The sequence below is a fragment of the Mirounga leonina genome, unplaced genomic scaffold, assembly GCF_011800145.1.
Source record: "Mirounga leonina isolate KUSES-001 unplaced genomic scaffold, KU_Mleo_1.0 Mir_170, whole genome shotgun sequence".
Lineage (NCBI taxonomy): Eukaryota > Metazoa > Chordata > Mammalia > Carnivora > Phocidae > Mirounga > Mirounga leonina.
The window spans coordinates 4,676,809-4,819,677 of record NW_023270433.1 but is presented as its reverse complement, the minus strand read 5'-3'; the positions used below and the strand labels follow the sequence as shown (position 1 = coordinate 4,819,677).

Genomic DNA, 142,869 nt, shown 5'->3' with positions numbered 1-142,869 from the left:
GGACTTGTGTTTGTTGGGAGGTTTTTGATGAACTGATTCGGTCTCCTTACTAGTAGTTGGTCTGTTCAGTTTTTTTTAAATTTTCAGATTCTGTCTTGGTAGGTTGTATGTTTCTAGGAATTTATTGACCTCTTCTAGATTGTCAAATTATTGGCATATAATTGTTCATAGTAGTCTCTTTGATCCTTTGTATTTCTGTGGTATCTGTTGTAACATCTTTTGTTTTTGATTTTTGAGTCTTTTTCAAACCTTTATGAGTCTAGCTGTAGGTTTGTCAGTTTTATCTTTTCAAAGAACTAGCTCTTAGTTTCATTGATCTTTTGTCTTTTTAGTCTCTATTCTATTTATTTTTGCTCTCATCTTTGTTATTTCCTTCCTTCTCCTATCTTTGGGGTGCATTTCCCCCTACCTTCTTGAGGTGTAAAGTCAGGTCATTAATTTGAGATTTTTTTCTTGTTTTTGGTTAGGCATTGATTACCATGAACTTCCCTCCTAGAGCTGCTTTGGCTGCATCCTGTACGTTTGGGATGTTGTATTTCCATATTCATTTGTCACGAGGTTTTTTTTTTTTTTTTAATTTGCCTTTTGATTTCATCTTTGACTCAGTCGTTGGTCAGCAGCAAGGTGTTGATTCTCCACATACTTGTGACTTTTCCAGTTTCCTTCCTGTAATTGCTTTCTAGTTTTGTACCACTGTGGTTCGAGAAGATCTTTGGAAGGGTTCAGTCTTGAATTTATTAAGACTTGTTCGTGGCCTAACGTATGTATATTCTGTACTGGTGAACGTTTCTGGTGTGCTTGGCAATGGTGTTTATTCCCTTGGTTTTGGGTGGAATGTTCTGTGTAGTTGTAAGTCCATCTGGCCTGACATGTTTAAGGCTGGCGTTTCCGTATTGATTTTTCTGTCTGGATGATCCATCCACTGATATATGTGGGTATTGAAGTTTCCTACTATTATAATATTGGTGTCTGTTTCTTCCTTTTGGTCTGTTAATATTTGCTTGTATATTTAGGTGCTCCCGTGTTGGGAGCATACGTGGTTATATGCTATACCCTCGTGTTGGACCTCTGTATCATGTAATACCCTTCTTTGTCTCTTATTACAGTCTTTGTTTTATGTATGTATGTATTTATAGACCAAGGGCTAGTGGGCACATGCATGCGTGGGGGGGGGGCGGAGAGGCAGAGGGAGAGGGAGAGAACCTTAAGCAGATTCCATGCCTAGCGTTGAGCCTGACACAGGGCTCAGTCTCACGACCCTGAGATCATGACCTGAGCCGAAACTGAGAGTCAGACCCTTAACCAACTGAGCCACCCAGAGGCCCCACAGTGTTTGTTTTAAAGTTTACTTTGATATAAATATAGCTGTGCCAGGTTTTGTCTGGTTTGCAATTGCACGGAGTACCTTTTTCTATCCCTTCAATTTCAGTCAGTGTGTCCTTCCATCTGAAGTGAGTCTCTTGTAGGCAGCATACAAATGGGTTTTTTTTCCTTTTAGACACTCAGTGTCTTTTGACTGGAGAATTTATGCCATTGACATTTAAGTTAATTTTTTTTTTTTAAAGATTTTTATTTGAGAGAGAGAGCCGGCAAGAGGAGGGGCAGAGGGAGAAGGAGGCTCCCCATTGAGTAGTTATTTTTTTAATTTTTTAAAGATTTTTATTTATTTGACAGAGACACAGCGAGAGAGGGAACACAAGCAGGGGGAGTGGGAGAGGGAGAAGCAGGCTTCCCGCCGAACAGGGAGCCCGATGTGGGACTCGATCCCAGGACCCTGGGATCATGACCTGAGCCGAAGGCAGACGCTTAACGACTGAGCCACCCAGGCGCCCCGGCATTGACATTTAATTTAATTATTGATAGGTTTGTACTTATTGCCATTTGGTTAATTGCTTCTGGCTGGCTTGGTGGTCCTGTTTGGTGGTCCTTTATGCTGTTCTAGGTCTGTCCCCTACAAATGCAGCTCAGGGGTGAGTCCCATGACCCGCGTGGATCCGGTCTGGGGTGACTAATCATCCTGGTTTGTCTGAGACTAAGGGTTTTCGCAGGATGTGAGATTTTTAGTAGTGAATCTGAGAAAGTCCTGGGGAAACTGAGATACACTGGTCACCTCAGTTCACCCACAGAAGCAGGGGATCCCCCTCTGCAGCTCCTTCCTTTCTAGGTGTTGGTTTGTATGCTCCTTGGGAGCTTCTTGGGTGTGATCTGAAACTGGCCCCCTTACACTGGAAGGCGGGGAGAGACTGAAGGGAGGGGGGGCCAAGTGGGCAGGTGGCAGGGTTAACGAGCAAGGGGACTCACAGACAAGGCTCGGCTCATCGCGGGGGCCATGAGGTGGGTAGGTCCGAGGACCGATGCACCCGCCCACCACATCTTACGAGTCTGTATAGAGGCCTTAACTGGGTTCAGTCACAGATACTGTCCGGATGGTCTCAGCATCACGTCTTCAGGCTGTGACCTCGGGGCCGCCTCCGGGAGCGAGGAAGGCAAGTGGGACCCACGTTCCCAGGACCGGGAGGGGGCTGAGGAGCCTCTGAATGCTGGGGTCCAGCTGCAGGGTCATCCACGGTCACATCCCCTCCATGACATCCCCTAACACAAGAATTTCCTTGCTCTTTCCACTCTGTGGGGCCCTGTCTTACTTCTTCCAGGCAGAATGTGACAGGGTTTCTGGAGGGTTTTTTGTTTTTTTTTTTTAAGAGGTTTTATCCATTTATTTGAGAGAGAGAGCACATGAGAAGGGGGAGGGCCACAGGGAGAAGCAGACTCCCTGATGAGCAGGGAGCCCGATGCAGGACTCGATCCCGGGATCCTGGGATCATAACCTGAGCCGAAGGCAGACACTTAATTGACTGAGCCACCCAGGCGCCCCTCTGGAGGGTTTTAATCACCTGTCCTGCCCCATCATGTTGCTCTGGGTGGCACCTGGAGGTTTGAGGGAAATGAGAGAAAGTATGTGGGAACCCACACCTTTGAGGGTCCCTTCTCTGTTTCCACTCCACCGTCTGTCCACTTTTGGTCTCTTTTCAGTGTTTCCAGGTAGTTTCCTTTTGTATTTTGTTTTATTCATTTGTCTCAGAGAGAGAGAGAGAGCGCACAAGCAGGGGGAGCGGGAGAGGGAGAAGCAGGCTTCCCGCTGAGCAGGGAGCCCGATGTGGGGCTCGATCCCAGGACCCTGGGATCATGACCAGAGCGGAGGGCAGACGCTCAACCAGGTGTCCCTCCTTTTGTATTTTGTCTAGAGTTTGTAGATGTGAGCCACAGGAGACACAGGCTTTTATTTATTTTTTCAAGTAAATTCTACACCCAACATGGGGCTCGAACTCACGACCCCAAAATCAAGATTCACAGGCCCCTCTGCGCCAGCCGGACGCCCTTGTTTAACCACAGTATTTAAAAAGCCTTTCTCTTGGGGCGCCCCCCCCCCCCCCCCCCCCCCCCCCCTTTTACGTGCGCACTTCAGGGGCATCAAGCCCGTTCGCCCTGTTGTGCGGACGCCACCACCGTCCGTCCTCCTGCATATTTCCATCCTCCCCGACGGAAACGTCCTCCAGTAAACACTGGCTCCCCCTCCTTCTCCAGCCCTTGGTAACCTGGAGGGAAAGGTTTCTGAAGCCTGCTTGGAAGTTGTTTTTAAAAATATTTTACTTGTTTACTCGAGAGAAAGCAAGCTAGCGTTTGGCCCTTAGGGACCTCCTGGCTCTCTGAGGTCAGCCCGTTAGCCAGGGTCTTAACCCGGGAGCACCCGTCTCCCCGGCCTCCCAAGCCAGGAGTCTGTTGGGCTCGGCTCGGCTCGGAGCCGCTCTCCCGCTGCCCTGGCCGGACCCTTGCCTGGTCCGGGCTACCAGCAACAGGGCAGTGGGCTCGGAGGGGCGAGGCCCGGGTTCTAGCCCAGCCTGGTGACGCACCAGCCGGGTGACTGCCAGCAAGCCCCTTCCCCCCTCGTCCCGCGCTTACGCTTTGGGTCCATCCTTCCAGCGCCCCGCAGCAGAGGCCTGAGCGCGGGAGACGGGCAGGGTGGGGACTGGCAGCATCCTGGAACTTCCGCCCTGGGGTGGCTGTGATTTGCAGCAGGGAGCGGGGAGGAGCGCCACCTGGCTCAGTGGCGCTTGGGGTTCACAGCACCTGGTGTTTGTTTCCAGGAGGGGATGCAAAAGGGGGCGGTAGCCCCGCAGCCTCTGAGGACCCCCGGAGCCCTGCGCTCCCGCAGCTCCCGCAGCTCCCGCGCCGCCCGCAGCTCCTGGATGAGGACGGAGGGCCCAGTGAGGAAGTGGCCGCCGATGGGGGCAGGCCCCCGGCCCCGGAGGATCCCTCGGCCGACGCCCAAGCCGAGGCCGTGGCCGCGGCCCCCGCCCAGGCTGAGGCTGCGGGGGAGGCCCGGCAGGGGCCCAAGGTGGCAGCCGGCGGGGTGCCCGACATCGGCTTCGTAGGCGAGCCCCCGCCCTACGCGCCGCCGGACCCCAAGGCAGTGCACCTGCTGTACCCGCCCTTCCCGCAGGGCCCGGTCCTCTTCCAGCCTGGGCCCTCGCCCCAGGCCCTGTACCCGCCGCCCCCCGCCACGCCGCCGCTCTTCGCACCCTTCCCGGTGGTGAGTGGGCCCGACCCCCCGCCTCCCCCACACCCCGGGACCCCCGGCGCCACGCCCACTTACTTCCCACGCAGCTCCCCCAGCCCCCATCTCCTGCCCCCCGCCTCCCACTCACCCCGGGGCCCCCTGCGCCACAGGCACTTCCCACGAATCCCTCCTTGCTGCCCCCCACTCACCACCAACCCCCCTCGCCAGGGGAGAGGTTGGCACATGTAGGTGATGAAAAGTCGCGACCCCTGCAGAGGGGCTTCACTGCCCAGATGAGGGAAGGGAAAGGATTCTGCAGCCTGGGGGAGAGGGAGGGGTGGGCGAGCCTGGAAGGCTTCCCAGAGGTGGGGGCGTTTGAGCTGAGTTCTGAGGGGTGAAGAGGAGCTTTCAGGTGGAGAGGAGGAGCGGTTCTCTGGGCACAGGGCTGGAGGGTGGCCGGTCCCCCACCCCCAGTCACCTGGGGATGACAGGGGTCGGCTCACCTTAGTGAGGAGGACAGGGTAGGAGGGTGGGACCCTAGTGAGGGCCCCAGGGCTTTTGGGTGGGAGGTGACTCGATTAGATTTTTAGAAAAGCCGAGAGACCGCGGGGTGCCTGTGGGGGAGAGCTTAGAGTCCCCCATGGTGGGAGCGCAGTCAGGGCAGGGAGAGACGGAGATGGCCCCCCCCGGGACTGAGCGGTTTGTAGAGGGCAGAAGCCAGAGGACTCCTGGGGCTGGTGACAGGCGGGGGGTTGCGGAGCTAGAAGGCAGAGGGGGGCCCGGACCTGACCCCTTGGTGACCTGCAGCCTCACTGGGCGGGCGGTGGCCCTGGATGGCTGTGTCCTCACCGCGGTGTGGCGGCCTCTGTCCCCGCAGTACAACGGCCCCGTGGCTGGCATACCAGCCCCTGCGGCGGTGGACCACAGGCCCCTCCCCAAGGACTACATGATGGAGTCCGTGCTGGTGACACTCTTCTGCTGCCTGCTCACGGGGCTCATCGCGATCGTCTACTCCCACGAGGTAGGTGGGGGTGGTCAGCCCGGGGCCGCGCTCCCTGCCCGTGGCTGGAAGGGAGCCCCTGGCTGGCAGGGAGCCCCTGGTCCAGCCACCAGCTTTCTCAGGAGGGTGGCAGGAACCGGGGGATAAGTGCTTGGTTGTCCGGGCGTCCTTGTTCATCTTCGATGGCCACCTCTGCCCCTCCTGTCTCTGCCCCAGACCACGGGAGATCTGCACTAGAAAATCCCGCTAAACCAGTTTCTAATAAAGGTGTGAATGATTGATAAGGCCCAAGGAACTGCCTGCCTCAGTGGGAGCTTGTGTTCAATGGGGTAGAAACTGTCACCCATCCACCCACACATTTCTACCCATCTCCCTCTATCCATCTACTCCTCTGTTTACCCACCCATCCATCTGCTTACTACCTCCCTAGTCTCCATTCATCCCTCCATCTGTCCACACGCTCTCCCACTCACCTCTCTATTATCTGTTAACTCAGCCACCCACCTGTCCCTGTCTACCCACCACCATCCATCCATCTGTCCGTCCGTCCATCCATTATCTGCACAGCTTCCTTCCTTCCTCCTGACATTCCTGACCAGGCATGGGGTTGGTCCCTGGGGACCCAGTGATGCCCGTGTGAGGATGTTCCAGGAAACAGAGTAGCAAGCCCCTGGGGGCTTCTGCGCAAAGCAGACCCAGCCGTGGCCCTGATGTCCCCCCGTCGGTCAGGTTCACCCCGTCATGAAGCTGGGATGGTGGGGAGAAGGCAGTTCTCGGGACTGCGGGGAGGCGGGAGTCTGGAGGCCACTGGCCGCCTGCCTGTGAGTTCTGGCTCCAGGTGGGTCACTGAACTGAGCCTCGGTTTCCTCCTCTGCAGGGTGGGGGCAACAGCGGCCCCAGTCTCGGGAGGGTTGTGAGGGGGGCGGGGGAGGCCGAGGCTGTGGCTTGGGGCCCGGCCCGTGGGGCAGGTGCCCAGGAGCGGGCGGCCGTGGCCTCCCCGGCTGTTGCTGCTTCCCACGCGGTGGCCCGGGCAGGTCGCAGGCTTCTCAGGGTGCCCGCAGTCCGGGCTGCATGGGGGGGCGCGGGGGCTCCGCGTCCACGCCCGGCCTCCGTCTCGTTGCAGACGCGCGCCGCCCTGAGCAGGGGGGACCTGGTCCAGGCTGAGGAGGCGTCCCGCAAGGCCCGTTCGCTCGTGCTCTTCAGCCTGCTCTTCGGGGTCTTTGTGTCCACCAGCTGGGTCATCTATGTGGTCGTGGCGCTCTACCTCCCCTGAGAGCTGCTGGCTCCTTCGGGGATGCTGGGATGCACAAGGACCCCCAAGCTGGACAGACTCTTGCTGTGGACTTTGACCCCCGCCGCGGGCCATCGGTTGTCTACAGAGGGGCCCCAGGGCCGGAAGAGGGTGGGATGTGCCGCCCTGGGCGCACCTGCAGCTGGGCCCCAGCCCCTCCAGGTGGCCTCAGGCAGCGTCCTAACCTGAACTGGCCCCAGGGCCCAGGCCCACCGGAGCCCCCATCCTCTGTGCTTCCTCCCAGGGTCTTTCCGGGGCTGTGCTGGCTGGGCCCCAGGACCCTTGCCTCCACCTTATGCCCGGGAGACCATCAAAGGGACCAGAGCTGTCCTTGTCCTCAGAGCCATCCGGAAGGACACTGCCAACTCCGGCCTCCCCCCACCTGCAGCCGGGCCTGGTGACTGCCGGGCAAAGCTGCTGGCGTTTGGTCTTCCCTGTGGAGGAGCTGAGTGGCCTCCTCTCTCCCTGGTAGCTCCTGGCTGATCGTTCTGAGCCCCTGCCCCGTCCCTGGAGACAAGTGCTCTCATGCTGACTCCGTGTCCAGAAACCAAGGCCGCCGTGTCTGGTCAATAAACAAAAAGCAATCCCCTGGGCAGAACTTCATGTTGCTACTTCCTGGCTCCCTTGCAGGGCGCGCGGCAGCATCTGCCCCCAGCTGGGCTCGGGGGGCTCCCCTGGCTGCCCCTCTCTGAGACGCTGTTCGCATGAAGGCAGCTCGGGCAAGGGTCTGTTTGTTGCTCACGTTGTGTGGCCCCTCTGAGATGTGACCCACTACTCATGGGGCTGCTTTACCAGAAACTTCTTTCTTCCCTCCTCCCCGCCTCCTGCTTACTCCGTCTGCAGTCTTTCGGCTCTGCCCCACTCCCACTCCCACTCCGTGCACATTTTCTGGTCCCTCCTTCTGTCCCTAACTTTATCGCCCACCCATGGAGGATCCACTGGGTCCCTGTGTGGCGAGGGCCACCCTGACCGGGGAGCACTCAGGTTGCCCTAGAGGCTGCTGGATGGCCTATAGAGTTGTACGTGGGTGTCCCTGCATTGTGCTTGGAACCCCAGTCCAGTCAGCTGTGGTCCTGAGAACAGCCTTCCACGTTAGCAAGACTCAGAACGGTCTGCAGAGGAAGGGGGCTTAGGGAGCAGGGAGTGGAGGCCCCCTGCGGCTCCCCAGCCAGTGACCTTCTCGCTTGGCCAGGCCCCAGCCGAAAGAACAGTCCTTGCCTTCAAGGAGTTTCTGGTTTCTTGAGCAAATTGAGATTTCCCCATCTGTAAAATGGGGTGGCGGCAGTATGACCTGTCCCTGGAGTTGTGGGCAGACTCGGTGGAGACCCCATGGGTGTTCAGCACAGCGCCTGGCTTGTGGCGAGTGCTCGGAATGGACCAGCTGCGTAGGGATGGTGAGGATTTCTGTAGGGAATCCCACAGCCAAAGGTTTTGGGAGAGCAGGGAGCAAGGGTCTTACCCTGGGCTTAAGGACAGCCAGGAGCTTCCCAACCAGCAGGGAGAGAAGGCCATTCATGGGCGTGTTCCTGGGAAGGTGTCCAGATTCTCAAAGGGGTCTGTGAGTCGAGATAAAAACCCATCTGCTCGGAGAGGAGGAAGGCCCCCCGTCCCTCAGCTGAGCCACTCAAGAAGGACCGCTCGAGTGAAGTCAAGTGAATCTGAGCACCCACTGTGTGCTACTCACAGCCCTGCCACCTGAAGCAGGGGTACGTCCGTCTCAGCCTGGAGATGCTCTGGGGAGCCGAAGAGACACGGATGGGGAAGTAAGGTGAGCGAGGATGGTGAGCGAGGATGCCGGGGGGTTGAGAGGTGACCTCCTGTTGGAGGGCACAGGGCTGGCCCAGAATTAGGATATCAAACAGTAGGATGCAGGACAGTACCAGGGAAGAATCCCTTTTTTAGGGATCAGTAGATGCCAGAAAGTAGTTGGTAGCATCAGATAGCCACAACTTTAATTACTAAACTCTTAAGTAAAATCAGGATAGGAAGAAATCGTCTAGACCAGCGTTCCTTGAACACGATGTAGGAAATACCTGGCAAATCTTGTTAACGTGCGGGTTCTCGTGCAGTCAGGACAGGCACCGACAGCAAATGGCACATTAGGTGGAAAATTACCTATTAAATTACCATTAAAAGCCATTATAACCAGGACCAAGCTGTGGATGGTTCTAGCTAATGTAGAAAACAGAGTGAAATCTGTCGTATAAAAACTAGGAAGAGACCATGATTGTCTAGCTGGAATATCTAAGAGGCGGTGGTTGGATATAAAATCTACAAAGAGTCAACAGCAATAATTAGTTAAAAGTGGAAAAAAAAATTCCATGCACCATAGTATAAAAACAGCAAGATCTAGGAACAGATTTAACAAGAAAGATCTAGATCCAAATGAAGGATGATTTAAAAAAAAAAATACCAAAAGACAAAAAAAAACCCCAAAACGGACAAAATATCTGGATAGGAAAATATAGTGTAAAGATATTTAGCCTTCTTAGAGATTCTAATTAAGTTCCCACAAGGAAACCATGCTTTTAAGACTATGGAAAAAATGTTTTTAAAATTAATATGAAAGGAAAATGTACAACAGTTGCGAATATATATTTTTTTAAGTTTAATGAGGGGGAACTTTCTGCACCTGATGCTAAAACTTACTCTAAAGCTACAATAATTAGGACAGCATGGGGCGCCTGGGTGGCTCAGTGGGTTAAACCTCTGCCTCCGGCTCAGGTCATGATCCTGGGGTCCTGGGATCGAGCCCCAAGTACAGGCTACCTGCTCAGAGGGGAGTCTGCTTCTCCCTCTCCGTCTGCATTTGTGTTCTCTCTCTTAAATAAATAAAATCTTTAAAAAAAAGAGAGAGAGAGAGGGAGGGGGAGAGAGTACAAGCAGGGGGAGAGGCAGAGAGAGAAGCAGACTCCCCGCTGAGCAGGGAGCCCTGACATGGAACAGGGGACCCTGGGATCATGACTTGAGCCGAAGGCAGACGCTTCACCAACTGAGCCACCCAGGTATCCCTCAAATAAATAAAATCTTAAAAAAAAAAAAAAATCAGGACAGCATGACTTTGCCACAGAGATAGGTCAGTGAAAAACAGAAAGTCCAGAAAACATTCCGAGTGTGTGTATCAAAATGGCATTTAAATTGGGAGAGTCAAGGAAGGCTCATAATACGCAGAGTTGGTTATCTGGTTATCTGAAAAAATAATTCTCTATAATTGTACGCAAAACTAAATTCCAGATGGGCTAAGGAGCTAAGTGTAAAATAGCCCTCCACTGGAGACAGAGGAAGGTGGAGGAGGTCTGTAACTCGGGGTGCTGGGTGGGACAGAGGGGAGGCTGCTTACGTCTGGAAAACCACTCGGAAAGACTGTGTGTCCAGGGAATGCGGATCTGGACCACAAGGTGGCTTCTGCTGTCAGACGAGAAAACTTGGTGGAACACATCCAGCGTTGGCGAGGGACCCGGCTCAGACTCTCTCATTGCTGGTGCGTGCGCTGCCACGGTGTTTGTGCTACGTAGACAGCTGGCCTCTCTGAATAATGCCCCGCGTATTCACATGCGTGTACGTGCAGAGAACAGTCTAGAAGGATGCATTCTCAACTGCTGACAGTGGCCGGCTTTGAGGAGGGAGCAGGGCGAGGAGGGTTTGCGCACTGCATGCCGCACTTTAAAACAGAGCTGCGCTCGTGTGTCGTGTGATTAAAACTAACTGAAAATGTGTGTGGCTTTCGGCCTGGCAGGTCGAGTTTTAGGGTTCGCAGCAGTGAAGGGGGACAGTCTGTTTTCCCAAAGCTTCCGGTCAGACCGTGTAGATTCCAGCTGTGCCGGAGTGCCACGGGGGAGGGCGCTGGGCGAGTCTGAAATGTCGAGTGGAACCGAGGAGGAACGGGTTCGGGTGCATCCTGACTGCACAGATGTCGCTCTCGGGCGGCATCGAGGTGTTTGCCCAGAACGTGGTAAAGGAAGGCTTTCCTGCAGACCTTGGGGTCCATTAAAAAGCGCAAGGAGATGCTGCCAACCTGCACCCCCAAGTGGACTGTATCATTCTGCATCCTCCCCACCCCCCAGCAACGGAGGGGGCGGCGGTGGCTCCCCTTCTCAACCCCGGGATCTGTCCGTCTTTAAGTTGTGGGGCTGCTGGTAGTGGAATCGTAGTGGGGTCAGTGTGGCTTTAATCTGCATCTCTCTGATGACGGTGATGCTGGGCCTCTTAACACATGCTTGTCATCGCCTCATGATGTGCCTGTGCAAGACTTGGGCCCATTTGTGTGCTGGACTGTCGTCTTACCAAACGAGAGTTCTTTATGTATTCTGGCAATGAGTCCTATAGTCTCCCTTTTCACTCTCTGTGGGGTCACCTGATGAAAGCAAGTTCTCAGTTGTAATATATACCAATGTATCTTTTTCTTTACGGATAATGCTTTTTGTGGCTTAAGAAAAATTCCCCCATTCCGAGGTCATGAACATAGTCTCTTCTGTTGTCTTCTAGATCTAGAAACTTTACTGGTGGTGTATTTTCACATCTGGATCGGTCACCTACCTGGAGTAGACTCCAGAGGTCCATTTGTCTATTCTTGTTCCGTGTCATGCTTCATTACTGTGGGAGGATAGTAAGTCTTGATACTGGGAAGGTCAAGCCCTCCCACCATCTTTAAGGCTCTTGGCCATTTAAAATCATTTCTATTTATAATGAACTTTAGAATTAACTTGTCAATTTTCACCAGAATAAAGATTGGGATTTTGACTAGGATTGCTTTAAATCTATGGATTAATTTGGGAACTGGTATTTTTATAGTGCTAACTTTTCCAACAAAAATGGTGAATTTCCTTATTTGTTTAGGTCCTTAAAACATTTCCCCGATTTCGTTTTCTGTGCAGAAATACTGTACATATTTTGTTAGTATCCCTGGGTATTTGATTTGATGCTATTATAAATATTTTAATATTTTTCTTTTGTTACTTGCTAGTGTACAGAAATATAACTGATTTTTTCTTTAAGATTTTATTTATTTGACAGAGAGAGACATAGCGAGAGAGGGAACACAAGCAGGGGGAGTGGGAGAGGGAGAAGCAGGCTTCCCTCGGAGCAGGGAGCCCGATGCGGGGCTCGATCCCAGGACCCTGAGATCATGACCTGAGCCGAAGGCAGACGCCTAACGACTGAGCCACCCAGGCGCCCCTACAATTAATTGATTGTTGATTTTGTATCCAGCAATCTTTCTAAATTCACTTATTCTGATAATTTATCTGTAGGTTCTGTTGAATTTTGTTTCCACAGCATTATCTGTGTAATGAGTTGTCTTATTTCCCAACCCTTAGCCCTGTGTGTGTGTGTGTGTGTGTGTGTGTGTGTGTGTGTTTGCCTTCCTGCATTGGCCTGGACCCTAGAACAGTCCTGGGAAGAGATGCCACAATGTCAGCCTTACCTTTCTCCTGGTCTCAGAAGGCAGGCTTTCAACATTCTGCCTTTTAAAAATAATAGATAAGCTTTTCAGATTAAGGAAGTACCCTTTTATTCCTAGTTTGCTCAGAGTTAAAAAAAAAAAATCGTGCATGGATATTGCATTTTACTAAATTACTTTCATGTATCCTCTGAGAAACTTATGATTTATTTTGTTAATGTTGTGAATTAGCATTGATTTTCAAACATTAAGTTCTCACTCCTAGAATAAACCCATCTTGATACGTATTATCCTTTCTATGTATCACTAGATTCAGTTAGTGGTTTGTGTAGGAGTTTCACATCTGTGTCCATGAGTGAAATGGTCTGTAATTTCATTCTTGTTATGGTTTTGGTATCAGAGTTTTGTTGGCCTTGTCACAAGAATTTGGAAATGCTGCTTCTCATTTTCTTCTTTTTTTGGGAAGTGTTGTATAAGATTACAGTCCTTTCTTACATGTCCCTAAGAGAAGTGTGTTAAAACCTCCCACCAGGATCACAGATTTGTCTGTTTCATCTTGTAGTTCTGTTGGCTTTTGCTTGAGATATTTTGAGACCATGTAATTAGATGCATAGAGATTTAGAAATTAAGTCTTTTGGTTGAATATACTTCATATATTGTTGTCAAGTGTATCTTTATAATTCTAGTAATACCTTTGGCCTTAAAGTCTACTTCTTCTGCTATTAATAACAGCAAAGCTAACTTTTTTGGGGGGCTGTATTTGTGGAGTATATCTTTTTCCAATTTTGACTTTCAACCTTTCTGTACCATTACATTTTAGATAAATACATTTTGTTAACAGCATGTACATTAAAAAAAAAAAAGTCTGGTGGCCTTGCAACTGGAGAATTTAGTCCATTTAGGTTTTTTTTTTTTTTAAGATTTTTAAAGTCCTTTCTACACCCAACGTGGGTCTTGGACTCAAAACCTCAAGAGCAAGAGTCATACGCTGCACTGACTGAGACAGTCAGACAACCTGTTTAATGTAGTTTGTTTATTTATTTAAAGATTGTATTTATTTTAGAGTGTGCGCAGAGAGGGAGGGAAAATCAATGTGAAGCAGACTCCACACTGAGCGTGGAGCCCAACTCAGGGCTCGATCCCATGACTGTGAGAACATGACCTGAACAGAAACCAAGAGTCAGACACTTAACCGACTGAGCCACCCAGGAGCAACAAAAAAATGTGTTTGGTGTGTCTGCGTGGCTCAGTCAGTTGAGCGTCCAACTCTTAGTTGGATGCTCAGCGGGGAGTCTGCTTGAAGATTCTCTCCCTCTCCCCCCACACTTGCACATGCATGCTGTCTCTCTCAAATAAGTAAATCTTAAAAAAAAATGCATTTGGGGGGGCGCCTGGGTGGCTCAGTCAATTAAGCGTCTGCCTCTTGATCTCAGCTCAGGTCTTTTTTTTTTTTTAATTTGACAGAGAGCACAAGCAGGGGGAGTGGCAGGCAAAGGCAGAGGGAGAAGCAGGCTCCCTGCTGAGCAGGGAGCCTGATGCGGGGCTCCATCCCAGGACCCTGGGATCATGACGTGAGCCAAAGGCAGATGCTTAACCGACTGAGCCACCCAGGCGCCCCGTTCAGCTCGGGTCTTAATCTCAGGGTCATGAATTCAAGCCCCATGTTGGGCTCCACACTGGGTGTGGAGCCTACTTAAAACAAAACGTGTTTGGGTTTGAATCCCACCACCCTCCTATTTGCGTTCTCCTTGTTCCACCTGTATTATGTTTTGGTCTCTCTCCTTTCCTGCCTCCTTCTAGATCAGCTGTTGTTATTTCATTTCTTCCTATTAGCTTGGCAATTAGACATCCTTTTGCATCTTTAGTGGTTCCCTAGAGATTACATCTTACATTCCCTTCTCAAAGCCAAATGTTCTTAGTACTTATATCTTTTTCCTAGACAATTCAAGAACTAATTCAAAAATACCTCCATGCATCTCCTTCCTGAGCCCCACACCATTGTGTGGGGGGCTGTATTTGTGGAGTGTATGTTGATTCTCTATATTTTAAACTGCTGAGACATTGTTGTTGTTTTATACAGTTGATGCTCATTTAGGTTTATCCACATATTGGCTGTTTTTTATTCCTTCTTGCACGTCGGACATTTGGGATTATTTTCCTTCTTCCTGAAAACATTTTGTTTTTTCCTAGTGTAGGTCTGAGGACGAATTCTGTTTTTGGCCGACAGTATCTTGATTTTTACCTTCATTCTTGGAAGATATTTTGAGTGGATGTAGAATTTTGGTGGGTTGTTTTCTTTCAGCACTTGAAGATCTCATTCCATCGACTTCTGTCCCCTTGCTTCTGTTGAGTCTAATTGTTGTACCTTTGGAGCTAATGTGCCCTTTTCGTGCTTCTCTGTCTGCTTAAAGATGTTCTTTTTGTCGTTGGTTTTCAGAAGTTTAACCATGCTGTGCTTAGATACATATTTCTTTTTAATTATCCTGCTTGGGATAAGGCTTCTTGAATCTAGGGCTTGGATTTTTTAGTCAAGGACCAATCAGGAGACATAAACAGTGGAGTAATTTGAACAGAGAAAGATTAATAGAATTTTGAACTATGACAGGAGAGAACAAGGAAGGTAGAAAGAGAATGATAAAAGTTACCCTAGAGCTGAAGGGGAATACCTAAGGAAGGCAGACGTAGGAGGGCCCAATTCCCAAGGCTGGGATTCAGAAGTCCCTGGAGAAGGTGTGGTTGTAAAGAAACTCACTGTGTTGTGTTGCCCGGGCCAGAGCTGGGGCAGGGCTGGATGAGCAGGACTGATCCCTTGGAGGTACAGATGGGCCAACTCTGGTAGGTGAGCATGCGTGTGGAGCTGGGAACCTGCTTGTCAGCCGGTGCACAAGTCTGAGGTTTGCACTGTCCGTGTCTGGGGGGCTGCAGTGAGCTGGTCCCCAGGCCCGGGCTGAGCTGCAAGCCTGCTGAGAGACTGCAGGGTGGGGGTGTGTGGCTGGGCAGGATGCCACTGGATGTCTCTCCACACGTGTGTCTAGCAGCTGTGTGGCCAGAGCAGGAGCGAGCTGAGCGCCACAACCACAGCCCTTCCCCTCCGCGTTCCTCCAGGGCTCCCCTCTGACAAAACGCTGCGAAGGGGAAATGCAATGAAAGCGTAGACTGGGGCATGAGAAGCAGCAAACTGATAACTGGTACGATCAGTTTTGGAGTTTTGTTTTTTAAAAATAGCTTTATTGAGCTATAATTTACAGATCCTAAAACTCACTCATTTTTGCGTGCACAATTCAGTTATATTTAGTGAAGTTACCATCATGATGATCCAGTTTTTAAAAAAGTCCATCACCCCAAAGCTGCCTCATGCCCATGTGCCGTCTATCTGCTGCGCCCCCAGGCACCCACTTATCAGCTTTCGGTCTCTAGATGCGTTTCTCTGCACACTGCATAGAAATGGAAGCAGGGAATATGCCGTCTTTCATGTCCATGTTTTTGAGGTTCATCCATGTTGTAGCATGATGGCAGGTCATTTCTTGTTAAGTAGCGCTCTGTTGTATGGAGATAGTCTGTCCATCCTTTTACAAGTTGGTGGGCATTCGAATTGTTTCCATTTGGGGCTGTTACGAATAAGAATGCTCCTCTGTATACTGTCTGTGCTCTAACCTTCTTCCTGTTCTTCTGGTGCTCGTTACACTTGGGATTTTTATTTTTTATTTTATTTTTAAAGTTTTACTTATTTTTCTTAAAAAAATTCTTTTTTATATTTAAATTTTCCTTAGTTAACATTCAGTGCAGTACTCTTTTCTGGATCCAGTTACACTTTGGGCACGCCCAGGTCTCTTCCCACCTGTGGTGTCCGTCCTCTTCTCTCTTGGGGGTTCGTTCTACCTGTGGCTCCTTCTCTGTCTCCAGGTCACTGATTCTGTTAAGCATATTCACTGAGTTCTTCTTCTTTTTTTTTTTTTTTTAAGATTTTATTTATTTATTTGAGAGAGAGAATGAGAGAGAGAGCATGAGATGGGGGAGGGTCAGAGGGAGAAGCAGACTCCCTGCTGAGCAGGGAGCCCGATGTGGGACTCGATCCCTGGACTCCAGGATCATGACCTGAGCCGAAGGTAGCCGCGTAACCAACTGAGCCACCCAGGCGCCCTCACTGAGTTCTTCTTAGCAGTTACCGTATATTTTGGTTCTGGAATTTCCACTTGTCCTCTGTTTACATTTCCCTATTATTCACCCAAATTCTCAATCTCTTACTCCTAGAACAGAGTAGGCACTGTGCTTTCCAAATCCCAGCCCCTGTAGGTATTTTTTTATTTAAGATTTTATTTATTTGTATTTATTTCACAGAATGAGAGCACACACGCATGAGCAGGAGGGGGAGCAGAAGGGGAGGAAGGAGCAGGGGGAAAGAATCTCAAGCAGACTCTGCTCTGAGCATGGAGCCCAAGGTGGGGCTCAGTCTCAAGACCCGAGATCATAACCTGAGCTGAAACGCAAGAGTCAGATGCTCAACCAGCTGGGCCCCTCAGGTGCCCCACTGTGGGTCTTTTTCGGTTCAGGCTTCTTGTCTCCTTGCGTCCTTGGTTATTTCTTTGCTGTATGTGAAAAACTAAAGAACTAATTTGAGGCCTAGGATGATGTTCACCTCCTCTGGTGAGGCTTTGTTTTTATTTGCTCCTGGCAGGTGCCTGGGACGCCAGCAGTCCACTTTCAGGATTGAGAGGATGTGAAGCGGGCTCAGTCCCTGTGAGGGCCAGTATGCTTGTAGTCTCCCTTCTCCCCGGAGGGTGCTTCCTTGGGTTCTCAATTCCAGGCATGGTGAGTTCTGGACTCTCTTATTTTAAATTCCCTTTTATCGGAAGTGCCGCAGAGCTTCCCGGCTACCCCTTCTGGGATCGGCAGGTGCCTTTACCATGTGGTTCCAAACGTCAGGCTTACTTCTCTGGGTTTCTATCTCCTCCTGATGCGAGGGCCAATCATTCATTCATTTGCTGGCTTTCTGATGAATTCAGGCAGTGGTTAAAAATATTTTGTACAGCTTTCCTAGCAGGAGGGCTGGTCTGAATTACCAAGTCTGCCACTACCAGAAGTAAAATTTTTTTTTCTTTTTAGATTTTATTTATTTGACAGAAAGACACAGCGAGAGAGGGAACACAGGCAGGGGGAGTGGGAGAGGGAGAAGCAGGCTTCCCGCGGAGCAGGGAGCCCGAGGCGGGGCTCGATCCCAGGACCCTGGGATCACGACCTGAGCCGAAGGCAGACGCTTAACGACTGAGCCACCCAGGCGCCCCGCCCTTGCCCTTTATTAATAAAATAAAAGGTTTTATTTATTTACTTGAGAGAGAATGAACACAAGCAGGGGAGGAGTAGAGGGAGAGGGAGAAGCAGGCTTCCCGCTGAGCAGGGAGCCCAATGCGGGGCTCGATCCCCAGGACCTGAGCTGAAAGCCGACGCTTAACGACTGGGCCACCCAGGTGCCCCCAGAAGTAGAAATTCTTAAACATTTTTAGAAGAAACTTGTCAAGGACCATGTGACATCCTTTTGGAATTTCTCTGGAATACTTTTGAATGTATACATTGGGGAATAAATGACATCTTTAAGAAAGGTAATCTTCCTACCCACAAAAGATGTCTATCTCTCAACCTATTAAAGTCTTTTTAAATAAAATCTTATTTTTGATTTATATTCTGGGGTATAACTGACCTACAGCATCGTATTTCAGGTGTACAGGTAAAGATCCGACATTTGTATATCCTGTGAAATGATCACCACAGTAAGTCCAGTTTACATCTGTCACTATATGAAGTTAGAAAATTTTTTTCTTGTGATGATGATGACTCTTAAGATCTACCGTTAGCAACTTTCAAACATGCAGTACAGTGTTGATTACATCACCATGCTGTACATCCTCTCCCCGTGACTTATACCCAGAGGTTTGTAGGTCTGTACCTTTTGACCCTCTTCACCTGTTTGGCCTGCTCTCCATTCCTTGCCTTTGGCAAATACCGGGGCACGCAGAGAACATGGGGATGCACGTATCTTTTTGAATTAGTGCTTTTGTCATCTTTGGATAAGTATCTGTAAGTGGAATCGCTGGATCATATGGTAGTTTTTGTTTTTTTTTTTTAAGATTTTATTTATTTATTTGACAGAGAGAGAGAGACACACAGCAAGAGGGAACACAAGCAGGGGGAGGTGGGGAGGGAGAAGCAGGCTTCCAGAGGAGCAGGGAGCCTGATGTGGGGCTCAATCCCACGACCCTGGGATCATGACCTGAGCCGAAGGCAGACGCCCAACAACCGAGCCACGCAGGCACCCCTCATAGGGTAGTTCTATTCTTAGTATCTTTGGGAAGCTCTGTGCTATTTTCCACAGTGGTTACACGGGCTTACATTCCCGGCTGGGTACAAGGGTGCCTTTTTCTCTCCATATCCTCACTGACACTGATTATTTCTTGTTTCTCATACTAGCCATCCTAACAGGTGTGAGGTGATAGCTCATTGCAATTTTGATTTGCATTTCCCTGATGATGACTGATGTTGAACATCTTTTCATGCACCTGTTGACCATTTGTACGTTTTTAAGAAAAATGTCTATTCGGATCTTCTGCCCATTTTTTTTGTCAGATTGGGTTTTTTGTTTTTGTTTTTTTTCTTTGAAGGTTTTAAAAAAAATTATTGGACAGAGACAGCACAAGTGGCAGGGAGCGGGCCGAGGGAGAGGGAGAAGCAGACTCCCTGCTGAACAGGGAGCCCGATGTGGGGCTCGATCCCAGGACCCTGGGATCATGACCTGAGCCAAATGCAGCTGCCACCCAGGCGCCTCATTAGATTGGTTTTTGCTATGAAGTTGTAGAAGTGCTTTGTGTAGTTTGGATATTAGCCCTGTATCAGGTATATTTGCAAATATTTTCTCACATTCAGTATGTTGCCTTTTCATTTTGTTGGTTTCTTTTGCTGTGCAGAAGCTTTTTAGTTTGATGTAGTCCCACTTGCTTATTTTTACTTTTGCTTTTGGTGTCAAATCCAAAAAAATCATTGCCAAGACTGATGTCAGGGAGCTTTCTGCTTATGTTTTCCTCTAGAAGCTTTATGGTTTGTCTTAAATTCAAGTCTTCAATCTATTTTGAGTTAATTTTTGTGTATGGTGTAAGAAAGTGGTCCAGTTTTTCTTTCTTTTTTAAGTAGCCTCCACACCCAGTGTGGAGCCCAACGTGGGGCTTGAACTCATGACTTTGAGATCAAGATCTGAGTGGAGATCAAGAGTTGGATGCTTAACTGGCTGAGCCACCCAAGAGCCCATGTCCAGTTTTATTCTTTTGGATGTGGCTGTTCAGTTTTCCCAGCATTATTAAAGAGACTCTCATTTCTCTATTGTCTGTTCTTGGCTCCTCTGCCGTAAATTAATTGACCATATACTCATGGGTTTATTTCTGGGCTCCTTGTTTCATTGACCTGTGTTGTTTTTTTTTTTAATTACAATCTCGGGGCACCTGGGTAGCTCAGTTGTTAAGTGTCTGCCTTCGGCTTGGGTCATGATCCCAGAGTCCTGGGATCAAGTCCCGCATTGGGCTCCCTGCTCGGCGGGAGGCCTGCTTCTCCCTCTCCCACTCCCTCTGCTTGTGTTCCGTCTCACTGTGTCTCTCTGCTGAAAAATCTTTAAAAATAAATAAATTAAATAAATAAATTACAATCTCTCTGACATACAGGATGAAATCAGGGAGTGTGATGCTTTATTCTTCTTTCTCAAGATTGCTTTGGCTATTCAGGGTCTTTTGTGGTTCCGTACAAATTTTAGGATCACTTTATTTCCGTGGAAAATGCCATTAGGATTTTGATAGATTGCAGTGCATCTGTGCACTGCTTTGGTAGAATGGACATTTTAACGTGTTCTTCCCACCCATTAGCATGGGGTAGCTTTCCATTTATTTGTGTCTTCAATTTCTTTTATTAATATTGTCTTATTTTCAGAGTACAGGTCTCTTTCACCTTCTTGGTTAAATTTATTCCTAGGTATTTTCTTTTGATGCAATTGTAAATGTGTTATTAATGTCTTTTTCTCACAGTTCATTAGTAGTGGCTAGAAATGCAGTGGATTTTTGGCTCTGATTTTGTATCCTGTAACTTCACTGAATTCATTCAAGTTTTTTGGTAGGCTTTCTATATATGATATCATGTCATCTGCAAATTATGAGTTTTATTTCTTCCTTTTCAATGTGGATGCCTTCTGTTTCTTTTTGGTGCCTAATTGCTGTGGCTAGGACTTCCAGTAATATGTTGAGTAACAGTGGTGAGAGTGGGCATCCTCGACTTGTTCCTGATCTTGGAGGAAAAGCTTTCAGCTTCTCACCAGTGAGAATGATCCTAGGTGTGGACTTGTCATATATGGTGGCCTTTCTTATATTGAGGTGTGTTCCCTCTATACCCACTTCATTGAAGAGTTTTTATCATAAATCGATGTTGACTTTTGTCACTTTTTCTGCATCTATTGGGATGATCCTGTGATTTTTTCCTTCATTTTGTTAATGTAGTGAGTGTATCACATTTGTGTGTGTGTTGAACGCTCCCTGGAATCCCATTCCACTTGGGTCATGGTGCATGATCCTTTTAATGTATTGTTGAATTTGGTTTGCTATCATTTATTGAGGATGTTTGCATTTGTGTGAATCAGGGCCACTGGCCTGTGATTTTCTTTTTTCTTAAGATTTTATTTATTTGACAGAGAGCGAGCACACACATGCAGGGGGAGAAGCAGGCAGAGGAAGCAGGCTCCCCGCTGAGCGGGGAGCCCGATGCGGGGCTCGATCCCAGGACCCTGGGACCATGACCCGAGCCGAAGGCAGGTGCGTAACTGACCCACCCAGGCACCCCGGCCTGTGATTTTCTCTTCTTGTGGCCTCCTCGTCTTGTTTTGGTATCAGGGTAATGGCCTCGTAAACTGAGTGTGGGCGTGTTCCCTCTGCTTCTATTTTTGGAAGTGTTGGAGGAAGACTGCTATTCATTCTTTGACTGTTTGGTAGAGTTCATCAATGAAGCCATGTGGTTCTGGACTTGTGTTTGTTGGGAGGTTTTTGAAGAACTGATTCGGTCTCCTTACTAGTAGTTGGTCTGTTCAGTTTTTTTAAATTTTCATGATTCTGTCTTGGTAGGTTGTATGTTTCTAGGAATTTATTGACCTCTTCTAGATTGTCAAATTATTGGCATATAATTGTTCATAATAGTCTCTTTACGATCCTTTGTATTTCTGTGGTATCTGTTGTAACATCAATTTTTTTTAAGTAAGCTCTAAGCCCAATGTGGGGCTTGAACTCATGACCCTGAGATCAAGAGTCCCATACTTTACTGATTGAGCCAGCCAGGTGCACCTCCCCTCCCCTTTTTAGTTGTAACATCATTTTCATTTCTGATTGAGTACTCTCTTGGGGAGTCTAGCTAAAGGTTTGTCAGTTTTGTCTTTTTAGTCTCTCTTTCTGATCTTTGCTATTTCCTTCCTTCTCCTAACTTTGGGCTTTATTTGCTCTCTTCCTAGTTCCTTGAGGTTGCTTGTAAGTCAGGTTGTTTTAGTTTTTTCCTATCATCTTCCCCCTTAGAACGGCTTTTGCTACACCCCATATGTTTGATATTATTTCCATTTTCATTTGTTCAAGGTATTTTTTTTTCAAGATTTTATTTGAGAGAGAGAGAGCAGGAGAGAGAGAGCATGAGAGGGAGGAGGGTAAGAGGAAGCAGACTCCCCGCTGAGCTGGGAGCCCGACGCGGACTCGATCCTGGGACTCCAGGATCATGACCTGAGCTGAAGGCAGTCACTTAACCAGCTGAGCCACCCTGGCGCCCTGTTCAAGGTATTTTCTGATTTCTCCTTTGACCAATTGGTGGTTCAGTTGCATGTTGTTTACTCTCCACATAACGCTTTTCCAGTTTTCTTTTTGTAACTGATTTCTAGTTTCATATTATTCTGGTTAGAAAAGATGCTTGATAGGATTTCAATCTTCTTATATTAAGACTTGTTTTGTGGCCTAACATCTATGTTCCATGGAGAATGTTCCATGTGCGTTTGAGAATGTGTATTCTGTTGCTTTTGGATGGAATGTTCTATCAAGTCCTTCTAGTCTAATGTGTCCTTTAAGGCTGATGGTTCCTTACTGGTTTTCTGTTTGGATGATCTGTCGATGTGAATGGCATACTTAAATCCTTTATTATTCTATTGCTGTCCTTTCCCCCCTTTAGGTCTATTAATATTTGCTGTGTATAAAGGTGTTCCTATGTTGATACAAAAGTATTGAAAATTGCTATATCCTCTTTTTTGGAGGATAAAGGTTTCACTTAAGACTTGTGATGCCAGCATAAATGGGAGCCTTCAAGAATTGGTTTTTAGGAAAAAAAAAAAAAAAAGAATTGGTTTTTAGGGTGCCTGGGTGGCTCAGTCGTTAAGCGTCTGCCTTCGGCTAAGGTCATGATCCCAGTGTCCTGGGATCGAGTCCCGCATCGGGCTCCCTGCTCAGCGGGAAGCCTGCTTCACTCTCTCCCTCTCCCGCTCCCCTTGCTTGTGTTCCCTCTCTCTCACTGTGTCTCTGTCAAATTAATAAATAAAATCTTTAAAAAAAAAATTGGTTTTTAATTGTTGATTGTATTATCGGAACATATTCAACTTTTTTTTCTGACTCTACAGCTACCTACCTTCGAAGATTCCCTTTTTTTTTTTTTAGAGAGAGAGTGCACAAGTTGGGTGGGGCTGGGGGGAAGACAGAGAGAGAGAAAATCCCAAGCAGGCTCCATGCCCAGTGCAGAGCCCAATGAAAGGCTCAGTCTCACGACCCTGAGATCATGACCTGAACCGAAATCAAGAGTCGAATGCTTAACTGACTAAGCCACCCAGGCACCCCTAAATTTCATTTTTTTTTAGAAGTAGGCTCTATGCCCAACATGGGGCTTGCAGCCATAACCCTGCGATGAAGAGTCTTATGCTCTACTGTCTGAGCCAGCCAGGCAGCCCAGGAGATTTTCTTAGTGATCTCATTTTTTTTTTTCTTTTCCTGCCACATGGCTAGAGTCTCCAGTACAAGTAGGATCCTTAACTTGTTGATTTTAAAGGAAATGCTCTGAGTATTTTAACGTTAAGTATAATGTTTGCATAAGATTTTTGGAAGATTTTTACCAGATTAAGAAAGTTTTTGATTTCTAAGAGTTTTGAACAAAAATTATTGGTGTTGCACTTCTAACAAAGGCCTTTCTGACGACTGAGGTGATTATATGGTGTTCTTCCTTTAATTTGTTAATATGGTGCATTCAGGAGCAGTTAGGCCATGTTGTGAAAATTTATAAACCCTGAAATCTCAGTAGGTTAGTTTGCACAAGTTCATTTTCTATTCATGTATAGTCTAGTGTAGGACACTGGGGGTGGTCCCTGTCTGGTCTCCCTCCACTTGGAACTCTGCCATCTAAGTAAGTGTGTCATGGTGGGGAAAGAGTGAGCATGAAGGTGGCACACTTGCTGAGTTCCCAGGCCCAAGTGACATGTGTCTGGCTCCTCATGGACCTCCCTGCAGGGGGCTGGGAAGCAGAGTTTCCCCTGTGCCCAGGAAGGAGAGGTGCTCTGGATGTGGGCACCCAAATAAGCTGTTGAGCATAAGAAATCTAGAACGTTCACCAGCTTACTGACATTCCATCCTTGCATTTGTGAGTAAGCCCAGCGTGGCCAGGGAGTACTGATTTTTATATGCTGCTGGTTTGGGGTTGCTAAGATTATTTTAGAAATTTTGTGCAAGTATTTGCCTGTAATTTTTCTTGGACTGTTGTCTGGGTTTGATGTCAAGACTATTCTACTCAAGACGAGTTGCGAGGTGTTTCCCCTTTTGTTCTCAGGGGCGTGCGTGTAAGACTGAAGCTACTTGTTCAGGACAACTTGCTGGTAAGCCTATCTGGACTTGACGTAAACCAAGTACCTCTTCTCTGTAGCACTTACCATGGCTGTGATAGTTCACGGGGCTGGGGTGGGGGGATTTTTGGTTAAGAGGAGTGAATGAAGTAAAGTGGTCTGCAGACTGCTTGAGACCCAGGATCTGTGTGTATGTGCATATAAATAATCTTGCCAGACCCTGTTCTAGGTATTAACTCCCTGAGCCTTCACAGACCTGTGAGGTAGAAGCTGTTATTACCCCCACCCGCAGCTGGAAAAACTGGGAAACAGAGCGGGGGCCACTTACCTATCAGCTGCAGAACCAGGACCAGAGCCCTTATTAGAAGTTCCTCCAGTGCGTCCCCAGCAAATGCAGGACTAGAATGACCCAAACCCTGCCTGACCAGGTTCCTAAATCATGTACCCCTAGTGAATGAAACAAATTAGTGAGTGATGGTTTAAATGAATGTGCAGGCTCTGCCTCTCACCCTGCTGGAGGGAACCGGGTGGGGCCATCACACCCTCAGAAGACTGGCCCTGCACCACCCATGGCTGGACATGGATTTGAGGTCATCTGAGCCTCCTGAGTTGCTGGGTTAAGCATGCAGGTTCCTAGTCCCCTCTGGGGGTGGCAGGCTCAGCCCAGATGTCCGCACTTGGCCTGGGACCTCCTAGTCACCTGCAGGGAGGTTAGGGCCAGACCAGGCTGGTTCTTGGTATTGGTGGGGAGTAGAGGACTCAGCAGCTGACTGCTTCTCTCTTGGATGCTGGGAGATGAGCAGGACACTGAAGGGGATGACACACAGGCTGGGATTAAGTCCACGGCTCATCATGAGTGGAGGAGAGGTAGCCCACGTCAGACAGAGAAAAGACCGGACCCTATGGGGCCATTGCCGAGCCCGTGCGTGTTGCCTTGGGGGTGGGGGGGGGTGGAATCTTACAGAAGGTGTGCTTTCAAAGACCCTGCTTTAGGGGCTCTGAAAAGTCGCTCCAGGTACCTCTCTGCCCCCTGAATTCCACCCTAGAAATTTCAGTTTTACCAGCACGCTGGGGGAGGGGGAGGGCAGCGAAGGACTTCTGCATTAATCCACTTGCAGAGCACAAGAGTGAGGAGGGAAAATTCCAGACGGGCCGGTGGACTCTGTCCCACCCTCCCCAAATGGCCCCAACAGTGGCACACGGCTGTGGGAACTGGGACGTGTGCAGGGGCAGCTCGGATTGTCACTTGGACGCAGCTTTCATTGTGTTTATTTTCCTTTCATATAAAATACAGGTTTGAAATGTCTGCAGGAAGATGCCACTATCAGCCAGGTTAGTGGGGATATATATATATTACAACGTAACGGGGTGAGGCATGAGGGAGGCGCTTCTGAAGAGTTGGGTTCCTTCTGACCTGGCGCGTGCCCACCCTTCCCTGGCTCCAGCCCCACCTGCAGGGACACCCGGTCCTGGTCCCCAAGACCAATCACAGCCCGGCTGCGGGGCTGGCACAGGGTGGGGCAACTCCCAGAGCCGGGAGGATGTCTTAAGGATGTCAGCCAATAAGTTAAACACCCACGGCCCCTGCGGTTCTCACGCAGGGGCTACCCTGACCCACGGGCTCCCCATCCCCCCAACACTGCTCCCTCCACCTGGCAGGGCTCCCAGAGGAGAGGGGAGGGCAAGTAAAGCCCCCCCCATCTGCTGACGGGTGCGTGAGGCGGAGACTTCGTGTTAGTACTGGGGCCATGGTGGCCCCCCGCACGCAGCAGCATCCAGCAGAGCTGGGCCAGGCGGGGGGCAAGACAGGAAGGGAGACAAGACCGCAGTGAGGGGACTCAAAGTGGGCACCAAGCCCACCCCACACTGCTGAAGAACAAAGACCACACGCTTTAAATAAGAAAGTGACACGTTTGGCCTGCAGCGGCCAGCCCGCTACACGAGGGGACCCCACTGGCAGTTCACGGGTGTCCTCCCCTCTATGTCCAGGACCCCAAAACAAGAGCGGAGAAAGCTGCTCAAAACTCAGGAAGGACTCAAAGTGACATGGTTGTTTAAGAAGTTCGATCCTGGCATTTGCTTGACCAAGTCCCAAGCCCAGGAGAAGCAAGCACTCAGTCACGCAAACCAGCACCCAAGGGGTGTGGGGGCAGCGGCCTGGCCCGTGTGCAGGACCTCCCTGCACACCTGCCTCCGACAGCCCACCTCACCAGCGAGCACTGTGTCCAACAAGGAAGGTGGAGAGAGCAAGTGCGCCGCAGGGTAGGAGCCGGGGCCGCTCAGCCTCAGCAGGCGCCCCCATCCGTCAGGGACCTCCTGTCCTTCCCCGGGCAGAGCTTACTACGCACTGGTGGAAAGGGTGGAGGAGCACCCCCCTGGCGCCACCAGGATGGAGCAGGGTAGGAGGGGAGCCCATGGGGGCGGGGGGACAGGAGATGGAGTTTAAGGCACACAGCAAACGACAGAAGAGGGGTCTGCCGGCCTTCCCCAGGACAGAAAGGCCCCTCCACTCTCCAACTTCACTCACCCCGGAACTCCTGGCCCCGGCTCAGGTACACCTACGTCCTCCCTTGCTCCATCTTCTTCCCAGCTCCCCAAAGCGCCAGGTGGTCGGGGAGATGAAGGGATGGGAAGAGGACGGTTCTGGGGCCAGTACTGTGATGGGAGCGCCAGCCCCAGGCCTACTGAAAGGCCACCAGGTGAACCTCTCTGGGTCACCTCAAAAGCTCACACCATCTTGCATTTAAAAAGCAGGGCAGGGAAAGTAAAAGGAGCCTCCCCGGTCTTCTCTGCTTTCTGCCCACCCGACTGGAAGTCCCCTTGCTTCCAGGTCCCCAGGGTACAGCCCCCCACCTTTCAGGGTCCGCCACCCTTGTCATTTCAGCAGGTTCAGGACCCTAGAATGTAGGGAGGGGTGAAGAGTGTCCCACTGTGCCTTGGTCTGCCCATCTCCCTGTGCTGTTCCCGAGTGGGAGGGGGGAGGAGAGAGGAATACAAAGTGAAAGCAGGAACCAAAACCAAAACCAAACCACGGGTTCACAAATCAGGAACGAGACCTGCCTGCTGGCTCCACGGTGGGCCTGGCGTCCGCTCCCACGGCGGAGGGCAGCAGGAAGCTACTGGGGCTCCTGCCCCGCACGGCGGAGGGCTGGCTGGGCCCGGGACACGTGCAGCCTGCCTGAGGACAGGTCCAAAGTCCCTCCCGGTCTCGGAGCCGCCCTCGGAGCCTCTCTCGAGCGTTCTCCTCACTCACGGCACCTACTTCTAGGTCTTCTCCTCCCGGTCTGTTTTTCTCCTTGTTATGTTCCTAGGTTTGATTTTCAGAGAAAGTTCCCACAGGGCCTCCTCCGCCAGGTGGTCGCTGAAGTCATTGAAGAAGTTTATGATGTCATCATTTCTTCGGATATCGTAGTGCCTGTGGGGGGCCTCCAGTCAGGGCCGGTGTGGGGCCAGCAGCCCGACGGCCTCCTGGAGGGGCCATGCGCACGGTCCCGGCACCGGAGCTCCCCATAGGCAGAGGGCTGGCAGCAGAAGCCTGGTCGCCCCTCTCCATGCTGTCCCAGGGAGCCCCCACTTCTTGGCCCACGCCCTGCACCCTCCCTGGATGTGCTGTGTGGAGAACAAGCTGGCCACCATCTCTGGATGCAGACCCCGTTCCACAGACCCCAGTGTTCCTTCGTCCCCTCCCCGCTCCGGTACTCACGCTTGCTGGAAGCACCGCATGCTGTCCAGGATGTTGAACTGCTGCCACCGTTTGGAAAAATTCACCTTCCCATCAATATAGTCTGGGTTCCCCAGGTGAACAAAGGTGAGGTCCTGCAGGATAAGCCCCCTGGGAGGATGGAGAGCCCAGTTACTGCTTCGGAGGGCACGTCTGGCCTGTGTTGGTCTCTTCCTGCGTGAACTCCTGACCTAGAAACTGTGGGTCCCTGGGAAAGCCAGCTCAGGTACGGCAGGGGAGCCTTGTAAAATACATGAATAGGAAAAAATAACCCAAAACCAAGGGGGGGAGGGAGGCATGGACAGCCTCTTTGTTAACAGGTGCTTCTCATTACAGAGAATGTGAAGCCATAAGGTGAGCGAGGGGGCCCAGCCGGCCGCCCCCAGGGGAAAGCAGGGTAGCATTCTGGGAGGGCAGCCCCCACCCCGGGCCACTGTGGAGTCTTCTGCCCCCCTCATGGAGGTTCCCAGTATCTACCAGCTTAGCAAGGGCTCTGACAACAAAGAAACCTGTCTAGCTTTGACTTTTTCCACTATTTCCTTCAGCTAATGTGACTAGGACTGCTTTCCCCAAACCCCCCATTTCCTCGATGCCATGGCTCACACTTGGGAAAACGCTCTCAGGGCTCCTGGGTGACTGACTGCAAGGTGCAGCCAAGTCTGAGGACCCTTGGTGGGGGGAAGCCTGGCAGATGCGGGAAGGAAACGGTAGCGGGACTGGGAGATGGGACAGCAGGACCGTTTACATTGGACCCGTCCTTTCTGTTTTAAAAGTAAAACCTGCTCCTTGTTACATAGTTTAAAGTTAAAATAGAAGTCTAATCGTCTGAGCTGGAAACCTTTAAGGGAGGGTTTCTGTATCTACACCTATGTCTCCCCCAGAGCAGCCGGGGGGCAAACCTGCAGGGAGCTCTACTCACAGGTAGGGGATGCAGGGGGGCTCCACCTCGGAGAGGGCGGCCCGGTAGGCGCGGAAGGAGGACGAGCTGTCGATCAGTGTACAGTACTCGGCCAGGCCCTGGGCGGGAGGGATAGTGTGTGAGGGCTGAGACCATGCTGGGGCCCCAGTGCCAGCCTCCTCCCTGACCCACCCGCCGCTGCCCAGCCCTGGGCCCTGCCTCGGCTACAGGGAGACCGGGCCTGCTGCGGAGAACTGGCTCCCAGGCCCGCATATGCCTGCTGCAGAACCACGGCTCGGAGGGCCTGGAGCCAGGCCTCCTGCTGGGTGCCACCCCACACCGTAGCCCAAGGAGGCTTCTCACGCACACCAGGAATGGTGCCATCCCTGGCTCCCAGCCTGCCTTTGATCCTCGCTGCGCTCCAGGCAGAGCTGACTAGGCTTAGCAGGTGACCTCGCTGAGCTGCTGCTGCCCCCTCCCACCCACTGCTTGCCTCTTCACCTTTTAGCTGCCTCGGACCCGGAGTGTCACCTCCTCAGGACCTCCTAGGTGTTTCTGTGGCAGCCAGTGTGAATGTCCCATGCTTCTCCATACAACAGACTTACAACTTTCTCTTTATGTCACCCCTTAAGAGAACACCTGGGTGGCCCAGCTAACACCCAGCCCCTATGGGCTTTGCCTCTCTTCTCAAGGAACCTCCCCACACAAGGATAAAGGTCTAGTTCCTTGCCAGGCCTCCGCAAAGCCCTCCTGGTCCAGAGCAGGTCCCCTCCCCAGTGACACAGCCACACTGGCCCCCGTCCTGCTGCTTGAGTGTGCCAGTTTCTAGACGCTTCTGTCCCCTCTGACCGGAATTCCCTTTCTTCCCAGCAAACTCTTCCTATTTGGGTCTTGGTGTGATTGACCATCCCTCAGGGGACCTCCCCGACCCTCGAACGGGCCAGATGACCCCATCCTTTCCCCTTTGGCAATTACCCTAAAGAAATCAATAGGTCTGTCCTGTACAGTACGTTCCTAAGGACTAATGCTGCTGGCAGCCCAGAACAGCACCTCCAGAAGCATGGGTGCAAGGAAGAAAGGAAGAAAGCAGTGAAGCAGGGACCCAGGTATGATCCTGCAGCCCAGGCAGCAGGACCCTGTGAGGGGATAAGCCCAGCACAAACCACGCAGCCCCTTCAGGCCCAAAGACTGGAGATTAGCCACAGCAAACAGGGGTGGGGGTTGGGGGGTGGTTGGCAGCTGAGCAGATACCTGAGCACCTTCCCCAACAGCTGGCTCTCCAGGGGCTGGGCGGGCCTCCCACCTCCTCCCTCCCCGCCACTCACCTCCGAGGTCTGCTTCTGCCACTCCAGCCTGCGGATGGGAGCCGAGTCCAGGGCTGAGAGGATGGCCAGGTAGGAGTTAAAGTTGTTCAGCTTCCGTAAGTGCTGCAGAGAGAGGGGAGGCAGCCGTGAGGCTGGCCCAGGGCTGCTGGGCAGGGTCCGAAGGAGGAGACTCTGGGGAGGGCAGCCACAGTTACCTTCATGATCTTGATGAACTTCAACAGCAGCCGCTCCCTGTCCTGGGCTTTTTCTTGTAACATGATTATTGACCGGACCCTGCAGGAACCCATGGGAAAAAGAGATGGCTGAACTGACTGGTCTCCTTCTAGACCCCTAGGTGGTCCTAGTGGAGAGAGAGGGATGTGGACACCTGCACCACATGCCCAGGGCTTTTGAGGTGTCAAGCATAGCTCCCCCCATTTCTGCTCTCGAGGAGCTCACAGCATCCCAGGGATGGGCTGAGAGGTCACAAAGCCTGATGGGGACCTCGGGCCGTGCGTGCAGATGGAGGCTTTGTAACATCCAAGCAGAGATTCCCTGACAAGTGCTGACCTGAGCACCCCTGGGGCTGGAAATGCTCCTCATGTGGCCTCAGGATTAGTTCAGGAGACGAGTGAGCATGTGGGTTAGGAGGGCACATTGAGAATCTGAGCAGCAACCCCAAGGCCAGCCTTGCATGCGGACCTCACCGTGCCCTGGAGACCCTCTGGCTTCACACGGCCACGGCCAGTCCCCTCAGATGGGGTGCTGCCTCTGCTTGTCTTTGGCCCCAGTGAAGGGTGCCTGCCCTGAGCACACCCTGAGGACCATGGCTCAGAGGGGCCCCCCTGTACCTCCTCCTTGGAACCCCGAGGCGTGTGCCCAGCAGGGGGCTGGGTCGGAGGCTGGGCTCAGGGCCGTGTGCAGTTTCCGTCTGCCCTGCAAGCCCCTGCTTCCTGTGGCGGCTTGCTACGGCTGAGCTCACGCTGCTGAGGAGCGCGGCACTTCCTGTGGTGGCAGAAAAGCCGGCAACGTGGGACATGACCCAGGTTCCCGCCAACAAGCAGTCCTCGGAGCGTCTGACACATCTTGGATGTTCCGTCAGTGGCAGCAGTAGGCTTCGTGGCTACCACGCTCTGACCATCCTCTGTTTGACGCAGAGAGGCTGGGGGCGCCTTGAAGTCACATCTCGAAAAGCTGACCATTCTTTACATATTATAGGGTAAGTGTAGCTTCGGGCTTCGTTTTGCTTTAAGAATTCAGGCCTAGTTCAAGTATTAACGGGAAGGCACTCCTCTGCTGTTCTCTTTCAGGCAGCATGCGTGTGAGGCTCAGCCCTGAGGCCGCCTGGCAGTGGGAAGCTGGACCGTGACCAGCTCAGGATGGCGCAGTGACCACCCCTGCCACCACCTATGGCAGACATTACTAATCGATCCCGGCTCTCCTCCCCGTCCCAGGCTCCTCCTCAGCCAGCGTGCTCTCTGCTGCCTGCAGTTCCCAAGTAATGCCCACGGTCTCGGAAGGAGCTAGGAGGAAAAGGGCACCTCCTCCTTGTGTGAAGGAGAGCACAGGGACCCAGCCAGACGTGCTGCGATAGAAAACCGGGGCTTCGCACAGCCGCCCCTTCTTACCAGTAGGACATATTGTTGAAGTGCTCCGTGAACTGGGTCAAGTTGGGGCTTTTCTCCTCATTCTGCTCTTTTGCCCAAAGCAAAACCTCAGGAATCTGAAAGAGAAGTAGACCGGATGGAGCTGGAGCCCTCTGGCTTCCCGACGATGGGCAGGTTCTCCTGCTTAGGGACCAGCAGCAGCTGCTCACCCCGGGGCAAGGGACAGCCTTCTTCCCAGCGCTGCTCAACGCCATACCTCTATTTTATAAAAGAGCTCAGCATCCAGCAGGGTCAGCTGCTCGGCTATTTCATGGCTGTGAAAGTCATGCAAAGTCCCCGGCCTAGAAGACAGAGGCATGAGATGAGCGGTGGGGACAGGGACAGCGGGAGCTGGCTGGGCGCCGTCCTGCGGCCTCAGAGCCGGGCGGCCAGAGCGAGCAGCCGCCCCAAGCCTGGCCTCACGGCAGGACGACGGCAGCTTCAGAGCTGACCAGTGGCAGGGCAGGACCAGACTGCATTCCTGCCGGGGACCGTGGTGCCTCTGCCGGGTGGGTCCCACTGCCTGAGGGGCCCAGCGGGAACAGAGATGGCTCCCCAGGGATGAAGACTGAAACTCGCTGACAAGGAAGTGATGCTTCAACATCTATGACTAGGACGCAGGTAACAGACTAGAGCCTGTACAGGTTAGGAATGTTCAGGATGGCCCGGGGGGTGGGGTGGGGGTGGTCAAGAATTCACAGCTACCGTGTTAGTGCTGGGAAGACAAGAGCTGACCACAGCCCGGAATGCATTCACCTGTCCCTTGTCCTAGTAAGTGCCCCCCGCCCTGCTTCCTCACTTCCTGGTTAAAAAGGGGCGTTTTTTTAAATCACCCATCATGACCCCCTGGAGGAGAGGCCCAGCCCCTGGCGAACCCACTGGGTTGTCCACAAGACCACCCCAACCCATTGCAGGGCCTGGGCAGAACCAGGAAGAGAGGCTCTAGGGCTGGGGAGGTGGCTACCGGGCACCACTCCCGTGGAGGGCCGGAGAAGCCACGGGCAGACAGCTGGTGGCTCACCTGGCGGCTACCCCCCGGGCTGCCAGGGGCTGGTCGGAGTTGGCACACCTGAGCAGCTTCTTCTGGTCCACCTTGTCCAGGATGTTCTTCCGGAGCACGCGGGCCAGGCTGAGCTCCCCGTTGCACACCAAGCGGAAGACCAGCTCCATCAGCAGCTTCAAGATCTCTTCTGTCAACTCCACGAGGCTAGAGGACCAACGGCCACACAGTGAGGGGCCGGGACACAGCCCAGGAAGAGGACGGCTGCCATCGGGCCCAGAATCCACCTCAGAATACCCAAGGGTCACATGGCACCGACCAGCAGGGCTAGGAAACCTCCTCAGGGAAAAGAGCAAGAAAAGGTGTCGGGATGGCCACCCGGAGCCTCAAAAGTGCCAGGAGAGGTCCCGTCCTGCTGGTGACACGAATGGCCCCGCTCTCAGTAAATGCTCGCTGGCACTGGACAAGCTCCAGGGCCCCCGTTTGGGCCCGGGGCCACGGAGACACTCCCACTCCGATCCTGTCCCAGAGGAGGCCCCTGGTCCTGCCTGGGTGGTGAATCACTACGAGGCCCCAGCCCCTCAGAGCAGCCGCCTGCAGGCCGCTCCTGAACTCCCTCTGCACAGCGCTTTCTGTGCCCGGCGGTCTCAGTGCTGTCCCGGGCTGAGGCCACCCTCCCCGCAGAAGGGAAGTGCCTTGAAGGCAGGGCCCGCAGTTTCCTTCACCACGGCTCTCCAGACCTAGGAGACTGAGCGGCTGGACGTGCGCTTGTTAAATGAATGGTGACGGTGAGTGCTGAGTCTGGGGGGACTAGGCTATGCTGCATGTGCGAGGGACGGCCCCCACGAGGAGAGCGGTGTGGCCTGTGGCTGGGTCATTCTCCCCAAGGGTCTTGTTCAGGTGGGCAGGAGCAAGCCCGACCCAGAGCTGCAGGGCGGGGCTCTGTGGGCACAGCTTGAGAGAAGTGGGGGGAATGGGACGGGATGTCCCCAGCTCAGCAAGGAAGCCTGCAGCCCCGGTGGGGAACCCTGGGGTGCCCCAGCGTCCCTACCACCTCCTGGGCACAAGCACTCACCACAGCTCATCCACCACCCGCACCAGCACAAAGAACGTGTTCTTGCTGACACGCTTCTTGAATGTGTCGGCGAAGGGAGAAAACTTCTCGTACGTGGAGTGTAGGTTAAGGAAAGCCATTCTCACACAGGCAGGGGTGGGCTGAGGACAGGGGAGGGCTACTTCTCCCAGCTGCCGTTTCCAGGGTGCTTATGATGTACACGAGCCCCGCTTCCACTGCCTTTCCGTCGGGTCCTCCCAAGCTTCCCATGGGACTTACTGAAACGTTGCAGGCTGCCCTGCTGAGCCTCAGGTGGAAAAAGGTGGTCAAAAACCAAATGCCCTAAACACTCTCTCAATGGGACTGGGGGGGGGGGCGGTGTGGTCCATAGGTGCCTCCTGCACTCTTGCCGTCTCTCCGTAGCTTCAGACGCCCCTTCCCCTCAGCAGCCACACACCAGGCCACCTCTAGCTCCTTGCCAAAGTCGTGGTTTCCGCCTGGAGGGGCAAAGATTCTCACCATCCTCTCACATCCTCTGCTGTGGCTGTCTTTCCTGCTCTCCAGGGATCCACGGGTGCTCAGGAAGGAGCCTCGCACCAAGGACTGTCCCCAGAGCCTGTAGCCGCCACGCAGGGTAGGGGCTGGGAACCTGAGCTCAGGAGTGTGTGTGGGTCACTTAAGCTCTCCGAGGCTGTTTCCTCAATCACGTAATAGGTAGTAATTTAACAGCATCTATAATACTGTAATAATATATCAAGCAGTTTTATAATTAAGTGAGCCTTCACGTGCACGGGCTTAGCATCCCGTCCGACACTAGGAAGTTCTCAACAAGTGTGAGTTACTATCACTTGCTGAGCCAGGCCTGGGAGCAACTGAACGCGTGAGGCTATAGAGAACAAGTCTCTGCAGTGGGGGCTGTCTACTTCCATCTTGAGGGACCAGGTCCTCTAGGGCTGGGCCACAGGGGTCCGGAGGAGACAAGAGGCCAAGCCTCAGGGCACGCAGGAAGGGAAGGGGGACAGCCTGGAGGACTCAGGACTTCCTGCCCCGGGCAGTAGCAGTTGTCCAGCAGATGGCAGTCGTGGGCTGTGGCATGGGGAGGTGGCCCGCTGTTACAGCAGCTCAGGTCGGCCTCCGCAGGAGGAGCAGGTTTGAGAGAAAGTCAATGACGCTGGGTCCTAGGGCCTGGGGTCATCCTCAACCATTACTGCATGGTCGTCCTCAGAAGGGTGAGCCCGTGACGCAGATACGGGTGACGGGTAGGAGCCAATGCTGTCTGGACATGGTCTTTCTGTCGACTGCTGGGTCTGCCACCAGGCGGAGTGGCTGTGCCTTCCCCCGAGGCTGTTCATGGGAGTCTTGACTCCCACAAGCCCCGCACGCTTGGGACCTATCACCTCAATGGCCTGCGGCTCGGCTCAGAAGCTGCAGGTGCCAGCGACCTGGGCCTCTGCAGGGGCCTGAGCGCATTCTCCCTCTCGCGGTGGGTCAGTTCCTTCTAACTCCTTTTCAGGGCTTCCTAGTGACCACAGCAGCTGTTAGCACACCCGTGACTTGGCACCTCCTATCATCTCACTCAGCACTCAGACAAGGAAGGAGACTGGAAGGGGAAGCCCGGCCTGAGGTCCCAAAGCTAGGGCGCGGGGGAGCAGGCAAGAAAGGCCCTCTCTCTCCTGGCTGGCTCTGAAGGCTCCATGCCGGGAGGGGTGTGGGGCCGGGGCTGGGGGACTACGGGAAAGGATATCTGTACTGCAGCTTCTTGATGAGCTCCTCCGGGGTGATGAAGGTCCTGTAGGTGGTCAAGAAGGCCTCACAGTACAACACCAAATCTAGAGTGAAGAACAACTGATGAGCGATGCCTGCCACTGGCAGGAGACAAAGATGGGCAGCTCGCCTGCCACACATACTTGCCATCCCTGACCACACATCAAGAGCTTCTTATCTGTCCTAAGACTCGATGATTCAAAGGGTAGTAATTGTGCGCATAGAAAAAATAATTCAAACTCATCAGCAGAATTTTGAGGCTAAATCACAGGTGATACTTTAGATGGCAGGAGCAAGCCCGACCCAGAGCTGCAGGGCGGGGCTCTGTGGGCACAGTTTGAAAGAAGTGGGGGGAATGGGACGGGATGTCCCCAGCTCTTTTGTTCCTGGACAAAAATCTTGGGAATTTCCACATCTTGAGAGACCTAAGATAAGGCTGTTCTTCTCTGGACACGGACCCCCTTCTCCTGTCTTCTCTCGTTCATCCCCCAGCTCGCCAGGTGGAAGAAGCGAGAGGATCCCTGCTTCTCCAGCGGAGCAGTGCAGGCTCCTGTGCCCTGGCCAATCACCTCCAGGACAATCGAAAGCAAAAGCAACACCTGCTCTGGCATCTGGGGTCTGGAGTCTGTGCAGGGGTGGGCCTGGCTGGAAGCACAGAGCATGGCCCAACAGCATCCTGCTCAGACTCCTCCTTCCTAGATCCTAACTCACCAGCTCACTGCCCACTGGGGCTTTTGTTCAAAGACGGGCTAGGTGAGGAGGCAGAGATGGGCCCAGCAGAGGCCACTGCCTGCTTCTGGAAGAACAGATCCAAGTCTGCATGCCCTAAGCCGTGGGCGATCCAGTATAGTAGCATTGGGGTGGTCTCCGGTCCACAGGAAGCCACTGCCCAAGGAACGTGCTATGTGGCCCAGGGCCTCTACCTCCACCATCCATCCATGTACAAATGACTTTGGTTCCCTGCGGCCTCAGAATCTCTCCATGACTGAGATCAAGTGGAGGTCCCAGCTGGTGGCAGCGCCTCCTTTCCTGGGCACCATTGGCCACCTGGAAGGCTCTGGACTGCCCTGTCCACGGGGCTCCCTCTGGCAGGGGCTGCAGCTGGCTGCAGCTGCAGGACAGCAAGGCTTGCTGCTCCAACCTGAGGATGGAGCCAGCTCCCACCTCAGTCCTTCAGATAAAAATGAAAACTGTTCCTCTCGCCCAGATGGGGCTGGTGCTCAGGCTCGCGTCGAGGAGGGTCTGCTGCAGAGAAGCAGAGCGAGGGCTGCTCCTGAGCACGGCCTCACATCAGCTCCGCGCATCTCCCTGTCCATTGGGGACCTCTTCAAACAGCTGGGTCAGCTGAGGCCGGGCCGGGCCGGGGCGTGCCTGGCTTTGAACTCAGTCCCCAGGACCGGGCTCTGCCCTAGTCCAGAGAAACCAGGGGTAAAGAAACCGCAGAAGGCAAAACAGTGGCTACAGTGGTTTGTTGGAGTTATTTCTTCTTTTTCTCTATTCTCCAACTTCTCTGCAATGTGACCATTTCTGTACTACTTTCATAATTTAAAAATTCCCAGAATCATTCTGTGTAACAGGGAAATCTGCTGTAAAAACAGGGACATGGTCATATATAAAAGTAATGTTGGTGGGTGAGGGTTTCAGGATTGGGGCATTTTAATTCTTCCCAGAACTGGCTTTAATACTGTTGTCACATCCCCTTTTTAATAACTTTCAAAGACATAGAGGGAGAGGAGTCTGGGGAGCACCCCTCCCCCGTCCTGGCGGAGGTCAAGGTCATGGCACCTCCTCTCCCGCTTTCTGCCAGAACCCGAGGTGGAGTGAGCGCGCTTTTGCTAGCAGAGTCCACCCAACAGCAGTTCCCCTGGATCAGAAGCCCGTCCTAGGACGGTGCCACCACTGCTCTAAGACTGGGCTCCGGACAGAACACGTGCTGGGGTCTGCTTGTGGAGCCACGAGTGAAATCCTGTCTAGTGTCTGGAATAACACAGCGGGTCAGACCTCAGGAAGCGCTGAAACAGCTACCTACGTGTTGTTACCTGAGGTGCCGCTGGCGGAGCACCTAACTAGGTTCTGCGCTCGCAGCTTCCCCTCTGCCGCCTCTGGGGACCCTTCACCGTGGAGGGTGCACCCTGAGAGGGCTGGTCTCATCCCCAGGGTGGGCTCTCCGCACAGTGGCCGCGGGCACCAGGACCACGTTCTGACCTCCGGAGGGCTGTGGGGCCAGCCCGCCCCAAGGGCTGTGACAGAGACCAAGGCCCCCGCCCAGAGCACTGCCGCACCTTTCCTGTCTGTCTCAGTAGCGTGCACCAGTAGGATATCTCCAGACCCGCCACGGACGTCTGGCCCGTCGTCACCCTGCAAGGACAAAGCAAAGGAGGGCATGGAGCAGAATTCAACCATAAGAGAGTTGGATCAGAAAGTTCTAGGCAGAGACGAGATGACCAAGCCGCTGCATTGCGGAGAGCCCGGGCCGCCTTCCCTCCGCCCCCCCCCCCCCCCCCCCCCCCGGCCAAACCCCCCCCCCCCCCCCCCCCGCCCCCCCCAACCCCCCCTCGGGGGGTGGACGGCCCTGGGAGCTGTCCAGACACCAGGGCACATTGCACTGGGTCACTCCAGAGTTGGGGGACGATGGCCCCATTAGATCTCTCCCTCTTCACCAACCCAGGGGGCAGGGAGGTGAGGAGGGGAGTTCTCCTGCCGGGACGGTGGGACCCACAGGGAGGCAGGCAGGACTGCCACCAGCCACTCCCAAGAAGACTGTAGAGGCAGCAGGGCTATTTCCAAGTACGGTCACGTTCCTAAAACTGCAGCAAGCCATCCTAAATTTACATCTGTTTCTCTAGGTGCAAGGAGAAGTCACTTGTCATAACCTCACAAATTCCACAGGGAGCCCTCAGAGGAGTGTAAAGTGTCACAAAGACGTTCAATTGTGCCTGATGTCGCTTCTGTGATACCAGCTGCCCTCTGCCAATTAAGTAAAAAGTCTTACTTTCATGTTGGCAAACAGAAACTTTAGCCCATAAGCCAGAGCGAGCGGTCAGCAGGGCCAGGAATGGGAGCACAGCACCAGGCCTGCCTGAGCGCACCACCCCCAACCTCTGGTTCTGAAGGAAACCAACCTCACGAGCCCCCATGGGTTCACGGCCCTCAATTTTGGAAATGCACCTGCCTCTCCAGGGCATCCGTGTTTTCACCCCTGGATTCCAGAGTCCCGAGAGCATCTTGGATCTCCAGCTAAGGCTGAGGGTAGCTATGCCCAGGACCTGATTTTTCAGAAGGACTTACTTTCTGGCAAGGGTCACGAAGCATCACTTCTCTCTGCGGACAAGCCGGCTGCCCCACTGTCCCCGCCTGCCCTGCCTGTTCCGCTCGGCCCAGCCTGGCACTGTGCAAAGGGCAGAATCCGCCTGCTTGTCTGTGTGTCTGTGTGTGCGCTGCCATGGAGCCGGAGCCCAGAAACACAGTCACTTCCCCAGGGCTGGGTCGGGGCTATCACATTAAGAGGTTCCTCTGTGTTTCCAGAATCGCACAAGGCCCTCCTGACAAGCCACAGGACAGAGGCGGCTGCAGGCCAGGGATTTCTGAATCAGACTGTGCCTCCCACTGAAACTACAGTGGGTTATTCGGTCAATACGAATGTGAAGGCAGCTTATGCTGAGGGCTCACCACGCTCAGGCTCTATGCTGAGCACCCTACACGGGTTTCACTGTTATAATATCCTCCAGAGTCCTGTCCTCTGGGGCTTAGAGATGTTAAGTGACTTGCCCAAGATGACTCTCTAGAAGTATCAGAGAAGGGGACAGTGCACTTTCTCCAGGAGACCATCCATTTGCCCAGGATCCTTCAGCACCCCCAGTGGCCCAGGCATGGGTCAGGATAAATGCCGTGCACAGAGCCCATGAAATGTGGGGTGGCCACCTCATGTGTTGGTGCCTTGCATGGGTCCTTCTGTTTGAGACACCTCAAGGTTACATTGTCCTTAAAGCCCCCTCACCCCCTTTATGGACCAGACCGCACAAGGCCTGTACTCACCTCCTGCTTGAGTGTCAGCCTTGCCATAATCTCATTGTGGTCGATGAGAGACAGCTCATCCACTTCCTCCTCCGATCGAGCCAACTCTGAACCATCTGGTGACCTTGAGGCCCTAGAGAGAGAAGTGGTTTATGTTGCAAGGGTCCAGCAGACACTGGGGTCCGGGACACCAGGGTGCTGAAGCAGTATGGCCCTTTGCGTGACTACGAGTTACGACTGCCCCTAACAGGTTCTCCTGGAACTGCAGCTCCCACATGAAGGCCATACTGCTCCCCACCCCCAGGCACAGGGGGTCTGAGTGGAGGCCGGAAGCCAGGGCAGGGACTGGATTTCCAGCGCCACTACTGATGACTTCTGTGACCTTGGGACATTTCTTGCTCTCTGTGGATGCTCTGTCAATGGAAGGGATTAAGAAAGAGACTGGGGAGCCTGGGTGGCTCAGTGGGTTAAGCATCTGACTCTTGATCTCAGCTTAGTTCTTGATCTCAGGGTCATGAGTTCAAGTCCTGCGTTGGGCTCCATGCTGGGCGTGGAGCCTACTTTAAAAAAAAAAAAAAAGAATAAAGAAAAAAAAAATGGAAAGAAGAAAAAAAGATCAAGAAGGTTTCATTGAGCTATTTAAATAAGTGATGGGATCAGTCACTCTGTCAAGGCCACCATATGCACAGTCAGTATTCAAAGACAGGAAGAGCAAGAGGGCAAGCAGGTTGGGAGAGTTTGCATGGCTATTAATGTCATTCCTCAAGTCTTTTCCAAGGGCCACCTGTCGGACTGAGAAGCATGAACCAGGGGGACTGGCCCTTGCCCTTGGGGTGCTGGGTGCAGCAGGAGAGACTGATGTTAAAACGAGCGGTAGGGGCAGTAGCCTGAGCAGAAAGCCCAGCCCGGTGTGAAGGGCAGCAGGCCCCTGCGGCAGGACAGCCGAGCGGAGACCTGCGGCACTGAGCAGGAGTTTGCTGGTGAAGGGGGAGGAGGAGAGAACCGCCAGCAGAGGGGAAATGTGGGGCAGCGAGGGGGCATTCCGGGAGCAGACGGACGCTGTGTGCAGGCACCTTGCTTCCCTGGCATTTTCTCCCATATCCCCATTTTATTCTGATGATTTCCACCATGCCGGCCTTGTGGTCATAGGCCACATTTTTAACCCTGAGTATGTGAGACATAAAAATTTGTGCCTTCAGTAAGGCAAGGATGGCCCAGAGCAAAATCACACACGGTCCTGGGAAGAACCATCTGCTACATGTCCCTTCAGTGTCGGGTCTGCGCTCTGGCCTTTGTGGAAAGAGGACAACATTTTCATAATTGCTTCTAAGCAGTCAATGTGCTCATCCTTTTGGTTTTTTTTTTTTTTTTTTTAACAAGGGCCATCTGCAACTCTGAAAAATGGTGCTCTCGCGTTCAGTGCGGCTGGAGGCAGAACCCGTGGGCTCAAGTTGCTTGGTGCAGACACCGTTTGCTACCAGGTGTTCAACTACAAAACCCATCACCCCCTGCTTAACCCGTGGGGAGATCTTAGCCCAGGCAGACGGATCAGGCAGACTCCACATGGATAGCACCTAGGACTGGCCACCAGCAGGCTGGGCGGGCAGCCCTCTACAGCAGGCCCCCACAGAATGAATGCTTTCTGTTTTTATTCCTGTCTCTTGCTATTTTATTTTTACCACCTCTTCAACCACTTATGCTTAGGCCTGACAAGTGGGTACTGCCTGGCTCTGTGCCTAGAACCCCAGAGGTAGCTGAACCTTGGTCTGGAGAGGGAGGAAAAGCTTGAACTTGTAGAACAGTTCACTAAGAAGGCGATGTCAACATGAAGTTGCGGATGGCAAGGTGGATCTGCAGGCCCTACACATGGAGAAATTTACTACATATTTCTAAACCTGGTCAGGTGTGACTTGTGCTAATACTGAAAAATGTTACAGAAGATTAAAGAGACATACAACTAAATGTACTGACTCCTGACTGGTCTTGGTTCTAAAAAAAATAAGCTACACAAGTTAATTTTAGGGAGGACTGGGGAAATGGAAGATGGTTTGCATATCAGATGATATGAGGGAATATATTATTAATTTTCTTAGGTGTGATGATGGTATTGTAATACGGCAGGCTTTTAAAATATTTTAGGAGGAGGGGTGCCTGGGTGGTTCAGTCAGTTAAGCATCCAACTCTTTTTTTTTTTAAAGATATTTCTTTATTGAGAGAGAGCGTGAGAGTGAGCACAGGCAGGGGAGGGGTACAGAGAGATGGAGAAGCAGACTCCCCACTGAGCAGGGAGCCCTATGCGGGGCTGGATCCCAAGACCCTGGGATCATGACCTAAGCTGAAGGCAGATGCATAACTGACTGGGCCACCCAGGAGCCCTAAGCGTCCAACTCTTGATTTCAGCTCAAGTCATGATCTCAGGGTCGTGAGATCAAGCTCTGCGTCGGGCTCTGTTCTGGGTGGGGAATCTGCTTGAGATTCTCTCTCTCTCCCCCTCTTGCCCACACCCCGACCCCCACATGCTCTCTCTCTCTCTCTCTAAAATAAATAAGTCTTTTTAAAAAATTAAAATATTTTAGGAGGCACACTGAAGTATTTAGGGGCTGAATGTCATGTCTGTAACTTACTTTCAAATGGTTTAACAACACAATATACACACCACATCTAGTAACTCACAATAAAAAGTTTTTTTCGGGCGTCTTTGACACCCCCTTAGTGCGCCTGAACTTGGAAGAGGCCGAGGAAGGTTGGCCTGGGATTTAAGACTGTCATGGGTCATTTGTAGAGTAGATCATATGTGAGCACATAATCAGGAAGTAGGGCAGACTGCATGCCAGAATGAAGGTCTTTAAGGGTGGGATTATTAGTGACATATCTGGTTGACTCACACATTTCTGTACTTGCCATGTTTTCTACCCTGAACACACACAATTTCGCGAGTCAGAAGAAAGGAAAGGGTGTAGACCTCAAGCTCCCGCAGGCCTGGCGTGCTTGTGGGCAAGGGGCCGCCCTCCCCAGCCGGGCCTGCAGCTTTCAGGGAACCTGCTCCACCTGGTCACTCCCTACCTGTCACCGTCTCTGCTCTCCTTCCCGGCCGCGCTGCTGGCCGACGAGGGATCTCTGGGATGTCCGTCTTTCATAGCTGGTGATTCCTGAAAGGAGAAGTCAGTAGTGGGTTTGTGACAGGTGCCCCATGCTGGGAGGATCTGTTTCCCAGCATTCCTGCCTGCAAGTGGCCTCTGAGCGCAAGTTCCTATGGAGCAATCCGATATGTGAACAAGGTAACCGTGAATGTGGTTAATGACACAGGAAGGGCAAGGCCCTCTTCGGACTAGCATCTTGCCTTTATGGACAGTGACAGGTGCCCCTACTTAGGATCTCTGTCAGCTGCCAACCTAGATGAAGCCATCCCAAGCACCTCCTAGGAGAAAGGACTATCACGGTTGCCACTACTCGGCCAGGCTCAGCCAAGCACGGTGCTAAGGGCTTCATGTACCTCTTCTCGCCCGGCCCTGACCAAGACCCTGTCTGTTCACTGGCATCACTGTGCCCACTCACACACACACACACACACACACACACACAGGCTGGGAGCGACTGAAGGCCCTGCCCAAGACCACACAGCTAGAAGGCTGCAGCCTGCATTCAAACCCAGGGTTGTCTGCCTCCAAAACCTGTGTCTTTAACCACGGTGCCCCGCCGGTGTGCAACAAACCTTTGCTGACTTCCTAGTTAAACCAAGTCCTCAGGACTGCCACGTTCAACTGCCTCCCAGTAGAGTTCCAAGGGGTCTAAGTGCTCGAGCGCATGAGTGCAACCCCCTCTCCTCCAGCGGCCTGGCCCTGGGCATCTGGGCCCATCCCACTCAGTGACAACATGGCTATCTGGCATCCCTGGTCTGCCACCGAGGCCACAACAGAGAGCAGGGCGGCATGGAAACACAGATTATCCTAAGGGACAGTGCTCTGGGGAAAAGTCAGCACTGACCGTGGTCATGGGTGGGGGGGGGGGGGGGAGAGCCACGGAAGGCCAGCTAGGGGTAGGCTCCATTGTGTGGAGGCCAAGCTGGATGATGCCGGGGCACAGGTCAGCAGAGCGGACAGGTGAGGAGCGAACATCAGAAGAGGAACAGCTTCCATGGACAGGGTCGAATCCCACCGGGGTGAAAACTCGTGTTCTAGGACTTGCTAATGCCTCAAGTGGGGCTCGCCTTGTGTGGACAGCTAACATCCTGTGGGGATGCCCTTGGTGGGGGGGTGCATCTTACGAGGAGTGACCATACTTTCAATGGGCTGGCCCTGGGAGCTGATCACCAGGGAGGACTCGAGGCCTCATGGCCCCTCCTCTCAAGGGACTCATGGTTTTTTGAAGCTTTTGAACTTGTTCGTGTTTTGCTGCAGCAAAGCCCGGCAAGCTGACTGCTCAGCAGACGGCCATATCGAGCCGGGACAGAAGTCAGCCAAAGGTGGCCACATCAGGTGTTTCCCTACGCTCTCAGGAGGGAGGTGCATTAACACAGCAGGGGCTCACTGCCAGACCCCCCCGGCTTCTGAGGAAGCTGCTCCTGTGGGGATGAAGGAGAGTGCTGGGGGAGCACGAGGGGGCGAAGGCTCGGGAGGCTTGGTGTAGGAGAGAAGACTCCTGCCCTCTGGGTAGGGGACGGAAGATGGACCTCAACACCAGAAGACAGGACAGAAAGAAATCCCGGAGAGCAACCGATGTGTGGCCAGGCCAACACCATGCTGCCTCTGCAGATTTCCAGAAGACCCCTGTGGCCTGAAGAGTGCCACATGCACTGAAAGCAGAGAGAGGCCCTCCTCCAGGAGCCACGTCCTCTCCCCACGGAGCCATGCTGGCTCTCGGCAAGGCGGCGGGGCCCCAGCCTGCCTGCTAGCGACCGGGAGGCTCAGCCAGGCAGAAGCAGGGCCCAACCCTGCCAGGCCAGGCCACATGCACGAGGCAGCCCCGAGGTTACTTACTCCTCGAGAGTGAGCCAGCTCCTCGCTGCCCTGGCCAGAGGAATACAAACTGATGTATTCACCCTCACCAGCCTCCTCACTGGTGTTTTCACTCTGGGGGAGACAGGATGAGAGCAAGTGCACATGTGACAGGCCCCCTAGGCAGCCGGCACGGCTCAGAGGGCTGGCCCTGCCTGGGGCCCTCCTCCCGTGGGGAGGAAAAGGGGCAGCGGCGGGCCCTCGCTGCTCCTTGGGAAGCTTCCCCCCGGCCAGAGGACGCTGCTGCTTTGCCACCTCTTGCCTGTGTTACAGGGGACGTAACTTTCCTGCTGGATCTTCCCCAAAGAGGGGGAGGGCCGTTCAAACTGCCCTGAGGAGGCGCACTCCTCCCTGCGCTCCCCAGAGGGGTTCCCAGCGCCACGGGCGGGCGGGCCGGGGAGGGAGAGAGGCAACACCAGACAAGTCAACACGCGGCTGCGCCCTGCGCCCTGCACCCTGCACCCTGCAAGGTGGTGGCCCCGTGCCCCGATGAAGAACTCAGCGAGCGGAACGGCACAGGCAGCAGGCCCTCCGTCAGCAGCACACGCGGCACCAGAGGCCACCACCTCTGACCTCTGTCAGGGTCCTGTCTGCATCTGTCTTCCCAGCGGGTCGGTAGCTTTCTCTAACACACAACCCAACGGAAAACCGGGAGCATTTTCTGTCTCCTGCGCACGAGGACTGTCTCTAAGTGGTCACTAATCCGTTGGTGGAAAATCAGATTCCCCATCTGACGGGAACTTCGTACGGAAGGTTCCCTTTTCTGTTCTGGAGACAGGGTACTACTGCACTTTGTGACCTTCCGGGGACCCGGACCTAGCCCCGCTGTTACGGGCACGTGCCGGCAACGGGCCTGGCTACCGGTGACAGGCGGAGACGGCGGGCTCGTGAACGGCCATCCGGCGGCCCCACGTGGAGGGGGGTGTGCGCTGAGTTCTCACCGAAGGCGTCTGGGGCGAGTCAGTGAGAGAGATTTCGGAAGGAAGGCGGACAGTGTTCCCATGAAAGCTGCTCTCCTGAGAAGATGAGAGAGGCCCGTCCACGGTGCTGGGAGGCAGACTGGCTACGGCTGGCACCGCTAAGTCAGAGCTCTGAGACTGGTGGACGGGTGGGAAATGTGGAGAGGAAGAGGAGGTAGGCGGAAGGAAAGGTTGAACGGAAGCTTGGTTGTGAGGCACGAAATCCTGGGAGTAGGACCTAAACACAGATTTATACTACAGAATCAAGGCGGAAGACAGACACAAAAACGGGAAGATGGGAAGAAGAAAACAGACAAGAGAAAAAGTCATTAGATTAACTCAGCTGAACTGTGGCAGGCTGTTCACAGTAATTCTAATGAGGACCACCGACCAGGCCAAACCAACCCCCGCACTCCTCTGGCCGAGGTTCCCCAACCCGGGCACATCCTCCCTTAAGAAGGGCCTGAGGACCGACCAGCCCCTTCTTCGGCGTCTGAACAGTAGGACGCGGGCACCCCCAAAGAAGAGCCAGCCCTGCATGCTGTCCAGGTGGTCCCACTTTCTGCTCCGCCAAACCCAACCCATGCCTTCATCCCTTCAGAACTTGTGGCTAAATTCAGTATGTGCACTCAGACGCCTGGGTCCTATTTACTCATTTTGAATCTTCTGCATGAATCTCTGGTTTTATCCCTTAAAAGTCAAACACTACAGCCTTTTAAATACCGTAATCCACCTGAAATGCTCTTGGAAGGGAAGGTTTAGGCCTTAAAAATGGTTGGAAGGACCGTGCTGTCAAAATGCTAAGAATTTCTGAGTTCATGCCCCTTCCTATACAATCTTCCCCCTTTTTTTTTTTAACAAATGAAGGGGCTTGCAAGCCTTCTGATACCACCTTACAGGGGCAAGGGTACACCCTCCCAGATTCTCATCGAGAGAGAGGCCTGGAGCCAGGCTGAGGGGTGACAGTGAATGCCCGCAGCTTCTTAGTCAACGAGCACTGTCCAGGCCTGGGCTCTGCTGCAGGAGGAGGGACAGAGGAGCTCTGGGACCAGGGGCCACCAGGCTCAGAACCTGACAATGTCGCCATGTCCCATAAAGGGCCTGACAACCTGATGCTGTCACAGGGTAATGGGAGAGGGGCATGTGGAAGGGTCTGTATCCAAAGTCCTTGCCAGGCCCACTTGCCCACTATAGATGCTGGAATCTGGCAAGAGCCAAGTTCAACGCAAATGTGCACATCACTCACTCAAACGTTCTCTGCATTTTGCCACTGGATTTTCAGAACCCAGGACAAGGAAAAGGAGGAAGAAGAAATACAATTTTAAACAGGAGGTTAAAGCCACTCACATCCTTAGGTGGTTTTACAAAGTTACACTTTGCCCTGGACTGAGAGTGGCCACAACTCAAGTGACAGGCACGCTCCCCCCTCCGTCCCACCCGCTGCTGGCCTGGCCCTGGCTCCTTCCTGGCTGGACTGATTAAAGCTTCCTTCGGCTTGGATGGTTTACATCAGACTCAGGACACCTGCCCATGGTGCCTACTCCCTCTCACACATTCTGTTTCTCCATCTAACTCCCCAAATCAAGACCAACCCTGTACGTGGCCAAACGAATCGGTGGGGAGTGCCATCCGTGTTTTGAGTGAGACACTGAAGGTTTGGCTTCTTGGTAAGAAGCTCCGTGCCCAACCTTCTTTCTGAACGAGCTGCATGAGGGGATCCCCGGCTCCGAGGCTCTCATACTGGCGGCTGAGGCGCCGGAGTATCCACAGTGCCCTCATCAGCCAGGTGCCACGTTTCACCGGCCTTTCCCAGTGACCACCCAGGCATAGGGGACTCACCCTAGGCCTTGCTGGGGATGGCAGTAGGGTAAAGTGTTTGGCTTCTAGGACTCTCCAGTGCATTCCTGGTAAATGTCCCCCCATAGTGAGGCTCTCACTGGCCGGGAAAGGCCACAGACAGTGTGGGGGAACGCACTGGCCAGCAGATGGCAGGGCCTGGTCCTGGGAGGCCACCCTGAGGGAAGCCCACACCGCCGCTTCAGGCAGTGGCTTCGGTCTCACGGTCTCACGCAGGAGCCAGGTTCTCAGATCTCCTGCCTGCGCATCCCCAAGGGTAGCTGCTGCCTTGAGATCTGACAGAGGCCTCTCCCTTGCGCATGAATTCAACTAGTTTAAGATCAATGTTGCTGAATGTTTGTACCTCTCAATTTATATGCTGAAATCCTAACTCCCATAGGTGGTGGTATCAGGAGGTGGGGACCTTTGGGAGGCTCTTAAGACCTCTCGTAAACGTGATTAGTGCCATATAAGAGAGGATCCAGAGAGATGCCTTGCCCTTCCATCATGTGAGAACACAATGAAAAGTCTGCGACCTGGGCGCCTGGGTGGTTCAGTTGGTTAAGCGACTGCCTTCGGCTCAGGTCATGATCCTGGAGTCCCGGGATCGAGTCCCGCATCGGACTCCCTGCTCGGCGGGGGGTCTGCTTCTCCCTCTGACCCTCCCCCCTCTCATGTGTTCTCTCTCATTCTCTCTCTCGCAAATAAATAAATAAAATCTTTAATAAAAAAAAAAGTCTGCGACTGGAAGGGGCACCAGCCCTGTTGGCAGCCTGACCTTGGACCTTCCGCCTCTAGAACCGTGCTGTGTATTACCACCCAGTCTGTGGAACTGGGTTCGAGCAGCCTGAACAGACTGAGGGATATGCCAGTTCTTTCAAGAGTCCTGACACTGCCCTCGTTGACCCCCCCACCCCCCAACGTAAGCTTACTCAGCACTCCACCAGGCCCTGCAGTGACTGAGCACCCGACGTATCTACATAAGCGGTTTCTGCACGATCACACGATGCTGCCAAGTCTGATGGGACCTTCTGAACAAGCTCTGATCTGAGTCGGGTGGCCGACTCACACACACCGTGGGTGCCTCTTCTGGGAGATGGTACAAGGGTGACTGCTGAGGACACAATCTCAAGTCACACAGACTGGGCTCTGGGCCATCTCTTTCTACCTGTGTGACCTTGGGTAAATAACTGAAGTTCCTGAGCCTCGGTTTCTTCGTCTTTATTTTTTAAGTCATCTCTACACTCAGCGTGGGCCTCGAACTCACGACCCTGAGATCAAGAGCTGCACGCTCCTCTGACTGAGCCAGCCGGGCACCCTGGTTTCTTCATCTTTAAAACGGGGATGGAAACATGTACTAATGTATGTTAATTACACTTGAATAAAAAAACAAACAAAAATAAATGAAACGGGGATGAAAACACCAGCACTCCTTTCGGAGGGTCTGTGTGGATTTACTGAGCTGACACTCTGCAGTCCTGAGCAGGGTGGCGGCACGTGACGAACACTCTCAGCTCTCCTCCCTCACCTGCCGAAGTACCAGTCTGGGAGCCACTCCAAACCGCAGAGCTGAGGGGCTTAACGGGGTCTACTACCTATTTCCCGAACAAAGGAATACGTATGCGTTGACTCTCATATTATAACTGAAGCGCCCAGGATACCCCGACTCGCAGCAATGTCTCAGCTCCGAGCGGGGAAGGGTAACCGACAAGCTTCCCCCGCTGCACTGGGAGAGCACTGGGAGACCGGGGACGGGCGGAGAGGCTCTGGATGCCGCAAGGACGTGTGCTGCAGGGGAGGGGCAGCCACCAAGGAGAAAGCAAGGAGGCTCCCATCTCCAGGACAAAGCCTCCCCAGCTGGCCTGCCCTTCCCTCCCTCAGCAGCCCCAGCCTGTGAGCAGCCCTGGTATTCCAGCTATGCAGTCCTGCTGGGACAAGAGCCAAGCTTGAAAAATACCTTCAAGGGGGTGGGGAGATGCAAGGCACGGCTCTCTAAGCACACAAAGCACCCTCAGTGCCCCTCCTGCAACTCGGGAGGGGAGGGCCGCATTGGGGCTCATCATCATCACACCATTGTCCACAAGGCCAGTCTCTGCAGAAGTACTTCTAGCCTGTAAGACCACATTCTTCATCGTGGCAGGGAGAAAGGCAGGCTGGCCGCCGAGCAGAAACACCACTTCATCACTGCCTGGAGTTTATTCTAGGACCTGGCTGGTGCTTGGCTGTGCTTCTGACAGAGAGCTGCTGTGCTTTCTGTGGCAGGAATTTTTATTTATAGCCAGAGTAAGCCTGTTTGGGCTGAGGATCTTATACCACGAGGGGGGCTGCCTGGCTGGAGACTGCAGATTTCTGCAGAAGATCTGGGAGTGCCAGAGCAAGTTCCTGGGAAAGAGAGCAGTTAGAAGGGGTTGCCTGGTCCCCATCGTCAGCCTTGATCACACCATCAGTCAAAGTGCCAGCAAGGACCATCTGGGAAGGACGATGCTTGCTGGTCAGATGAGGTGCTAAGGGTTTGCATGGATCATCTCATTTCATCTACACGAAGGGCTGCTATGATCCTTATCACAAAGAAGAAGAAACAGGCTGAAAGTGCAGGCCACACACCTCCTAACACACAGCTTGGCTCCTAAGAGAGGTGTGGGGGATGTCCCGCTCACCGAACATTCTGGGCATGTGACAGGCCCCAACCGTATAATCCTACAGCTCTGTGGGATACACCTACTATCTGGCTGGGAGATCTTTGTGATGACCAGCAAGCAATAGGCAGGGAGCTGAGGCTTGACATACAAGCCGGGGATGCAGAGACAACATCTGCCCTCACGAGAGATGCAGGAACTGGCAATCTGCTCTTTTGAAAACAGACACGTGAACAAACCGCTGTGAGTCTTCTGGGTGGAAAAATGATGGCTGATAAGCCGATATGTCGATGCGTGGCCGTGCACACGCTGGAATGCAAAGCCCCCCAAAGCTGGCCAGGTGTCAGTTTTCAAGGATACTTTGTCTCCACTCTAGTCTTGGCATGAAAGATGACTAGGGATGAGCCCTGTGCTGGCAAGAAAGCAGGAATAGAGATCTCTAAATGCAAAATTGATTCCTCACTTTAACAGACATCCATTTAATTCCTGTGACAGTCGGGACGAACGGGGGTGTCCGAGGGGGCAGCGTGCGCCAGCAGCCGTGGCCAGAGCCACAGGCCGGTGACCCTGCCGGCTCTGCAGTCGCGGTGACTGGGGCTCCGAGCTTTGAGGAACTTTCAACCCTCCCAATTACCCGGCGATGCCATCATCTGAGTGAATGGACTTTACTGTCGTAAAGTGTCTGGGAAGCACAGAAGTTGCCAGAGATGGGTCATTACTGCATACTCTTGGCTCAAGCAAGACTTATGACTTCAGTGTTTCTGGATGCTGCTTACCAACACAGAGAAGCTGTTGGACGGCTGGCTTTCAGACTTACATTCGTCTCCATCATTTGTGAGAAAACACACCCAAGGGCAATGGCAGCTTTAGTGTGGGTTGGGCTTCCTTCCCGTACAGAGAAGCACTGGGAACCGCAGCTCACTCAGCACTGGTCCTGGGCTCACACTTCCCTTAAACCAGAGACTGCAAGTGTCAATACAACATGGGGCTAAGTGATTTCTCTTGGAAGGAAGTCAAGCTTTCAGCCACTGCACAACACCCTCCACCATCTCCGGGGGATGGGTCTCCTGGAGAGAAGCAGGCCTGGTTTGGCTCTTAAGAGAAGGAAAGTCACCAGGAAGGACCCTTGATAACATTCCTCGTCACTCTGTGCGGCACGACTGGGAGGAAGTCTGCTCGATGTGTCTCCTCTCTCCTTCCTGGTCTCAGTCAACTACTCTTTACCAAAGCCTTCCTTCGGGGGGGCCCCCTTAGGCCCAGAAGCAACTTCCTTCTTTGATGCCTTTGTGTTAATTTATAACAACTATGTTTTACATAATGTCAAAGGGTAAGTTTCCAAAGCCAAGCAGCAGATTCTGAGGCCCATGCCACGAGCCCCTGCGCCGGGGACCTCTCTCTGCTCCTGGCAAGGAGAGCCACTCCCGGGTGTAGGAGTGATAGGACAGTACTCATCAAAGAAAGGCAACATCAGCATCATCCTGGATCCAAAAAATACCTCCTCTCTTTTTGAATAAACTTCTTGGTGGAATCTATTTTTATTTTTATTTTTTTTTAAGATTTTATTTATTTATTTGAGACAGAGAGAATGAGATACAGAGAGCATGAGAGGGAGGACGGTCAGAGGGAGAAGCAGACTCCCTGCCGAGCAGGGAGCCCGATGCGGGACTCGATCCCGGGACGCCAGGATCATGACCCGAGCCGAAGGCAGTTGCCCAACCAACTGAGCCACCCAGGCGCCCCGGTGGAATCTATTTTTAAAAACCATTTGAACTGGGGCGCCTGGGTGGCTCAGTCATTAAGCGTCTGCCTTCAGCTCAGGTCATGATCCCAGGGTCCTGGGATCGAGCCCCGCATCGGGCTCCCTGCTCAGCGGGAAGCCTGCTTCTCCCTCTCCCACTCCCCCTGCGTGTGTTCCCTCTCTCGCTGTCTCTGTCAGATAAATAAATAAAATCTTAAAAAAACAAAAACAAAAACACATTTGAACATTCTAATTAACAAAGGATGTAAAAACAAACAAACAAAAACCCCAAAAATGTTTTGCCTGGGAGAATTTTAGGTAGTAAGATAGGTGAAAGTGGGAATGTATTGCATTTCTTCTCATGTAACATATTTTTGCAACCCGAATCACAAGATCCTCCTTGAAAACAACAGATTCTGGGCTAATGGTTTCATGGCTAATAATATTCTTGCAAAAACCTCCAACACGTTTTAGCATGCTCTGTATATTCACTAAATATTGACTTTAAGAGCATTGACTTTTTATAGAAAGATTTAGTATGGATTAAAAAATGATTTGAATTTGGTTCTAGAAATCTGACTGAACTATTTTTACTCAGTTTGGATTTAAACAGCATGCCAGGGACTCTAATTTATACTTATTCTTAGAACTCTATTTAGAGCTGTAGCTACACTCTGTAATGTGTCAGAACATGAAGGACAAAAACCCTCTTCTTGATGTCCAGCCTACATACGGGCTTTTCTTTTTATGTAGCCTTACCAGGTCTCCATTATTTACTGGCAATTAAGCAGTTCATAAATGTCAAATGGACACTGTTCTTCATAGTGGAGATCTGGATTCCTAAAACTTTAGCTCTAACTAAGACTGAATAAATGACACGGTTCAGCTTCTCTATTCCGGTTTCCCCATCTCTAGAGTGGAGTAAGCTCTCCATCACAGAGCAGTGACAAGCAGCCTGAAATGTGAAGGTACAGGCGAGTCTATGTGTGTGGACGGCACCCTTAGGGTTCATGTCACCACAGGACCTTCACAAGGACCAAGGGGGTCCTTTTGGTGCCAGACCAGCCGGACTGTCACCGATGGAGTCAGAAGCACGTCTGCCAAGGGGCTACAGCTATTTCCTGGGTCTGAAGCTGGTCCAAGAACAATGACCGTCTAAAACGCCATGAGCACCAGCAAAAAAGCAGCAAGAAGTCTTCAAAATGAGGGGCAGAAATGGCTGAGTCACAGTGGCTGCTTCGGCAAGTCTCCAAGGCCAAGGGTCTCCAAGCTCTGGGGACAGCCAGCAGCCAGAGCCTTATGGGTTAGCAGAGAAGGAAAATGAGAAAGAAATTGGGTTTTCAGCCACAGTCTGGAACCAGTATGTCTGATGCATGGAAGTGGATGAGTCAGCATCATGTTGTAATGAAATGTGGGGAAGTGGTGACGGGTAGAGGAAGAGAGCTAGATGCCTCCTTGGTCCCTGCTAACTGCTTTTGGGTGAATTAAGATCCTTCCAGTCAGTTCGGCATCAGAGCACCTGCCACTTGCTGGCTCGGCCCTGAGCGACATACTGAGGCCGGAAGCACATCATAAGCCCCGTCCTTACCCTCAGAGGATTTACGACCTTGGGAAAAAAGAACTTGAGCATTACAAAAGAAAGAAACACTTTCCCAGTGCAAAAATAAATATTATAATGCCTCCCTTCTTATTAAACACCACTTGTGTGCCTTACACTATGCTTTACGTCAGGACAATTCCAGGCTCTCATCACTGGACAGGAAATGGAGGTCTACTGATTTGGGGACAGCATGCTCAGGTCCACACAGCAAGTAAGGAAAAATATGGTGCGGAAGGGGACGGAAGACATCAGGAAGGGTGGAACAGACGACAGAAGCAAGTATGTGTGGGAGAGCTGAGGAGTTGGTGCCAGGAGAAAGTGGGGGGTATGGAGGGCCCGGGCATGGAGACAGGTGAGCAGGAGTAGCTGGTGAGGCCACAGAAGGCTCCGCAGTGCTGAGGGGACACGGGAATCTGGCTAGTGCTGAGAAGGGGACGTGGTGGCAGGAAGGTCAGCAGGGAGGCCACAGAGGCGACACTGGGGGCGGGGAGCAGGGGAGCGGTGACAAGGCTGGAGAAGAGGACCAGCTCAGGGCATATGCTAGGAAGTGCAGCAGGGCTTGGTGAGTGGGCGTGCATGTCACATGTAAATGTGCTGTGTGTGTTCATGTGTGTGGCGGTCGGGGGAGGTGGGGGAGAGACAATACCTCATTTCCTTGCCCGGGCAACTCAGTGGATAGTGGAAACATTCACAGAAATAACAAGGATGCAGGGCGCCTGGCTGGCTCAGGTTGTGATCTCAGGGTTGTGGGATCAAGCCCCACATAGGGTGCTCCACTGGGAGGGGGGTCTGCTTGAGATTCTCCCTCTCCCCCCCACTGCTTACATGTGTGTTCTCTATATAATAAATCGAAGAAGAAGAAAGAAAAAGGAAGAAGAAAGAAGAAGAAGAAGAAAAAGAAGGGGTGCCTGGGTGGCTCAGTTAGTTAAGTGACTGCCTTCAGCTCGGGTCATGATCCTGGAGACCCGGGATCGAGTCCCGCATCGGGCTCCCTGCTCAGTGGGGAGTCTGCTTCTCCCTCTGACCCTGCCCACTCTCATGCTCTTTCTCTCATTCTCTCTCAAATAAAAATAAATAAAATCTTAAAAAAAAAAAAGAAGAAGAAATAACAAGGATGGGAGCAGAAGGGTTTGGCTGCTCCTGTCATCCATTAGTTGTGTGGGGTCTAATTCCCTATCCCAGCAAGTCCAAGGTCTAGCAGGATGCCTGCACTTGCGGCTGTAGACTATACTCCGTGGTAAGGCCCCCAAGAATGGGGTAGAGTACAAGAGTCTCCAAGTTGCAGGATCTGAAACACCCACCAGCTCCCGAGCCTCGCATGCAGCACGGCCCTCACTCTCCCTGGGCCGACAGTGCCGGGCCACTCCGAAGGAAACCCCTGGCACGTCTGACAGGCCAACGGAACAAAGCACCCCCAGGAGAGATGGAGCTTGGAGAAATACTCCCCATCCCTGGGCTGCAAGTGCTGTCCGTGGACACTCCCCTGCTCTCATCTCTCAGAGTGAGTGAGCTCTAAGCAGGTCAGGAAGCCATAAAGATAAGGTGACCTCAGGAAGAAGTAAGGAACAGAGGCGAGGGAGGCAGGGGCTTATTTTTTTCCAGCAGAAGACACACAGTGTGTTGTGCCAAGCAAGCCGAGCCCGTGGACTCTGTCTGCTTCTCTCCGGGTGATTCTCTTCCCTTTGCCCCGCTCCACCATCTCTCCTTTACTCTTTCCCTTCCCATGTGCCCGTTAGACCGGTCTTTCAGCCCACAGTCTCCGTGGCAGCTGCTGGGTACTGCTCAGGGCAGAAAAGGCGAGCGACAGATGCGGCAGTGGGCCTTCAGGAGGCGCCACATGTCTCAGGGAGTGGGCCCTCGCTGCTGCACTGTTGGGGGACGGCACAGCGGAGAGAGAGTTTGTGAAGCAGGCCCTCTGGTGAGAGCATGTGTGCTGATGTCCAGAAACCCAAGTTCCACACTCAATCACCATCTGCCCAGAACGGGACACTGGTGGCTCCAGAAAACCCCCACCCTGCCCTTTGTAACTGACGTCCTCAAGATGATACAGACGTGACTTCCTGCCCTGAAGAGTTTTTTTCTTTTAAACAAATGACCGTTCCTATGGATACTTCTCAAGTTCTTCACAAAATCTGGGTCTTCTGGCAGTTTTACTTACTCAGAATCTTCTGGAAGCCAAGATGGTAAAGAAGTATTTCCACAGATTCCTAGCACCTGAACAGACCTCCTGGTGACAGTAAAAACCAGCACCTTGCAGTCAGCAAAGAAAGGATGCACCAGAAGACAGTTTGGGGGTGCGGGAAGGTCATTTCTCCGACATCAACGTTTCCATACCTGAAAAGCACTGGCAACCCTAATGGTTACTGATTTTCTTTTTTCTTTTTAAAAAAATTTTTAAAAAAAGATTTTATTTGAGAGAGAGAGAGAGGTGGGGAGGGGCAGAGGGAGAAACAGACTCCCTGCTGAGCAGGGAGCCCGATGTGGGGCTCAATCCCAGGATCCTGAGATCATGATCTGAGCTGAAGGCAGATGCTTCACTGACTAAGCCAGCCAGGCGCCCCATGAGAGATTTTCACTACCTTGGTCAAGAGTAAAGTGAACGTAGACCCCATCCAACTTTTAAGATTCTTTTTAGATTCACAAGACCAGGGTTCAGAACCAGAGCCAATGCAAACCAGAGAAGGGCCAGGAAAAGGAGACAGCACATGGGAATTCAGTGCGGAGGGGAAGGGCTGACGCCGCAGCGACCAGAGCTGGAGTGGAGGCGGAAGGCAGCCAACGTGGTGGGGCTGCAGTGAGAACATGGCAGGCAGCCCCAGGGTTACCAGTAACCAAGAGACAGTCTGGGGACAGAAAGGGAGGACCCCAGCATCCTGTCAGAAAGCCGTCTGTAGGAAGGCACATCACTGCAACACCTCCCAGCGCCCCCATGGGGCAGGCACATTGCCAAGGCCCAGTGGGATCAGACCAGAAACAGGGGCCAGGCCTCCCTGGGCCTTGCGGAGGCTGCCCATGGCTCTCTACATCTTTCCTGCCTCTCAGTCCTAGTTTCCCAAAACACATTCCTCTACTGAAGCCTGCGTAACGGCCCAGAGGCCACACATCAGGTCTGGATGCCTGTCTGCACAGATGCTCCAGTTTCCTAGGATGCAGCACGAGCTGGGCAGGACAGGAAGTCCGTGGACTGCAAGTGAACACTTCTGTGGGATGAGAGAGCTGAGCAGATGGGGTGGAAGATGCCGAGGGGGCGGGGGGGCGCACCCCCTGGCCTGACCCCCAAGGGCCATGCTCAGGAGGGAGCAGCTGGGGAAGCAGTCGGTTTCAGTTAAGGTGTGCTGACCCTGGGGACACACGGAAGGGCTGACTACGGGCACCAGCCTTCAGCCAGCTCCCCCATAACCTTGATCCCTGAGCACTTACACTGGAGGCCACCTTCCAGAATGCACATTAGGCTTTCTAGCCCCCATCCTCCAGGTAGGTCCTTTTGTGTGGAATATCTCGGACTCGCTCTCCCTGACCTTTACTCCTTATCTCCCTGAAATCCTAACTGTTCTTCAGGCCACAGTTCAAATGCCACCTCCCCCCATGGAGCTCTGCCTGACCTTGTCCTGCCTCCACAGCCCAGGGGGTTCCCGCTGACGGCCTGTGACTCTCCTGGCCTTATTCACACCCTGCCTCAGGATCCTTCCTGCTGCATGACGGGCACAGGGAGAATCCCTGTGCTTGCTGTATCATACTCAACCTGGAACACCGAGAAGACTGAACAAGATGCTTTTTGAGCCCCTACTTCAATTAAGCTTGGTCAATGCAGCTTTCCTGCTCTAACTCAAAAGGTTTTTTTTTTTTTTTTTTTTTTTAGAAAGAGAACGCGTGCGACTGCGTGCATGAGTAGGGGGAGGGGCAGAGGAGAGAGAGATTCTTAAGCAGGCCCCACGCTCAGCACAGAGCCTGATGCGAGGCTTGAGCTCACGACCCTGAGATCATGACCTAAGCTGAAATCAAGAGTTGGACACTTAACTGACTGAGCCACCAGGTGCCCCAAGAGGTTTTTAATGGTTAGAATCTTCCCCGTCAGAAGTAACAGGTCACTGAGAGAGTGAGGTGTCTTCACATTTGACCGATGCTGTATTCCTAAGGGGTACCCCTTCAGAATTCCATATTGGAAGGATGACACAGGCCCAGGAACGACAGAATGATGAGATTCAGGAATAAAGGGCTGCTCTAAGAGCAATCCAAAGCCCTTTATCTGGGGCTCATCTCAGAATGCAAGCAGAGAACACATGAAGAATATGGTGGCATTGCACTAAACCATCTCTCCGGGGTTTCAGCACATCAGATGTCAAATGTTCCAAACATTCAGGCCACTACTAACAGCTCTGGAGGCTGGGGGGACTTTCCTTTTAAGAAATAAAACCCCTTTAGTAGCTCACTCCCTTGGGCTGCACCGTGGCATTGGTACAGAGAATGTGGTCTTTCCAATGCAAGGTGCCTTGAGACTCCCCTGCGTCCCAAGGGATAAAAACCATGACACACTCATGCCCAAACTTCATTGGAATGCCCTCAAACTTTCATCAACTCTGTAGCAAACAGTTCTGCTCACTGACAAGCCCTCTAACCCCACACTGTTCAAAAGGGACATTGTAGACACTTTTTTAGGATAACTCACACTTACTTTCTGTTCATAGAGGGGAAAAAACAGTCAAGAGCTGGATTATGTAAAGGCCAAGTTTTGCACAATTTGTGAAAGGAGCTTGCCAGAAGTGCCTGCTGAGGAGACAGGGTGTCTGTGTGCCAGGGCAGGGCCGGGAGTGGGGAGGGAGGGGCGTTCAGCCTTCCTACAGCAAGCACAGGGTTGCTGAGCGCTCTAAGAAGTTAGGCCCTAGCAGCGAAAGGAACAGTGCATTCCTCACGCAGGCAGGACTGTCTTAACCTGGGCCCCACATGGATGATTCTCAAAGACAGAAACCAGACAAAACAACACAGGGAGCCTGAGCTTGGCTAGGTCTCTGTGAGTCACCTGGTCAACCAGTCACCAGGTCGTAGAGGGAAAAGGAAGTCCAGGTAGGTGAAGCCATTTGTCCAAGCTGTCACGTGCAGAATGAGGACGGAGCCGAGCCTAGAACCCCGGACTCTGAGACCAAGAGCTGTAATAATCAACTTTCCTACCTGATTTTACTTAATCCTCACAACCACAAAATAAGAGACAAGTGTAATCTCGAAGGAAAGAAGCGGAGACCAGGAGGGATAAATAAACTACCCAAAGGCAAAACTGATTTTAAGCAGAACCCAAACATGGCCCCATCCAAGCTCTTCCCCTGCTGCTCAGTCTCATCTTAACAGATTAAAGGAAGAATGGTAGCCCTTTAGGTTCCTGGACAGATGCAGATTTCAGCAAAAGGTAACAGACCAGTACTATGCCTCCCAAAGTGTTAGTGTCCCCTAAGTTTCAGAAGTAAACTATTTACAAAATTGGCTGTACCCATGCCCTTCCTGTGGCCACGTCCCTCGGCAAGGTGATCTGGTGGCAGCCCTGCAAGAGGCGGAGTCCAGCTCCCTACTCCTGGAATCCCAGGCTGGCCTCGTGACTCAACGGAGAGAATGCCAGGAAGTGACAGACAGTGGGCCGGTTCTGAGCCTAGGCCTGAAGATACCTTGTCTGCTCCCATCAGCTCCCCAGGCACCCCGCCGGCTGCCGCGGGAGCAAGCCCGGGCTGGCCTCACAGAGGCTAAGGGTCAGGAGGAGCACTGCCACAGCGGCCCGCTGTCCCAGCCGAGGTTCCAGAGGTGCTGGTGGGGCCAGCCACAATCAGATGGGCCGTCACCCTACCAACCCATGTCCTAAGCAATGACAAAGGGTTACTGTCGTTTTAAGCCACTGAGTTTTGAAGTGGTTTGCTACACAGCAGAAGTTAGCCGACAAGGCCCTCAGACTCAAACTCTCATGTCCTGCTAAGGCCTGCTCTCCCTGGCCTTGCTTCCTATGGGAGGAAGACTTCTTTTTAAATACAGAACACTTACAGGGCTGACCCACGGCCCAACGGGAGACCAGAATAAAAAGCCAAAACACTTCTGCCAGTTTACTTCTGAGTGGTGATGCCGAGAGCGTGGCCCTAACATTTCCCGGTCCCCGCCGCCACCCCACCCACCCCGCCCCTTCACACAGTCCTCGGGCCACAGAGAACCAACCGTGCATGCCCCTTCCTGTCTAGGGCAGGGTCTGCAAGAGGACAGAGTCAGGGCTGGGCAGCAACACGCAGGTCGGGAGGCACAGGCGACAAATGAAAGCTCGCACTCACGTTTCCAAGCAAAGAGCAGCAGGGAGCGACTCACCGAGGGCACAGGCAAGTTGCCGTGCCGGCTGAGAAAGGAGTTAGAGACGGACACACTGATGCCCTGAGCGGCACTGCCGTCCTCGGGGGTGAAGGCCACTTTAGTTTGCTGGACACAGTAGGAGACAGAGGAGAAGGAAGAAGCAGCATAGGAGGCCTGCTGGACAGAAGGGACGAGAGAGAGGACAGGGAAGGAGGGAGAAAAGCAGAGAACAGTCAGGCAGGTGCACATGAAGGCTCCATAGGCTGCTACCTAATTCTGCTTGGACATTCTGGAGAGGGATAGCTTCTTGGCTCAGCTGAGGAATCACAGATGCCTGCCAGAGTCCACCCGGACAAGACGGTGCCCTCCTTCACCTCCTTGTGAGCGATTTAAGAAGTTAACGTTCATACACGTTGTGTCCACTAGAAGCGGTGGCAAGGTGGAAGGAGGCCAAGCGGGCTCGGGGCCCCGCAGGCCTGGCATGCGCTGACATAGGGCCTCACATTCCTCCCCTGGGGAGCAGACCCTGCACTTATCCATGCTTCCACAGAGTGCGCTCCTAGAGCCAGGCCGCCTGGCTTTGAACCTGGGCCTCACCATTTGGGACCTGTTTGGCCTCAAGCATTATTTAAAGGTCCCTGTGCCTCAGGTTCTTGATCTGTAAAATGGGGACACCTGTCTAGGACCGTCTGTGCATAAAACACTCAGAACTGCGCCTGCCGCACTGTATGGGGGCCAACAGGCACAATTACGACTACTACTTTTGCTGGTAAAATGGAGTACAAGCCTTCCTGCATCTGCGTCTGAGAGGGCAGCCACGCGGCAGGCGCAGGGCATGTCACGAGCCGTGCCGGGCTTCAGCCAGAGTTGGGCTTGGTCCCCCATCTTCTACTTCCAGCGCTGCATGGGCTCCAATGAAGTCTCTGGCTTCCTCAGCCTCAGTTGACTTAACATGGGGGTGACAGAGGCTGTGGGGAGGATCACGTGAAGCCAAACCAAGCCGCAGTGCTCAGCAGGGTGTCTGCCTCACTCCTGGGCCCCTCGCTACTGCCCGGACAGCATGCGGAGCGCTCGGTGGGCTCTCCCACACAGGCTCCGAGTCCGAGAGCGCTCCCTAGGGACCTCTGTGAAGCCTGTGGGCTCCACGGTGCAGAGAAGATGCCCAAGGATGACCGATGGGCACCTGTGGACACTGGCAGGAGGGGCTGAGACTGTTTCAGATCTCAACGAAATCCAGTTCAGCCGCTGAACCAAACATTTTAGGTCAGGGCTCCCTGGGGCAGGCATTTCTATTTCCATGGTAAAGATCCCTTTATGAAACATTTTCAGAGCCATTTAGATTCATATTGGGGTATATTCAGGGGTTCCTGGGGTGGGCAGGGTGGGTGAAGAACTGAGGCCCTGAGTGTAAGTCGTGAGACACAGCTAGTCCTGGGCTCTGCCTGGTCAGCCCCTGAGCTTCCTGAATGCAGGAAGGCACAGGGGCCCCTGGGGCAGGGCGGGGGCTCGAGGAGTAACCCGGGGTCTTGGCTGTCCAGTCGGCAGCTGCCTCCCAGAAAAGGCAGGCCAGCACCTTCACGTCCTCTCACGAAGGAAGGAAGATGGTCAGGCCCCTCTGCGGTGAAAACACTACCAGACTCGTCAGCCTATGAGCAACACAGCATATGCAGCTCTGAACAGGTCAAGAATCCCTTTCTGAGGTGCACTCTTCCTGGCGAGATGCTTGGACTCCACCACCCGACCACGGTCCACTTGGTTGGTAAGCGGGGAGCCGCAGGAACAGGGTTCCGGCGCGCAGCAGGCACGGCCGACCTGCCCACCTGCCTGGTCCCATGCAGGACAGCCTGCCTTCTGTGCTGACTTGGGCTTCGGTACCTACAGGGACTCCTCACTCGCTTTTCAGAGGAGACAGGGTGCCATGCCGGGAACACAGACGGCTCTGTGTAAGGCCATCGTGCTTCAATAGAGCTTGTTTGCACGGGGCCATCGCTGGCCAGGGTGGGGTGTCAGTCACGCTGTGTAGTTGGGCCATTATGTAAATCAAGTCCACAGATGGCCGTACACAGACCAGGCCCTGTGCCTTGATTGAGTCCCTCCTTTCTGGGAGGTCTATATTGGAGCCCAAGAAGAGAGGAAAAATACAAGAGACTGTCAGCAGAGAGAGGAGACATTCTGAGTACAAGCCAGGCCCAGCTGCGTGGGGCTGCTCTGGAAGAGAAAGACGCTGCCACCCCCAGGGAGGGGAGACGGGGGAGCTTGTCGGGAGGAAGTGGGAGCACCCGTGTGGGAAGCCGCATGGTCCCGGCAGCAGAGGGTCGCGGCGGCGGGGCGGGGGGCGGCTTACCAGCTGCCGCTGCTTGGGGGGCAGGGCGGGGGGCGGCGCCAGCTCCTGCGAGGCCTCGGTGCTGAACGAGTCATTGAAGCCGTACACCTCCATGAGCATCTTGTTCTTCTGCTGGTAGATGTGCTCGTTCTGCGGCGTCTGGTAGAACATGGACGGCTGCGGTTCTGAGTAGTCCTCCAGCAGCTGCATGTAGGCTAGCACTGCGGGGCAGACGGGGTGGGGGGCGGCCCGGCGTTACTGGGGGGCGGCTGCGCGGCCCACGGTTGCTCCCCCCACCCCCGAGCGGGCCCCTCCCTGCTCCCCTGGCATGGCCAGGCCCAGGCCCAGGCCCACACAAGCCCCTGCCGACGCCACACCATGGACACCATGTCGCCCACAGGCCAAAACCTATGGACACACAGCAAGGGTGAGCCCTACGCAGGCTGTGGCTCTGGCCGGCAGGGACATGCCCGTGCAGGCTGGGTGACTAACACACAGCACTCTGGCGGAGAGGTGACAGTGGGGGAGGCCGGGACCTGCGGGAACTCCCTGTACTTTCCGCTCAGTGTTGCCGTGAACCTAAAACCACTCTAAAAAAATAGTCTTTAACCACTCTAAAAAATAGTCTCTTTTTTAAAAATGCATATGGGGAGCAACCACCCCCCTCCGCTGAAAAGCCCTGGGGGTTTCCTGGCACCCCGTGGCCATGGCGGAGACTAGGTGCCACTTCCCACTCCTCTGACCCCAGGCACGTGGTCTTCCTCCCCTCTCTGGAGCATGCAGGGAAGTGGGCACATGCTGTTCCCCTCAGTCCTGCTGAGCAGGCTCTCCCCTGCCTGTGGCTCGGCACGAGCTGTCCGCCCAGCAGCCCCTCCTTGTCCCTCCATGGAGTCCTCTTAGCCCTGCCCACAGCATGAGCCACCTGTGGGACTGTCCCACGTATGTGACTTTACTGAGCACCTACGTGTTGGGCACCAGCTCAGGGGCCAGCAAGCAAGTCTTCTGGCCATGTGAGGCTCACACCCTCCCAGGAGACAGAAAACAGACCAGGTGTGAATGCTGGGGACTGACAGTGAAGTGGGCCGGTGGTGGGGGCTTCTCCAGAATATGGATAAGCTACATGACGCCTTCCACACCGAGGCTACAGGCTGGGCAAAGGCTAAGGTCGGGCCAGGGGTCTGGTGAGCAGAGCACAGCCAGCAAGGGGAGGCTGGAAGGAGTGAGGCAGTCATTTGTGAGGTCATGAGAGGCTGTGGGAACAGGGCAAGGAGGCCGGCCCGCTGCCAGGCTGGTGGGATCCCACGAAGGGTTCCCCTCCGGGCCTGCCTGAAGCTGCTTTGTCTCGAGGAAACAACTCTGGGGCCGCTGTGGTTGTTTAGGTGACAGATGGTGGTGTGGGTGGAGGTGGTGAGATTGATCTGATTCAGGATATATTTTCAAGGCCGATGCAACAGGATCTACTGTCTGTCACTGGAGAATTGAAGCTCCCGGGGGACAGGGACCATGTCTGCCGCCCCACCATCAGTCCTGACACACAGCAGGTTCCACCGATATTTGTAGAACGAATGAGTGAAACACACGTCACCTAACCCGACCAAGGGACTTGCTAAACCAGGCGACGGCCCTGGGTGGGTCTTATAAAGCACCCACCGGGTAAACAAGAAGTAACAGCCACTAAACTCCATTCTCCCCTTCCAGCCGAGAGGCTACATCCTCAGGGGAGCGACAGGCGGCGAGGAAAGACATGCTTGAATTCAAACACGTGCACCCTCTCCTCCCTAAACCTGTTTCAGAAAGCCTGGCCCTTGCCACCCCGCCACCTGACGCCATGCTGCTCCCTCTGGGTGACACTACCTGTAGCTTCGAGGCCGCCCAGGGGCAGGCTCCCTGCCTGAGCCGTGAGCCCTCGCAGCCAGCAGGGGCCTCGCCCACCTGGGGAGGCGCAACACCTCAGGGGCCCATCCTCACAGGCACCCTGTCCTGAGGCAGGCGCGGAGCCCTCAGCCCTTGCACCTTACTCCCAGCTGGGGTTAGCGATTGGAGCCCTGACTCCAGAGCCAGGCCCTTCTGAAGACTCCACGGGTTCGGGGCAAGTGACAGCTTGGAGCTGACTGTCCGGCCTTCTGGCAGCCTTACAAAGCTGGGAGGCTGGGTGGGAGTAGGCCCTTCTCCAATCCCCGTCTCTCTGTGGGACTGGAACCCACACTGGACACTCCCCACAGCAAAGTCTAGGTCAAGGCTGGCCTGAAATGCAGTACCACCCTTCCCATTCTCTCAGGGGTGCAGGAAGCTCCCGAGAGTTAGGGAATTCCCTATAAACACAAACGTGTCCACGTTTGCAGGGGAAACGCTGTCATGCCCCCTTGATTCATGAGTTAGGAATGCCGCCCCTGGACCCTTAGGAACGAGGGCTGATGAGTTTACTCACAGGGCTGCTGCACACGCACTAGGAGGGAGCTAGCAAGAAAAAGGGTCCCAGGTTTGGAAGCAAAGGAACTTAGGTGCGTGTATGGCAGAGGTCGAAGGTACCATCTGGAGTTGGGTGCTGTCCTCCTGAAGCACCTGCTAGATACCAAGCAAAAGTGGCCAGGACAATTTTGCAGGGCTTCATTCTGTATTTTCACATAGCCTCAAAGTTGGGGGCTTAACTGGAGACCCCCTCAACTGGGGTCAAGGTAGATAAGCAATGCCTTTCTCTAGGGCTGTCTTTCTGATGCCCTTCACTGAAGGAGGGGGTTCAAAGCCATCTCCTCTATTTAAAAGAATCAATAAGAATGTCTTCGCTCCAGCAAGCACTGAGCAGAGCTTGGCCATAACAGGCGGGTAGGTAAAGGCAGTCTTGCCCACGAGGGCTCTGCTGCCGGAAAGCAAGTGCAGCCCACCACCCCCTCAAGCCCCACGACGCCGTTCTTCCACGCCGCACCACCAACACCACGAGGTTCTAGAGGAAGAGGCAAGCCTTTGAAGGGGATCCCAAATGCCTACCAAGTGCTCCCTAAAAGACTGAACACAAGCATCTTTGCCTAAAACAGGAAGCTTCAGTAAGAACTGGCCTTCCAGATGTTGAAGTCCTTGCAGAGACCTGCTCACCAAACACAGAGACAGTAGTGAGGTTCAGGACCTTCGAGAAATAAGGAAGACTGGGTCCGTTTCAAAGGCAGCCCAGCACAGGAGCTCAGAGAAGGGAGCAGCCAGCATCACCGGGAATCTCGGCAGGCGGTGCTCCAGCGGGCACCCAGGACTGCGGGCAGTGATTAGGAAGCTCGTTGGGCACAAGGGGCTTGGAGGGCTGCCCTCAGCAAGACGGGCCGACGACCCTCAAGACTCAAGACATTAGCGCAACCCAAAGGAGAAGGACACTCTATGATAGCAGGACTGTGTACGTATGAGCTCTGTCCAGTATTAGCCAAATACAAGGGATGATGATTATCTCCCTCCTTTCTCGCAAAGCAACTTTGCAAGTTTTCCACCAGGTCAAAGACTGGAACTCCCCAAAAGAAGAGTGGACTGGAGACTAGGACCAGGCCTCAAGTTCAGGGGTCCTTTCACGGGGCATAAAAAAAAGACTCCCTGCTGCCTGGCGGTCACTACTGAAACCCATACAGTCTCCACAAAGGAGGGCCGGATCCCTGCCTCCTTAGCGTGCTGGGAAAACACAGGCCCGCTCCAAAGCCCAGATCTGCTACCCACTTGCCAGCTGACCCTGGCAAGGCTCAGGTCCTTCGCACTCCGGTTTCTTCTTCTATAAACCGTGCTATCATCGCTGCCCGGGGCCAGAGTGTAAAGACTAGATACGATGGCGTGTGAAGCTTTGGCCCAGGGCATGCCACACCTTAAGCTCTTCGTCATTTTTCAAGGTTTGCAGACACAAGTACTACAGACACTGATGGAAAGATAAAGCTTAAAAATAGAGTCTAATAGAAAATATTTTTAGCCACTGGAGACGTGAGGCTGTTGGAAAGGGAACAGCGGATGCCTCCCTTCCTCCTCTCTGCAGCCCCACGTAAGGGCCATGGCCCGCCCTGCTCTAAAAAGCGGAGGCGAGGCCCCTGGCTCCATGGCCAGGCAACACCACACATCTGTTGTGGTTCCTACCCTGTGCTCTGGGTTCGGAGACTTCCAAGGAAAGGAAAAGAGGAAAGGGTGTGAGCCCAGAGCGGCAGTCAAGTAAGGTGGGGTGGAGAGGAAAGGCCAACAGCTCTCTAGACACTTGCTGGTGCAGAGGAAGAGGCACAGAGGGAAATGTCCCCGGCGCTGCTGTTGGCAATCCCCTCTAGTAGCACCCTGCTTCTCACGAGTGAACGACAGATGGGGATGACCTCATCAGCCCTTCAGAGCCGGTTCTCCCTCCAGCTGGGGGAAGAGACCACCCTAGGCTAGGATGCAGCCTGGGCGACACCCAGCAAGGAGCTGGGGGACAAGGCCCACCCAGTTGCCCTCGGGGCCACCCTTGCTGCATTTAACCACTCTCCCCTTCTTGGAGGGTGGGCCCCGTGCTAGCTGGGGCCAATCAGATGCTCTCATTTGGGAATTTGGAATGGAGAGTCAATTCCTAGTTGGTGGAAGTTCTCTGCTGGATGCTGCAACTGAGGCCAGGGAGCCCTGGGGCTGTGTGGCCCAGGTGACCACACAGATACGCAAATGGTGATGGCCAGTCCACCAAAGACAGATGGAGCAGAAGTGCGCAAGTGGATCAGGGGAGGGGGCGCAGCGGAGAAAGCCTGCGACAGGGAGCCGTGAAGGGATCCAGCAGGACTCTACTTAGGAATCTGATGGCAAAGTGACAGTCCAGAAATACTCCAACTACAAATACCTAAAATTTCAGCGCCACCCCTGGACCCTAATAACATCCTGTATTAAAAATATGTGGTCTAAGAAATGTCCTCGGCAGCTCCAACCAGGCAAGCTCACGTTCTAAGTCATTCCGTGACAGTTCATGTCCGCAAACAGAAGACGAGGGGTACCAGGGACCTCTCTAAACAGCAACCTGCACGCTCTCAGGGATCCTCAGAAAACCCCTCTGTGGATGCGGTGAGTTCTAACTGAATTCAAAAGTCCATCCCGCTTTACCCGGATATTGCTGGAATGCTGTCCTGGAGCTGTGACACTCACTTCTCTTTGTCACTGGGTGTTCGGGCCAAACACTCGGGCTCTGCGGGGCCTGGCCTGAGAGCTGAGAGAGGCCACAAGGACAGGTCGGCTTATCAAGCTCTACAAACCATTACCAGTACCGACAAAACAAGGCTCCCCGAAGTGTCCACGTACCACGGGCCCCGTCTTTTATGAAATTACGAGGCCACTGGCGTGACTCTGGCCCAATGCTTAGATGCCCAGATAAAACACACCCCCATGTTAGGTTACAGAACGTGCTTCCTGACAACAGCTCGACAAAAGCTTACTGTGTTTGTTTTTCTTCTCTGGTAGAGGAGGTGGTTTTTCCGGGTCACCCGTTGATTCAGGAACAGCAAAATCACCCACAAATTCGACAGAGGCTGAGGACCCTCCTTGCTGAAAGGGGAGAATAGCAGCAAAGGGCGTGAAGGGGACGGACGGGCCCGAGGCTGGGTTCTGCAGGTCATCCTCGGAGATGTTGTCATACTGCGAGGGGTGCCGCTCGTAGGACACCCTGCAGCCCGAGCTGTCCGTGGTCTGGGAGGCCGCGCTCCTGCGCTTCTTCTCGGGGAGAGCAGGGGGCGTGTCCACCTGCTGTCCTGGGGCCAACGGCCCATCTGGCTGGGGACAGCTGCTGGGTGCTGGAGGCAACTGGAAAGGGCAGCCGAGAAACGGAGACCCAGACTCTCCCAAGGACTCCGGCAACGGGCTGAGGTGACAGGCCACTGGCTGAGGTATCTGGTCTGTGTTAGAGAGGTCTTGCTGAAGGAATTCATAGTCAGGATCATAGTGATCTGCACTCACGACAGGAAAAAAACATGACCCGTTAGCCACAAGGCCCCGCAGGAAGCAGCAATCCTACCCAATCCCATTCATTCGAGTGTGACACAAACGTGATTCCTGTCTCATCTCTATGCTGTATTTTATATGCCTCATTCTTCTCCCTGCTCGAAAACGCAAAAGTAAGTGGGAAAAGGGCTGTTTGCTACCCTGTTCTTTGTATCTTCCTGTATTTTTTGAATTTCTTATTTTTTAAAAAAGAAAAATGTGTGACCACTGTAGAAAATGTGGCCAAAAAAAAATCAAGAAAATAAAAATCATCCACAATCCCATAATTTAACTATAATCGGTTTACATTTTAATGTATTTCCATAAAAGTCTTTTTTCCCCTTAGGATTCTTTTTTTTTTAAAAACCCAACTGAGAAAAATACTATGTCAGGGGTCTTGGATTTCGTCCATTGATCAATGTATCGTGACTGACGTTATTCCACCAAGCGGATGTACAACTCCTCAGATTTCCTACCACTGAGTCTCCAGTTTACCACGACTCCCAGTGATGCTGAGATTAACGTCCTTGTATAGAAATCCTGCTATAAATTTCTGATTAAGATAAAGTCTCGAAGTGGAATGTCTAGCTCACGGGACAGGAACAGCTTAATGCTCTTGAGACTTCCTGCCAAGCTACCTTTCAGACTTCCCTCCGGCCCCCACGGCACGCATCCCGCGCCAACCAGGAGGTCAGCACGCGCTGCTCGCTTGCCTTCACCCTCTGTCAGGGGCTCTCTCCTTCACCTACAGCTCTGAGCACAGATGGCTCTTCCTGTTGGCCAAGGGAGTCAAACTGCAAACTGACAGATTAACCGTAACAACAGCTGCCATCTGAGCATCTCCTATGTGGATGCACATGGTTATTTCACTCAAACTTGCGACCTCCTTGAGAGAGGTGGATATTGGTCCCCTCACTCTACAGATGACGAAACAGACTCTGAATGACTTGGCCAGGGCCGAATGACCGGTGACTGGCCTCCCTGTGTGATCCCAAAGCAGCCACCAAGAAAGGATGAGACAGGAGGTGTGACCAAGATGCCCGGCGCTCACCTAGTGTTTCACAGCTTGTGTTCCGGGAGCACTGGCCGCTGTCCCTGTCCAGAGAGGACAGCTGCTCGTCTGACTTGCTGAGCTTGCCTATGCTGCTGCAGGGGGACAGGCGGGGCGACTCTCCGCCGTACGAGTGGCTGCCTCCTGAGAGTCGCCTTTGTGTGTAACAGTCCACGTCAAAATCCTCGGGTGGAAAAATAAAAACAAGCCCAAGTCACTTCTGAGAAACGGTGGCAGAGCCCAGGGGAGAGGGATCAGTGCGTTGACTTAGAGGAGACTGCGAAGCTCAGAAACTGGTTGGAAAGGCCCATCTTTGATGTAAGCAATAAAAAGCCAAGTCTGTGACTTCCGAGAAAGAAGCCTTTCCGAGTGCTGGGACTGTGAAAAGCGAGGGCCCTGGGGCCAGGCTCAGATGTCCTCAGGAGACACTCCTCAGCTCCAGCCTCTCAACCCCTGCCCCCTCCCCCATGTGGGAACTTCTGCCAGGTCCTCTAGTCCTGTCCAGAGAAGGAATGATCCTCTCATTGCCAGCGGCTGAAGACCACTGGGTTTCTTTTAGCTTCACGATTAAAGTTCCCAAACCCAAAGCCTTCCTCTGCCTTGCCAGATGGGGCTACATTACCTGCCTATTAATTCCAACGGGCAAACTGGAGCCACTGGTGGCTCGACTCATGGGGGCAACGACAGCCACTCGGGTCGGGGATGGAGCTGACTGTCTTTTCTTCGGTGGCAATGCTGGTGGAGGACTGAAATAGATCAAGAAATCCTATCAAACCGAATGACCCAAACAAAAGCTTTTTAAAAAGGTATTAGGGTATAGAATGTGGGATTCTTTCATTATCAGACACTTCACACCTACTTTTCACACTTTCAACTCCTGTCCCACTCCACCGCTGCCAAAATAAAACCTACCAATGCCAAAAAACCAAAAATCAGAAAAATCCTTTTTTTTCCTTCCATATCATAAATTGTACTGAGCCTAAAAGGCTCTCCACTGGGAGTTCTCGGAGCGTGTGGCAAGGGAAGTTACTGGGGCCAGGCTCACATCCTCCAGAGATGCCCTGCCCAAGGAAGATCAAGACTGCAAGCCTTCCAAAGAGCGAGGGGGCTGGGTTTGAAGTTCTTACCCTAATGGCACCATCTTCACTTTGGTTCATCTACCATCCTTTCATCAGATTATATCTTAAGTAGAAGAGGGTGCCAGAAAAATAAAAATTACCTGTTATCAACCACCCGAATGCCAGGTAAGGGGGGCTTGGGGGGTGCGACCTCCTCATCTGTAGAGTCTGGGAGAAGCTCGGCTGACTGGGAAAGGCCAGTTGTCTTGTTTAGAATCTCCATCTCTCGATCTGTCAGGGGGAGCTCAGACTGGCTGGAGAGAGAAAAACTTGGGATTACAGAAGGTTACAGAGCACACACAGGTCCTGGGAGGGGCAGAAGGGCACCAGGGCATGGGAATGATGGGGGGCACCAGGCTGAGAAGCAGGAGCCCTGGACACTATGCCTGGAGCTCCACGGGCAGGGATGGGGTTTCAAGTCTGGACTGATCACCAACACACAGCGGGAGCCTGGTCAAGTCCCCCGACCGCATCTCAGTTTCCTTGTCTGTAAGAGGAAACTTCAGGCTACATGATCTAAAGGCTCTCTAAATGCTCCAAATTTATGTTTCATATTTTGTCTAGGGGCTTGCAGTAGAACTTGTTGCAAGGCCTTAGAACTGTCCACATTGCCCTCAGTTTACTTTCTTGATAAAGCTCAAAGCTCTCAAGCCAAATCCCCCAAACCCAACCCTTCAAAGTTCTTTCCAATGATGAAAGGCAGTTGCTCTGGAGAAGTGCAGGTGTGGGTCACGTGAACGCTCACATGGTATCCTGAGAGTCACACTGACTGTTAACCTTGAGATCAGGCAACACTTCAAAACGTGGGTGAGCTATACACACTTTAAAGTAATACAGGTACTCGCCCAGAAGTCACTGAGAAAGGAATGCAGGCCTTAAACAGCCTCCCTGCTTGGCTCCCATTCTTTCTCCAGTGACTGGAGGGTTTAGTCAGAACTCACCCATCGGGTTTGCAGGCTGGGGAACTGGGTTTCACTGGGCTGGTTGGAGACGGATGCCCCTGCTTCTCGATGGTTAGTCTGACCAGCTCCTAGACCCCACACAAGAGAGAAGTCAGAGGTGCTAAGAAAGCTCCTTGCTGCTTGGTTTTCACCACAAGGTAGGTCACTTGTTTCTCCCCACCACCTCATCTCTTTTTGTGCCTACACATTTTCCGCACACCAGAAATGCAAGTATTATTTGACTTAGATGAGCTGCATGACTTCTCAAAATGTCCCCTACCCTCCAAAGATGCCTTCATAGCATGTTGAGCAGTTTCAAATGCAAAATGGCACTTCCTCTTGGAAGGGGAAATGATGAACCCCACAGTCTCAAAATGACTAAGTTCAATATACAAATTAAGTTCCAGTGGAACCGATTCCCAGTTTGGGGTGGAGGGGAGAACTCCTCTTTAGTTCTTAAAAGCCACTGCGTTCTATAATGTGCAGGAACGCTGCCTATGCTAACGAGCAAACCTCTGGCGTGGGGAAGGTGGTTTTCCAGTGAGCTGGTGCTGGGTGTGGCGGCAGCTGGCATACGGGGATGACTGGTTGGCATCTTTGTCAACAGACAGAAAGTTAACGGCATATCACTCAGCAGAGACATGACTTACGAAAATACATTTTTTTATATAGAAAAAAAAGAAAAAAGATCAGGACCTACTTTTTTTCCCCAATTAGAATGCATTTTCCCCCAGTTGGATGGGTTCTGATGATCACAAATCCCCGTGTACGCACCACTCAAAAAATACTGAACATTTCCATCGCTCTCTGGTCCACCTGCCCACCCCAGTATTGTTTCACTTGTATTTCTTAGATGACTTTTGCCTAGAACTCGATATAAATGGGACCACTGCAATATGCACTCTTCTGCACCCATCTTTCTCTGAATAGCGTTATGGACATCTACTTCCCATGCCACAAAATCCAGCCACTGACTGTGGACAGCCCGACGGCTTTTGTCTGCTCAGGAGTTGAGCCACACCAGCGCAGCTGCTTTTACAGCTCTGCCTCCCCTACAAAAGAAACCATCCCCGTTACCAGTCCCTCTCACTTCCCCCAGCCTCCACAGCCCCACTCGCTGTCACCATTCTGTTCACCCTCTTTTGCTCAGTATGACAATTCATGTTTTTGTGTGCATGATCCTGGTGCCACCACGAGGTGACAGACCACGAGCAGTTTGCTCCTTTTCATTGCTGAGCTGTATTCCAACACATGGACAAACCTCCCTTTCCTTATCCATTCTCTTATCCGTTGATGGGCATCTGGATAGGACCTACTTGTGTAGGGGAGAGGGGTGGTTTCAGCTGCCAGCAAGACTATTTCTAAAGTTGCAGAGGAGGCAGCAATGGGCATAAATGAGCAACAGCAACATGTCCCTAAATCAGACTGCAAACAAAGCCTCTCCAAACTCAAAATGCCACACACAGGAATCACAACGTAGAGAGTAACAACAGAGTTAACATCCTCCCTAGAGCAAGGATTCTTTCAGAAACACGAAAACTAGAAAAAGGATGAACACACCAAAACTAAAACTAAGAGGAAACTCACAAATGTACACACCAGTGCTCAGTAATCAGAGGCTCTCCAGCTTTGATGGTGATAAGACAGAACCTTCCAGACACAGTGGGTGGGAGTAATGCTTTGAACAGCCTTTTTGGATGATTTGTCAGTATGTGTCCAAGTTAAATATCTGTCTTTTTATAATAATTTAGTCCAGGGAAAAGGTCACAGACGTATGCAAAAAATAAGCTACAAAGGATGGTCATCACGGCATTATATGTAATAGATAAAATTAGACTACTCAGGACTCCATAATTGAACAGTTAATACCAGGAACTGATTATGTAAATTATGATAGAACCAAACAACAGATCATTACATTGCCAATAAAAAACAAACTCATGAGAACATATGATAGCATGGAAAGACAACATAATACAATGTGAGTGAGAAACATAGCCCCAGGTGGTACACTGGCGTGTGTGTGTGTGTCTGTGTGTGTGTGTGTGTGTGCGTGTAGTATGTTCTGGAAATGAAATGGAACCAAGAATACATGCCTAGAAAAAAACTACGGCTATAAAACACCCCTTATTTTCTTGTGAATTTTTTTTTTAAAGATTTTATTTATTTATTTGACAGAAAGGGAACACAAGCAGGGGGAGTGGGAGAGGGAGAAGCAGGCTTCCCGTGGAGCAGGGAGCCTGATGCGGGGCTCGATCCCAGGACACCGGGATCATGACCTGAGCCGAAGGCAGACACTTAACGACTGAGCCACCCAGGCGCCCCTCTTGTGAATGTTCTACGGTGAACACGTATTACTTCTGAAATGCTAATTAAAAAGAAAATACAACCAAAGGCATACACAGTACAGTCGGAATCAGTGCCACCCCCCCACCCTGTGACAGCCAATGCCTTTCTTGGAGAAACAGAGAGAAGTAAGATCTCTAAGAGTCAAGTGCTAGAAGAAGAAAGGAGAATGTTCATATGTTCCTGTTACCACAATTTAGAAGTTAAATGAGATCTCATGGAGAGTTAAAGACTAGCTACCTAGCTGGTGATTACGGACAGGCTAAGACAGAAAGACGGGAGACAAAGTGCTGAGGAAAGACAGCAGATAGTGGGAGGGTGGGGGAGGCAGCTCGTCAGCCGGCTGCACGGAAGAGCATCACAGAATCAGAGGGTCAGAGGGCCAGACCAGAGTGTCCTGGAAGGCGCGCATCCATGCTCCCTCTTCTCTACAAGTGGGACCAAAGAACAGAGAGAAGTGTGCATATTTGCATCTGCTGACGTAGGAAAAAAATTCCACTAATTCTTCACTGATTCACGAGCAATTATAATTAGAATGTCATCTTTCTGGAGAGGCAGCTGTGTGAACTCAACTAGTGAGCAATGGCCCAAGAGTCACGGAATGACAGGCACATATGTGCAGGCGTGTGCCCGAATTCCAAGACGACGACACGACTGCAGTAACCCCCTTGCACTGGAGCGCTGGCCTTGGCCTGCAGAGGGTGTAAAAGGGGCAGGCAGCTTTCTACCCCCACCGGCCTCCCAGGCCGAACAGTGAGACGGAAGAGAACCCTAAGAAGGTGCACATACCTGGCTCTTGTGCCAGCGACCCTAATCTCTTTCAAAGCTGACCATCTGTAACTTGGCAGGAGCCCGGATCCTCCTGCTAACGGGCACGTCAGACTCTGCAGTCCTCGTGAGGCACAGGCTTTGAAAGGACTGGGCAAGGTGGCACCTGACTGTGTCCACGTCGGTGACTGTAAGCCAGACTCAGCTGCCAGGTCACTGAAAAGCAGTTTCAAAAGCCAAAAGGTATTTGGAAAGGTATCTAAGTGCATCACACTTATTTCGGTGCTCATTTTATTCACACTGAAAATGATCACAGGGATGTTTCCATCTTAAATGACCTTCATCAAGTCAAAGTATGAGCTGTGGTGCTCAAGTGGGAGAAGAACTGTCCCATCTGCTCCCGGCTTCTCCTTGGCTCTAAGACAGAGCTCCCGTCTGGCAGGGAAGACACGGGCGGCACAAGAAAGGGCTCCTTATGAGATGTGCCCTTGGGCACTCACGTCGTAAGACTCACTGCCATGCTGCCCCCACCACAAGGACACCACACCATGGCCGATGTCCTCCAGGTTCCCACGCACTGTAACTGAAATGCGGACCATCCTACAACCGAGGGCCTGCCGTGCCAGCCCCCACCTCATCCTGTCTCCTCGCTATCCTCTGTCACTCTTTGGCCCCGCGAGAATTCTGGGTTCAGGCCATGACATGGTCCCTCTACCGATGAGCTTGCTCGAAGACAAGTCCCCTTCACTAAGTACACTGAATGTGGCCACCAGTGGGGACTTCCCTGTACTGAAGCAGCGGAATGAAATCACAGGGCTGTCCAGCTTTTTTATGGTGACAGAAAGGAACCTTCCCACCCACATCCAAAGTGTGAGGGGCATGAGGCAGCAAGAGAGCAGAGGAAGTGTCCGCCTTCTCCCGCAGTCAGGAACAGGCAGTGCTCCATAGGCAAGGTGGTGAGTGACTCCTGAAGTCAGCTCTCGGCGGTTCGGTCCAGCCACAGGGCCCTGACGGGCATGCCCCCAGCGGTCTAAAGACAAGGCAGCCAGAGGGGACCTCAAATTCAGTGTGGGAGGAAAAAAATTAAGACACAGGTTTGATGAGGGGTGCCTGGGTGGCTCAGATGGTTAAGCATCTGCCTTCAGCTCAGGTCGTGATCCTGGGGTCCTGGGATCGAGCCCCGCATCGGGCTCCCTGCTCGGTGGGGAGCCTGCCTCTCTCTCTTCCTCTACTTTTCCCCCTGCTTGTGCTCTCTTGCTCTGTCAAATAAATAAATAAAATCTTCAAAAAAAAAAGACAGGTCTGAGGAGGTTAAGTGAAAACCCCGGCGGTCCCGAATGTGAGTTGGAAGTACTAGTAAAAACTCCAGATGTGTTTCGTCTTAGAGAAACTGTGTGACCAAGCAGTAGCGACGAGAATGTCGGCCCTCATTGGGGTCTCTAAACACCATTTCCCAGCAAAGGGAACCAGGGCTCCTTTAAGGAATGGCTGATTCCAGTTCCATGGTAAGAAATGGACAAGATGCCGTATAACTCAATAATAAAAAGACAACCCAATTAAAAACTGGGCAAAGGATTCGAACAGACATTCCTCCAAAGAGATATATAAATGGCCAAGGAGCACACGAAGAGACTCGACATCATTAGCCCTCAGGGAAGTGCAGATCCAAACCACCGTGAGACCCCACTTCATGCCCCCTGAGGTGGCTGCATTGAAGAGGCACGTGGGAGCTGCGAGGAGGTGGAGGAGCTAGAGCAGCTGGAACCTGCAGACGCTGCTGGTGGGGATGTTAGATGACGCAGCTGCTTTAGAAAACACAAGCTCGAACGCAGAGGTACTGTAGGGCCCGGCACCCGCGCTCCTAGGTACACAACCAACAGAGAGGAAGATACACGTCCACACGAAGCCGTGTGTGGGAGAAGTGCTCACGGCAGCATTACTCCTATTTTGCCAAAAGGTGGAAACTACTCAGACATCCAGATGTCCACGAATAAACAATACGTGGCATACCACACAGTGGAATATTATTTGGCAATAAAAAGAATACATGCTCTAACATGGGTGAAGTCTGAAACCATTACACTGACAGGAGCTGCTCACAAGAGGCCACAGAGGATACGATTCCATTTAGATGAAACGTCCAGAACAGGCGAATCTATAAGACAGAAAGTACACCAGTGGCCGGGGGGATGGAAAAAAATGGAGGGGAGAGCGTATGGGGAGAACACAAACGATATGAGGTTACCTGAGGTGATGAAAATGTTCTAAAATTGACTGTGGTGATGGCTGTACAATCTGTGAATACACTAAAAAAAAAAATCACTATATTGTACATTGTAAGTGAGCGAATTCTATGGTGTGGGAATCAGATCTCAATAAAGCTGTTTCCCACCACCGCCACCACCACCACGTCCAAGGAAAGTAAGCATCAGAGGGGCCTGGAATATCTTTTCATACCAAAAGGTAAGAGAACTACCAAAGACCTCTAGGGTCATGTCACAGGGAACTCAGGAAACAGCCTGAAGATGTCTTCAGTGGCCCAAGATGGGGCCTGGTCCTCAGGAAGAGTGACAGCCGCAGTGGACGGGAACATGACCGGCCCAGTCACAGCCATGGGTACAAAATCATATCTGAAAAACCTCACTTCGCTGGTCATGTTAAAGGATGTTAGGAAACACTATTTCGATAACTGGTAAATAAGGGATGGAATTAAGCACTGATCCTGCCTTTTGTCCAAGAATTAGAACTCAGGATAACCACAAATTGACACGGCAAGTCTGCCATTTAAGTGCATCCCAGCTGAGTAATGATGAAAGAATGGCACAAAGAATTAGAATGGCATCATTTTGCAACCCCTAATCAATTAATGGATCTCGGCAATAATCATCAGTGGCTACTAACATCTAAAAGGGAAAGATGCCTCTTGATGGAGGTGAGGGGCGGCACCTAGGGAGGATCCAAAACATGAAAACCCGAATCTGATGCAGCCTCTAGTTTTACAGGAAATTCAAGGGACAGAGGAACATACTGAACAACACGGCACAGAGGTCATCAGCATAATCCAGAATGTGGGAGACTTTCAGCAGCAGTAACCAACCCCTTCTAAAAAAAACAAATTAAGCTGCAAGGACAAAAACACAGAGAAAAGGGATCTTTAGACACAACTGATGAACTAGTAAGGGTATGAGCTTTATTTTTTTTTTCACTTTATTTATTTGAGAGAGAGAGAGATGGGAGAGCACAGAGGGAGAGGAAGGAGCACACTCCCCACTGAGCAGAGAGCCTGACTTGGGACTTGATCCCAGGACCCTGAGATTATGACCCAAGCCAAAGGCAGACGCTTAACCACCTGAGCCACCCAGGCGCCCCAAGTGTATGAACTTTATTAGGCAGAAAACTACACACTGTGTGCAGGCCAGGCCCAGCCCAGGGCTTGCTTTCTGGAAGGCCCTCAAGGTAAGAATGCTTTGTTAAGGAGGCACCAGAGTGGCTCAGCTGGTTAAGGGTCCGGCTCTTGATTTCGGCTCAGGTCATGATCTCAGGATCCTGGATCAAGCCCCCCAGGCCCCCTTCAGGCTCTGTGCTCGGCAGGCAGGGAGTCTGCTTCTGGCCTCCTCCCTCTGCCCCTCCCCCCACTCATTCTCTCTCAAATAAATAAAATCTTTTAAAAATTAAAATAATCAAACAAACAACTAAGAATATGCAACAGAGACCAATATGCAGCAGAAATCACCTGTAGCCTGAGAGACTTCAAATATTTACTACCTGGCCCCTCACAGAAAAAGCTTGCCTTGTCCTAGAGCTATGCACTAAGGCATTTACAGATGAAAGGACAGACGTCTGGGGTTTGCTTCCCATGGCGCAGGGGAGGGGGCAGATGTAGAGAAGAAGACTGGCCATGAGCAGACACCTGTGGAAGCTCTCTGACGGGGCTTCACTGTACTGTTCTTTTCTTTGCAAATGTTTAAAGTTTTTCATCAAAAAATGTAAAATAGGCTGAATGAGGAATAAAAGAGATGGCTTATTTGAGATGTCAGTGTGGCAGAGACCGCTAGTTGCCCCACACTACCTGTTCTCCCTTATTAATAGAATTTCAGCTGGGCATGTGACCAAAGTCTGGTCAATAAAATGTGAGTGAGTTTTGAGAGGACTTTGAGGAAGCATCCTTAAACGGAGAAGGCACACCCTCTTACTCTTCCTCCTCGTGGCTGGAATGTAGTCATGGGAGACTGAGCAGTCATTCTGGACAGTGAGGTGGAATTCATGTGCTAAGGATGGCAGGAAAGCAAGAGGGGAGAACACCACATCCCTGACCACTGTATGAAAATGTCATTAGCCTCAGACTGCCTATCTATGAACTTCTTGTACATGAAGGAGAAATAAAGTAGAAATAAAGTTTTATCTTTTAAAAACCAGTATTATTTTGGATTTTCTTATAGTCAAACCTAATCCTAACTGAGTCAGAAAAATATTTCTTTCAAAATATTCCTGTTGTAAGTGAAAACTGATAAAGGGAAACCCCACTAAAGTGGAGCTGGGAGGCCAGAAAGGGGAACCACACTACTACCATCAATCCCAGGAAGAACCATCACTTAGAGACCCCAGCAGAGGCCCCCGCCACAGGAGGGAATCATGACTACAGACCCAACAGGGAAGGACGGACGCTGCTTCTCCAACGAGAAATCCACGACCCCAGCAACTCAGCCAGTGAGGACCCACCCTCGCCCTGAACTCCTGCTTTTCTCCAGTGGACTTCGGTTTAGGACAGCCCCTCCCAACCTCTTCTGCCTTCTCCATAAAACCACTCTCCTCTCCTTTCTTTGTTGGACTTGCCTGTGGTTTTGCCATAGCTTGCATGTCCCAAGTCTCTGCTATTCCCAAATAAACCCATTTTGCTGGTAAAATAACTGGCTGTTTTATTTTTTAGGTTAACATGTACGAAGGGAGTCTGGCATGGTACACAAGCCCAATTTTGGGTGGTAATGGTTAAATGACAGAACTGCAGGTATTCCACATTTTCCCCCAAGGCTGTCTGCATGAGAATGTTTAAAAAATAAAAGTGTGAGTGTAAATTGTTTTTTTTTGGGGGGGGGGGAGGAGCTGGAGGTCAGGGGAAGAGGCTCTAGGTCTGAGAACCAACATCCCTGGAAGGTCTGCAAAGAGGGCAAAGCGGAGCCCAGGGAGGTGGGTAAGAGACTGTGCAACTGAGGTAAGAAGAGAGGCTGACATTTAGATGGCAAAGGTGGGGACAGCTGGGGCGCTGGTTGCAAAAGGACAACCCGGGTTACCCGCTGGAGCCTGAGGAGCCTGGCTCCCAATAGCCAGGTGCTCGGGAAAGTTAGGGCCTTCACATTCCTTCCTTGGGGAGTCACCACCCTCTCTGAACTTTAGGGCCGTGAGTAGAGCACCTGCCTGGGCCAGATCAGATAATAACAGGTCTGTTTTTTGACATGAGATGAGTGGAGAAGAGCCACAACCACCCATCAAGAATTGCTAAATGTGAGCCATCCTGGGTATGAACATTTCCATGGTTAACAGTACTTACCCACAGTTTACTGGGCACCTCGCACTTACCAGGTACTTTATATATATTATCTTACTTAATCTTTCTTCATTTCTTCAGAGTAAATATTGTAAAACCTACTTGAAACTCACAGAAGTAACTTGCCCAAGGTTACAGAGCTAACAAGTGACATTTATGCAGACCTTTAAATAATAAAAGGTACTAAATAAAGTAATCCGGTTTTAAAACACTTGTTCAACCTTTCAAAAGAAAGAATTCCATTTACCAACTGAGTTACTTGAAAGACGGTGACTCAGTTTAAAGGAACATGCCAACATTTCTCCTACAAATGGGATGACGACATCCTCACAAATCTATTTTACTTCTGTATGGCCCTGTCCCTCCCAGCCAACTGAGGCTCGCACAGCACCAGGACACAGGCTTATAAGGTGTGCTCAGCCTGATGGGGACACCGGGAGAGCAGCTGGAGGCCAGCCAGCGTGGAGGCAGGCGCACGGTCGGCCCCTCACGTGGGAGGCGAGGCGGCTGAGGGTGACGGGGAGAGCACAGGGCCTGGGGTCCAGCAGGCCTGGGTGCAAGGCACCACCTTGCCCCTGATGACTGTCTGCCCGAGCCTGTTCCCACACCTGTGAAGGGGCAACTGCGCCCACCTTCAGAGCTGTTACGGGCAAGAAGAGGGAAGAAGTGTCAGCTATTGTTACTATGAGGGCCCAACAGCCCAGTGTCTGGACTGATTCCAACTACTAAAAGCTTCCAAGAATAGGCCAACTCCTGCACACCCCTCTGGCTTTGGCCTGTCTCTCTCTCAGGGAAGAGTCTCGGACCACCCTGAAAAGGGAAGGTCACCCAAACAGCCAAGGAAGACCACGTGCCATTTTTCTTTTATAACCCTCGACCCAGGTATAATTACAGATTACAAACTCTGTTGTCCTTTTCCCTCTTTCAATTATAAGCTGCATCGGGTCTGGGACAGTATGAGCTTTACCACTATATTCCCAATGCCATCACACTGTCTGGCACACAGGCGGGTCTCCATAAATGCTTCCTGAGTAAATGAAACGGAACTGAATTCACAGAGCTCATCACCTAGGAAGTCTTCGTTCCGGGTCAAGTATTTTAAAAATAATTGAGGAAAAATTATTGGTTTCCAGACACGGATGGGTTCATAATCTGTCAGTTTCTCTCTCTCCCCCTCTCTCTCACTGGTCAATTTGAAAAATCAGAGAAATATTTCTTTCAGACATGTCTTTCAATGGACACCATGGTGCTTTAATGATTCCATAATGGAAACTGGCTTGGGAACGTGACAAAGCTCTACACATAGAAACTCCATCTCGTCTGTTTTGGGCATTCTAACTTGTTTCGAACATCTCATTACAATCTGGCAGAAGGAAACCTGAACAATGTCACCTGCAGAATAACAATTTTCAGTAACAACATTTCCAGAAGCCTGGGCAGGAAGAGCCAGGGGTGGGTGAGCCACAACTCTACACACTCTGCTGATGAAGTGTGGACCCAGGTCACGTCTCATTCTGCCCTGCCGACCCCGAAGAGCTGCAGGGAAGATCGAATGGGATAATGTGTATGACTGCACTCCAAAATCCGGAAAGTGACAAAGGTCTTGCATGACAGCCACTCTGGGCTATACCCTTAAGTCTCACTGGCGAAAACAGAGGATAGAGGACCGAATAAATTTTGGGGAATGAAGAGAACCTGAGCCATCAGAGGAGACTTGGTGCCACCTGGCCACGCCTCCCTCTAAATGAACTCCACGAGGCCCTCAGCAGACGCGGCAGCTACTGACCTGGTGCGGGAGGCAGGGAGCCGCCAAGACTTCCCCAACTGACACAATTCATTCTGGAGCAATTCATAACGTTAAGCAATGCTTTCTTAGCCCTTCCCCCTGTAGTTTTTACCATGTAGGGGGTCCTTAGTCTACATAATACTCTCCAGAACTTCCGGGGGATGGCAATCCAAGGAGGCAGCTTTTAGGAATCTGACAGCATGGTTGAGTGGAGAAGGAATTTTTTACGTACCTCAGCTACAGTTTTGGACTGAAGGGGGTAGAAAGGAGGATGACACAGCTGTTTTTGTTTTGTTTTAATTCCCCCAAGCCAAGAGAGTAGTTTCTAAAGCATATACCTAGCACCACAAAATTAGTAAAAAACAGCAGCTAAAGTCTGAGTGCTTACAATGTGGCTGGCTTTGTTCTAAAAGCGTTATATGTAGAAACTAATACTTCCCACAACCCTAGGATATATGGCACTATTATTATACCCATTTTATAGATGAGTTAATTAAGGCACAGAGCCTTTGATTGAGCAAATTGCTCAAGTTCACAGACTAGTAAGTAGTGAACCTAGGATTCAAACCTAGCCAGGCCCCAGACTAGCCCTCTTTCCACTACATAATACAGCCTCACACAATAGCAGGGTCTCTACTTTCCCACTGCTCACAGCCCTAATCCTGACCCAAAGGCCCTCACCCACTTCCATTGCTTATATTGCTTATATTCTGCCTTGCTCTTCACCCACTAGGGCTTACTGTCTCTAAATCAGAGTTTGTCCCATGGACCCCAATTCCAGACCCTCTATGGCCTTCGCCTCCTACCTTAACTATGATTCACAATTTCCCATCATGTTGTTTCCAACTTCCCTGGCTAGTAAAGTCACAGACTGTGTCAAGGATTTCAAATCCAGACAGTTTCATTTCTTACTCACTTCAATCCCGCTTCTCTACCGAGAATCCCAGAAGTTCTTGTAACATGAAAAGGTAGAGACTGACTTGCTGAGAATTTTGCTAAGTCCGTGCACAGTCTCCTCCGCATTTTGTCGGAGGAGCACACACAGCCAAGGCTGTAATATAAAGACTCACTGATTTAATACGTGCTCAATAAAGGCTGACTGCTTCTGGCAGCTTTTCCAGCTATGGAGATGAGCACTCCCAAGGCTTCTACTGCTATAAGAGCCATCTGTACCAGAGAGAAATAAATGGCTATGGGACAGAGCAGCGCACCCACACCAGAGATGCTGGAAGACATTCACTCTAATGTGTCCGGTTCGCGAACAAGGTCTTGTGTGACAGACGCCCAGCAGGGAGGCTGCCTGGCACCTGCATCCTACCTTCACTCCGTCCAACACAGCCTTGATGACCCCCTTCACGGTTGTCACCGTCTCTTTATCTTCTGAGTTCACACCTTCTAGCATCACTTGGTCAGACCAACGGATGAGGTTGGCGAGACTTTGGTACACTCGGTTATAGCAGGAGGAGAGGGCTGAGCTGGGGGAGAGAAGAGTTTGTAAAGAAAGTTAAACATCTACAGCACGACCATAATGGAATTTTACATTATGAAGCAACTGTTTAGTACAGAACCAGCTTCTCGGTGATGAGGGCATGTTTCTCAATCTTTCTGTAAGCGCCACACCCCCTCCCTTTCTGATAACACAACCCCCCACCACCCGAACCTATGTCCTTACATCCCACAAACACTGTATAGAGCTTTATATCCTAGTCTGTTCTAAATTTTTTTTTCATTTCCCAAATAGAACATATAAAAATTCCATCATAGTTTTTATACTCCTTCAAACTTCACACCCCCTGCAAGATTCTGGCCTCTGTCAAGGAATGGCCCATCTTCCACTCCTCCTTGCCACTCATCATTGGTCAAAGCACCGTACACTTCTTGTTTTCGATCAGACTAACATGGTAAATGTGTCACAAGGAGCCAATGGGTTTGCAGAATTTTAGCAGGCAGGATCCTTTAGCGAAACAGCCTCTAAACACGAGCTCTGACAGATCTATAACTGACTAGAAGTCCTTCTAACACGGGCTCAGCTTCATCAGCCTCTGCACTAACTTCATGGAGCAGTGCACTGATGAAGAGCATTTCAAGATGACAGCTGAGAGGAAAGGAGGCCTGTGGCGGGGGAGGCGTCGACTGCCCACCACGATGCCCACACACGCAGAGCCCAAGGCCTGGAGACTTCTGGATGCCTCAGTGACTGGGGAGGGGAGGCCCAAATGTAGACCTTTTAGATCTCCTACACATTTTTAAGTAACTAGAGATAATTATCTCTAGGAATTATGGAAAGGATTATTTTTCCATTTTAAATATTATTGATTATAAAAGAAGAGCAAAATTATGGAAAATTTGGGGGATGCCCCTTCCTCCACTCAAAAAAAAAGTGGGGGGAGAAAAAGAATGAGGTAGACATTTAGGAGCCAAAGACAGAATTTTGAGAAAAAGATATAATATTGTAAAATATCCTTAAAACAGGTTCTAAAAGGGCACCTGGGTGGCTCAGTCGGTTAAGCATCTGCCTTCGGCTCAGGTCATGATCCCAGGGTCCTGGGATCGAGCCCTGCATCAGACTCCCTGCTCAGTTGGGAAGCCTGTTTCTCCCTCTCTCCTCTGCCCACCACCCCACCTCCCCGCCTTGTGCTTACACACTCTCTCAAATAAACAAATAAATAAAATCTTAAAAAAAAAAAAAAAAAAAAACCAGGTTCTAAAAACAAACCTATTTAAAATAAAAACCTGAACCAAACAATGCTCTGGTGAGAAGTTCTTCAAAATCAGGTAAGGAGGAAAAAACTTTTCCAGGACGTCTACAGTTTCCATGTAGCCAGTCATTCCGCTCTGTGCATGTTCCAACAGGAGAAATAGAACAGTCCAAAAGAATGAAAGCCAACTCCTCGAGTCCCATTAGATACAAGAACAGTTTACCAAAGGGGCCCCGAGAGAGCCAGGGCTTGGCTGCCTCATGGAGTAACAGGAGTGACAAGTACTTGGTGTTGGACCCACTCTCTTGGAAGGAGGGTCGAGGGAGGGAGACAAGAACTCAGTCTTCCCTGGGGGCCGGATGGGAGGTGGTGCCATCCTGCGGGGGTGGGGGTGCATTGCTAGCACCCCCACCACCCCCTTCAGGCAGGGCCAGATGAGGCCTCTGTGAACAAAGACTGCCGCCTTCTGCCAAAGCGCCCATGGGGGATTCCACCAAAGTGCCAATCACACTGTTGAATTACTGGCAAGGATCAGCTGAAAAGGAGGGGTGGGGGGAGACATTTCTCGGTAATACTTAATTTCTACCTACACTGAATGGTAACGCTTCCCTGAAAGCACCCGAAGAAGCCGGCAACTGTGGCCACCCTTCACAGTATTAGCTTGGAAGCAGAATATTCCTGTATCAGGGGCTAAGACATTAAGAAAGAAAGGAGGGTCCTGGACTGTGACAGTGTCCAGTGGACCAGTGGCTGGTCTGTTTCTGAAACGGAGTGAAGCCATCAACACTGAAGGCAAGCACAGATCCTGTTCTCAAACGTCTCTGGACATTCCACCATGTGGGAGAAGCCTCCCCATACTGCTCACACTCAGCAGCCCAGCTGCTTGTTCTTAGGCCAGCCCTCCACTGTCCCAGCACCCTAGGGGAGGGCGACCAAGACCCCTCCAGCTAGGACCCAACCCACAGAGAAAGCTCTGAGCAGAAGACAGGAAAACACCTTCCCAGCTTACAAACTGCACTGGGAGGGATGAGAGGATGGAAGGAATCGAAGAGGAAACTTCGAGGAGGAGATACCAGGGTGACCAAGAAAAATATCAGTTGGCTTTACAAGAATTTCAGGAGGAAAAGTCCTGGAAGTGGTATTAGCCAAAGGACTACCAGGGGAAAGAGTCACCGTGCCTTATGGCCACATCCACCAGGTGTTTGCTTCCCTCTAGGAAATTGTTCTAGACATTTTATTGCTAGTGTGTCAACTACAAAATAGCTATAAAACATCCTCATAGACAAAAAATGCCCCCAAACCACTGCTATGGCTTGATCCATTCTCGACTCCCCCCAAGAAGCTCAGTGCCTGAGCCCCGACTCCCCGCGGCCCCTCGGTCCATGCCCCAGAGTGGCCATCACCGTCTCCTCCCTTTGGGAGCACCCTGTGCCCTGCCGGCCTAAGGCCCTTCCTTGGCTTTCCTTCTCCCCTGCCCCGACAGCCGGTCCAATTCCTACCCTTCCTTCACGCCCCGCCCCAGCATCTCCTGCTCCGGGAAGTTTAACTGGGCCATAGGGCTCTCCTCTAACTCTCCCTCCTTCAAATCCCAACAGAGCTTCCATTCGGTACCATAAAATTGTGCCTTATCACACGTGGGGAAGTTGATTTTTTCTACTAGATTCTAATTCTCCTGTGGTAGGGACCATCTCACGAGTAGTGGTACAGGAGAATAGTGCATAAAAAGCTGTCTACACATCTGACCCTAGCATCCTGTGAGGCACAGTCCCTCAAAGGAGAACAGCGCTGGGCCTTCTATGAGCTGGGCTCAGGGCTAACTACCAGGGAGATGTAGTCCTCCTCTGGGACAGCAGCATGGCTCGGACAAGTGAAGACAGTAGCAGGGCACAGCCATACCACTGTTTTATCCTCCGCCACCAACTGGCCCAAAGAGCACAATCTGCAGGGGTCAGCTGAGACTCCAGGGCAGAAGTCCCAGGGCAGAGAGCTTCTTGGAAATAAAGATGCTGTTTGCACTATCTCCCAGAAGAAGAAAACTATGCACTTTGCTGCCAAGTTCTGAAAGCGGTTCATAAAAGCTCAGTCTCACGGGGCTGTATGAACATTAAACCACCTCAAGGAACTGAAAACAGAGATGTGTTTATCCTGAGCAGGTACCGGAAAAGAAACACAAAGCCAGCAGGCATCTGACAGCCTCTCAAAGGAAAAGCGCCTGCTAGGCTCTCACTTAAGATTACATTTAATATTCCTTTCCTTTCTGTACTTAACAATAGATATGGGCGCAAGCTGCTCCCAACCTTTAGGGGGAAAATGCACTCTAGCATTAAAATCGTTCCTCCACAAAAGCTCTCTGGGACGAAGACGGACTCTACCCCACATACCTGGCTTCCAGTGACTCGAGGCGCTGTCTGGGAGATCCTGGCTTGACACGGTTAAATGTCTCATGAATCCATGCTCTAATGGGATTCTTTTCTACCTCTTTTGGCCTAATCAGCTAAGCAGTCAAGGTCTCTACCAGATTAGATATTAATAAGATTTAATGCTGCAATAAACCCAAGAAAGGGTGTGAGATACGTGTCCAAATCTTAATGTGATTATTGCCAATGACCTAAGGCAAAGAAACAGTCACAGACTTACCCTGTGGCTCCATCGCTAGCAAGGGGAGAGATCTCCCTCAGTGTCAAGGCCTCATGAGCAACATCAACCTCAACCTTGGGAGAGCATCAAGTCATAGCTATGGGGCTCCTTTCCCTCCCAACACTCTCCCCTATTCCTAGAAGCCCTGAGTTTGAAGTGCCCCCAAACCAAGATGCCCGTAGGCCTCCCTTGCTCTGATACAGCCAAGGACTTCAGGGCAACTCACCTGTGTTGAATTCGAGGATCGCTCTGCACCAGGGGTAAGATGGCCTCCAGCACCTTGCTGGCTGACCCTGGAAGCATCTCCAGCACCTTCTTATCAATAGCCATTTTGTCCACAATGGTCTTAAAGTAGCGCAAGGCACTAACAACTTCCTTTTCTTTCTCTTCCAGCCAGCTCAGGTTCTGAAAGGAAATGTTAAGCATAGGAGGGAGGAGAGAGATTAACGGGAGCTATTTTGAAAAAAATAAAGTACGATTTGCTATAAACTAGCTTGAGACTGATGCAAACAGAAAAAGCTTCTTGCTGCAGAAACCAAGCCAAATTACTTTCTAAGGATTGCAATCAGGATACAGAGGCTAGGCTTGAAGGAAGGAGAAGGGAGCTTGGACCAGGAAAGTTCACTGAGATACTCCTGAATTCCCTTCCTCGTACAGACTGATGTGGCCTGAGGTCTTGAAAATTGCTTCTCTTCCTCTACCACACTGAGATAGCACCGCTAATCTCATGAAGCCTAGGGAGGACTAATTTGCTGATGGCTGTAGGAAGCTTAGAGAACCAACAGTTAGGTCTCATCATGGTGCGTATCTATCCAGTAAATCAAATCAAGAGATCCCAGGCCTTTCAAAGATCTGAGGGACTGTATAAGATAGGCAGAGGCATTTGTGTTCAAAACCCATTTTTCCAGGACCCCTCACTAGATTCTCACATTCAACCCAAAGATGCAGCCCCCTCTCAATGAAATGACATGGCTCTCTCAAAGGGTCTGGAAACCCCAGGGTTAGAAGGGGCGGATGCTCGGAGGTGAAAAGGCAAAGAAGCTGGAGCAGGTGGTAATGGTTCAATCACTACTCGTGCACCAAATGCAAACAGCATTCACAGTCCTTCTGCTCCCGAAGAAAGCCCAGCTAGGAGGAAAATAACATACAGAGCCCTACACTTACCAGCATTCAAATTCTCATGCCCAAATCTTTTCTCTGTGACTACAGGATACCTCGAATCCACAGTCAGTGGGCACATACACCCCTCAGTTCCCTTCCCCAACCTCTCTCTCTATTGGCCCTAATGTCAGCGACCTGGGTCCCAGCTGGCTGGCAGGGAAGGGAGATCAAGGACGACCTATAAAACAGATACCCTACCCAAATGAAACTGATTACATGTCCAGTGCAAATTAAGATCCCTGTATATGAGGAAAACTGCCACCTGTGGGCTCTTTGGGGTCCAATGAATACAGCGACCAAGGGCAAGAAGAACATTCTAGAAAAAGTTGATTTCAACAATAATCTGTAAATAGATAAATAAATGGTATGTAATAAGAAGTGATTATGATTCTGAACACTAGCTCTTTTCTTCTTAAACGATGGGGAAATGTCGATTTAAATTTATTTAAATTGCATGTTTAATGCGTGGGAATATCAAAAGACAAATATACAAATGGGATCAAGAAGGAAATAGCTTCTTTGGTCAGGCAACTTCCGAAGACCCGATTCACTTTCTCTCAATGGGGTACTTCCCCAAAGGTGGTCTACAGACCCCAAATATGAGGTTCTCTAAGTGGGGGAGCACCCCTTCCCCACCCCCATCACTGGCCGCTTTACCTTTTCTCTGTTTTTTACGACCAGACACATTTATTTACTTTTTCCAAGAAGCCAGGCTCTTCTTTCCCATCTCATGGACAAGAGCTTTCTGCCGGGGCCAGGAAGAACGTGACTATGAAGGAATCATACCCAGACATCAATGTGACTGAAACCCCAGCTGGCCAGTCTGGCTAGAGGACCCTGACCACAGCCCTGCCATCTCAGCACATCAGGATGTGTCTGGAGCCAGGGATGATGAAAGATGGGGAAGAATCAGGAAACATTGTAAGAAAATGTGTCATCAGGTTTGCTAGGAAGAAGGGGGCTGACCTGGAGATGGGGGGCACCCAAAAGGGGCAGGAAGGTACTTCTGAGCACAAAGAATCTTCCTGTCATTTGCAGAGAGATCAAACAAGCCACTGGAGAGCCAGGCTGCCCTGGGCTCCTACTAAAGGAGCTGACAACTTAGCAGCGTCAGGTTTCATCCATTAACCCTCCAGCAAACTGCACTCCCAGAATCAACTGTCCGTTCACAGTCCCTCTACTCCAGAACAGCTTTGGCTGTTCAACTCTGGCATCTTGCAAGTGCAGCCAGCAGTCGGAGAGTTTAGAGAGAGACATCTAGATGGAGCACGTGCTAGAACTGGGAGCCCAAAGCCTTAGCTCTGCTGAAGTTGCCCGGCTGTACTGGGGCATCCCCTCCTGCCGTCCACAAACCCGGAAACTACCTGAGGGTCGCGGTGCTGGGGCAGGGCCTAGACCCAAAGCCACTGCGGGGCTCGGGGACCACTGGCTTCACGCTCCTCATCTGCAAAAATGGGGAGGCTAATACCTAACCTGGGTAATCGAAAGAGCCTGATGTGGGGAAGTGAATGAGAAAGCACATGGAAGTAGTTCATAAAATAAAACCAGATTTTGATGGAGAAAACTTGGGCCAGAGCCCAAACTCTGTATATGAGGAATAATAAAAAGCTTTTGCACGCAGTTATGGTGAGGAGTAAATAGGACAGCATGTGCAATCACCTAGGACAGGGCCTGGCCAAAGAGAGACCTTCAGGAAGCTGTAGATCAATTTGAATCTGTGATCTACTGAGCTGCAGTTTCCCCTGTATTTAAACAGGGAATGCTGGGACGCCTGGCTGGCCCGGGCAGTTAGAGCACGTGACTTGTGATCTCAGGGTCATGAGTTCAAGCCCCATGTTGGGATGTGGAACCTACTTAAAAATAAATAAAAAACAAAACAAAACAAAACAGGGAATGCCATGCATATAAACTGGGATTAAAATGAGAACATATATGGAAATATTCTCTAAGAGGTAAGAGAGCTAATAAGTAATCAATAATGATGAGAGCAAATGACAGACGTATTTTCAGATTTCTCCGACAGCATCTTCTAAGTTCACATGTGTTGGCAGATTCCCCAAGATTTCCAGTTCTGCCTGTGGGCTTTCACTAAACAGGACGTTTGTACTCACATGGTCTCGGGCAGCTGACTTGGGGCAGAGCAGAGTAATTCAACCCTTAAAGGGTGACAACCAACAACCGGAGTAACATTCTTTCCTGGTAAAGACTATACCTACACTCCCCTGCTACACCACGGGTTCTCAGCTGCGGCTCTACTGTCATCTTGGGGTGGATAATTCTCTGGTGTAGGGAGGGCTGTCCTGTGTAGGCTGTTCACCAGCATCCCCGGCTTCTACCCACCAGATCCAGTAGCACCTGCTTCACCTTCCTAGTGGTGACAACCAAAAATGTCTCCATACATTGCCAACGTCCCCTGGAATTTGCAGGAACCCACACTGAGTGAAGGACACTTTCGCACTGAATGTCCCCCCACGACCTCTCTTGGGAGTGATGAAGAAAGGGGGAAAGCTCCAAGCACTGAGTGGCTGAGACAGTCTCTTACAGCACTAACTAGCAGAACACGGCTGTTCTAAGTCGCTTTACTCTGGGCCGTCTGCACTGCGCTACATGGCCACGGACCCTCTGCTTGGGGTTTTTGTTTTGTTTTTTTTTAACCAAACTCAGCTCCAAGAGATTGTTAAACAGACTGAACCAGAAAGTAACTATGGTGCACACCAAATCTTCTACTTTCCTACTCTGCAGTCTGGGATTTCATCAATCTGGCAAACACTGAACATTTTTACTCTTCTTCTTCAGCCTCTTTTTGCTAAGAGATGAGGCAGGCCTGGTTAGTACTTGGATGGGAGGGAAAAGGGTTATTCAACAAAAGACTTTTGGACTTCAGACTTTAATGTTCTCCACTTTTAACTAGAACTTTAGGATATTCTGGTCAAGATAAAAACAAAAACAGAGGTACACTGCAAAATTCAAGAATTCTGCGCTTATGTAACAGGGCAGTGTTTGCCGGTGGCGGTCACTTGGTGGCCGTGACAAGACCATGCTGCGGACAATCCCTGGAGCATTAGGATGTATTTCTCTACAGGCTTCTTTTTATTTTACATTGTTAAGGTTAATTTTGTTTTTCTGGTTTGTTGTGTGAGAGTTACCACTTGGATTTGTGGGACATTCCAACATAAATTCTGGCTTTCATAAAGAGGAAATGTAGCGTCCCGAGGGTACTGACTTGGGTGTCAGACGGCCTGAGCTCAAGTCAGCTTCACTGCCTCTTCCTGCGTGACGGTAGCTAATGCTTCCTACCTCTACAGCCTCAGTTTCCGCTTCTGCAAAATAAGTTTCCACCTCCCAGGGCTGTTATGAGTGTTCAGTAAGAGAGTAAGTAAGCGCAAAGCACTGAGCACGCACGAGGCTAAGGAAAGTCTGGACAAATGTTAGCAGCACAAAAGGCGTCCCTGGTTCTGAGTACTTGGTTCTGTGCACTCTCACCACCCCGAGTCCTGCTAGATGTCTAACACAGCACCTTCTACTGCAGATACTCCTCCCTGTCCTAACTATTCAGATCGCCGGAGCAACTCAAGGAATGAAGAGCTGGTCTTGAGAGATGAGACTCACCCACTTCCCCCAGAACCCAATGGACCCAAGCGGCACACCCAAACCAACCCCAGAAAGGACCCCCAAGCTTCCGTCATGGAGTGCTGCGCTCTCTCCAAAGACCACAGAGGCTTGGATAAACTCTTACTTTTACCCAAGGCCCCTTGGACTGTTTCCTGAACAGTGAAGCCCACAGCCGCCACCCAACCGAACACAAGGATATTGTAACAGATTTTTCTTTCCATCCCCAAAACCATGGCCCAGGATTCTGCAGTAGAAGGCAAGGCAAACCCAATTGTTCTTAGCGTCACACTGACCTTCTGCCTCTGAGACCTGGAAGCCACAGCACTGGTGGACATAAACTCTACTGTCTGCTGCTCCAGATCCAAGGGGAGGGGGCAGCCCTCTGGTAGAAATCTGTCTGTTGCCTCCTGGAAGAGAGGAAACCTGGATTCCTACAGAGCTTGGAATGGCCGTTCGAGGCTGAAGGGAGGGGCTGGTGAATATCTGCTGCTGTGTCGACATATCTGGCTTGACTGGCCCTGCTGAGGTTACTTGCGCTTGAGGACATCCTTGGCCGGGTTTCAAGGATTTGGCATGTCTCAGAGCATGGGCCCTAAAGCCAAATGAAGGATGTTCTGGACGTAACAAACCTCCCTCTAAGTGTGTGCGTGCCAGGGCAACACGGGGCTGTCTGGGGCAGGGAGGCAGCATTGTGAGGTATAAACATGGTGCACTGAGCTGTTTTACATGCCCAGAGGATGACACATCTGGAAAAGGAGAACTGTTCTAGCCGAATGAACTCGACTCTGATTAACAGGAGAAACACTCACCATCCTAAAGGCTCATATTTCACAAGGACGCTGAAGGCCCCTGCCTGGAAGCATGGAATGCTATGGAGGAGGTGTTCTGCACTGAAAGCTGAATCCCCAGGGAATGAACTTAAAAACAGCACAAACTCATACTGCTTGAAGTAGGCGAAGGCCAGGAGGAACACCTAGAGAGAGTCGGCTTACTTTGCTCACAGGCTTCTCCGGATTTTTCACAGACACCTCAGCTGGTTTTCCCTTCTTTGATGGCGTTCTCTTGATTTTGGGCGAGTGGAATTTGTCCATCAGCTTCATGGTGAAGGAGGAGAGATGAGAACGCTGAGAGTCTGAAAACAAGGAGGGTACTAATGGTTAGAAGCAGGGTAGGAAGGAGTCGTGCTCCGCTGACCTTTTGTGAAAATGAGTGTCATCCCTAAACAAATCTTCTTCCCTGGCTGTTTAGTTACAAAGGAAAGGAAAGATGGATCTATTGAAACCTTCTGCTTACATGTTTTAATTCCTGCAATTTCCATCTAAATTAGGCTGTTCAGAATTGTGGAAGTCAAAGGCAGTCAAAATGGCTATGGAAAAAGAATTTGCAAATATTTCCAGTGTCCTCTCTATAGAGTCTATATGATGAGCTAACTGAAGTCTAAGGGAACTGGCTAAGAATCAAGAACATCAAAGCAGAATCACAAAAGTGTAGGATGTATGAACTGGAAAGGAAGGCCCTTTTGAATCAACCTCCTCATTTTTGTTAGTTTAGGGGACAGCAACAAGCATCATGGGCAAGGCCTCAGAGTTGGCACTGGAGACTGAAATAGCACTAAGGTGTTCAAAATCCTCTGGAACATAGTGAAAGACTGGATGGTTTCTCTTCAAGATCAGGAACAAGCCCAGTGTGTCCAATCTCACCATTCCTATTCAATACTAAACTCCCAATACCCTAACAAAAGTCATCTGGCCTGGGAAGGAAGACATAAAACTCTATTTGTAGATGAACTCGTATATGGAAAATCCTAAGCAATTCACTAAAAAACTATTAGCACTAATAAACCAATTCAGTAAAGTCATAGGATACAAGATCAATATACAAAACTCTGTTGGATTTCTATACAGTAGAAATGAATGTTCCAAAATGAAATTTTAACAAGGTTTCATTTAGGGCACCTGGGTGGCTCAGTTGGTTAAGTGTCCAACCATTGATTTTGGCTCTGGTCATGATCTCAGGGTCGTGAGACAGAGCTCTGTGTAGGGCTCCGTGCTCAGCACAGAGTCTGCTTGGGATTCTCTTTCTTCCTCTCTCTCTAAAATAAATAAATAAGATCTTAAAAAAAAAAAAAAAAAAAACAACAACTTCCATTTACACTACAGGGAACTGATGGTGGCTGCCAGAGGGAAGGGGGATGAGAAGATGGGCAAAATGGGGGATAGGGAGTGGGAGACACAGGCTTCCAGTTATGGAATGAATAAGCCATTGGAATTAAAAGTACAGCATAGGGAATATAGTCAATGATACTGTAATAGCGCTGTATGGTGACAGATGGTAGCTACACTTGTGGTGAGCACAGCATAACATTTACTATGTTGTACACCTGAAACTAATAAAACATTGCATATCAACTACACTTCAATAAAAACAAAACAAAAACAAACAAAAAGCTTCCACTGACAATATCATCAAAAAGAATAAAATAATTAGGCATAAATTTAACACAGAAAGTACAAGAGAAATACTAAAAACTACAAAGCATTGTTGAAAGAAATTGAGACAATCTAAATAAATGCAAAGGCATAATACCATGTTCATGAATTCAGATTCATATTATTAAAATGTCAATAGTCCCCAAACTGATCTACAGATTCAATGTAATCCCTATGAGAATCCCAGCTGGCTTTTTTGCAGAAATTGATAATCTAATCCTAAAATAAGCATGGAAATATAAGGGACACAGAATAGCCAAAACAATGTGGAAAATAAGAATAAAATTAGAAGACTCATGCTTCCTGACTTTAAAACTTACTATTAAAAAGTTACAGTAATCAAGACAGCATGGTACTGGCATAAGGATAGGCATATAGAACAATGGAATGGAACTGAGAGTCCAGAATAAATTGGCCATGTGTCTATGGCCAATCAATTTTTTTTTTTTTGAAGATTTTATTTACTTATTTGTCAGAGAGATCACAAGCAGGGGGAGCAGCAGGCAGAGCAGGCAGTGGGAGAAGCAGGCTCCCCACTGAGCAAGGAGCCCAAGGCAGGACTCGATCCCAGGACCCTGGGATCATGACCTGAGCCAAAGGCAGACACCTAACCAACTGAGCCACCCAGGCGTCCCCGGCCAATCAACTCTTAACAAGGATGTCAGGCCATTCAATGGAGGAATGAATTTCTTTTCAACAGATAGTGCTGGTATGACTGGATATTTCACATACAAAAGAACGAGAATGAATCTGGGCCCTTACCTCACACCATATACAAAAATTAATTCAAAACGGATCAAAGACCTGAATGTAAGAGTTAAAACTATAAACTTTTAGAACAAAACATAGGGATAAAATTTTTGTGACCTTGGTTTGGTAATGGTTTCTCAGAATGCCAAAAGCACAAGTGACAACGGAAAAATCAGATGAATTGACCTTCATCAAAATGTGAAATTTTAGGGCGCCTGGGTGGCTCAGTTGGTTAAGTGACTGCCTTCGGCTCAGGTCATGATCCTGGAGTCCCTGGATTGAGTCCCACATCGGGCTCCCTGCTCAGCAGGGAGTCTGCTTCTCCCTCTCCCGCTCCCCGCTCTTGTGCTCTGTCTCTAAAATAAATAAATAAAATCTTTAAAAAAAAAAGATAAAATTACATTTGTTGGGGGCGCCTGGGTGGCTCAGTCGGTTAAGCGACTGCCTTCGGCTCAGGTCACGATCCCGGAGTCCCGGGATCAAGTCCCGCATCGGGCTCCCTGCTCGGCGGGGGGTCTGCTTCTCCCTCTGACCCTCCTCCCTCTCGTGCTCTCTGTCTCTCATTCTCTCTCTCTCTCTCAAATAAATAAATAAAATCTTTAAAAAAAATGTGAAATTTTAAACTAGACTTACTGTGGTCATCATTTTGCAATACCTACAAATATCAAATCATTATGTTGTATATCTGAACCTAACATGATATTATCTATCAGTTAAAATGTCTGTGCTGCAAATGATACCACCAAGAAAATGAAAAGACAAACTGCAGAACGGGAAAAAATATTTGCAAGTCATACACCTGATAAGGATCTGCATACAGAAAACATAAATAACTCTTATAATTCAACAACAAAAGACAAATAATCCAATTAAAAATGACCAAGGGATTTCAATAAGCATTTCTCCAAATAAGATACGCAAATGAGCTATAAACATATGAAAAGATGCTCAACATCATTAGTCATCAGGGAAATGCCAAAACCAACATAAGTTATTACTTCAAACCCACTATGTATAATAAAAAAAGACACGTAATAACCAAGTGTTGCTGACAGTTGGGGAACTGGAACCCTCCTACACTGCTGCTAAAATGTAAAATAGTGCAGCGGCTTGTGGAAAATATCTGGCAGTTCCTCACAAGGTCAAACAGTTACCGGACGACCCAGCAATTCTATTCCTAGGCATATACCCAAGAGAAATGAAAACATACATCCATATGATTTGTACACAAACGTTCACAGCAGCATTATTCGTAAGAATCGATAGGTGGAAATAACTCAAATGTCCAGGAACAGATAAATAAAATGTGGCATACCCATACAACAGAATATTGCCTGACAATAAAAAGAAATGACGTCCTGACACCCCCTACAACATGGATGAAATCTTGATAAAATTATGCTAAGTGAAAGAAGCCAGTACAAAGACCACTTATTGTACCTTCCATTTATTGGAAATGTCCAGGATAGGCAAATTTATAGGGACAGAAAGTAGATTAGTGGCTAAGAAAGAGGGAATGGGAGAGGGAAGGAGATGGGTTGCTAAGGAGTATGAGGTTTCTTTTGGTGGGGGGACATAAATGTTCTAAAATGAGAATCTCGTGATGGATGCACCGAAACCCAGCGAATTGCTACACACACACACACACACACACACACACACACACACACACTGAATTCTACACTTTAAATGAGTCAAGTGTGTCTGTCTGTATCAATGAAGCTGTTTTTTAAAAAAAAGCAAAAGCCCACGGAGGAATTACTTCCTCTCACCATTTACCTCAGTGCTTTCCAGTGTCTGAAACGATCTTATTAAGTGATTTATTTATGTGCAAACTCACCGAGGACCACACCTGTCCTGTTCACACCTGCACCCCCCATGCTGACATGGTACCTGGCCCATAGAAGATGCTCAGTAAACAGTCACTCAACAGATGAACCATCAACCAATCAGGGAATACCCCACAAACTGGACTGCTTCTTTTGATACTGAAATTCACAGAAAATACTTGAAAGTGGTTGACAATTAGGGAACAGAACATGATCCCATGCAAAAGAAAAATAAATACTTCGTAGTTCTAAAACTACAAGTCACCCCCTTTCAATTTTTCCAGCTATTTACTACTAAAACACCCTTCCAAACAGATGACATAGCACCCTGTGCTACAGGCCTGTCACGTGTCTATTATTATCCCATGTGACTTCATAGGGACAAGGTTCAATTCCTTTGTCAAGACCTTCCAGGTGGCAGGCAGGATCAGATAAACTATCTGCTCTCTGCAAACTACGTAGAAGCCCACTGCACTCCAGACCAAAGAGAAAAGTCAGAGCCTGACCTTCGTTCACATGCAGAGTCAAACCAAACATGGTTTTGCAGCTGTCTGCCTGCCAGCAGGAAGCCCCTCTTGGACCCCAAAGGTGTACAGGAATCCACAGGAAGCTGGTGCACCTCTCTCCTCACACAGAACAGGGTAAGGAGGGGCTCTCAGCACCTGCCCTTACATGCCACGGTCATCCCTGGGATTCAAAGCAGGTAAACTGGCATGGTGCAGTTTCTCCATCTTCCCTCTACCTTGCCTCTTCTTCTCCACCCAAGCAGGGTGGGTCCCCTATACAGTTTATACTTCCTTCTTTATACTTCAAAATGATGTGACCAGTCTAATCATACACACGGCGGTTAAAAGGGTGAGCTCTGTAGTCAGACCGTTTGGGTTAAAATACTTCAAAGTCACCTCTCCAAGTCGTTGAGAAAGAAACAAGGTTTCTTTGTCTGGAAAACGGGGCTGATGACACTGTTCTTGAGATGGCCGACGTGATGTGGAATAAATGAAGCGCTGCCTGTGGATAACGCAGTGAGGTTCTTATCCAAGTGCCGGGCACATGCTGCCTCCATACTGGGAGCTAACCAAACTAGACGAGTTGGATGGGTAGCAAGGTTGGTCAAACTCTGAATTTTCATCTCCCATCTGCTTACAGATCTGAATCAGGCTATTGTGCAGCACTGAACTTTTTTTAAGTTATGACCCTAAGTAACTGAGGGCCTTACAAATGCCATCCTCCTCTTCCTCTAGCACGGACCAGAAGTCTCGATCTATTCCCCTCTGTGGTTGCACGTCTCTTCTGCCTTGCCCATACTGCTGCCTGCCTCAGTGTCCCTACAATCACAGCACTGACCAGGCAGGTTCCCCAGCCAGATGGGATGTTAGAGTAATGTACTAATCCGTGTGACTTCCACCAGAGCAACTAAGATTGAAAGCAGAGCCAGAAAAGCAGACACAAATGGGGAAGTCTAGGCAGGATGCACGGTTTCTCTGGTGGTCACGGACCTCCAGAGACCTGGGCTGGGCGATTCAACTTCCACTTTTGCCCGTCTGCAACTCTGAGCTGCTGTCCGGACAGGCCAGATTCACATCCCTGCCATCATGACCAGGGCAGAACTGGGGTATGCAAGCAAGGCACGATGGGCCCCCCCAAAGCCTCTCAGGTTCCTGCACTTACAGGGCCAGCCCTGATCATGACCCAAGGGCCAAGTAAGGGCACCTCCATCTGAGAGCAAACTGAAGGAAGGAAGTGTCTTACAGCACTCTCTCTACCTCAGCCTGAAAGTCTAGTCTGTTTTGGGGCACAGCTGGGAATCCCTATCATCATTTAAAGAAAGAACTGCATCTACCAGTAAATCTCCCTCCTGGGAGTATTTAGTAGCCTAAAAACAGCTACCTTTAGCACACAAGGTATCAAATCAAGTGGAGAAAGCAGGTTCTTTGTAATGGTAATGAACCTCCTCAACTCTGGAAATAGGACAGATTTTGATTTGGAGGCTGCTTGTCATCTTTTCCTTGGAACAACTGGTTGACAACACAGATTTCAGGTGACACGCAAGGTCACCCAAACTATGCATCTGAGTGCCAGTTAAACTACAGCGACCGGTGACAGCAGGGTGGAAGGAAGTAACAGGTGGCATGACTGTCAGGTAAGTCTTGCCAACGGCACCAACACGCACATGTGTGCACACACTTCTTGAGTCCCTCAAGTGTATCAATCATCTGGAGTAGAGGCCAATGCCAAAGAGATGCTCCCACCCTACTGGAGCCTCAGGCAGCGTTATCAACCACTCTCTTATTATTCCCCAACTTTGCACTTAGAAAGTTGTACTTCAGATTTTGTATGTGTGTGTTTTTAGAGATACTGAAATTAAAACAGAATTTTGAAAAATTCCATACACACACACATACGACTTAGAATTAAACGCATGCATCCACCAACCTAGCCTATCAAATAGAACTTTGAGCAATGATGGAAATATTCTATATCTGCACCGTCCCACATGACAGCCCTTGTGTCCACGAGTACTTGAAATGTGGCTGGTGGCTGCCATATCAGACAACAAAGCTCTAGAAGCAGGAAGTTATCAAGTCCACAGATGCCACCACATGCCCTTTCGTGATCATACCTCTCTTCCCAACAACCGGTAACTGTGATTGATTTTTTTTTTAAAAATCTACTTATTCACTTTAGAGGGAGAGAGAGAGTCCCAAGCAGACTCCGCCATAAGCGTGGAGCCCAACGCGGGGCTCAATCCCACGACCCTGAGATCATGACCTGAGCTGAAACCAAGAGCTGGTGGCTCAACCAACCGAGCCACCCAGGCGTGCCTTCCCCCACCCCCATGATTCTGGTTTTGTACTTATCATCCCTTACTTTTTTTGACAGTTTATTTTTTTTTAAAGATTTATTTATTTATTTATTTGAGAGAGAGAATGAGAGAGAGAGAGCACGAGAGGGGGGAGGGTCAGAGGGGGAAGCAGACCCCCTGCTGATCAAGGAGCCCGATATGGGACTTGATCCCGGGACTCCAGGATCATGACCTGAGCCGAAGGCAGTCGCTCAACCAACTGAGCCACCCAGGCGCCCTTTTTGACAGTTTATAAGTATAGTTTAACTTACAGCTTTGTGAACTTTACATAAATGGAAATATATTGTAAATATTCTCATGTTTTTGCTTTTTCACTCAGTGGTAGGTCGGACATTTAACCATGCTCAAGTATATATAAGTGCTTTCACTTTCAGTGGACGCTGGGCTGTTTGCAGCTTCTATAAACAATACTGCTATGAACATTCTCACACATGTCTCCTGCAACACAGGGCAAGAGCTTGCCGTGAACAGAACCGCTTATCTATAGAGTATATACTACATTTAATTTTGTGGATTTTGCCAAATGATTTTCCAAAATGGCTGTGCCACTTTGCAATTCCACTATCAAGGTCCCAGTTGCTCCATATCCCCACCAACAGCTGGGATTGCCAGACTGGTCCACTTTCTTTATGGCCATACCTCACCAAAGGAAAACAAAAACCCTCCTTCACATAAGAAGGAAATGCCATAAGCTGCTATTTTATCCTAATTTACCAAACCTGTGAGAGCAACATCAAAGGTCATCGAGAGAACTTAAGAAAACAAAGCCTCAGGGACGCCTGGGTGGCTCAGTTGGTTAAGCGACTGCCTTCGGCACAGGTCATGACCTGGAGTCCTGGGATCAAGTCCCACATCCGGCTCCTTGCTGAGCAGGGAGTCTGCTTCTCCCTCTGACCCTCCCCTCTCTCATGTGCGTGCTCTCTCTCACTCATTCTCTCTCAAATAAATAAAATCTTAAAAAAAAAAAAAAAAGAAAAGCCTCAGACCATTGCTCAGGGTGGCATTTACACCATGGAAGGTCAGGAACTTCCCATGACTAACCTGCTAGTCATTTCTTCCAGAGGAAGGGTGGCTTACGTAGCCTCACGGCTTCTGTATAAATGGCCACGGTGTTACTAAGGGCAGGCACTTTCTTGGGCAACCATGGCAGGACACAGACCCAGCTGTCCGATGAATGTCAGAGGAAGGACAGGCTGGAAGACAGGCACATAGCCTGCTCACAGAATCAAATCTCAACAGAACCCCCAAGCCCCAAAAGTCACACCAATTTTTTCCTGAGACATTTGCCGGGACCAATATTTCATTCCTAGATTTTCAGCTTGACCCTCAGTCAAGCCTAACAACGGTCTCTGCCCGGGCTGACAAATGTACATATCAACTGGCCTTTCAAATGTCACTTGTAGCAGCAGCTGGGATCCCAACTTAGCAGTGGTTTCTGTCAGGGCTTAATTTCGCTCTGGATAAGGGCAGTCTCTAAATATCAGCCACACAAGGGACCACAATGTCAGGGTCATGGTGGATAACACTTTGAGGCAGTTCCAGAATTATGCTGAGAAACACCATGGCTGTCAATTTCTTGTTAGCCACAGTGTAGAGGGTACAGAACTGTGGCACAACCGGGAAGGACCTCCATTCGTCCACTTACATGAGTTCCATGTGAAGCTACCTACCAATCCACACTCCCCCATTTTCCAAATGTGTAAAAAGGACAACTATAGCGGAGAAGTGGCTTGAGGACATTAGGAAGAACTTTTTAAAGATTTTTTTTTTTTAAAGTAATCTCTACACCCAACGTGGGGCTCGAACTCACAAGCCGGAGATCAAAAGTTGTGTGTTCTATGGACTGAGCCAGCCAGGTGCCCCAGGAAGAACTTTTTTAAAGCTAGGATTTCAGACTGTTACTTACTTAAAATGTTACAGACTCATGTAAAGATAAAGACAAGAGTTCGGGCTGAGTGGGCTTTGGAGTCAGGCAGTCTCTGTTCTAACCCAAGCTCAGGCGTAGACACGGGCAAACTGTGTACCTCTCTGAGCTGCAGGTTCCTCACCTATAGAAAAGCATAACCTTGGGATTAAACATGATCCTGTGTGTCAAGCATTTAGCCAAGGACGTGATCTATAGCAAATGCTCAATAAATGGAGGCCATTACTGTTATCTGATAACATCGCCAGGCCTCTGCCAACACTTAGCTAAAAATAACCGCAGCCTAGTAGAACGGAAAGCAATCTGATGTTTCATTTTTCCCAACAATTTCCATATTAAAAGATCCTCTGTCTTACTTAATATAGAACTCTTCATGTTAAAACAGAGGGAAAATACTATTTGGAGTTTTGCAACACCTAAGCTGCTTCTGACATGAAAGTCTGTTCGTACCACCCATGTGTTCAGGCAGTCTACGGGTAACTGAGCTGCTGTGGGTGCTGCTGGAAGTAGTATATAATTTTTTTCCCCAGCAACAATAGTAAAACCACCTTGTTATAAAAATCCAAGCCCTGCAAAAATATGTAACATAGAAAGTGAAAAATCCCTCATAACTGTACATATGGCAGAGCTGAAATATTTTTCAACTTAACAATATGTTGTGGGCATTGTTTCACATGAGCACAGCTAATGGAGGAATAATGTTCTGCTGAAACCTATTTAACCAGTCACCTGGATGATGGTTTTTAACTTTTGCTCTTTAAACCATGCTGAATTGATGAACACTCTCATATTTACCTTTCTAGACCTGTAATAATGAGACAGGCCCCTAGAAATGGAATTGTTAGGTCAAAGGTAAGATACCATACAGAGGCCTGAGCTGGATGCAGACCAGCAGGGACTGAGCCAAAGAGTGAGGCTCGGGGCAGAGGCAGAAGGGGTGGGGTGAAGAGTGAGGCTAGGCCTACTACCTACAGAAGAAACCAAGCTTCACCTTGGATTTGGGCTCAAATCTGATAGAGCCACCATTTTGGTTCTCTTTGCATAACTGGTAATGATTAAAAATACATTCAGGATTTAACAGACACTTCATAAAAGATGATATCCAAACGGCCAACAGATGACAAGGTGCTCAACTCCAATAGTCACCAGGAAACAATCAATTAAAACCACAACGTGATACCATTACATACATACTTGAATGGCTAAAAAGAGAAAATAGGAAACACTAAGCACTAAGGAGGATGAAGAGCAATGGGCAGTGTCCGCCCGCCACTGTGGAGAGGGTGAATTGGGATGACAGCTGACACAAGTTTCCCCGGGGGCCTGTAATCCCACTCCCAGGTGTGTACTCTGGAGAAATGCCTACAGAAAATCACAGGACGACAGACACCAGAATATTCAAAGCAGCGCTACCCAAATGCCTGCTGACAGGAGAATGGATACACTGAGACACCTGCATGTGTGGAACACTATGCAGCAGTAAGAACATATAACCTACACCTACACACAAAAATATGGATGCATCTTACAAACGTAGAAAGAAGGCACACACACAAAAGTACATTTTGTATGATTCCATTTATACAAACACAAAAACAAGCAAAATTAATCTATGATTTTACTAGTGAAGATAGCAGTTATGCTTGGGGTGGGGGGGAGTAAGCTGCAGGGGACAGGAGGGAGCTATGGTCTATTTCTCTTTTTGTTTTTTAAAGATTCATTTATTTATTTTAGAGAGAGAGTGCATGTGCATGAGGAAGGAAGAGGGAGAGAGAGAATCTCAAGCAGACTCCACGCTGAGCGTGGAACCTGACACAGAGCTCAATCTAACAACCCTGAGATCATGACCTGAGCTGAAACCAAAAGTCGGATGCTTAACCTACTGAGCCACCCAGGCATTCCAGTCTATTTCTTGATTGGAGCTGGTTACACTCTTGTGTTCAATTTGTTAAAGTTCTCCAAGCTGCACACTTAAAGTCAGATGTACTTTTCTAATTCATGGTATACATCAATAAAAAGTTGGAATAAAGTAGACACAAGGGAAAAGTTCTTCTAAAAGAGTCCACTTGACTTTTACATGGGTCAGATTAACAGATCATTTACAATTCAAGGAAATCCTAGTCCCTGAAACAAACAAATGTGTTTAACCATGAACAGTCCAGAATGAGTGTCTTCCCAAATAACTCACCACTGAGTGTCTCAGGAAGAATCTGTGGATATCTTAGGAAGTTTTTGTTTCATCTTTGTAAAAATAATGAAAGAACCTATATAAATATTTTTATGATCTTAAATCACCAGTAAATTAACTGTTTTCTAATTTCCTTTCCCTTGTTGTATGGAAAATTTAAAGAACTTAATATAAATACATTTGTATCCTATAACTTTTGTTTTTAACCAAGACTGAATCAATGTACTTTTGTATAATAATAAAAATACCTATTCATGAGGTCAGTCTAAGAAATAACAATATTCATGCTCAACAAATACTTGAGCATCAAATCCATGCCAGGCCCTGTAACGCAACAGAGGAAGCCTCCTCTGCAGATATCCAGGGGAACCTGAATTAGGTGGCTGGATCGATGAGTCTGCGGTAAGGAGGCAGATGGAGGCTGGAGGTATACATGTGAGTACTGGTAGCATAAAGATGACACAGGAAGTCGAGACACCAGATGAGAATCCCAGGGACCTGTGCAGACAGAGAAGAGGTCTGCACTGCTGAACTGCTGAGTGGTCTTTTTCCACACACAAGCTCCTGGTCATTGCCCTGGATGTCTAGATCAGGCAGCGCAAGCACAAAACTCTTCTGATACTCCCTCCCAAACCTGCTGTCACCTCATCTTGGTAAACAGGAAACTTTACCCTTCCAGGGACTCAGGCCAAAATTTTTCACTCTGTTCTTTTGCTCACACCCACCATCCAATCCTTCAGCAAAGTCTGTGCATTGCACCTTAGTGGTATATTCAGAATCTCACCCCTATAAGCACTAGCACCACTGATGCCCTGACCCAAACCATAGCCACTTCATGCCTAAACCACGACCTACCTGTCCAATAGTCCCCTGCTCCTTGCCCTTCTAAGTCTTTTCAGCCCAGTAACCAGAGTGATCCTTGTAAAAGGTTAGTCCTGTTACACTGCCCCTCTGCTCAAAACCCTCCTGTGGCATCTCTTCTCACTCAGAGAAAAAAGCAAAGCCCTTCAGAGGTCCACAGCCCCTCACACACACCGTCAGAGAGGGCTCTGAATAAATCCACACAAAGAGTTTTCCCCAAGACTTAGTCCTTTTATCAAACATGCATCAAATATCGGACAGATATCCCAAGAGGAGATGAAAGGGGAGCCTCCAGGCTTGAGAGCTGCTTCTCTCCTGGAGTCTAATCAAATGGCTAAATCAGCAGCTCCAGTTTTAAACATCCCATAGTGGGCACTGTGCAGGGAGCTCTAGGTTACCCCTACCCTCACACTAACACTGGAAGGAGTGTCTTCATTACCCTTAGACATACGAGGAAACCAAGTCACAGGGCGCCAGCACCATCTCCCAACCCATACATCACCCACACACACACACCCACACCCCCCCTTCCCCCCCCCCGCAGACAAGGCAACTGGAGCCCTGACATGTGCTGTGAGCATTCAAGGTCAGCCCGTCCCAGGGTGGCCTCCTCCCAAGGAAGTATTTTTTCTCATCACCGTTTGGAAATGGCCTAGAGAGTCTTAAAGCCACAGACTTCACAGACATCCAGAGATGTGAATTAGTCATTTTCTCCAGAGTTTTATTTCTAGAGATGAGAGACTGAGAGAGAAGGGAGGGGGGAGGGAATGAGACAAGGGGGAATAACAGTTTATTCTGAGTAAACATACCACTGCCCTGGGCAGAAAGCAAGCAGGGCCGAAGCGCACCACATCATCCAGGATCCTGGCTACAACAGGAAGCAGAGTCCGCCCTGACCTTTGTCCCTTAGGTGGAGTTGTTTGGAGCTGCCTGTCCCTCGGAGGAACTTGCACGTTAGGACTGATGCCAGCTTAGAATTCAAACAATGCTCCTCAAGGGCCTCAGAGCATATTTTTTTAACATCATGTCACCAGCAAAGCCGCCCAAGTTGGGGGCAGGAAGGCCTGTTTATTTGGGGCCAGGCCACAGTGACGGGGCCCAGGCAGGCGCTCAGCAACACTGGAGGCTGTGACACACCGGGGCTCTGTCAGCCTTGGCAGCCCGCGCCCTGCTCAGGGACCCCGAGAGCTCATTATCTGTCAGGCTACCTTCTGGGAGAAACATTTTCATTTGTCAGCGAGTACATATTTATTTATTTCCCGGGCAACAGGGGAAGGAGAGGAGAGCCACAAGCCCCAGCAGCTTGGGATACTACAGAAGGCGCTCAATGGGCAGAGAAGGAAGAAAGTGAAAGGACAAGGGTCACCTGGAGAGTCCTTCCCCTTGCCTATCACCTGGGGAAACAGGGTGCACCAGATAACACAGAGCAGGCCCTGCAGGGCATCCACATTCACTCACTCATCCATTCATTCCATTTATCTTTACATGCCAAACATCTGCAAAGCGCTAGGGTCCAGAAAGAGCAAGACAGCTCCTCCCTCCATGGAGCGCCTCCTAATCCCATCGGGGAGAGCTGGGAAAAGTCCTCCGTCAGGACAGAGTGAGGAGTCCCAGGATGGAGACGTGACCAGCAAAGGCAGGGGCTTTTCAGTTGCTCACAGCCCTGTTCGGGAGGAGGACAGCTCTAGGTGCCCATGGAAGTACTCTGAGGCCCAGGGTCCTTGAAAGAAAACCCAGCCTGCCCCTCAGGGCAGGAGGAAGGGCTTGGCTTATAAGAACAGCTCCAGGCTTCATTTCACACGGGGACCCACAAAAAGCATCGGACCCACAAAAAGCATCGGAGTCAGCAAACAGGTGCTGGCTTGGAAAAGGCTACAGAAGTCTCTGAGGACCACAGAGGGATCTGAAAATGACCACTTCTCCAAAGGCATCCTTCTGGCTTCCCAGGCACGTGGGTGGAGGGCAGTAAGGGGTGGGGGTGAAGGAGAGGTAGGCTTTAGTCTCACCCAACCAGCGGCAGCAGATTTTTCTCTGGAACAAAATGAGCAAAGGGTCTTCTCAGCTGTTCTTCGATGAATGTTTCTTCCTGGACCCTGACCCTCTGTTCCTGTCTCTCAAATATGTTTGTGGCTGGGGGGCCTGTTCTGGCGGAAATATTATGTATGGCAGTCCAGACATACATAGGGGGAAAAAAACCAACCCTACTCTGCTCTACACATTCAGAAGCAAGTGCTGATCAATCCCAATCCCTCCACAGCAATGGCCAAGTGCCAAGTGAGTGGTGGGGCTCTCGGCTTCCATGCGGTGTGAGAACTCGAAAGGATCCTAAGTCCGCCTGCAGAGGAAGCGGAGGCCCTGGGATCGGATGTGCCCCCAGCCCAGGACTCAGGCATCCTGAACCACGCCAGTCCAGGGCTCCTTCCTCAGTAATGGCTGATAAAGTAGCAACCAGGCCTCCCAGACATTTCTCCTCCTCACGAGACAACTTCAGAGTCATAAGTAAACACATGTAGAGGGCCAGGAAAAAAGCCAGCCCACTCGGGTACTGGTGACACCCAGCTATTCTCCACGAAACACAGCTGCAGGCAGTCTCACCACCCACCAGAGCCTGTGAGGGCCCTCGACATCCTGGGACTAAAATCGGGAGACACGCTGGTTTAGTCAAAGCCAGAATTTCATCAGCTTAGAGCCTGACATCCAAACCAATTCATCTCCAGTCCGATGTATCAGTTCTGCGTGCAGAAGGCCTTAGGTACTGAGGAACCACACAGCAACAGCCGGGACCATGAGTCTAGCGCCACCCCGGGCGCCTCACGGGCCTCTCTCATTTAATCCCCACAGTGACCCTCCACGGTAGGGACACTGAGGCTGAGGTGAGAGACTCTGGATTTGAGCCCAGTGACATCAGCCAGTCTCCTAATGTGGGAGGGAGAAGTGAATAAGTACCCTGAAGAGGGCTCAAACAGAGCAGAATACAGGCTTGGGAGAAGGACTCATGTACTCTTTTGTCCCCTGAACGAATAGTCTATTGTCTCCAGTCAGTGTTCCACTTCTAACAAACCAGCACCTACAAGGTACCGGGCTCTGCGTTTGGCTGTGTGCACCACCACCCCGTCCCTGCCCCCGGCCTCCGACTCAGATGGCACATCTCAGCATAAGCTCTTCCTCTATCCAAAACTAAAGCCTAGCAAATACACTGTTTATTAGATGTGTTCACAACTTTGATGCCCAGGTAAGCAAGTCACCACAAGAGTAGAAGACAAGACTTTCAGGCCAGTACTGCTTATAAAAGTGAATCACACCCTTCTGGAAAAGTCCAAGAGCAAGATGGCTCACTCACGGCAGTAGCACATCAAAGACCTCCTTGCTGTGCTAGCTCCCGGTCTAAAAATACTCCTGCTGGTGAAATCTCAGGCAGTCTCTTAGCCCATGGGGAAGAGGCTAAGGTTACAGCACCAGCTCTCTCACCTTGGGAGGCGGGATTATAGATGGAACCCAAGACTCTATTTTTAAACAATTCCAAAAACAATGGGTTGCGGAAGAATATGTATTTGAGTGATGGCTGGAGTTGCTGTTTGGCTAGGAAGCATTAGAAAGGGACTTTCCAAAGTCAAAAAGGCCTCCCAGTTCTCATGAATTTATACCTTTCTAGTCTGTGATTAATAACAAAATGGCGTCACAATGTGTGCTTTTATTTTTATTTTTTTAAAGATTTTATTTATTTAGGGCGCCTGGGTGGCTCAGTTGGTTAAGCGACTGCCTTCGGCTCAGGTCATGATCCTGGAGTCCCGGGATCGAGTCCCGCATCGGGCTCCCTGCTCAGCAGGGAGTCTGCTTCTCCCTCTGACCCTCCTCCCTCTCATGCTCTCTGTCTCTCAGTCTCTCTGTCTCAAATAAATAAATAAAATCTTAAAAAAAAAAAAAGATTTTATTTATTTATTTGAGAAAGAGAGAGCATGAGAGGGGGGAGGGTCAGGAAAGTCAGAGGGAGAAGCAGACTCCCTGCCGAGCAGGGAGCCCGATGCGGGACTCGATCCCGGGACTCCAGGATCATGACCTGAGCCGAAGGCAGTCGCTTAACCGACTGAGCCACCCAGGCGCCCACAATGTGTGCTTTTAAAAGACAGTTCTTCGTTGGTTGGCCATCTCCCTTCTTGGGTCTTAGACTCAGCTAATTAACATTCCTTTAACTCTCTCCAAAGTCTTTCTCTTGTTCAGAACTCTCCAAAAACCCACCCCATCCCAAAGAATGCCTTTAGGAAAAATCCAGTTGCTTCATTCTAGAATCCTCAGAGCAGGACACTATGTGCATTTTTCGAGAAGGAATCTCGTTTTCCCTTGTTCTCTCTGAGCAGATGTATCCTTTACATCGACCAGAATTGAAGTTCTTTGTAAAGGACCAAAACTTTCCACAGGAGGAGGCCTCTGTCTCAGCACGCCAAGGAGGAAGAACAAGCACAGGCCACACAGGGGAGAAGGAGGGAGGCAGAGACTCGTCTGCTCAAAGTCAGTTGCTTGGAATCAGAATACACTTCCCCAGCGAAACAAGGTTAGAAACTGAATTTGGGCCCCGATGCCACTGACACAATGGAGCACAACTTGGCTGAGCTCCTCCCACCGGCCCCATCTGGGCAATTGGTGCCACAGAAGATCTGGTCCGGTCCACGGTTGAACGGGAATACGGGCCCTGCCCTCACGTGGTTTAGAAGCTGACAGAGAAATAAAACCATACACCCAGAGCTCCAACACACAGCAGAGCAAGTCAAATGCTGAAGAAATAAAGGGTTTCCTTCCGGAAAGATACAGGAAAAGTTCATGAAGAAAGCCCTAAGGCTGTAAGCCGAGCAGACATTATGGGATATGACCATGAAACACGTGAAGAGATAGGGTCGCCTTGGGTAAGAGAGGCATCTCTGAGAGATGGAACGGAGTGAGCGTCAGCAGAAGGGCATCGGCTGCGCAGGTGGGGAGATGTGTGGTCTATTTCTCCTGTTCACATTTACTCCAAGTCACAACCCATTAGCAAGTCCCCAAACCAATTCCGTGGATTAAACATGAAACAGAATAGAAACGATCAGAGGGCACTAAGGCAGTAAGGCTAAATATCACTTCATGAAATTTATTTCCATCATAACTAACTTGAAATGCTGAAGACCCTTCTCCTTGGGGAGTGTGGAATGGAGGATTTTCTCACTAGGACACCTCATGTCCTAGTGAGAACGCTGCACATCCTCCTGGTCAGGGGGCCTGTGGGGGTGATCAAGACTGCAAATCCAGTCCCTTCCCAGAGTCAGCAGGACCCTGACGGCCTTGCTGCTCTGGGTCTGGAACTAAGGGTCATGCACAGGTGGAGCGTCAGCAGGTGGGCCATTTCTAAGGTGGAGGCAAACGGTAGCTTTCCGGCCTTTTTTGACCACAACCCACAGTAAGAAATACTGTGATCATGTACACAAAGTGTATCAAAAATCTAAAAGACTTAAGTTCAATTTCACTTTGCAATCCTATGAATTAGTTCTCTGACAGTGTCTTGATCCTTTTCCCAACTGAGAGTAAAGGGCAGGGAAGGGTCTGGGTCATGAAGAGAAGCATCAACATGAGCTGGAGCTGGTCAGGATACCAGTTCTCCACCCCAACCCCCAACACAGACCCAGACCTAATGAATCAAGATCTCTGGGGGAGGACCTGGGCTTTAATTAGTCCTCCAGGGGAACAAAGGTCTGGGGGGAAAGAGAGAAACTGTTAAGAAATTCCAAATCTTGAGTGGGAGATGGGGAAGCTCAGCAGAGCCTAGCACACACACAAAGTGACAGGCAGGTGCATCCTTGGACTCTAACAGGGAAATTCAAATCTCACATCAAAACATTCCTCGGGACAAGCCCCTTCTGATGGGGAGACGGATTTGTAAACACTGTGCCTAAAACAGGCCTGCATGAGCACAGCCCTGGGGCTTGGAGGGAAGGGGTGACTACTAGTCCCAGTCACCAAGTTCTAACTAACCAGCCACCCCAAGCAAAGACATTTGGCTGAAACAAGTCTCTTTAATACAAGGCTCAGAGCACAAGTAAGCCGGTAAATATTTCTGAAGACCTACTGTGTGCATGAGTGCTTCGGACAACAAATTTCACCCAGAAGTGGTGGACCAAAGTGATCAATCACTGCTCTTCCTTCTGCTTTATGCTATATTTGTTTATATCTGGCTGCAATATTTGTTTAGCATCTACTTTGTGTTGGAAAAAAATGGTTTTTGTCCTCAAGTCATTGCTCTAAGGCAGTGATTGATTCTCACAAGGGTAGAGAAGTGGGTCAACAAAAAGGTGTCCGTCAAAAGCATACACAAGTTCATATTTGCAATCAGAAGAAAGCAAGCCTGGGGCGCCTGGGTGGCTCAGTAGGTTAAGCATCCGACTCTTGATTTCAGCTCAGGACATGATCTCAGGGTCGTGAGGTCAGGCTCCACGCTGGGCGTCGAGCCTGTTTAAGATTCTCTCTCTCCCTCTCCCTCACAACCCCCAGCTCACACCTCTCTCTTTCTCTCTCAGAAGAAGGAGAAGGAGAAGAAAGCAAACCTGGACAAAATGCACAGAAGCTAAAAGGGGAGGGGTTGAGGTGTCAGAGTGTCCAAGATGAGGGTTGGCTGAAAAGCTACCACTGCCTGGCCTAGGGGCCTGGCCTGAACTCTGCTGGGTCCTTAATGGGTTGGCTCCTTGTTCCATGCTGACCCCAATCCACGAAGTAAGGTTTTCTTAGTGGAAAACAAAAGTATCTTCAAAGTCCTTAGAACACATTCTAAATTGATAACCACATTTTTATATTTAAAATGGAAAACGCTGAATTTTCTGGACAGGAAAACAAAGCCAACTGGGAAGGAAAGCAGTCTGCCGAGGATCCTGCAACCCCAAGCACAGGTTCCTATTATGTGAGCTGTGTGGGGTCTGTGAAACCCTTCCTTAGGAAGGAGGAGGAATGACAGGGGAAAGTCCCATGATGTTCAACCAAAAATGTCTAGGAGCTACCAAATGACCATGGAGAAAACCATGTCACTTCATTTTCTTCCAGGACGTCTGGGCCCATCGTGTACTCACCCTGACTTAAATCTCCTAAAGATAGTTTTTGTTCTGCCGGCCCCAATGTCCTCAGAACAAAGGGCGCCTTAATAATAAAAATATGCAGCTGCCAGAAAGCTAGTGGATATGTTTGAAAAATGCATGAAAATCAGTGGATTGAATCTATAAACGGGTCTACCCTCTGCAGGAAGTTCAGCACGTGTTTGAAGGTCACCTTTTAAAGTGTTTTTGGTTCCAACTTTCTTTGACACATTTTTCCTCCTATGGGATTTTCCCTTCCAGGGCTGTGGCCACGAACGGCACATGGCAGCGATGTAACCCTGCTGGCTCAGGGATGGCAGAGCTTGGAGAAGCATGAGCCCTCTGATGATGTTCAGTCATGTCAGTGTCCCCAGCACTGCCCCCACCTGCCTGGATGACGATGGCTTCCACACGGCCCCAAGTGAAGAAGGCTCCTGATAAGCAAAGCCCAGTCTGAGCTGGCTGTGTGCCAAGGAGGATCCTGTCACATTCCTGCTCTCCTCTTCGGACAGAAGGGAACCCTGTGGAGGATGACTGTACGAGGTAATATGGCCCAGTGCATTTTTCAAGCCCCTAATGCTCGGTGCCCGGGGTGCAACAGCGAGTCAGGCAGACAGGACACCAATGCTTGGGAGGAACAGGGAAGGGACCCGAAACACACCATTGCAAGTGGCCCGAGGCCCCCTTACCCAACGGAGATCAAGTGCTGCAGGCCTGGACCTTGGTCTGGATGCCCCCAGAGGCAGACGGAGCCAGGGCTCTAGCACAAGCAGCTGACGTGGAAGTGCAGGAACACTGATGGGGGCGGGGGGAGGGGAGAGTAAGGCAGGAAAGGGTGCTCTAAAGCCATCTTCCACCCGGGCAACCACCCTTAACCCTGCAAAAAAAACCTGATTTAAACCAAAGCCTGAAAGATTCACAGCAGTTGGCCAGATTTTCATTTTCTTGAGGGGGTAGGGGGGATGTGGACTGAGGAAAAGTTTCTGGCAGAGGGAAGAGCATGTTTGGAAGGCCCTGGGCCAGGAGGGTCAAGGTGAATCAGGAGACCTACTCAGTATGGCAGAGGGAGGGAGTGGGGAGAGGGAACGGGGCCAGCCTGGGCCAGGCAGGTGAGTCCTGCTGGATCCAGGAGCCTGCCTGCCTCCCAGTGGTGCTGGGAGGTGCGTTCTAGAGAGGGTGAGAGAGCACAGCGTTCAACACACACCTCCTTCACCTGCCATGAGAAAGAAATCTAAGCATGCTACCCGCAGGGTGAGAAGGCAGCCACCCTGAAGTCATCTTCCTTTCAACAAGATCCTTTCCCCAGTGTGTGGGTGATGTTTAGACAAAATGAACTCCCCCAGCCTTGTCTTAACAGCAAGCTGCCACAAGGCGAAATCCAAACGTGCAGGCTTGGTGCTTACACTGACAGAGGCCACAGGAAGGGAGGGGAAAGAGCAATTTAAGGCAAGTGTTAGTCAAGTACTGCCTATACTCCACCCTATGGCACACCATGTTCTCCGTAAAACAGCCCACAGTTTACTGAGTACTTACTATGTCAGCTCTGACAGGCAGGCAGTATCTCAGGGGCCATTTCACAGATGAAGAACCCAAGGCTCAGAGCGAGTAACCAGGCGCAGAGTTACACCGTGCTTGGAAACGGCCTGCACTCAGACTCCGCTCACCGTGACTACAGCTCGCCCTCTTCCTCATGACATTCACATGTCCTCCTTAAGTGCCACCAGTGCGTGCGTCGGTCAGAGGACGGTGGTGCTAGCGTGAGGGGTGCCAACAGTACACATGATGGATGGGAAACGAAAGAGGAAAGTATGGGCAGGAAATGCCTACAGCTACCTCCTGCCCAGACCGAACAGCTTCTGCTCCAAGGCTCCCTGCCCACCAGAGATTCTTAGCATCTCACCCAGGGGAAAGAGAGAAGGGCCAGGAGGAAAAGAGCCTCAGAAGCCCAGGGGTCTGTCGAGAGCACACCTCCCACCCCAACTTCGGGGCCTCCCATGCTGTGGGGAAATGACCCGTGTGGGCGGCTGACGTGGCCCGGACGCACTGTGTCCCACCCACAGCTGACCAAGCTTGAGGGTTGTGCTAAGGTCTCCAAGACGGGCAAGACACTGCAGGAACACCACTGGCCACAGTGAGAAGACTTTAATCGACCTCCAAACAAACCACTTCCTTTGATGGGTGTCGGATGTCGTCTGGTCACAAATGGGCAGCTGGTACCCGGCACGTGTGCAGGATTAACTAATGAACATCTGGAACAACACCTCTTCTCCTCTTGTCCTGTCCCAAAGTTGTCAGTTACTTGGGATTCAATCCCAAGAAAGAAACTAGGGCATGGGGTCACCTTAGCAGTTGGCCAATTTAAGGACATCAGGACACATTTCTCTCCCCTGGAAGTTAGGAAGTGGGAGGCTGGCTTTTCATGTACGTTCTGCCACGAACTGGTTTGGTCAGTTAGGGCAAAGCACACTTCCTCTTAGGCTCTTTTCTCATCTGGAAAAGGCCAATAAGCCTTGATCGGTGGTTCTCAAAGTATGGCCCTGAAACAGCAGCAGCAACAGCGGCCTCACCCATGGAATGGTTAGCAACGGAATCTCTTGGGCCCCCCACCATACCCACTGGATCAGAAACTCTGGGGGTGCGGCCCAGAGATCCGCTTTCACCAGCCCTCCAGGTGATTCTGATACACCCTAAGTCTGAGACGCACTGGCCTGGCTGATTTCCCTACTTCGTTTTAGAAAACCATCCTTCTTCAACCCTTCCCTGCCTGTACTGCTACTGACTTCATTCATCCCACAAGTACTGACAGAGCGTCTACACTGTGCCAGAAGCCAGGGATTCCTGGGGCACAAGCCCGAGCCCACGTCGCGACAGGCACATGTGTGAGCTCTAATGACGATGGACGTGCACACGGCCTGTTTTCCAGCTACTTTCCTCTTTAACTGTGGCCTTCCTATAAAACTTACTGTACTTTTAAAAATAAGCTGTGCAGCTTACAAGGAGAGATGCATGGTGCCAGCAAATAAAACGTTATTATATTGCTATTGATGAAAGAAATAGTTTATGTTTGTCCAATTAAATAAGCGCATAAAATCAACTGGAAAATTTCTAGACGGAAATACAGACTAACACAGATAACATTTCTTTTCTCCTAAAACTATTTTAGTGACTCACAGTGTTCACAAGTCTTGAATGTTATTCTAGGCACAAAATAAAACACTAAGTGACATTTTTAGCAGGCCATTTTGCTTTGGGAGGTATACACAGGAAATGCAAAAGCAAAAACAAAAGCTCAAATGCTCTACCCTAAGAGGAAAGACGCAACCAAACTACCTTAACATTAAAAATGGAACTAAGATTAGCTTCGTCCGTCACGCCTCAGGGTCCTGCTAAAAGCATCTGCCAAGAATTGTCCTCCTCTCCCCTCTGTCCAGCGACCAAGGAGGGCAAAGGAAACATGGCCAGAAGGCAAACGAGTGGCGCAGCTGCAACCATCAGTCGTTAACACACCCTGCAGAGAGTCTTCGGTCGGTACCAGTCCCACATTCAGTCTCAGTCAGAACAAAATTCTCCTCAGTCATTACTGTGCCATGGGACTGGACTCCTTAGAGGAGACGCGGACATCAGAGCTCTCCCCCAGTACACAGGTCAACAAGCTCTTGTCTACATGGGTTAAAACACGTACCTAATCATTGACATAGCACACAGCTGCTTCTACCCAGAAGCGGGGGTCAAAGCAAACCACAGAACTAACGCACAAAGTGACAAAGCAATTCTCCCCCCAACTGTAGGTATTTCTTTAGGCAACATGAACCACAAAACAAGTAAGAGGGTTTAAAAGAGAACAGAATCAGAAGCTTGGAACACAAGATTTACTGCAACTGAGCCATGGCCGGTTGGCTCTGAGTTTCCTAGTAGCGAAGGTAAAAAGGTAAACAAGAGGGATTAATTTGACCATCCAAAGAAAATATATGAACTCAACAGAAGAGGGGAACTTTTCCTGGTACGACATTCCACAAGAAATTTCGGGGAGGATATAAAGTAACACTGTGAATTGGGTCTTCAATCTTGGTTTTACACAATCTACAACGTTCTTCAAGTAGCCACTTAATATGTGTTCTCTATTAAAAAGAATCAATAGCTCAAGAACTTTATATTTGTGAATACATTTCTATGTTTAATCTCAATTATTAATATGACCCTGTTGTTTCCAGGAGCCCTGAGTTAATATAGAAACCACCCTTAAAGAGCTAATGGAAACAGGGGTTTTCCCTACCTATTTCTGGCAGACTTGAGGTGTCAGTCACATCGACAGAGTTCTGAGGCCCAAACTCAGTGTGGTCAAAGCACTGATGACTAAGGCCCAATGTGGCCTGTGCCCACAGGGACGGAGCGCACTCTGGGTATCAGCAGAACCTCAGGGTGCAGAAGCAAGCCCAACTGGACAGCTCCTCTGGAGGCCAGCCCTCACGGCTGGGGAAGGTGGGGGACTGGGGCAGTAGAACCAGGAGCCCGCTTCCCCCTCAGAGATTCTTCCTTCAAAGACCCCAACGTTCAGTCAGGCAGCCAGGATTACAGAGGGAGACTGCAGAGGTGTGGTTGTACCGTTTTCCCCAGCGTATGAGGAAAACTGGGTAAGGCCTGGAAGGGCAGCAGCCAGCCAAACAGGCCAGCAGGCTCAAGACAAACCACGAGGTCAGGAATTCTTCAGCTGGGAGGAGCGTCACGGGCAGAACAGAGTGAATGAGAATGCCACTGTCCCTACGGCCCCCAAGTGCTGGAAGAAGGACCCCCTGCCCCTGCTTTGAAGCTCCAGTGAAGAAGGCCCCAAATGGGAACTCGGTGTGGACAAGAAGGGGGCAGGTGGGCAGCTGCATGAAGGAGGGATGGTGAGCTCGGCAGCTGAGGCTGATTTCTGGGGGGACAAGCACAAGGGCAGGCCCCATCCTCCACGTGTGCTTCATAAAAGAACGCTGGGCTGGCTGGTGTGGCGCGCCCACCCCTTCCCTGTGGCCACGAGCAGGGCATCGGCCGTGTCTCGTCAGCGATCCCTAGTCGGTGCCACGGAAATGGCTGCAGGAGCCACCTGTGGATTTGCCGGTGAGCCGAGACACGGACTAACGAGGGACTACAGGCTCACCAGGGCTGTGACCAGAGCTCCCAGCGGAAGGCGGGTTGTGGGCTCGGCGTCACGCCAGTAGTTCGGCCTCTTCTCGGGGGCCACCTTCTTTGAAGGGGAACACAGGAACAGCGCTCTTGCAGCGAAGGTCCGTGGTAACCAGTCAGGGACAGGACCGGGGGTCCCGCTTGCAGTCAGGCCTGGCTCTGCCGCTGACTCGCTCAGAAAACTTGGACAATTAGTAACACCCTCGACCAGCAAAATGGAGACAAACAGCACCCACAACAAAGGGCTGTTGTGAGTAGCAAATGAGAAAACATTTACCTGAGAATTAAGCTTTTTTACAAGAGTAACCACAGCAGATAGGGGTCCTACATCTGCTAGCCTGCCCTGCTTCAGCACGAGGTAACGAACACCAAGTGATATTTTTAGCACCCCACTTTGCTTCAGGAGGTATACAGAGGAAAAGTAAAAGGTAAAATGCTTTACCCTACGAGGAAAGACCTAGACCTTCTCTGATTGAACTTTTAAAAAGCAGGGGCTTCACCACCACACACACACACACACGCAGACATACTTACATGTATATATTTTTCTGAACCATGTGAGAGTAAATTTCACATACCACAGTGTGTTCCCTTAAATTCTTCAGTGAGTACTTCCTACGAATATGGATATTCTATCACTGCAGTGCAGTTGTCAATACCATTAAACATGGATATAATACTATTATCTAAGCTACCATTCATTTTCCAGTTTGGTCAAGTGACCCAATAATTTAAGGACAACTTTCGGGGAGTGGGGAGGGGAGGCCAAACCTACTGCAGATTCCTGGAATTAGCTTGGATTTTTATAATGTTCAATACGAACCAATAACAACTGGGGTAAACTCTTTATGCTTTGTATTAATTTTCTATTGCTGTGTAACAAAAAACATGTACATTTATTATGTCACACTCTCTGTGGGTCAGGGTCTGATGATGTGCATTTGGATGGGTCCTCTGCAAGGCTGCGGTCAAGGTGTTGGCAGGGCTGAGGTCTCATGTGGGGGATTAACCAGGGAAGGGCCTGTGTCCCAGCTCCCTCAGGCAGCTGGCAGAATTAACTTCCTTGCAGCTGTAAGGTTGGAGGCTCCTTGCTGGTTGGAGACTGGAGGCTGCTCTCAGTTCCTTGCGACACGGAACCTCTTACTTCTCCAACGCAAGTGTGTCCACTAGCAAGCGTCACATATAACACAACATAATTAGGGGAGTGACATCCCATCACCTTTGCCATACTCTATTGGTTGGACCTATTCATGGGTCCATCCACACTCAAGGATCAAAGGTGTGAACATGAGGAGACAGCTATGATGAAGCCATCTGAAAGTCCGTCAGCCACATTAGTTTCTTTACAACTATCAAATCAAATCACATTTATAATTCAAAGCAAATAAAACTAAAACCTTCCCAACACTGAGATGAACAATACTGACTGAGCGTATGGACAACGGTTTCTTGAGACCGCATCACCGGGCACAACGTGAACACAGTGTGAGAGCTGCAGGACAGTGTTTTGGGTTCTTGTTCTTTACCACTTTTCTCTCCTGAAATCACTAGGACACATTTTACCTTCCGGGTAGTGGAACCACATCATCTGCAAATCAAGTCTTAAGTCTTGCTGTTCTTTTCTTCACCAGTTCACCACATTTGAAGTACAAAGAGTATATAATGGATTCCATTGACCTCAGATCAACCTAATTATGTGCACTTGAAAAAACAGAGAGACAGGCAGAAAGTGGAGGAAGGAAGGGAGAGGGAGAAGGATAAATATTTTAGGCAAATCACTCTCTCTTCCGTTAATAAGCATATGACCCCAGGTGACAGTAGGCAAGAGAGGCGCAGAGACTGATTCCCTCCATTCCTTCTTGCCTTCTGTGCTGTGAACATCTCACCTCACTCATAGGATTCCAGTGTTTAAAGATAACAGTTTTCTTTTTAGAACATGGTGCCTAAATATAAAACGAATTCCTACATTTGCTCAAAGGAGGAGTCAGCAAATGTTTTCTTTAAAGGGCAAGAGAGTAAATATTTTCAGCTTTGTGGGGCACAGAATCTTTGTTAAACTACTTGACTCTGACATTTTAGTGGGAAAGCAGCGCAGATGATTTGTAAATAAATGGGCATGGCTGTGTTCCAATAAAACTTTATTTACAAAAGCAGGGAGCCAAGTGGATTTGGCCCTGATGGAGGGGGGAAGGGGTGCTGACCCCTGCTCTAAAGAAATAGCATCCTGTTTTAATTTTAAAGGGATAACTGACTTTGTCAGTCTTCAACTGGGATTTTCAAGAGTAATTATGCCTATACACTATTATCACCTTGTGTACTTTTTTTAAAATTTAATTTTATTATGTTATGTTAATCACCAGCCATTACATCATTAGTTTTTGATGTAGTGTTCCATGATTCGTGTATGTACTTTTATTCATACCCAACCCCTCTGCCTATTACCAAGTACAACTCCACTACACAACTGGACATCGACACAAAGAGCTGTCAAATCAGCCCTGGAATCAATGTAAAGTTGCCATCCAGACCATCTAGAATATGCTCAGCTCCTTCTGCTTAAGCAACGGTTTCATCTCGGACACCTTTCTTGACCTCCTGGATTAGGTAACTAGGTCAGAGATCCTGTGACCACCCCACTGTGCTGCTGGTTAAGTTGATGGCCTCTCTTTTCCACTGGGCAGTGAGGCGTGGCTTTGTCTATCTTGCTCACTGCTGTATTCCCAGTGCCCAGGATAATGCTAGATACATAGAAAGTCCTCATTAACATTTGCTGAATGAAGTAAAAGACTGGGTCCCATCACATGCTTTCTCAGGAACTCTATTCTCGGCACTTAAATGTAACTGCACTGGCAGACTGTAATTATTGAGTTAAACTACGAGTGGGGCTCTGGTAAAAAGGAAGATACAAAAGAAGCCGAACATTTCAACTGCTGAGGTTCAAAACCATACAAAAATAATAAAATTACCACAGTATCAGTTATGTTTATTTAAAAAAAAAGAAAGAAAGAAAGAAAGAACAGGCCCCAAACGGAGTCACTGACCCCCGAGACGGCAAACCAAGATGTGACATCAGGAATGTGACCATTAACCACTCAATCTGGAATTTCCTGATCCACCCTGGAAAGGTAATCTGCATGACAGACTCCCACCCTCCCCCCAAAGGAAGATGACCTAGCCTGAAACAATCCTTTCTTTTCTTTTACTAATAGCATCCTTGTCCCGTCCTACTTCTGCCTATAAAGGCCTTCCATTTCATACAGCTCCCTGGAGCTCCTTTCTACTTGCTAGATGGGATGCTGCCCATTTCATGAATATTCAGTAAAGCCAATCAGATCTTCATTTACTCAGTTGGATTTTGTTCAACACATTAAATCAAACTGTTAGCCACTGGCTTCTCAGCAAGACTGGAAAATCTGAGAAGGCAAGCCCAAGCAATGGATTCAATTAATAATCAATTTTTTAGTGGCCAATCAAGTAACCTACACAGGGAATTCTCTTCACCCTCCCCTCACACCTGTTCTCAGCTGAGTATGTTCCCCTTAGATTTCATTTTTTAAAATATGTCTCAGGACACCTGGGTGGCTCAGTTGGTTAAACACCTGCCTTTGGCTCAGGTTCATGATCCCTGGGTCTTGGGATCGAGTACCGCATGGGGCTCCCTGCTCAGCGGGGAGCCTGTCTCTCCCTCTGCCTGCCGCTCCCCGTGCTTGCGCTTCTGCCCGCGCTCTCTCCTCTCATTCTCTGACGAATCAATCAATCTTTAAAAAAAAAAGTCTCAAGAGTAAAGTGTAAGGTGGTCCTCAGCTTTCCTAATTGGAAGAAGCAAAGGGGACACATGGAAGGACATCAGCCCATTTGTACAACCAGCTTCCAGTGACCCTTTTTAGAACTCAGAGTGTGCCCAGCTCCTGGGACAACGCCAAGGATGACAAGTTTAAATGTAGTTGGCAAATACTTAATGCCAAGTCAGAGATCCTGTCTTGGATCCTCCCTTCCCACCATCCATCCAAGGGTCTCCACCCTCATGCCTTAAAAGCTAAACAGAAAGATCAACTTGTCAACCTTGATGCTCCATCACCATGGGTCCCATTCACTGGATGGCAACACCCTGGTGGCTGCCTGCAGCAAGTGTTAGCTACCCACAGGAGCACATGTGACACAGCAGTTCTGCCGATAAATCATGTGAGTCACTCGTGAATGGAGGCTTCCTGGGACCGCCTAATGGAAAACATTCTCATTAGGAGCCCAATTGTCCATGCAAAGAAATAAAAATGAGCCACGGCCAGGTCTCTTGCGCCTTCTCAAGGTCAGGATATGCCCAGTTATCTCCCTGGGCAGAGCTCCGTAGATGGGCTGCACTAGAGATGTCGTGCCAGGCAAAGGGAGGACCTCTCAACATGGACTTGGAGCACCATCCCTCCAAATCGCTCACTTTAGCAGCCCCTCAAATCCCACAAGTTAGGAACTTCAAGGAGAACTAACCTGCAAACACCTGCAACAAACACTTTTTGCTCCTGTGGTTAACAAAAATAGAAAAAGCCCTAAAGGGGGGCGCCTGGGTGGCTCAGTCGTTAAGCGTCTGCCTTCGGCTCGGGTCATGATCCCAGGGTCCTGGGATCGAGCCCCGCATCGGGCTCCTTGCTCGGCCGGGAGCCTGCTTCTCCCTCTCCCACTCCCACTCCCCCTGCTTGTGTTCCCTCTCTCACTGTGTCTCTCTCTGTCAGATAAATAATAAAAATCTTAAAAAAAAAAAAAAAAGAAAAAAAAAGAAAAAGCCCTAAAGGAACCATAATTCACTGTTTATATTTAAACCAAATAAACAACGGGGTTTCCTCCCATACTTCTTATCTCAATGGACCAATGGACAGTGAGCACCCGTTAACACAAGCCAGAAATCTGGCTGTCTTCCCTGACCCACTTCACTTCCTGTTATCCTTCAGATCCCATCGTTAGCAAGTCCTGCCCATTCACCCTCCAAACCAGTGAATCTGTCCACTGCCGCCGCCCCATCCACACCGCATCACCTACTGGGACGGCTCACTCAGCCCCCAGGTCCCCTCCTGCTGCCCCAGTGCATTCTCCCACTGAAGCTGGGGTCATCTTGTCCGAGCACAAATCTGATGTCCATTCTCAATCTTTCACAAACACACACACACACCCCACTTAAAACACTCGATGGTGGGCGCCTGGGTGGCTCAGTCGGTTAGGCCTCTGCCTTCTGCTCAGGTCATGATCCCAGGGTCCTGGGATTGAGTCCCACATCGGGCTCCCTGCTCAGTGGGGAGTCTGCTTCTCCCTCTGCCCCTCACCCCACTCTTGTGCTCTCTCTCAAATAAAAATCTTAAAAAAAAATAATAATAATAAAGTATACTCTTAAAAAAAACAAAACACTTGATGGCTTTTCAGCTTGTCAAGAAGGCTCCACAACATCTTCCCCCCCCCCCCCACCCCTTGGCCTCAGGACCTTTACACATGGTTTCCTCATCTAGACAATATCCTCCCCCCTCCCCCCCAACCACACACACACAGGTCCACCTCACTTCACCTGGTTAACCCTGACTTAACTCTTCAGATCTCAGCTCTGACCTTTCATGGTGGTTCCTGGTCTGCAATTATGAACCAACCTGGGGGCTATCTGGGCTTCTGCCTTTCTCAACTAAGGACGGTAACGGGGGGAACAAAGCCTAAGATCCTAAGGCATCTACTGGATGTAATGAATCAATTCTCTCTGCTGCAACTGGAATGACACCAGCTGTGTGCCATCCCTGGAAGACCTGAGAGAACAGTCACTCAAACAATTCTGTGTTCTGTGGTTCAGATGAGGAACTCCGGTTCAGAAAGATTTGTGCCTAACGGTATCTTACACGGAGGAGATGCTGAAATTGTTGTCAATGAGCTACCCACTCAATGCTTCAATTCCTTGCACTGCATTGGGACCCCTGAAATTTCAAGCTCAACCCAATGATCTCTCAGGCTGGGCACTGCAGCCCCCAGCTCCTCATCTGCGCGAGACACTTGAAACCATTCCAATGATACTAAACACCACACACCGCACAACAGTCACCCACAGCTCAGAACAATGGGATCCCAGTACTCCGCACAAGCTTTGTGCACTGTGCACAAGCCAGAGGGGGGGTGGATGCGAGTTCCAGCTAGGCCACTTGGAATAACCTTGAGTAAGTTTAACCCCCAAACCCGTTTCCTACCTGTAAATGGGGATGATGCCACCATTTTGTCCACAGCTCTTTGGTAGCAAGGAACAGAAATCCAATGAACATGTTCAAGTAAAAAGGAAGGTTTATGATAAATAAGAATGCACGGAGACTCCTGGGAATCCAAGGACAGCTAAACATCCAGCTGTCAGGAAGGCCAAGAATGAAGAAGGCGGAGGTCCTGAGAACCAGCACTCTTCATCTCTTGCCTCTCTCCATCTCTCCGTCCCTGCCTCTATTCTCCACTGAGGCTCACTCCCTCAGACAATCTTTAGGGGCACCTGAGTGGCTGAGGCATTAAGTGTCTGCCTTTGGCTCAGGTCATGATCCCAGGATCCTGGGACCGAGCCCCACGTGGGGCTCTCTGCTCAGTGGGAAGCCCGCTTCTCCCTCTCCCACTCCCCCTGCTTGTGTTCCCTCTCTCACTGTGTCTCTCTCTCTGTCAAATAAATAAATAAAATCTTTAAAAATAAATAAATAAAGACAATCTTTATGCCAAGTACCTCTAGTACGGATCTTCCTCCTTTCAAGAATTCTTTGCCTAGCTATGCACTCAGTATCTCCACTCGGGTATCTAGAAGGCACTTCTAACTGACCTCCAATCTTCCTCCACAGCCTCCTCCCCCCCCTTTTTAAAGATTTTTATTTATTTTAGAGAGAGTGAAAGTGATCACAGAGGAAGAGGGAGAAGCAGAGGCAGAGAGAGAAGCAGACTCGCTGCTGTGCGGAGAGCTCAATGCGGGGCTCCATCCCAGGACCTCGAGATCACGACCTGAGACAAAGGCAGACGCTCAACCAACTGAGCCACCCAGGTGCCCCTGCAGCCTTCCCCCTTGAATGACCTGATAGCAACTCCATCCTTATAGTTAGCTGCTCAAGCCAAAACCCTTGGGGTTGTCCTTGACTCCTCTTTCTCTCCTACAACCCTCATCCAAGCAGTCAGAAAATCCTTTGGCTCTAGTCCTGAAAATACGTTCAGATCCAACCACTTTCCACCCCTGCACTGCTGTGGCCTGGATTACTGTACCAGCTGCCAGCTGGGCTCCCCGCCTCTGCCCTAGCTCCCCTGTATTCCCCTACACACATAATAGCGTGATCACAGGAACATGTAAGTCTCATTATCTCACTGTTCTGCTCACAACTCTGCAAGAGCTCCCCACTTCTCTCACATTAAAGTCGAAGCCCTTACAATGGTCCTCCAGGCCTGATGAGATGTTGCTCTCTGTTCCGGTCCTACTTCTTCTTCACTATTCCTTGAACACACCTACCTGATCGCCCTGCCTGGAAGGCTTGTCCCTCAGATGTCTGCTTGGCCAACATCCTCTCCTCCTCCAAGACTTGACACACATCTCACTTTCCCAACGAGGCCGCCCCCGTCTGCCCTAGTTAACTCTGCAGTCTAACCCCTCAGGCCTGGGAACTCCTGATGCCCCTCATTCTGCTTCCCATGGCACTTCTCCCCTCCTCACGTTCTTTGTAACCCACTCACGTATAGTGTGTATTATCCCTTGTCCATTTCCCCCTACTAGAAACCTAAGTGCCCCGAGGATGGAGGCCTGTAATCTAAGTGACTGAAACAATGCCCAGCACACAACAGGTGCTCAAATCAGTATCTGTTAAATACATGCACAAGACACTTCTTCTGAACTACCACTCCCTCACAATTTGGGACTACAGCATGGCTGCCTGCCTCCAATTCTGTAAGCCTCTTTAGCTCAAGTGCCCACCAGTGATCACACAGTCTAACTCCTGGATCAAATTCCTGAGCCAGAACCAGTTGACCCAGCTCATCTTTCCAAGACAGGCCACAGGACATAGGTCAATGGCCAGCTGCCCGGGGAAGAGCCATTAAGTACATAAGGTCGTCTGGGTGAAACTGAAAAAGAGCAAGGCCATCTGGAGCCATTCAGTGCGGTAGCACAAGCTCTCCACAGACGACGAGCGCACTGCTGTATTCCAGCTCAGGGCCAGGATGAGGACCAGTGAAAGCCTAGAAGGGCTTCGGAGCATGGCAGATCAAACCAGACGCTTAGCCGCCGGTACGGACCTTGGCGGGAGTTGTGGCTATTAAGTGGTGGTCTTCAATGACTGGCCCACCCGGAAGAGCTGCATCTGACTCTCAGGTCACGTAACTATCCATAAACAGACTTGGTGACATGGTGAAACTTAGTATCAGAGGAACTGACTGAACTTTGCGGGCAAACAGGCGTTCTTTAAAATTCCTCACTGAGGGCGCCTGGTGGCTCAGTCGGTTAAGCGACTGCCTTCGGCTCAGGTCGTGATCCTGGAGTCCCGGGATCGAGTCCCGCATCGGGCTCCCTGCTCGGCAGGGAGTCTGCTTCTCCCTCTGATCCTCCCCCTCTCATGCTCTCTGCCTCTCATTCTCTCTGTCTCAAATAAATAAATAAAATCTTTAAAAAAAAATAAAAATAAAATTCCTCACTGTTTCCTTTCACTGTTGAGGATTTGATAATCACCCACAGACAGGATGGTTTCAATGAGCTGGAGGTCCTGGCTCAGGTCTTGACCAGGCTGCGTCACCCGAGACTTACCCAGGGCCGGAGGAGCTGTTTCCAAGCTCACCGCCCACCCCCATGCTGTTGGCAGGGAGCCTCAGCTCCTCACCTCCTGGGCCTCTCCTTTCGACCTGGCAGCTGCCCTTCCCCAGAGCAGAGGATCCAAGGCAGCGAGGCAGAACCCACCCACAGTCAGAAATCACACACCATGCGCTGCTTCTGCGGTAGTCACCCAGTCACAAGATCAACCCAAGACAAAACGGGAGGGGACTACGTCTGGGCTGTGGATACCAAGAGGCAGGGAACTCTGGGCTGTCTTGGAGGCTGCCGACCACAGGCTGTTCACACAGACCAAGGCTTGTTTCTGGAAGGCACAGAAAATGAAGAATATGTGAGAGACGGTATGTAGCCTGCAAAGCCAGTATTTAGTACATGGCTCCGTAGAGAAAAGGTCTGATCACCCCCAGATGTATTACAGATTTAAGGGGTTTCAAGGGTAATTTTGACTATACGCAATGTTCCCCTTATACCCTGATTTTAGAAGCCAACACCTAGGTAAACAATTCTACTGACATGGGTGCTCAGCAAACCACAGCTCTGGCTATTATAATGTCAACCACTAAGAAATGAACCTGAGCAGGAGGAAAATGATCTACAGTACCCTGCCCTAAGAAGGTGCTTGATAAACACAAGCTCAGTGAATGAATGACTAAATGAGTAAGAACTATAAGGACACATCTTGAAAGTAGAGAGTAATCATGGAAGTATGAAAAATCTTTTACAAATGATTTACAACGTAAACAAGACGGGACTCTTACATAATAACTGCAGTCACAGCTGAGCTGTACCGAGGGCTAGCTGTCTGCCAAATCCTCCCTTACTCACTCCTCACACTCTCAGGCAGGTGTCATTAACTGCCTTCCTTTTACAGACAAGCAGATCGAAGAAGCTGACAGAAATTAAGTAACTTCCCCAAGGTTACATGATAAATAAGTAGCAGGACTATTTATCTTACAGCAAAGTATATCAGAATAAAGACCAATGCTGCATCCGGAATCTCAAGCCCGTGCACGAGCTTGCGGAAAGCTCAGCAGACGGAGCGAAGCCCTGCCTCCCCCTCAACTCGATGGGATCCGAATCAGGGACTTTAAAGAAGGGCAAAGCTCCCAGGCTCCCCATCAGCAAGGTTAGAGAGACTGGAAATGCTTGGTTTCATCTAATGACTCACTTATCTGCTCCCTTTACCCAAGAGAGCTTTAAAAAAAATATCTTCACTGTGGTTTTTGCTTTCAAACCAAATACCGTCTTTTCCGAGATTGTACAATCAGCACTCAGAACAGCCCCGTCTCCAGCTGCTTTCCCAGTGCACGACGCAGAGGGCGGCCGCTCTAGCCACGCAGCCCACTAAGTTCTGATGCTGGAGTGATGAGGGCGGCCGCAGGCTGCATGGCTGAGAGAGAGACAGAGAGAGAGAGAGACACACACACACACACACACACACACACACACACACGGTCAGGACCCAGGACACACAGGAAGCCACTGCGCACAGAACTGCGCTCTAGGCCGAGAGTTTCCTGTGTGGACATGAGTAAACCCTGTTCTCCCTGAGTGGTCTGTTCTTCTCAGATTCGTGAACCTGAGGGAAAATGACTTGCCCAAGGCTACACGACCAGTGACAGAGGCAAAGTTCCCTGAGGCCGATGCTATTTTTTCTGCTTTTTGGAGTCCGCTCTTGGGAGAACTTGGAAGTCCAGCTGGCTGAGGAGGAGACTGATGTTGATTATAGCGTGTTCTGGAGGGAGGAAGACCTGAGCAGAGGGGGCTAACCCTGGACTAGAGGCAGGGGTCCCAATGCCAAAGACAGAAAGAGTCAGGGATGACAGCAGATATAAAGTCAGAAGGCCTGGCGGCAAAGGGGTTTGAAGGAGGCCGTGCACGCAGTCGTGACTATCTCGAGAGGCTGCTACGAGGAACAGGAGGGTCAGAGAACCAAGGACAAGAGGAAAGACTGTCAAAGGGCCTGGAGGGTCCAGCTGAGAGAGGGGACATGAATTTCTGTCAACGAAAGACCTAATTACGCACACCACTGTGTCCTCAATGGGATTCTAATAAATACAGTTGTCTAGTTCCCACACAGTAAACACGTAAACCACACAAGATAACCACCTCCCTCAGTACATTCTGAGATAATAATCATTTACAAAAATATTCCCTTGCCAAACAAGAAAAGAGAAGACTCGATACTCTAGTCTGCTCTTGTAAACCAACACTGTCAGGAAGGCAGGACAAAGAAGGGGCTTTGCCATCAGGGAGACCAAGGACAAAGGTTTGGGTCCCAACTCTGCCACTCAGTAGCTGTGTGATCCTGAACAAGTTACCGAAGCCATTTCCCCATCTGTGAAATGAAGAGAAATCCCACCCTCCACACAGAAATCCAGTGAGGATCAAATGCACGTGCTCAGCTCGCAGATGGCTGGAGGAGACTGTTTGAAAACAATGGCCAAAGTACTCCCCGCCTGGTATCTACACCTCTTTGCAACGTGACTTGAGGCACCTCCCATCAAGAAGTGGGGACCCTCTCCCTTCTCCTTGAGTCTGGACTGGCCTTAGGGCTTGCTTCCACCGATGACAGGAGCTGGTGGTGACACTGGGCCAGTTCTGATCCTGGTCCTCAAGAGGCCTTGAGCACCTCCCTCCTAGGAAACCTGCCGGGTGCCAGGTGAGTGACCCGGCCTAGCCTGCCGGAAATGAGCTCTCCCAGAGCTGACGGCAGACACAGGAGGAACCCCAGCCTAAACTGCCATCTGCAGAAGCCTGAACTAAATAACCAGTTGTTGTTTTTACTCACTAAATACTGGCGGGATGTGTTAGTGCTGACCACCTGCAGGAGCAGTGCTCGATAAAAAGTAGCCGTGACAGTTATGACACTCTCTTGTCTAGCAATTCCCCCCCAATCCATCAGGCTTTCCTTCTCTACTGGGTCTTTCCTGCCAACATTTAATCATGCCATTATTCTTCCCTTTTTAAAAAGCTTTCCCTTGGGGGCACCTGGGTGGCTCACTCGGTGAAGCATCTGCCTTCGGCTCAGGTCATGACCCCAGGCTCCTAGGATCGAGTCCTGCATTGGGCTCCTTGCTCGGCGGAGAGCCTGCCTCTCCCTCTGCCCCGCCCCCTGCTCGTGCTCTCATTCTCTGTTTCAAATAAATAAATAAAATCTTTTTTTTTTTTTTTTAAGATTTTATTTATTTATTTGAGAGAGAGAGAACACATGAGAGGGGATAGGGTCAGAGGACAAAGCAGACTCCCTGCCGAGCAGGGAGCCCTATGCGGGACTCGATCCAGGGACTCCAGGATCATGACCTGAGCTGAAGGCAGGCGCCCAACCAACTGAGCCACCCAGGCACCCAATAAATAAAATCTTAAAAAAAAAAAAAAAAAAAAAGCTTTCCCTTGGCCCCACTATGTTCGACAACTACCACCTTGCCTTGGCTCCCTCTTGCAGCAAAACCCCTCAAAGAATCGGCCATGCTCCATGTCTAATTCCTCTCTGCCCATTCTCTTCTAAGCCTCCTTGCTCCCAACAAGGCACTGAAGCCTCATGTCAAGGTTCCCAGTGACCACCACGGTCCATCTCAGTCCTCATGTGATTTGACTCTAATCAGCATGACCTGTCCCCCTTGCTCCATCCTCCCTATCATACTTCCCACCCTTGGCTCCTGGGCCACCAGAGGCTCCAGTGTTTCCTCCTACCTTACCCGAGGGTCTTTCTCATCTCCTCGCCCTCCTAATGCTGGAGTACTCCAGGGCTCTCCAGTCCATGGCCCCTTCTCTTCTCTTACTCACTTCCTTGGTAATCTCATCCAGTCTCATAGCTTTAAATACCATCTTTAGGTCAAAGACTCAAAGCCTAGGCTTTTCTGAACTCCAGATGCGTAACACTCGACTGCTTAACAGCCATCTCCTTTTTTTTAGTTCTCTAAAAGACATCCCAAACTCAACTCAAACTCATCCCAAACTGTTCTACACACAGCTCCTGGTCTCCGCCCCTGATCCCCATCTGCTCCACTGGCACTCTTGTGTTCGTAACACACAGAACGCTCAGGCCTGCAGCAAGTCCCACCCTACGTGGTTTGCTACTCCCTGACCTCATCTCTTACCACTCTCTCTGAGGCAACTCTACTCCGGCCGCGCTGGCCTGTGGTCTTCCTCAGGCCCTCTGCACGCGCTACGCCTTCTCCTAGAATGTTCCTGCTCAGCTGCAGCTTCCAGTCTTACTGCTGAGCAGCCCCCACCCCTCGCCTCCATCCTCCTAAGCGGACAACCACTCCCACAGCCCTGGACTGCCGACCCCCTTCCCTGCCTTCTCCATACAATGCCTGTCATCCAACAGACTGCATATTTTACCTGTTTATATACACTGTAAAATCCAGAGGGCAGTGAGGTCCCACTTTTTCATTCGGCATTCCCCTGTGTCTAAAACAGTGTCTGACACAGGCCCCATTCAATAAATATTTGTTGAGTGAATGAACACCCATCAATCAATGAATGAATGACTATAGAAAATGGAGTTGTTTTTAGTACAGTGTCCCATTTAACGGTAAAGGAAGCCTACTTAAGGCGTCTATATTCAATAGCGCCAGGTTCTTCAAACCTCCGTCATCTATCTTCTCATCCCTGTGGTGATGAGGACGACTATTTTTATCAATAAAGACCTGAATGTGTGTGTGGAAGACTAGAAGCCAAAAGGCTCAGCTAAGTAATCCCGATTATAAAAATGAGACAGCTGGAAGATGATATTTAAGTCTTCTTCTGGCCTGAAAATTCAAAGATTTTTTTTTTTGGTAACCAATGAATGACCAGTTTCAGAGCTCCAGAGTCATAACGAGGACAGCAGAGGGCACCCAGATGGAAAATGACCCCACAGAGGAGGGACTGGCCAACTTCTGCCAGTAGCCTGAAGCCCACCAGCCTCCTGCTTGTTGGTGCGGGCTGCTTGTTTACAGCCTGCGAAGTAAAGAATGGTTTCCACACTTGGAGATGGTTTCATTTTTTGCTGGTTATGTAAGTACCTACGTAATCGTCTTGATTGTGCCTCTTGGCCCTGCAAGGTCGACAACAGTCACTATCTGGCCCTTTACGAAACTGACTGGTCCCTGACCTCGATGACCCCCCCCACACACACTCAGCTGTGGTCCACGAAGTCTCCAGAAACAGTCATCTGGTATTTCAGCATGAAGTGACTTCTGAAATCAAGTGCCCTAGAGGCACTTGCCAAAATGTAATTAGATATGAAGTGGCCCCTGGCCACTGCTATGATCTAAGGTAATGGTGACACCCTGCCCACAGCTGGAAAAGTAGTCGAACACGGAAACGTATTGTATGCATGTTCCCAGGGTGAAGCATACCCTAAAGCCAAAGGCTAGGGATAGATATTGTTCTAAATTTGGAAATATCCGACGACAAAGCGAAGTTTCCTTCCCTTTTCTTACCCCACCCAAAACAACACCCCACACTTCTCACGAGAAAAATTCCTCACACTTATGTTTCCATTTCCTACATCTGATCTTTCACTTAACAAAAAACCGATTTATGGAAGTCCATTATGAATACAGATCTTTTAGGACCACACCTGGCATACACGAAGCCGTCAGCGTTACTGTAACATTATATCCCAACATATTACTATTGGATTATTACTACATACGTTACTGTATCATGCTGTACGCCATCCATATGATATAGTAATGTATCATATATACAATGTATTGAACATAAATTCTATAGCATGAAAATATATTAGACATAAAATACACAATCGTAATATACACAATATGTTGTGCTGTTCTGTATCTTTACTACACATATTATTACACCACTGGTATGTCACTATCCTAACACAGGAGGGACAAGCCACAAACTAGCCGCAGGACTTGAGACAAGTTACCTCATTTCTCTAAGCTTCAATTTCTTCATTGGTTAAACGAGGGAATCATTTTAGAAATTTTTTTTATCATTCTCTTCTAGCTCAAGGCATCTGTGATTCCACTAGCATGGTAAATAAACGCGGCTTCCAAAACTCTTTTTCTACCACCCCATTTATGGTCCCATCCAACCATGGCTTAGAGCCTCACTGATGAACAGGCTCAGACATCACCTTTGTCCGCTGTATTTACTCTAACACCCCGATGCCTGCTGATTCAAACCACCTTGGCAACATGCCGTTTAATAGCAGTATGCCGATTTTAACAACAATTGAGTTGGTGGCCCATCCTAGGCAAGCAGTTGGGAGAAAATGGTAGGGGAGTGAGCCCTACAGAAGCGGAGAGGAAGAAGAGCTGGGTCATTAGCCACACTGCCTAACGGTAATCATTACACTAACAATGTTAACAACTCTCGTGGGCTCACTCTGTCCCTTTCACATGAGTTAACCGAACTATTTAATACTCACTGCTCCCTGGGAGGCAGGAGACAAAAAGTTGTGATGGTAAATGGCTATTCTTAAATAAAATCTCACGCCTCTTTTCTATGAAACTCAGCACTTGAAAGAGGATGAGCCAAGTTCCATGCAAAGAACTATGAGAAAAACAATCTTAAAACAAAACCAGATTCTTTTTTTTTTTTTTTAAGATTTTATTTATTTATTTGACAGAGAGACAGCGAGAGAGGGAACACAGGCAGGGGGAGGAGCGGGAGAGGGAGAAGCAGGCTTCCCGCGGAGCAGGGAGCCCGATGCAGGGCTCCATCCCAGGACCCTGGGATCATGACCTGAGCCGAAGGCAGACACTTAAGGACTGAGCCACCAGGGCGCCCCCAAAACCAGATTCTTAACACTGATAATGGGTTTTGAACTTCCCATGCCCATCTCTGAGCCCCATGCCATTAGGTAACTCATCATTATGGCATTAGTAAATATAAGTTTTACAAGAGAAACAATTTCAAAATGGTAACACTCAGTGCTGAGGTGCTTGCGGCTAACAGATAAACTGATCACTCATGAAGACGCTGACAGGTACATCCCCTAGAGCCTGCAAGCTATTCCCACATTCCTGGCTTGGGAATTTTACACTGGGGTCTTATCCTAAGGAAATCATGCAACAGAATCACAAATATATATGAATGAAGCTACTTATCGTTGCCTCGCTTAGAACAGCAAAAAGGGGAAATAATTTCAATAGTCAGCAGCAGGTAAATGACTTAATAAGTTATGGAATATTGACATAATGGAAATGTTACAGTCATTACAGTAGCTATGAAGACCACACAAAAGCATGAAATAAAAAAATGACTTGCACATGATCACAACTCTGAAAAATGCACATGCATGTGCAGCAGCTCTGGAAAAGATTAATAGTAACAGCTCACTCTTCTGCTCACTATGTTTCAGGCCCTTTAGATTTAGACACATGCAACATGCATTTTCTTTTTTGCATCCGCCCATTTTTTCTAACCTTTAATAAAGTACCATCTTTTCAATTAAAAGGTTAATTCCTCTGTATTTAACTTAAAAATAACACCAATAATAAACACTTATGGGGCATTACTATATGCCAGGAGTTGTCCTAAGCACTTTACAGGTACTATTTACAGATGAGAAAAATGAGGTCTGGAAGTTAACCAACTCATGCAAGATCAGCCAACTAGCAAGTGGAGGAGCAAATATTCGACCCCGGCATCCAGGCTCCAGAGTCCAAGCTCCTAGTAACAATGTCATTATGAAAAAAACATTTCAACACCACAGTACTAGAACAGGAAAACGGACAGTCCTGATTAGTTTAATACCCTACTTAAGTAGGAACGGTTCGATTGCGGTGGGTCCTGCAATAACCATTTTCAGAGAACTTCAACGCCATAAAAATCCCTGTGCCCACAGTGCTCGGCATAACGGATGCCTACTCCAGACACTGAACCCCCAGAGAGCTTGCAGACAGGAACGGCAGTGGCCAGTGCAGATGGTCACTGACTCAGACCTCCCAAGCATCTCTGTGATCAGCTGACCTGCGCTCTCTTACACCGAGAGAAGGAAACAGGCAGAATTAGGCAAAGTCACACGGCTAGTTGGGGCTGCAACAGAGCCAGGCCCATGATCCACATGTGTGGATGTACAGTAACAAGAATTACTATCATTCATTAAGTGCTTGCTGTCCACTAAGGGCTGTATTATCTCATCTAATTCTCTCAACAGCCCTTCGAGGCACACGTTCTTGTTAATCTCACGTAGAGACCAGGAAATGGGCTTGGAAACGTGAAGTCACATGGCCCGCCTCACTCACCTAGAAGGCACTGAGCTGGGTGGCCCGAGGGCAGCACCCAGCCCTTGTGCTTTCTGGTGTCCTGGCTGAGAGGCCGACACCAGACACCACTGTGGCCCCAAAGCAATGGAAAAAAGACCAGAAAGTGGATGGTGGGAGGTGGGCCGGCTTCAGCTTTGGCCAGAAAAGCCATCAGTATTAATCACCTGGCATCCAGAGGCCCCGGATGCTTCTTCACTACCTAGCTTGCAGTGGCAAGTCTCAACACCACTGCTGACTGGAATCCAAACAATGCTGTCTTTGCCCCAGCAGAGGGACCAGGGATCGAGAGGAATTCATGCAAATCCCGGACTCCTTACCCCCACCCCCACCCCCACCCCAGCCAGCCAATCTCCTTCCCCCTCAGTCAGCCCCCAGTCAGCCCTGGGGAAAGACACTCTTCCTCCCAGCTCTTCCACTGAGGGTGTTAATTTTATTCGCTCACGCCCAACTGTGTACAAACATGTAAATCATCAACATTTCCATTTACCAGGCTGGTATGGCCCCAAGCTGCCGGGATTTCTGAAGGAGATAACAATTCAATTTGCAATTACTGCTGCAATTTTTAATTCCCCAGGAAACTTCTGCCTGTGTTATACTCCCAGGAGCCAAAACGACCATTGTAAGCAACCCTTCAAATTAATTCTCAAGAACCATGAACAAGTCTTCTGAGAGGGCAGGATTATAGGTGTACTTTGGAGTTCAATTTAGCCCTAAATGGAAGGTCTCACCAGGTGCCTGGTTCAATGAATCAGCAACTAAATGTTCACTATGATTTAAGTGCTTTTTGTAAAGCAATCTTTTGCAAATGTGAAAAACCATCAATAGCTTCACTCTTGGTAAATTCAGAACTGCTGTGGAATAGAGGAAGGTGTACCTATTTTCAACCCCCATGTCTCCTCTTTGAGCCGAGAAAGACAATGAATGAGCATTTCCAGGTCCACGTAACCACCATACGCCCACCAGCACTGGTAGCTGGCATTTACTGAGCACCTACCACACACCAGGAATCAGGCTCCCCGTTCGTACCTCACTTACAGCCGTGGTAACACAGCCAGGGAGCACATTTCGTCACCGAGTGCACTCACGGAGGGCATCCGGTAACAAGCAACGACCACGACAGACAGCCCTCAGGCGGTTTACAATCAGGTAGTATATAAACAGATCAATAAAAAAAATACCTGTGGTGAGGGCTATAGGAACTCACACAGGAAAACACAGTCATTTGGAGAAGCCGTGGGAGGTGGGTGCCGTTAGGGAATGAGGTGATCTGGGATTACAAAACCCGAGTGCTCAAGGTCGGACAGCAAGTGTGGGGCAGAGCTCTGGCCGGCTGGCTTCCCAGGATCATGCTGGAAGCCACTGCCTTCTCCTACCTCCCATTCTTTTCTTTCTTTTTTTTTTTTTTTTTGGCATGGGGTCGGCTAGAACTCACTGTGCAATTACAGATGACTCACATTTATCAGCCACTGCAAGCACCCGGTGTTGTAAAACCAAAAAGAGCAGTACCGCTTTCTCCTTATGTTTTGGGTTCTGAGAGCTATGAGAAAAACAGTAAGAAAGAGCATAATGTGAGTCCCCTCAAAGGGTGCACACCGCACACTGTTTAAAATCATTACAGAGACATTTCTCTGCCAGGTATAAAATGCTCCTTAGGGGGACAGCCGGCAGAGGTGGTACGATTTACGTTTTTTAACTAGTATTCTGTCACTTTAATTTTTCAACTTTCCAGGCGCACATCCTGGAAACAGAAATGTAAATGACCTAAAGCGCAGATAACGATTTCCTTTAAATTTGCTTTCGGAATGTATTCTGGGCTTGACCTTCCCAATCACAAATATCTGACTCTGGTTAAAGTCTGTATTCCCAGGAGCCCCTCCCACTACATGGCAACAGACAGGATGGAGAAGTCAGGGGCAGCCTGGGCTGTTCGTATCAAATGCACACAAAGATGTGTTTACCGTTCACTTGCCCCCAAAGCAGACACTGACACCATGTTGTTTTGCCTTGGAGCCTGGAGTCATCAGTCACACACTGAGATTTCACAGTCATGTTGAGTGTGGACTACGGAAAACATACCCAGATCAGGGTCACAGTGGTGTCTGGGATTCACTAAATTTGGTTCCTAAATACTGCTCTAAAATCCTATTTCCAAAACATCAACAACCCTTAAAGACAGAGATAAACTAGGAAAGACCCCTCCACGCCCTTGCTACTTTGAGTCCTTGGCAGGGCTTCACTGGACTCTGGATTAGGGAGACAAACTGCTATCCCAGGGTCTAATCTGCACAAACAAACAAATCCTGACACTGGCCAAGACATACTCCTGGTCAAGGGGATCCATGCAGACTTAGAAATCAGGGCAGGGAGCTGCTCCTTCTTTTACCCCAACTTACCGTGGACCCTGCAATGACTGCTCTCACTCACCGTGCTCCCACAACTCCTCTGCTGGAACTACTGAACACAAATGCACAAACTGCAGAATAAAACACAGAGGCTGGCTTTAATTTTGTCTGTAAACTCAGCTGCTTCCAATGGAAATTCCAAGAAGTTTTAACTCTTATACATTTTTCTAAGGAAAACCAGAGACTATCTGAAAGTAAATATATTAAATTCCTGTTATAATAAGTGGTGCTTCTGAGTTACCAGATTTTTATGACGATTTTCTTATTGGTGGCTAGAGATACCAGCTCACGTGGCACTGAGTAAGAGTGCTGGATCCTGACCCACCTCCGTAAAGAACATGTCTGCTAAGATTCATTCTTCTGAAGGATACAGTACTATGATGCGACCAGCAACCATTTTTTTAATAGGTCCCCCCCATTAGTAAAAATACATTAAAGAAAGTATAACAAATCTCATATATCCATTACCTGGATTCTGACGTGTCTTAAACTTACCCTATTTTGCTTCTCTGTATGTATGTATGCACTCATTCACCTGAACCATTTTGGAGTAAAATTACAAACAGTATAACCCTTCCCCCTAAATACTTCAGCATGACTACCCGAAGAAAGATATTCTCCTGTATGACTCATTACCATTATCAGACATAATAAAAGAAGCAACAGTCCCCAGATATCATCTACAACCCAGTTCATATCAAATTTCCTGAACGGTCCCCCAAATGTCTTTATCACTGTTTTGTTCAAACCAGGACCCAAAGACCGCTGGGGAATATTTGTTTCACGGTAACATAGGAGACAAAGAATGAGTGATGGAAAGTCAGAGGCACAGGAACTTGACATAAAATTAGCAGCCTACCTACTTTTCCCTTTTAAAAAGACAAACCACCCATAACCGGACCACAAAAGACAACTGCTGTTAACATTTCCCTATGTTCTCTTCCAGGTTATATTTTCTGCGTAAACACACACCCATACGTACAGTTGCAGTCAAACTGTCTTGCTGTGGGTTGAGTGCTGGCTCTGCTTTTAAAGGTGACAAGTGGAGGTGTAAGAGCCAAGACCTGGAGTCCGGAAGGCCAAGGGCTGGCCTGCGGGGTTAATGACATGAAAAAGGCAGCCGGGGGCGGCTGGAAGGCCAAATTGCCCTGGGACACGGTTACATGGGCCCCCAGTTTCAAGCGCACCGTGGCAATGCCTGTGGTCCCACTGGCTTCCTCCTCCCCGGAGCTGACACTAACATAAGCCCTAAGAGACACAGAGTGGGTGTCGGTGGATGCTGGCCAGCACCATGGGCGTCTAGGATGGGTAAACATGAGATTTCTTACAGAAAACACTCTGAATTCTTTGGAAGAAAGATGCTATATATTTAAAAGCTATTAATAACATTCTCTCACCAAACTGTTACAAAAGATTCAAACTCCTGGATATCAAAATTTAAAAAAAAAAATTTTTTTTTTTTATTTGACAGAGAGAGACACAGCGAGAGAGGGAACACAAGCAGGGGGAGTGGGAGAGGGAGAAGCAGGCTTCCCGCGGAGCAGGGAGCCCGATGCGGGGCTCGATCCCAGGACCCTGGGATCATGACCTGAGCCGAAGGCAGACGCCCAACGACTGAGCCACCCAGGCATCCCTGGATATCAAAATTTTTATTTGGGATATTTTTTAAAGCTGAAAATGTTCAATCAACGGACACATGCTGCACTGAACACAAACCTCAAACCGAACTTCATTCTCAGCCAAGCTGTGATATCACATTGAGATATGAATCATTTTATTCCTTGGGAGAGCTGTCTGTTCATTTTCTTTAAACTGTGCTGACCTGCAGAGCTTTCTGGCGTGGAAGGTGTTTCCCGAGCAGTTCTAGCTTTGGTTCTGAGCCAAAATATCCCAGTGCAAAGCTGCCTCCTTCCTTCAGGAGACGAAGCCCAGGGCCTGCTTACCTTGCTTCCAGGGGCACAGACGGCTTCGTTTCCGGGGCTTCTGTTTCTCAGCAGCATTGCCCATGCTAAAGTAAGGGGCTCACAGGGCCCTTCCAAGCCTAGGTGTCTTCACTGAATAGTGAGTAAGGACCGAGGCACCGGCTGAAAGGGGCTTCATCTCTCCCACATCCCAATCACCCAGCAGCAGCAAGCCCTGGCAAACCCTTCCAAGAAAAGCCTGAATTCTGCTCAGAGACGTCCTTGCCTCCTGCCTTTCAAACTCCCTTCACTCCCAGGGAGGAAGCTAGAAGAAAAGGCTTGTTATCGACCTACGGGTGGGTCTCCGTCCCCATCCGTCCGTCTGTCTATATTAGGAAGCTCTTCCTTGGCCTTCCTTTGACACTCTATTACTCATCGGCACAGCAGCGGCCTCAGAGTGAACTGCATTTCCAAACACTTTCAATGCTGCCTTTCCTTGGGGGAGGAGTGGGGAATCAGGTGGTCAGAGAGCTGAAAGCTAGAAATGGACCAATTTGGGGTGTGCCATGAGAAACATTTTCCAAGCTGAGATTTAGCCAGGAATTCTGAAGAACAGGCTGTTCTATTTATCTTTACCTACCCCCAGAAAGTTTACATTTGAATCATTTGGGGAGGCCATGATTAGTTGAGAAGCAGCTGAACCACAAGGTCCTCATTTCAGCGCTGTTCCCTCAAGGAAATTTCTAGTTCATTTGTAAGGTTCATCAGTAAATCAACTGTTTCTAAATTGAGATGCATTTTCACTGTTAGGTCAGGTTAGGTTATGTGGCAAGGGACCCATCTCCAGTCCACACGTTAGGGAGGCAACGTGGGACTCTAACAGATGAGATGAATCAACAGTGACACGCTACCAGAAGTAGAACGCTCCCTGCACGGCCAGTATGATGTGGTCCATGTTTCGCACTAATGCTTCAAGGATGCCGTGGACGTAGGTACTGCTTCGAATCACATCCTACTTGGCTACACGTTATCAGTTACTCCTTGAGGTATCACTACCACAAGCCCAAATCACTCACAGAAGGGCAAGGCCCACCAAACTCCTCCCCTGTTCCACAGATGGGACCAGGAGTGGATCAAGGCTACAGAGCTGGTGAGACGGCTGGATCCAGCTCCATTTCTATCCTTGGCTAGGAAAGCCACCACCCATTTCCTCATGACTGGAGAAGGTAGGAGAGCGGGGGGAAGGTGCTGGCCCTGGAGGGAAGCTGGCCTGATCCGAATCTCTGTGGGCATTTCCCAGCTGGGCACCTTTGGGACAAGAACTTAACCTCTCTGGACCTGATTTTTTGCACTTATGCAACATGTGTAAAATCATGCTGCCTACTTCACAGGGCAGTTTAAAGGTTAAATATGATATTGAAGAAGTGCCTGGCACACAGCAGACCCTCTTAAAGAACAGCTACTCTTACTGTTTTTATTATTTCATTATCTGTAAACATCCAGCTCTAGATATGTTAAAGAAAAATTATCTACTCTCACAAGAGATTTTTCTTCCCCCCATATCAGAGTAAGATCTGCTGCAATATTCTGGTAAACAACTCATTCCTTTAGTGCAAATAAAGTTTCATTTACAACATCTGTACCATCAGAATCACATTTCGATTGTGGAAAGTGACCTAAACCAGGGAGGTAATATGTGACGACCGAAGTTTTGAATGAAACATTTTACAGAGAACCCTCCCCTCCATACAAGACACTACTGGATTCAGAAGGAACATGAGTCAGGAGTCCTGCAGGGCACCGATCACTTCTTGAGGGAAATTAAGAGAGAAATCATGGGAAAAGCAAGTGATTGCTGTACTGTGCACATTCACCTCCCCCAGAGGCAAGGAGACAGAGACAGGTGCCCAACAGCTGACCCGAGGCTTCGTACATGGACTTTGTCTGCCAGGAGGAAAGTCTGATGTTGGTCACTTCCCCTCTGGAGAAAAATACAACAATATGAGGAAGCGCCAAGCACTGTGGGAAGGCTCCAAGTGGGAGTTCCAGCTCAGTCCAGGACATAAACAAAGGGGAATGACCAGCCTGGAGGTCAGGCCCAGCAGAGCACTAAGGCAGAAAGTCTGGGAGCCAGTCTTCTGAGCCCTCTAGGTCCCGCTTTGAAGTGACTTCCCTGCTCAGCCCCAGAGGAACTCATCCAAGGCAAAGGCACATCTTGTGCTGTGTGTCACAAGAAGCACCGATTGGTATTTTCTTACAACACACTCACATATTCAGAGATCAGTCACAGAATGTCACGGCCGGAGGGACCTGAGGGAGTCACCCAGTAAATACCAACACCGAGTGTAGGGAGAGCCAGATGACATGTGCTAGGGCTCACTTAGTTACCACTGTGATCAGTGCTGAGAAGTTCAGGGTAAGGGAAACATGTCTAGCCGGGCAACCTAATCTAATCTGGGAGGTCAGGGAAGGGTGAGACTCAGAGGATGAGCAAAAGTTGACCAAGCAAAGGGGTGAAGAGTGTTTTGTGCAGGGCAGCACGTGCAAAGGCCCTGCTGTAGGTGGAGGTACACAAATGTGGGGAGGTAGAGCTGGAGCAGGGCCTTATAGGTCATCTCACGAGCTTCAGGGGTTCCTAAAGTGTTGGCCAAACCACGAGTGTTCAATTTGGGGGAAGAAAAGTCCATGGATTTCATCAAAGTCTCAAAGAGTCCCAAAGGTTAAGGGGCGCTTGGGTGGTGGAGTCGGTTAGGTGTAAGACTTGGTTTTGGCTCAGGTCGTGATCTCAGGGTCTTGAGATGGAGCCCTGCTTCGGGCTCTATGCTCAGCAGGAGTCTGCTTGGGATTCTCTCTTCCTCTCCCTCTGCCCTGCTCCCCCCGCCCTCCACCACCCCCCACCCCCCCACCCCCCGCTCGTGATCTCTGTCTCTCAAAAACAAAAACAAAAAGAGTTCCAAAGGTTAAGAAGCACAAAGTCAGTCCAACCCTCACATTCCAAAATGAGGAAACTGAGATCCACAGAGGGAGACATTTCCCCAAGGTTTCACAGACAGGCAGAGAGCCCAAATCACAGACTCCCAGTCTGGTGTTTTTCCACATCTAGCCACTGCCTTATTTCTGGCAGGGGTGTGTCAACAACAACAAAGTACTAAACCTCACTGAATATTGATACTGTACCAAAACAAGGCTGCTTTGTTTCTGTTCGGGCAGGCCTAGAAGAGACACTCCACAGACATGAATTGTAAAGTCAGCTGCACCATCTTTCTTCGGGTCTAACCGAACCTGCCAAATACAGGGGATCAGAGCCTCTGGTTCCAAGGCATCCTCATGAGACGGCCATGTGGGTGCTGGGGACCTTAGTGAGGCCTGCTGGGTCAGTAGAGAGAGGGCCATCACAGCAGGCCCCTCACTGCTAAACCAGCACCCGGCCTTCTCAAGAAGCTGTTCATTTGTTGTTCTTCAAAGTCAGGATTGGTCCGGGAATAAAATCTAGCCCACAGGACATGAAAGGAAGAAAGCCTACACCCCTAATTATATAATTCCACTGGGAAAGGAGACAAACTATTTTTTTAAGTGAACAATAGTCATTTTCCTCTCTGCCACTTATTTCATGATATTTAGAATACTCAGGAAAAGTCTAAATATGTGTGGAGAACACTTCCGAAACTTTTGACGCTTCCCAGAATACCTACAGGAGGAATTCTCAAGTGCCTGGACTGGCATTCGACGCCTTGTGGAGTCTGGCCCCCAAATGACCTTTCCCATCTTAGTGTCCCACATTCCCCACTCTGGGGCCTTTACTTTGGCCAAGGACTCAATATCATGCCCAAACCCACTCCGGCTTGCCAGCCCTGTGCCTCGCCTCCTTCCTTTCCAGCTAAGCCACGGAAACCAAATAGTCAACGTCCAGTGGACTCTCAGAGGGCAACCATAACAGGGTCCCACAGCCTCTGCTTTGCTCGCACCATGACAGCGGCAGTCGAGGCAAAGCCCTCACTGCGGAAAGGCTCCCGCCCCCTCCACCAGCCCTCCAGGATCTGTTGCCTCCTGCCCTCAACAGCTCCTGACTTCCAGAGACAGAGTCACCCAACCTGACTAAGCAACGGACTCGCTACAGCCTCTACCCTGAGCTGTAGAAGCTCTTCGTTACGCTCTTCGAGAAGCACACCCCTGTCCAGTTAAGAGGCTAAGCCCACATCCAACATGTGCCTTTAACCACTCATTCAACAAAAATCAGCTCAAAAATGAGCTTCAGCTACAGGCCAGGCACCCTCTGGGCTCTGGAGAAACAGCACCTGACAGGAGCTTCCCTCCTAATGAGGGAAAAGATCACCAAAAAAGCAGCAAACAAATGCAACGTTAAAAGAAAGGAGAAGAAAGGCTGGGCTGAGGGGCCGGTGAGGGGACAGGGCCAGGAGAGCTACCTCAGCCCCTGGGGTCGGAGAGGCCCCTCTGAGTGACAGGAAAACAAGAGCCGGAAGGAGTCAGGGCACAAACACACACAGAACAGCAGCCCTGGGTTCGTGGGCACTTAGGGTCTCAGTGCTTCCCGTCAGGAAGGCACATCGACCCAAACACTGGCTCCACTTCTCTAATGAGAAATCAGATTTTAAGAGGAGGAGGGCTGAGAACTCTCCAAGGCACACAGCCAGCGAACGACAGACGCCGCCTTTGGACACGGCCGCCGACCACAGGCTCTCGGGAGGCACACCGCATCAGCCGGGGAAATGAACAGTGAGTGCAAAGGCCCCGAGGCAGGAGTAAACTTGGTATATTCCAGGAACACTTGAAGGAAAAGCTCAAAAGGCTGCAAGGGGGCCAGAGGATAGGGTGCCAGCGGCCCTGGTAAGCACTGCGGCCTGACCCCCCAACGTGAGAGGAA

The 142,869-nt window shown here is 50.2% G+C and overlaps 2 protein-coding genes across 16 annotated transcripts in view; one reads left to right on the top strand and one right to left on the bottom strand.

Moving 5' to 3' along the window:
• PRRT1B (proline rich transmembrane protein 1B) overlaps positions 1-6,828 on the top strand; it is a 19,761-nt gene extending 12,933 nt beyond the window's left edge. Inside the window, exons 2-4 of the mRNA XM_035016577.1 lie at positions 4,143-4,588; positions 5,433-5,576; positions 6,679-6,828. Coding sequence (XP_034872468.1) covers positions 4,143-4,588; positions 5,433-5,576; positions 6,679-6,828 — 740 coding nt within the window. The remainder of the gene's footprint in view (positions 1-4,142; positions 4,589-5,432; positions 5,577-6,678) is intronic.
• Positions 6,829-25,362: 18,534 nt separating this feature from the next.
• RAPGEF1 (Rap guanine nucleotide exchange factor 1) lies at positions 25,363-138,944 on the bottom strand. Of its 15 annotated transcripts, XM_035015566.1 has the most exons (30): positions 138,030-138,944; positions 137,069-137,177; positions 136,109-136,157; positions 135,139-135,221; positions 92,503-92,642; positions 91,804-91,917; positions 86,964-87,142; positions 82,720-82,876; positions 70,960-71,048; positions 70,120-70,272; positions 69,523-69,646; positions 68,901-69,084; positions 67,309-67,815; positions 61,931-62,130; positions 59,605-59,763; positions 45,447-45,719; positions 44,488-44,580; positions 42,575-42,660; positions 39,533-39,644; positions 37,780-37,855; positions 35,478-35,562; positions 33,755-33,847; positions 32,701-32,886; positions 31,897-31,981; positions 31,662-31,756; positions 30,249-30,327; positions 30,055-30,156; positions 28,751-28,848; positions 27,814-27,942; positions 25,363-27,525 (listed from the first exon to the last, which is right to left on the bottom strand). In XM_035015566.1, exons 1-30 carry the CDS (start codon positions 138,084-138,086, stop codon positions 27,375-27,377), a joined length of 4,047 nt encoding a protein of 1,348 aa, XP_034871457.1. In that variant the 5' UTR covers positions 138,087-138,944; the 3' UTR covers positions 25,363-27,374. The 15 variants fall into 15 exon arrangements, with proteins under 15 accessions (XP_034871457.1, XP_034871459.1, XP_034871451.1 ...); XM_035015568.1 differs by lacking the exon at positions 137,069-137,177 and having other exon boundaries at positions 138,030-138,943; XM_035015560.1 differs by lacking the exon at positions 138,030-138,944 and having other exon boundaries at positions 137,069-137,549.
• Between the last annotated feature and the right edge of the window lie 3,925 nt (positions 138,945-142,869).

Coding starts and splice junctions, on each gene's coding strand:
- RAPGEF1 (XM_035015560.1), bottom strand. CDS start 137,402: ATGTTTACCCATCCTAGACGCCCATGGTGCTGGCCAGCATCCACCGAC. Junction 87,143..91,803: donor CCAGGTCTCAGAGGCAGAAG/GTCAGTGTGACG, acceptor ATTTCCTTTCAG/AACCTGAGCTGGCTGGAAGA. Junction 31,757..31,896: donor AGCTCTTTTATAAAATAGAG/GTATGGCGTTGA, acceptor CTTCTCTTTCAG/ATTCCTGAGGTTTTGCTTTG.